The 142,517-nt window shown below is 51.5% G+C and overlaps 1 long non-coding RNA gene across 1 annotated transcript; it reads left to right on the top strand.

Moving 5' to 3' along the window:
* The first annotated feature begins 85,959 nt into the window (after positions 1-85,959).
* Positions 85,960-103,608, top strand: LOC143828869 (uncharacterized). The gene is made up of 3 exons (XR_013227949.1): positions 85,960-86,103; positions 102,791-102,941; positions 103,052-103,608. It is a non-coding gene; the product is annotated as an uncharacterized LOC143828869 (long non-coding RNA).
* Positions 103,609-142,517: the final 38,909 nt, after the last annotated feature.

Here is a 142,517-nt window from a genome sequence, read left to right as displayed (position 1 = left end):
GGAAAGCCAGCCCAGCTTCAAGACAGGAGAACAGCAAGGCCGGCATGGGCCAGACATGTCACTAAGAACCTGATATCTCTGTTAAGCCCTGAATGCTGGAATAACTTGTCATTCTGGAATCTCCCTTCCCAGTCTGTTTTTTTATTATTATTATTTTTCACTAAACATAAGATACAGAAAGAGAGACAGAAAAGTAATATAATTTACATGCGTTTTAAAAATTCATTCCATTCTCGTACAAGTCTCTCATTAGCCATGTTTGTTGGCTGAGCCATCGCAGGAAGGCCTCTGAGTTTCTCGTACCAGAGCTCCATCTGTGGTTTGTGTTGTTGTTTCCATCGGGCTGCGATGAGACGCCTTGCCCCTGTTGTGGCGTGGAAAAAGAATTCTGCTCCTTCTTTACCGAGGCCTGTAGGAGAAACACTTGATAACATCATCGTAGGTTCCAGGGGAAATTTACAATCAAGTATAATGCGCCATTTGTCGTGTCCTTTTATCCACATTTTAAAAACAGTTTTTCAATTCCACCACATGTGGGAAAAGGATCCAGCCGTCTCTTGACATTTCCAACAGTTACCATCACTTTGGCTGGACGTTTCACTTATAGCTCTTGGTGTTAAACACCATCTAAAAAACAGTTTATACCAATTTTCTCAGAGCGCCTGGCCTTTGGTTAATTTTTCTGTTTTACGCCATAAGTGTCCCCAGTCTTCAGTCATAATTGGTTCCCCAAAGTTCTGCATCCATGTCCCTTTCTAACCTGTTTCCAAAATCCCTTTGCAATAAAATAGCTCTTTGAGGTCCCCCCTGGATTGTCCTTGAAGGTTGTTTGCCTACAGGTCGGTAGGTGAACAGGTGGGAGGTGAATTCCCTCCAGGCCAGGCTGGATTTTGGAGATGTTTGGTGGAGGAATCACTTGTGCATTGTGGGTGGGCAGGTAGTTGTGAATTTCTTGCATTGCGCAGGGGGTTGGACTAGATGATCCTGGAGGGCCCTTCCAACTCTAGGATTCTAGGCTTCTCAGTCTTGTGGTTCTTGATATCAGATTTGAATCTGTTTATCCTTGGGCACAGGGCTTACCCTGCTTGCCCCATGTAGAGAACAGGAGGGCCTTGTTGGCATTTAATGGCATCTACAGTGTCAGTTGGGGAAGGCACTGGCAAACCACCCCATATTGAGTCTGCCATGAAAACGCTGGAGGGCGTCACCCCAAGGGTCAGACATGACTCGGTGCTTGCACAGGGGATACCTTTACCTTTACCTTTACAGTGTCAGAAGATGAGCAAGTGAATGAGCGGGAGGTGGAATAGCTGAAGCAGTTAGGCTGCCTGGGTCTTTGTTGGGGCATGTTAAGGTTCGGCTTCCCCAGAGTAGGAAAGGTGTGCTTCTGGAATGCAGAGATCCCCCAGAGTGCTCTCCATAGGACAGAGATCGGTTCCCCGGGGGGGGGGGGAATGGCTGCTCTGGAGGTTGCCTTGTATGACCTTCTACCCTAGTGAGGCCCCTCCACAAACCCCACCCTCCATAAGCTCTCCCTCCCCCCCCCAAAAAAATCCCCAGGTATTTTTCAACCCCCAGCTGGTGACCCTCCTGGGAGGTGACTGTTGAGTTGCTCCTGGTGTCTGTTTTGAGCCTGGTGCCCTTAAACTCTTCACCCCTGGGGGAGGTCAGGAGGCATTTCTGAAGCCTGCAGATGACGTTGCTCTGGACTGGCCAGAGAGGACCACCCGTGAGAGAGGCTTGGGGGGCCATGGAGGACCAGAAGCATCCTAGGGGCTGCCAGTTGGAGGTGCCATTCCCAAGGGTGATGGGATGTGAGCTATTGCTGCTGCTTCTGCTGGATGCTGCTTTTGTTGCACTTCATGGGGAGTGCTGGGCTCTGTTTTCAGGGAGCTGGAAGGGGTCCAGCACAGGGTGATGATGCTGGTGAGGGGGTTGGACTCGGAGTCCGTGTCCTGTGAGGAGAGGCTGGAGGAGCTGGGAACTGCTGTGCTGGAGAAGAGGGGCTTGCATAAAAGGAGGAATCCTTTTAAGTGGGTTTAAACTACAAGTACAACGATATAGGCTAGATATCAGGGGGGGGAATTCACAGTCAGAGTAGTTCAGCAGTGGAATAGGCTGCCTAAGGAGGTGGTGAGCTTCCCCTCATTGGCAGTCTTCAAGCAAAGGTTGGATGAACACTTTTCTTGGATGCTTTAGGATGCTTTGGGCTGATCCTGCGTTGAGCAGGGGGTTGGACTAGATGGCCTGTGTGGCCCCTTCCAACTCTATGATTCTATGAATCCAAGAGTCATGGAGTTGAGAGGGACCTCCAGGGCCATCTAGCACAACCCTCTGCAGAATGCAGGAGGCTCACAACTACCTGCCCATCCACAGTGACCCCATTTCCTTGCCCAGATGAAGCCAGTCCCAATAAAGAGAACCCACAGGCAGTCTGGCCTAGAGGAAATTGGCCTCCTGACAAGTGGTGATGGGCGTTTCCCAGGGCTTGCAAGAGAGGGACACAAGAGCCAAGCTCAAACACCATCCCTTCTGCCCACCCACTCGGAGTCTGCCCAAGTGCTTCCTATATCTGCTGTCAGCTGTGTTGAATGACTCAGGAAATGGATATCCACCTAGTAAAGAAGGTTTTGTCTAGATTTAAGGAAGAATGTTTGGAAACTGAGGTTTGTTTGACCCTGGGACAGTTTGTTTGACTCTCTTCAGCTTTGGTGGTTTTTAAGTATTGACCTGAGAGCTACTTACTGGGGACAGCTGCAGTGCCCGCATTAGCAGGGGATTGGACTAGATGACTCAGGTGGCCCTTTCAAATGTTACAATGAAATAAAATCAATGAGTAAATAATCCTTTTAACTGGAGGCCAGGGACTTTCTGCAAGCAAAGCTGATATTTGCACCCCGGGATTTTCGCAGCCATCCCTTGGATTTTATCACAGCCACTTACAAAATGTCCCTCTGCGTGTTTATGTCTACAGCGGGGAGGCAGGCTTCCTTCCTTCCAGGGCACAATTTATGTATTTTGCATTCTCTTCGGCCAGCGGAGCAACAGAGCGTGAATTACAGGAGGACAAGAGGCAAAGGACAAGAATTTGCTCGGTAAATTACTTGCGGTCGGCTCTGTGTCCCACAAGGGAGCAGTTATTGCAAAAATGTCACGCTCCCTGCCGTGGCAGCCTTGAGTTAAGAAATGGAGCTTTTGGCTCCGTCAGACGGGAACGCACTGCAGCCTTCGAGGGGGGAAGGAGCCGCCTGTCACACGCTGTCCTCAAGGGCCGACAGGCCTCGTCTCCACAACGAGGGACCAGCAGGTCCAGCTCTCTGCTCAGGGAGGCTCCCAACTGGGCCTTCAGGGCCTGGAAAAGGAACCTCCAGCTGCACCATTTGGGAGAGCTGCATGTACACAGAATCCTCCAGGTGTGCTACCAAAATGGGTACTCAGGGATAGGGGAAAACAGGAGCCCCTTCTGCCCCCCCGCCCCCCCCCCCCCCATGCCACAGAGCCAAGCTGGAACAGGACGGCATTCCTGTCGGCTCCTTTGCAGCTGGGGGAAACATGCAGTGTGATTTGGCCCACCAGGGAGATCTGGGGTTGTATTCAGAACCATGGACAGCTGCCCACCAACTCTGCCCCTGCCTGTTGGTCAGACAGACACCATCTTGGGCAGGGGTAGTCAAACTGCGGCCCTCCAGATGTCCATGGACTACAATTCCCAGGAGCCCCTGCCAGCGAATGCTGGCAGGGGCTCATGGGAATTGTAGTCCATGGACATCTGGAGGGCTGCAGTTTGAGTACCCCTGATCTTGGGGATCAGTTGGGAGTTGGGTTCGATCTCCCGTCCCTTCCCTGGATCCTCTCCTTCCAAAGCTGAGCACAAGAAGCATTGGGGGTGCCAGAAGCAGACCCATGGCTGATGGGAAAGCAGCTGGGGATGGGTTGTCTCCCTGTTAGGTGTCATGGCCCCGTCCCCAGAGGGTGCCTCTGCACCACTGCCTGAGCTCATTCTGCCAGCTCCCTCGGAGGAAGAAGTGGAGGAGCTGGAGCAAAGCAGCAGGGTGCTGCTTAGAGAGGCCAGTCCCGATAGGGAGCCACAACCAGGTCCCAGCCAGACAAGCACCATGCCCTCTGCACCAGCATTACCTCAGCCTGCAGCAACACCCCTGGACAGCCCAGACGCATCTCCAGAGCGCAGGAGGGGATGCAGGAGGACAATGTTGGCAACATGAAGGCCAAGTGCTTGGCTTAGACGAAAGCAACAAGCTAGGTTGGGCTCAGGTGGGGCCCATTCGTTGGAGGAAGGCTGAGTGCCAGGTGCAGCCACTTGGTGTGACAGCTCAGCTTGTTCTTAAGCCAAGGTGCTTCTCAGTGTGGCTGCAACCTTGTGCACATGTCCACCCGTTGAGGAAACCATGCCCTATGCCTTAGAGTCCACCCTGCCAGGCAGGCATTTTCTCCGGGGGATCTGGCTTCTGCCGTCTGGAGGTCCGTTCTTACTCCAGGGAATTCCCAAGCCCCGCCTGGAGGATGGCAACTGGGGAACCTGAAGTGTGTGTGTGTTGGGGGGAGTCACTGCCTGCAGGCCCCCCCTGAAGAAGCCAGACCAGACCTCCCCCTTCCCCCCCCCCCCCCCACGTGCACGTGAAACAGGGAGCCAATAAAGAGATCCCTTTGAGGGAAAGTGTTGCTGCTGCTCCCTCCAGTTCTGCCAAGCGGATGAACCAAACACCCATTAATCCTAACTGGGCCTCTTTCTCCTGCTGCTGACGCAGGAGGGGGGGCTTTTGGTTTTGTGCATTCCCTCCTTGAAATTGTGCGGGGGGGGGAGGGGCAGGATGAGGGCAGGGCTCTCCTCCCACCAGCACCCAGCCACCGGGCTCCCCGAAAGCTCCAAGGGTCTCCAGCCAACCATTCCTTGAATGGAAGTGGCTGTTTCGGAGGGTGGTCTGTGGGGCATCAGACCCTGCTGATCTCCCCAAACCCAAAAGCACCCATCTCCAGGCTCAGGGATTCCCCCACCTAGAGCTGCCCTCTCACCCCCCAGGCCTCTTTGGTCTCCTTCCCCGGCTGGGCTTCTGCCCTCCTTCCTCCTGCTGCCCTTCCTTGTGCCTTTCCCCGATCATGCTGAGTGAGTGGTGAGCACTGCTTTGGGCGGCTTGACAGGGAGGGCCCCTGCGCATGCAGAGCCACACCTGAGCCAGAGAGAGCCCCGCCCAAAGAGCTCCTGCTGCTGGGGCCCTGGAGCCCTCCCCTCCCCCTGGCCCCCTCCCCCATGTGCACACACATGCACATACACACACGCAACGTCTGCTCAGCATGGCAAGGGGCAAGGCCAGGAGGACGCCTCTCACATGGGTGCTTGAACCGTGGCCAGGATTTGCCCCAGAGCCGCCAGGGAAGAGACTCCTGTGGGAGGTCAAACATCCGCCTTGCAGGAAGACGGTGCTGGGGTGGAGGGGGTGGACAGGGGTTCCATCTCCTTCTACCCCAAGTTAAAGAACCAGGCCGTGGCCGAGGGGAAGGGCCTCTTTCCCTGAGACAGCCTCTTCTGAGAGCTCAAGTTCCCGGGGGTCAGCGGTGTTGACAGGTGGGGGGGGGCACAGGGAATGCCATGACGGTGCTGCCAACTCAAGTCAGGAGACACTCAGAGGGGGCTTGTCCTTGGACCCCACTCCCCACTCCCCAAGGGAGTCTCAAAGCAGCTTCAAACTGCCTTCCCCTCCTCTCCCCACGACAGGCTCCCTCTGAGTTAGGTGGGTCTAGGAGAGCTCTGAGAGAACTGAGAATGGCCCAAGGCTGCATGTGGAGGAGGAGGAGTGAGGAATTGGATCTCCAGATTTGGGGGCGGTGCTGTTAACCACAACGCCAGGCTGGCTCTGGGGTTGGCAAGAGGTGTCATCCCTGGGCTGTCTTTCCGAGGGGGGGGGGAGTTCTTACTGTCAGCAAATGGTGGCCCCCAGTTTGGGGGGGTGAAAGCCTATAAGAGAGGGGCAGCCTTCTGCCCCCCCACTCCCCGGAGGAGGCCTGTTTTCCTCAGAAAAGTATAGGGAGCTGCCTCTTGGCCCTCCTGGCTTTCAGATGGAAAAGACAGCCTGACCTATTACGCCTGTCCGTTTTGATCTCCTTCATTAAGCTGAGGGCTAATTAATTCTGAATATGTTTCCATGAATGTCTTGTTTTGAGAAGTTAATGAACTATGGCCGAAATTTCTTTCGTCTTCAATTTTCATCTCTCTCTTTTCCCCCCGGAAAGCCCTTTTCCTTCCAGGTTCTTTAATTTGTTTTTAATTCTCCCTTGTCTGAAACCCGAAACACTCTCCAACTCCTGTCTCATTTCATGCTGACAACACATTGATTTTCCCCCTGGTTTGTAATTGCGTTGCAGCCATCATTTCATAAACTTCCCGGTTTTTATTTAAAAAAAAAACAGAAAAACCCGGGGCTGCTCTGGTTGACCCCCAGAAGAGTTCCCTTCCAGGTGAGAACACCTTTCCTTCTCCCTCGGGGAGTCTGCAGCATCACCCAGGTTGGGCGGGGTCACCCCCCCCCCCCAGCACCCTGATGGGGACCTTGGACTGGAAAGAGGAAAGGGTTAACAATTGTTGCAGTTGCTCACATTTCTAAGTTATGTTGCTCTTTAAATTGAAATGACCATTATGTTCTCTGTTTTTAAGAAGAAGAAGAGTTGGCTCTTATATGCCGCTTTTCCCTACCCGAAGGAGGCTCAAAGCGGCTTACAGTCACCTTCCCTTTCCTCTCCCCACAACAGACACCCTGTGAGGGAGGGGAGGCTGAGAGAGCCCTGAGATTACTGAAGGAGAAGAAGAAGAGTTGGTTCTTATATGCCGCTTTTCCCTACCCGAAGGAGGCTCAAAGCGGCTTACAGTCACCTTCCCTTTCCTCTCCCCACAACAGACACCCTGTGAGGGAGGGGAGGCTGAGAGAGCCCTGAGATTACTGAAGGAGAAGAAGAAGAGTTGGCTCTTATATGCCGCTTTTCCCTACCCGAAGGAGGCTCAAAGCGGCTTACAGTCACCTTCCCTTTCCTCTCCCCACAACAGACACCCTGTGAGGGAGGGGAGGCTCAGAGAGCCCTGAGATTACTGAAGAAGAAGAAGAAGACGAAGAGTTGGCTCTTATATGCCGCTTTTCCCTACCCGAAGGAGGCTCAAAGCGGCTTACAGTCGCCTTCCCTTTCCTCTCCCCACAACAGACACCCTGTGAGGGAGGGGAGGCTGAGAGAACCCTGAGATTACTGAAGAAGAAGAAGAAGAAGAAGAGTTGGCTCTTATATGCCGCTTTTCCCTACCCGAAGGAGGCTCAAAGCGGCTTACAGTCACCTTCCCTTTCCTCTCCCCACAACAGACACCCTGTGAGGGAGGGGAGGCTCAGAGAGCCCTGAGATTACTGAAGAAGAAGAAGAAGAAGAAGAGTTGGCTCTTATATGCCGCTTTTCCCTACCCGAAGGAGGCTCAAAGCGGCTTACAGTCGCCTTCCCTTTCCTCTCCCCACAACAGACACCCTGTGAGGGAGGGGAGGCTGAGAGAACCCTGAGATTATTAAGAAGAAGAGTTGGTTCTTATAAGCCGCTTTTCCCTACCCGAAGGAGACTCAAAGTGGCTTACAGTCGCCTTCCCATTCCCCTCCCCACAACAGACACCCTGTGGGGTGGGTGAGGCTGAGAGAGCCCTGAGATTACTGAAGAAGAAGAAGAAGAGTTGGTTCTTATATGCCACTTTTCTGTACCCGAAGGAGGCTCAAAGCGGCTTCCAATCGCCTTCCCTTCCTCTCCCCACAACAGACACCCTATGGGGTGGGTGAGGCTGAGAGAGCCCTGATATTAGTGCTCAGTCAGAACAGCTTTCTCAGTACTGTGGTGAGCCCAAGGTCACCCAGCTGGCTGCATGTGGGGGAGAGCAGAATCGAACCTGGCATGCCAGATTAGAAGTCCTCATTCCTAACCTCTACACCAAGCTGGCTCTCAGTTTGGTGTAGTGACAAATGTAATGTCCCTTCTACCTCATAGGCTCTATGGACCCCCACCCTGAGACGTCATAGTGAGGGACGGTGTATAAATTGAATGAATGAAATATGGAATCGTGGAACTCCCCGTTGCTCTATTCCTCCTCAGGGATGGGGGACATTTGGCTTCCCTTCCCCCCAGCAGGGAGTGCCTCAAACTGGCCTCTCCGTCGCGTGGGAGACCCACCATGGGGGGGGGAGGGGGGCGCATGGCCCCTCATGCTCTGCATCTTCCGGCCGCAGCTTTCAGTGCTCTCCGATGGGTCTGTCGGCCCCCCAGGAGAAGAAGGCGCTTACCAAACCCTTTATCTTTGTTGTTAATAAAATGCCCGAAGAATCACCAGATCCGCTGGCGGAATGGAAAGGTCATTCCTTTGGGTGGGAAAGGACACGCCCTGCAGAGCGCATGGATTTCTCTATTCACAGCCGGATTGTGGCCGCAAGGCAGAGCTGGGGGGAGGGGGGGTGCGGGTCATGATCCCACGGACAGCACTGCTTGCAGATCACGGCCTCTGCCGGTGGGTGCCTTGAAGGAGGCCTCCTGATGTCCATGTGCATTTTGTCCCTTGGCCTTTCGGTGCCTTCTCTCCTCTCCAGGTAGAGCGGCCTCTTTCCAACAGGTCAGGCTGGAGAGCCCCCAGAAGGGAGGCTGCAAGGACGGTTTCCCCAGGAGGGAAATGGACACCTGGGAGAGGCTCCAGGTCAGCTGAGAATCAAAAGGGCAGCAGTGCAAACAAGTGTGTTCTGGGTCTGGCTGGGGCGGCTCCCGGTCCGATCAGAAGGACACGAGAAAACCCTGTCAGGGTCAGCAGGGTCCCCTTGACCAGCCTCCAGCCGGTTTCTCCAGCGAGCCAACCAGGCGGAGAGACCCAGGCCTTCCCCCAGTGGGTTCTCCCGGGCCCTGCAGGAGTCATGGGTGGCCTGCGCATCCTTTGGAAGCGGCCTACACTCCTGTCCAGCACGGGCTTGCCTGGTGCTGGTGGAGCCCGCTGCTTGTCAAGCAACAGAGTGAAGAAGGGCTTCCTTCTTCCCCCAAATGCAGCCTCATCAGCAGCAGTATGCATTCGCTGTGACGTTCCTGGCATGCCACTTCAAGGCATGAGCCAGTGGTGGAATTAAAGTTGGAAATTCTCCTCCCTCCGCCGCAATTGAGGAGGAAAGGAGCACGGTGCAAAGCAGCATTCAGGAGCAACACAGAGCTGGAGTCCAGGAGATCAGTTCGGCCCTCATCAAAGCCCTGCCTCCGAGAGAAAAGGAGGTGTCCACACCCCCAGCAGCAGCGTTCATGGACTGCAGCGAGGGATGCCAGCCTCCAGCTGGGACCTGGAGATCCCTCGGAATTACAGACACCAGTTCCTGAGTTCTCCAGGAGAAAATGGGTGTGTTGGCGGGGGGGGGGTCTCCGTGCCACTGGGCTCCCCAGGCTTCTCGCAAGGGGGGTTCTGGCAACCCTAACTACGGCTCATTTCTTCCACTGCATCTTTGCAAGTCCTCATCTGGCAACCCACCATCCTGCCCATCCTGGGGGCTTTCCTTCGCTTCTCCAAGATGGGGTGGGGGTGGGGGAGGGTTATAGGGCTCTTGTATACCAGCAATGCCCTTCAGATCTTCCTGTGGGGCAAGTAGCTCAGGCCCCAGAGAAACACATCCATCCATGGTGGCACCTCTGACGTTAAGCATGGCAACAATCAGGGAAGGATCAATTTGGCCTCCCAGGCTCACTAGGTGCCCCTAACAAAGCAGGAAGGCTCATGGCTCAGAGGAAGAGGAGGAGGAGTCTCAAAGCAGCTTCCAGTTGCCTTCCTTTCATCTCCCCACAACAGACACCCTGCGAGGCAGATGGGGCTGAGAGAGCTGTAACAGAATTACTCCGAGAGAACAGCTCTAACAGGACTGGGACTGGCCCAAGCTCACCCAGCTGGCTACAGTTGGAGGAGGCGTGGGGAATCCAACCCAGCTCTCCAGATCAGAGGCCACTGCTCTTAACCACAGCACCAGGCTGGCTTTCTTGACCACTGCAGCAAGAGCCTCGTCTTGGACGCAGAAGTCTCCAGGCTCAATCCCTGGCAGCATCTCCGATTCAAAGGGCCAGGCAGGAGGTGACAGGAAAGAGCTTTCTCTGGCTGAGGCCACTGACAGGCTGAGCAGACAAGACCCTCCAGTCTGCTTCAGGTGTCCCTGGTGTGTCCTGGATGTGGCAGGAAGGAACGTGTAGAGTGCCAGCCCATGAGAGCTTCTGGGGGAAATGAAGTCTTTGCAGAGCCATTCGATTCCTGCTTCTCTTTGCCCTGCGTGTGCCTCCTCTCATCCTGGCAAGGAACTCATGCAGAGATGTAAAAGGCAGCCTCTTTTGTGGGCCGGTGGTTCTGCTGCATCTGTGGGTGGACAGTGATCTAACCAGGGTTGAGAGAAACAGTAACCTGCCCCCCTCCCCAGCCATGGAGGCTGATTGGAAGGAGATTCCAAGAGCCCTGATCTCTGTTGGGAGTGGCTGAATGACTACAATCATGTCTGGGGCAGAGGCCCAGCAGAATTTCCTGCCTCTGAAGATGAAGGAAGATGGGCCAGAACGGGGCATCTTGCAGAGACAGACAGTCTTCCTCCCTAGGATACGGTTTTGGACGCAGGGGGGTCTTTTCTTCCTGTGTTCCTCATGGCATCCTGGGGGGGGGCGTCCTTTTGCTTTCCCAGCACCTTTGATCTGGACACAAGCACAGGAAGCATTGAAGACATGCTTGGTTGTCCAGGAGGGAGATTTCACTCCTGGCTTGCCTTCCTCTCTCTCTCTCTCTGTCTCTCTCTCCCTCCCTCCCATGTTCAAAGCAAACCCAGGAGTGAAGCAGAGCCCAAGGAGATGCAATCTGCGTCTTCCTGAAGCTCCATCGAGAGCAATTAGGCATATTTAACATGTTCCCAGCCCCGGGCTACACAGTGTTGCCAGCGCCACGGGGAGCACGGAGCGGCTCTGGCAACTGGGAGGTTGTGTTGGGGATGCCCCGCCTGCTCCGACCACGGCCACGTTTTGTGACGTGGAAGGTGCTGGGCCTGCCTCGAACCTGAGAGCATCAGCAAAGCCTCAGCTGCACACCCGGTTTAAGAATTCACAGGGCCCGTCGCCCCAGAGATGGAGGGAGGACTTGCAGGGACTTAACAGTGCACAACTGGCGCTGTTCCTTGTGCTGCACAAGCAAACGGGGAGGGGGGCTCCCAAGGATAGTCGGAATTTCAGGAGCAAGCAGCAGCTTCCCTTGACCAGAACTTAGTGGGATGTGCAAGGTTGGCCCCTGGGTCCTGTCCACCTGCTTCAACAAGCTTTGCCCCCCCCCCAACCCCCCACATGTCTAGGGAAGGAGAGCACACATATCCAAACAGGCATTCATTTCAACTTCATCTGATTCACAAATTTTGCAGAGAGCCCAAATCCCTTGTCAAAGGAAGCTGCTAAATGACGCCAGGCGGTGATAAGATTTCCATTCTCAACTATCTTCGTGGATGAGCACAGCTGAGCCCCCGTCAACAAGAAACAAAAGGGCCTTCGTTCACTCAGCACTTCTGGCGAGGGGTTTTGCTGCGTTGGCCTGGCCAGGCCTGTTCATCGGCACCAACAACGGAGGGGGCCGGGGGGGGGCGGCCACTGGATGCCGCTCGGGTGGAAAGCCATGGGGAGCCGAGGCAGGACCCCCCTCCCCTGCTAATGGAGCTTCCTTGGCATTAACGAGGAAAGCTGAGGCGAGGGAGACGTTTGCCAGGATCCAACTTGGTGTCTCAGCCTCGAAAAGAACAGAGGCACTCAGGGGAAAGGGGCATTTCCCTCCTCGTCAAAAGCGGCTACAGCTTGGTTTCCCTCTCCGGCTAATTGGAGGAGGAGGGAGGCCTAGAAATCACAATATAGAAAGATACAAATCCTGTCGGACCCAGGAATACAACAGGTGCTTCGATGCACACCTGCACTGTGGCCGTCCTGAGGACTGGATGCATGGCAAAAGGGGCCAAGGGACCAAGCCCCATGAAGACAGGTTGAGGGACTTGGGAATGTTCAGCCTGGAGAAAAGGAGGCTGAGAGGGGACATGATAGCCCTCTTTAATGATTTGAAAGGCTGTCATTTGGAGGAGGGCAGGATGCTGTTCCCATTGGCTGCAGAGGAGAGGAAACGCAGTAATGGGTTTAAACTTCAAGTACAACGATATAGGCTAGATATCAGGAAAAAGTTTTTCTCAGTCAGAGTAGTTCAGCAGTGGAATAGGCTGCCTAAGGAGGTGGTGAGCTCCCCCTCACTGGCAGTCTTCAAGCAAAGGTTGGATACACACTTTTCTTGGATGCTTTAGGATGCTTAGGGCTGATCCTGCGTTGAGCAGGGGGTTGGACTAGATGGCCTGTATGGCCCCTTCCAACTCTATGATTCTGTGATTCTATGATTCTATGATCCTGCATTGAGCAGGTGGTTGGACTAGATGGCCTGTATGGCCCCTTCCAACTCTATGATTCTGTGATTCTATGATTAAAAAGCTCCTGCCCCCCCCCCTGGACTCTCCAAATCTCAAGCCACATTCCTGGCCCAGGGGTCACAACCTCCAGGTACAGCCTGGAAATGTCCTGGAATTGGAGATCATCTGCAGACTCGAGAGATCAGCTTCCTGGGAAGGGGGACTCCGCGATGACAACTCATCTCCAGGAAATGAAAAGGCCTGCTTGAAGTGGGGCGGGGGGGGGGGACTCTGTGGCAGAGACGTTGCAGGACGGGAGAGGCTGGGACCTGGGGAATTGCCGGAATTGCAGGTCATTTCCAGGCCAAAGAGATCAGTCCCCCTGGAGAAAGGGGCTACTTGGGAGGAGGGACTCCCTGGCTTTGGATCCCATGGAGGTGCAGGGATGCCAGGCTCCAGGTGGGAAACAAAGAGAAATGCTGGGTGGCAGTAATTGATAATAATCAGCTTGTATAATACACACTCCACCTCTCAAATTTTGAAATTGAACTGTTTCTCAAATTAGTTGTTAGTTTTGCCATTATTGCACAGTCTGTAGGTTTATTTTCCCATTCTTCTCAGCTTGGACATTTTGCTGCATAAATAATCCTACCTGCCGTCGTGTCTGAACATCTCTTCCAAAATAGTTAATAATGTATTAGTCATCTGGCATAGGGAATTTTAATTGTTATGATGATCTGCATTTTCCCATGTATTTCCTTCCAATATATTTTGTCTTTTTACAAGTCCACCACGTATGGTCAAAGGTTCCATCGATGCCTTGACCTTTCCAGCATTTCCCTTTGTTGTTTTTATCCTTTTATCTCAGTATCCTTTGGGGTTCTGGACCATCTAAATGACATTTTGTACCAGGTTTCTCTTAATGCCTGGCTGGCTGCAAACTTAATTTCTTTTCCCCGTAATCATTCCTATTGATACATACGAGGCTGCCCTCTAAAATTCTGCATCCATGGTCATACACTTTTCCACTTGTTCTTCTTCAGTTTCTAACTGAAATAATAACTTGTATCTCCATCGTAGTTTTATAATCAACCATTCAAATGCAGTCACCCCTCTTAAACCTCCACCCTCTGGGTTGATAACCATGTCTAGCCTTGAAACTGATTGATAATTGAGCAACCATTGCATACTGATGCCTTGCCTTCCTCTCTAACTGGAGAGCCAGTTTGGTGTAGTGGTTAGGAGTGCGGACTTCTAATCTGGCATGCCAGGTTTGATTCTGTGCTCCCCCACATGCATCCAGCTGGGTGACCTTGGGCTTGCCACGGCACTGATAAAATTGTTCTGACCGAGCAGTGATATCAGGGCTCTCTCAGCCTCACCCACCCCACAGGGTGTCTGTTGTGGGGAGAGGAAAGGGAAGGCGATTGGAAGCCACTTTGAGACTCCTTCGGGTAGAGAAAAGCGGCATCTAAGAACCAACTCTTCTTCTTCTTCAGTAATCGCAGGGCTCTCTCAGCCTCCCCTCCCTCACAGGGTGTCTGTTGTGGGGAGAGGAAAGGGAAGGCGACTGTAAGCCGCTTTGAGCCTCCTTCGGGTAGGGAAAAGCGGCCTATAAGAACCAACTCTTCTTCTTCTTCAGTAATCTCAGGGCTCTCTCAGCCTCCCCTCCCTCACAGGGTGTCTGTTGTGGGGAGAGGAAAGGGAAGGCGATTGGAAGCCACTTTGAGACTCCTTCGGGTAGAGAAAAGCGGCATCTAAGAACCAACTCTTCTTCTTCTTCAGTAATCGCAGGGCTCTCTCAGCCTCCCCTCCCTCACAGGGTGTCTGTTGTGGGGAGAGGAAAGGGAAGGCGACTGTAAGCCGCTTTGAGCCTCCTTCGGGTAGGGAAGAGCGGCATATAAGAACCAACTCTTCTTCTTCTAATATTTTACCAGGAACTGCTTTCCCCCTGAGCCTTTGCCATATGGCTGTATGTTCTTTAAAATATATATTTGCTGTGTTCTTATTGTGATACATTTCTACTGGGGACATAAGCAAAGAATATGAATGTCTCAATAAATTCCAGCAGAGTCTCCAAAGTCCGTCTCTAATTATATGACTCCTCCCATCTGTTATGATCATTTTAATTGATTTTATTTAATCCATAAATAATTGTGTAAGCCTTCTTTGAGGTCTGCCGATCCAAGTTTTGTGATTCTTTGTCTTGGGTTTTTAATCCACTCTCCAATCCAAACTTGGCCTGCCGCTTGATCATTTAAGTTTATATTTGGACCTGATAATTCCCCTCACTTTTTCTTGTCATCATGTAATATTAAAGCTTCTTCTTGGTTTCTTGCCATTCCAAATAAATTTGTTTACCTGTCTTTGCCGCTCTGTGCTTTCTTTTATGCATATAGGTAGCTTTTGAAATTTAAACAAATAGCTTTGGGACTACATTCATTTTGCTGGGAGATATTCTTTCCAGCCGCAGAATCTTTAATTTTTTTCTACTTGGATAAATCTGCTTATATCAGCTTACAGATCTTCTGATCATTGCCTCTGGAAAGATTCCAGCTTTCCCATGCACATTTATTCCCAGATATTTAGTGGGGTCAATGACTAAAGTACATTCCAGACTCTTTAGGATGCCTTCTTATTGTGGCATTAAAATATTTGTTTGATACAAATTCTTCAGAATGTTCCACTGGGTTCTGGGATGATCTTGGGGGATCCAGGACTATGAGAACTACATTGACTGCAGAAATTTTAGCTTTGAATTATACAACCACTTTTATACCACCCAAACTCTGAAAGGGGAAAGTGTTTGTAATCAAGAATAAATAAATGTGCTCTGCTTTTAATAAGTCCCGTGCCCCTCTCCCTAACGGTCAACAGCCAGCAGAGAAGAGGCTGCAGATTCTGAGGAATTTCCTCCAGGCCAGGCTGGATTCTGGAGGGTTTTTTTTTGGGGGGGGGGATAACTTGGCCATGAAATTGGGGTCACTGTGGGTGGGCAGGTAGTTGGGAGTTCTTGCATGGGGCACGGGGTTGGACTAGATGACCCTTGAGGTACCTTCCAACTCTATGGTTCTATGTGTTCATGCAGCAGAATGGGAACCAGTGGTGCTGTCAGGCTTTGGAGGGCTCCTATTGGTGTTTCGATAGCTGGTGAATTCTGCCCCCATGTCCTGTAGTTTTGTAAACATTTTAATTGAGCAGAGACAGAGCGTCTAGGAATGTATCCAGTCATGAACCACTATGAACAGCATAGAAGTCTGTGGACTGATCATGCTGGCCACCCTTCCACCAACATTACTTCGTGAACCACAAACCGGCCAGAGTTCATCAGAGCTCAGTTCATGAGCTGGTTCATGCCCACCCCTGGGCCACGGAGCTTGCTAGTGCGGAGAGAATGAAGGCCTTGCACACCTGGCCCAGAAGTGACCTCTGAATTAAAATGAAAAGTTCCCTGCAGATTCTTTTACAGAAGGAATCCAGAAGAGGGGTCTTAAGGCACCAGGAATCTCACGTGGGAGATGCATTTACTGTTGTGTTTGCTAAATGGCTCCTTCTGAGAGAATAGATTTGCTCTCTCTGTCTCTCTGTCTCTCACACTCACTCTCTCCCCCCCCCTCTCTCTCTCCCTCTCCAAGGTTTGAGTCCAATGGCCCCTTTAAGAAGAACAACCAAGATTTATTCTTGAGCATAATAAGCTTTTGCATGCACAAAGAAAAGCTTAGACCCAGGATCAAACTTGCTGGCCTTTTGCTTCAGACCAACTGGGCTGCCTGCCTGAATTTGGCCCTCTGTCTCTCTCTCTCTGTCTCTCTCTCTGTAGCATATTACAGCTGTGAGTGGCAGGAAACATCATGAACCTGCCCAGTGGGGAAAAGCTGCCGGCCGGATCGAATCTTTACCTCGATTTCGGGCAGGCCCTTGACAAGGTGCCCCAGGATGTTCTGGTGGCTGAACTGGGGGCCTGCAGGCTGGCTAGAAAACCACACCCAGAGACTAGCGGTCAAGAGTGTTTCATGAGCATGGAGGGAGGGGAGCAGTGGGGGGCCACAGGGCTCAGCTCTGGATCCAGTAATTTTATCAATAATCTGGACGAGGTGATGGAGGGAGGTGAGTAGCGGGGTACCTCAGGGCTCGGTGCTCGGCCCGGTACTTTTTAACATATTTATTAATGATCTAGATGAGGGGGTGGAGGGACTACTCATCAAATTTGCAGATGACACCAAATTGGGAGGACTGGCAAATACTCCGGAAGATAGAGACAGAGTTCAACGAGATCTGAACACAATGGAAAAATGGGCAAATGAGAACAAGATGCAATTTAATAAAGATAAGTGTAAAGTTCTGCATCTGGGTCAGAAAAATGAAAAGCATGCCTACTGGATGGGGGATACGCACTGTGTGTGAACGAGACCTTGGGGTACTTGTGGATTGTGGATTGTAAACTAAACATGAGCAGGCAGTGTGATGCAGCGGTAAAAAAGGCAAATGCCATTTTGGGCTGTATCAACAGGGGCATCACATCAAAATCACAAGATGTCATAGTCCCAAAGGTTGGATACACACTTTTCTTGGATGCTTTAGGATGCTTAGGGCTAATCCTGCGTTGAGCAGGGGGTGGGACTAGATGGCCTGCATGGCCCCTTCCCACTCTAGGATTCTAGGATTCTCAGAATTCACTGACAGTCTCCCAGATCTTTCCTGGTTGTCAGAACAGGGTTCTTGCAACTGGTGTGATTCTACCTATGAATGGGAAGGGGTCATCCTGTCAGTGAAGGATCTGAGAAAATAGAAGGGAAGGACAGAAGGGGGCAGTGGGGTGGCATTTGCAAGAAGTTCAGAAAATGGCCGAAAATTCGGGTCCCTTGTGCAACTCTGTCGACTTGCTTTTGCCTTTGTCCTGGGTCTTGGCTCCTCGGTGGCTGCTTCTGTCTAATTAGCATCCCCAAGAAGGACCTCCCGAGCTCCATGTCCTTGAGGAAACCTCTGGAGCCCGAAGCCGCCCGCTGCTGCTTCCAAGGGGCTCCTGCTTCAGCGAGGCCCTGCCGGCCTCCAGGAAGACGTGAAGAGCAGACCCACATCCTCTTTGGCCCCCCCTCCCTCCCTCCCTCCCTCCTTCTCCGCTGCCGCCACGTCTTCCTGCTCCTCAGGGTTCCCTCTGCACCTTCTCTATCTAAGCGCCAGACAAGGAGTGCATTAAAAATTGATGGTTCATGGTCTTCTGTTCTAAGCTGATAGCTATAATGACATTTTCCTCAGAAACAGGCAAAGTCCCCGGGCGCCTCCGAAGGGAAGGAGTTGGACAAAGATAAGTGTCGGACGGCGCAGGCTTGAAGCGACCGAGGGAGGGAAACAGCCCTCCTTCCTGGCTTCCCGGTGTGGAGGGACACTGTCTCTGCTCATGGCTGCCATCCCAGCACACCTCTTTTAAGACCGAGACAAATGATCTCGCTGCAGAGAAAAGGAGGCACACGGAAGAAGCAGGAGCCAAGTTCAGAGGCTGCTTTTCCTCTCCAAGCTTCCTTCCAGCGTGGCTCCGGGGGAGGAAGGACGGCCGGTGCCAGCAAGAAAGTGGGGGGGGGGGGGGCGGCAAGCAAGTTTAGGAGTGAGCCCAACAATGCCCAGACACGGTTCACTGGGGCCTTTATCTTAAGGAAGGAGGGGGGAACATCACAGGACCCTGACTGTGTAATCCTCTGGAGGTACACGAGAACCTCAGGAGAGCCCAGTTGGATCACACCAGGGGTTCCCCTTCTCCAGCATCTTGTCTTACACAGAGGCCAGCCAGTTCCTCCGGAGCAACAAGGCAGCAACAGGGCAGCCTTCCCTTGATGTTGCTTTCTGGCTCTGCAATTCAGGTCCCAAATGCCATTGAAGGTGGAGGTTCCTTTTAGTCACCGTTCTCTTTAGTCATCGTGGAATGAGCTCCCTTCCTGTGACTCCTTGGTGACTCCATTCAACGTTCTCCAAGACATGGTGACTCAGGTGACTAGAATGGCAGAGCAGAATTCAAAGAATGATTTCTAAACAACAGGGAAGAACATGACTCTGGCTCTTTCCATTAAGAAGCCACCCTATTAAGTCTGCAGTTCTTTCCTGGTTTCACCTAAACTAAAGCAAGGGTGGCCAAACGGAGGTTCTCCAGATGTCTGTGGACTACGATTACCATGAGCCCCTGCCAACATGGTCATTGTAGTCCATGGACATCTGGAGAGCTGCCGTTTGGCCATCCCTGAGAAGTATTACGGGCCGGTCTGTGGGAACAGCATAAAACCCTGCCTGAACCTTCACACCTCTTCCTGGGAGCCCCCCAGAATCACAGAATCCTAGAGTGGGAAGGGGCCATGTAGGCCATCTAGTCCTGCAGGATCAGCCCAGAGCATCCTAAAGAAGCTTGAAGCTGAGTCAGGCCCCTGGTCCACCAGGGCTTCAGGTAAAGACAGCCCCACCCCCCAGTTGCCCCTTTTCCCTTGGAGGTCGGGGGCTGCTCTGCAGAGATGCCAATTAGGTTCCCCTTCTCTCCTCTGCTCCAGGATGGGGAAGAAGAACATCTAGATTCAGAGACCAATGAGATGTTGGGGACAGGGGCTTCGTCAGACAGAGAGAGAGACTTCCCCCTAAGAACAACAGGGTAATTTTTCATTTGGGAAAAAAAAAACAGCAACACGCATGCCCATTGGTCAGCCTGCAAGCCCTTTGGGATTCCAGCATGGGGCGGTGGGCAGAGACACAACCAAGATGGCTGCCCCAGGAGGCGGAACCAACCCCTAGACGTCAAGGGGCAGAGTTCCGCTTATCCCTCTTCAACCCTCCAGGCAGAAACTCTGTTGAAAAGGAACACACCATGATGAATTATTTCCTTGCAGGCAGCCAATCCGATCTCCACTGGCCAATCAGAAGCCCAGCTGGGGCGGGGGGGGGACAGACTCCATCTGCCCTGCCCTCTTCCTAAAACCCTTGGTGGGCACCGTGTCTGGGTGTCTGCGGCTTAGTGGAATCACCATTTTGTAGCCCACCCCCTTCAGCGATGGAGCTTAGGACAGCATGTTAGCACCTGGGGGGGGGGGACAAGAGGTGTTTGGCAGACAGATGTGGGAGGGGGGGCATTGCTATCCTCTCAGCTCTGCTTGTCTCCAAAATCCCCATTAAACTCTTACCTGCAGAGGTGAGCCCACGCCGTGCTTTAGAACCCTTCATGGAAATGATAAAGATTGATTCCCTTTGCCTAAATGAGGCATGGCAGGACCCGTCTCCCCCCCCCCCCCCGTGCCTCTTATTTTAATACTCTTCTGCTTAACCTGTTGGCTCCGTTCAAGATCCGTAACAGAGCGCCTTTGTTGCCGGGCGGAGACGAGGACGGGATAGCAAGCCTAAGCGACGCGTTAGACAATTACACGCCGGGGAGACGCAAGCGGCTGACAGCCACTTCCACACACACACACACACACACACACACACACACACACACACACTCTGCAGGGCACGCAAGGAAACACATCCTTGCTCAGTCAGGTCGGTCTCGCCATGCTGGTGGGATGCCAAACGTGCAGCCTGGGGGGGGGGGGGGAGCTGGCGGGGATCAGGCCCTGGCCGGAGGAGGAAGGCGCAGGGCCACAACTCTGGCTAGAGCCGGCCGGAGTCCCCCAGGGCCAACCACTCAGGGTCCTGCAGGGGAGGAAATGGCAGCTTTGGAAATCTGGGTCCACCTTGAATGGACCTCAGTTGGTCTTCAAGGGGCCCGGTGGCCTTGTCCTCCGCCAAGGTCCCTCTTCTGCCCAGCCAGCATGGGGCACTGGTGGAGCCACAGCATCTGATCCGGAGAACCGGGTCCAATTCCCCACTCCTCTGCAGGCGGCCTTGGGCTAGTCCCAGTCCCGTCAGAGCTCCCTCGGCCCCACCTACTCACAGGGTGTCTCTTGTGGGGAGAGGAAAGAAAGGGCCACCTGGAGAGTCTATTGGGTAAGGGGAAAGCGGGATATAAAAACAACAACTATTCTTCTTATTTATTTATATGCCACCCTCACCGGAGGCTCTTCTCCAAAGCACCCAGTTCCTCCAGGGGAACTGGACTGGACTCTGGCAGTCAGCTGTTATTCCAGGGGATAGCCAGTCCCCCCTGAAGGGTGGCATCCCCCCCCCCCCCGCGTGGTACCTGCTCCTGTGGATGCAAGGCTGTGCAGACGGGGGAGGGAGGAAGAGTGGGGGGGGATGCCATGACAAACCACACAGCAGATGATCACACCCCCCATGGCAGAAGTATCCAGAGATCTCCAGATTTGGCTGGTAGGAAGGCTGAAGAGAGGAGGAGGAGAAGGAGGAGGAAGAGGAAGAGGAAGAAGAAGAGGAGGAGGAAGAGGAAGAGGAGGAGGAGGAGGAGGTAGAAGAAGAAGAGGAAGAGGAAGAGGAGGAGGAGAAGAAGAAGAAGAAGAAGAAGAAGAAGAGGAGGAGGAGGAAGAGGAAGAGGAGGAGGAAGAAGAAGAAGAAGAAGAAGAAGAAGAGGAGGAATAGGAGGGGCACTGTGCTGGCTCTCAGTGGGTGCAGGAGCTGTGGCTCAGAGGCAGAGTCTGTGCTTGGCCTGCAGGAAGTCCCGGGTTCCATCCCCAGCAGCCTCTCCAGTTTTGAAGGGCCAGTCCGAAGGTGGTGAGAGAGACCTCTGCCGGAGAGCTTAGAAGGGACTCTGCCAACAAGAGTTGACAATACTGACCTGGGGGCACCCAGGTCTTGTGTAGAATGAGTGTGCAATCCAGATTAGAGTTGCTTGTGGACTGCCCATAGCTGAATCCCCGTTTGCATCAAGAGGAGCGTGAATTCTGCAGCTTCTGTCCCGTAGCCACGGGGTCAGCCACTGCCGCTCACCCAGCTTCTGTGGCCCTCAGCCTTCCTGCCTTCACTCGGACAGCTCTGCGCTTGTCCGGTGCTGCCAGGTTCGATCCAGCCCCTGCTTGCAGCGCACGTGCCCGTGAAGGTGCGCACACTGGAGCAGCGTCCATGCCGGGAGCGGCTGGGATGGCTTCTGGCACTCTCGGTTGTGGCATAATTGCCGGTTGCAAATTGCTGACGGCAAATGCATTCTTTTCAAAGTGGCAATTTATGGAAGTGGCATTTCGATTAATCCAACAATGAAACACTCGGATTCCCCCCTCCCCCCGCCCCATCTTCTAGAGGATAAGGAGAGCCTCCCCCCCCCCCCCCCCCGCAAAATGCTTCCACTTGGCAAGGCCTCTCCAGGCTCCTGCTCACGGTACTTTGTTTAAAGCGGCCAATGAGCAATTAAAAAGCTGTAAAAAGCATCACAAATCCATCACCCACTCAGCGCTTAACACTCTCAGAGTGTTCCTGCCCCCCCCACCCCCCACCCCCTTTCTGCTCTTCAGGGGGATTTCACCCAGGCAAGCAGGAAACAGTCCTCAATGACTTGGGCCTCTGGAAAAGACACGTTTGCCCAAAGGGAGGCAGAGGGAGGCTGGTCTAGGGTGCCTTCTGGGCTGAATTGAGCCAGGAGATCCACTCATGAACTGAACCAGTTTAGAGTTTAAATCTACTCACACCCCTCCCCCTACATTGGCCCCCAGGAGCTGTGAGATGCAGGATCCCACATCTGGCCCCCTAACATTCCGTGGATACTGTCAGATGTCAACGGTTAGCCTCTGGCATGCTCTCCAAAGCAGCTGACTTCTGCCGCTGGGTGTTTGCTGTCCAGAGCAGCCCCAGTACTGACTGCGGCTGCATCAGCCCAAGGCAGAGGTTGGCTCCGACGTGCTTGGGAAAGCCCTCCTTAGAATGGCAAAGAGTGTTCAGCCGACGGGGAGGTTCAAGGGTCAGCTCGGGGAGGGGGAGGCTGAGTGTGGAGGGAGGGGAGCAGGAAGTGAGGCACTCCCGTTACAGAGCAAGTTCTCCTCGTAAGCAAGGGAGAGGGGAGTCAGGAAGTGGGCGTGGCTGGCAAGGAGGGTGCAACGTCTGGGGCGGGTGGAGAATTACAACTGACCTCCGGGCTCCAGAGGTCAGTTCCCCTGTGTGGGGTGGGAGGACCCCTTGACTCCATGACATTAGATCCCCCAGGGCAGGGGTGGGCAAACTGTGGCCCTCCAGATGCCCATGAGGAGCCTGTTTCCTCCCCCAACCCTTCCCAGAGTGGCCCCATCCAGTGCGGCGCTGTAGCAGGAAGGGAACAAGCCGGCTGAAAGCGGGGTGGGAGGTTCCCCTCACAGGCACAAGCTCCCTGGTTTTCCTTCCCAGCTCCCTGCTTATTCGTCTGTTCAGTCAGTTGTCTGAGGAAGGCTTGTGGTGGGCTTCTAGGGAGTGGGGGCATCCCAGGAAGGCTACTGGTCAAGTCTGCTGGGGGAGGGGGCATCTGGGCTGAGTCCAGGAGCCACTGTCAGCCCAGCAAGATTTCGGGAAGGCAGAAGTCTGGCCTGCCATGTTGGGAGAGATGCTCATAGAATCATAGAGTCGGAAGGGGTCTCATGGGTCATCTAGTCCAACCCCCTGCACTAGGCAGGACACTCTTCTTTGCTTGCACAGACCAGCCGCACGGGAAGAACAGGCATGGGCCAGAACGGGTTGTGTTGGTTTGTGCTTCAAGGCCACACTGCAAACTGAACCATGAACTGAATTGAGCCAGGAGATCCACTCATGAACTGAACCAGTTTGTGGTCTTCGCAAACCGCATTGAAAGGGATTGCTGTCGCTTTAAATGGGGTTTGCAGGAAGCGGCCTGCTCCCTGCCCTTCAGCCCTTCTCAGCCTTCCTGTGCAGTCTCTTTAAACGGGACACACAGCTGAGTGGAGGGGAGCTCCCTGCTACTCAGCTGCTTTTGGCACTTCCTTGTGCAGTCCCTTTAAACAGCTGAGGCCGCTCAGTAAAACATAAAAGGGGGTTGGCACAGAAGAATCATAGAATCACAGAATCATAGAGTTGAAAGGGGCCATACAGGCCATCTAGTCCAACCCCCTGCTCAACGCAGGATCAGCCCTAAGCATCCTAAAGAGTCCCTTTGAAGTCGTGCTTTCCTCTGGAATCACAAATCAGCACAAACCTCCACCAGTAGCTTTAAACACCTGAGGAAGTGTGTGACGCTAGACCCAACACAAACTTTGGTTTGCAAAGCAGAACGGGGCAACAATTGTAGTGAATTTGGCTTTGTGCCTCAGTTCATGCCCCTCCCTGCTGCGGAGTCATGCGGCAGAGCCCTAAGGCAGCAAGGAAGGCTTCCCCGGCCAGAGAGTCCCCTGTCTCACCCGACCCCTGTGCTCAGAAGGGCTTGCATGCAACCAGCAGCCTCTGAGGGACACATGTTTTTGCTTAATCCCAGTGCTGCATGTCGTAATGGCAAAGCTAGGGCCCTGGGAGCATGGCTGCTTTGACACTTCTCAGGTCTCCTGAGGAAGCTCAGTGCAAACGTGTGGGTGTGTGAGGGGGGGGTTATTCTGCTGGGGTGCCATTGCCTCCCCCCTGCACCCCTGCTGATGTTGCTTTCTACATCTCTGGGCTCCAATTGGCGCGAGGCCCCTCTTGAGCATGACCTGCGACTGCTCCTAAATGTCTGGGGAGGCTCGGGGCCAAACCTGCTCTGGCCCACCGGAAGCCCCGGGGTTGTTTTGCTTTGGAAAAAATCGAATTAAGGACGGAAAGGAAGGAATCGATGCCAGCACGGGGTGTGGCGCAGACGAATTCCCACGGCTGTCCTTGTCAGCACAAGAGCCGCCTGACAGGGAGCTGGACCCACAGGCCCCACTTAGCTCAGTCCACCTGCTTTGAGGGCACAGAGGGAGAGGATCGATTCTGTCCACAGGCTTTCGTCTCCCCCCTGCAGGAGTGCAGAATCCCTACATGGCAGCCCAGAGGCAGGCAGAGACTGCGGCACGTGGTCAGCCCGTGGGATTACAGGACGCCTTCCTATTGGGGGGGGGAGACCCTCACCTTCTGCATTAGTTGCAAATGAAGCCTGGACTCACCTCCCCCAACTCACCCCCCCCCACCCCAATCTGAGTTTGGAGCCATTTCCATGGATGTATTTTATTTTGGCTTCCCTAATTCTGTTCTCTTCCCCTTTAACCTCACAACCCCCCTAGGAGGTAGGCTAGGCAGTGAAGGAGTGACCGGCTCAAGCAAGCTTCCTTGACACAGCAGGGACTCGATCCTGGGTCTCCCCAGTCCAAATCAGGCCCTCCAAAAGCTCCACCAGGCGTCCTCTCCGTATTCTTAGGCATTAATCACAGGCATTTAGGCAGACAGACGTTTCCATGGAAATACTTTGTGACGTTCAAAACGCAAAACTGCCCACCTAAATTCTTATCGTTATTTATCTGTCTTGCATTGAACTATTTATACTCCCCCCTCCCCCCCCGGGTTCAAGACGGCTTCCAGTTGACGGTGCTGGTTTTGTCCTCTGAAGCTCTAAACAGTTTGGGACCAGGAGTCTGAGGGTACCTCTTCTCCCAAATGTTCCTGCCTCAGGATTAAGACCTGAGGGAGATGCCTCCTGCCTGGCCCACCAATCCAACAGGATCAGCTGGTGGACACCAGGGAGAGGACATTTGGTGGCAGTCCCCAAATTATAAAGCCCAGGCCCAAGAAAGGCACCCCCAGGCCCCACACTGATGAGCTTCAGGAGGCCGTAGAAGGCTTGCCAACCTCCAGGTAAGAACCTAAGAGAAGCTGTGTGCAGTTCTGGAGGCCTCACTTCAAGAAGGACGTCGATAAAATTGAAAAGGTACAGAGGAGAGTGACGAGGATGATCTGGGGCCAAGGGACCAAGCCCTATGAAGATAGGTTGAGGGACTTGGGAATGTTCAGCCTGGAGAAAAGGAGGTTGAGAGGGGACATGATAGCCCTCTTTAAGTATTTGAAAGGTTGTCACTTGGAGGAGGGCAGGATGCTGTTTCTGCTGGCTGCAGAGGAGAGGACACGCAGTGCTTTAGGATGCTTAGGGCTGATCCTGCGTTGAGCAGGGGGTTGGACTAGATGGCCTGTATGGCCCCTTCCAACTCTATGATTCTATGATTCTAAGCCATTTTGGATCAGGCCATACTGAGCCTGTACAGTCACCTCCGTAGGGGAGGCAAGAGAATGGCAGAAGTCTGGACGCGCATGTGCAGCTTCCCCCTGAGTCCCAGTGGTCCTTTCACCCTCACCTCCCCCCTCCCATGTTCGGGAAGACCCCTCTTGGGGCAGGACTTGTGTCCCCCCTTATCCTGGCATCATGGATTCTCCCATCGGTCTCCCGCAAGTGTCATGAGGAGCGGTGCCAGAACAGAGTCTACCAGAGCGAATTCAGAAGCTTTCAGCTGGAAGAAATGCCGGCTCAAAAACAAGGTGTAGGAAATCCGTGTTAACCACAAAGGGAAGGTGTGGGGCTCGTTTCCCTCCGTTTCTGCCTCGTCCTGGGGGAGGCGGACACAAATCCGATTTCTTCCTTGCCGAGAAAGGAGACATCACGGGGAAGTGGGACTCCAGGGCTCCACAGGCGTATTATCAGGTTCCTGCCCAGAATGGATGCGCAGCGCTTTGCTCTGAAGCCCGAGGAGACGAGGGACGCCATAAAGATAACACCCCCCCCCCAAAGCAACACACAGCGCTGGCAGCAGGAGAGACGGGGCCATTGTAATTTTGGAAATGAAAGGTAATGAAGGCACACCGCGTGAAAAGCTTTTGCATAGCTTTCAACATGGCTTTCAGACAGAAAGTCTAGCGAGAGATTAAACGGGGATAGGAATGTGAACACCACCATTTCCCCACAGAACCTCGGAAGCGGGAAGGAGGGGGGGGCTTATGGCTTGAACTACTCAAAAAGCTCCATCTGCACTTCACTCCTATAATCCCCCCCCCTCCCTCCTCCTGACAATGAAGGAGAATCTGATGAGGAATCCCGCTTGCCGGGCTAAATTGATCTTCGGCGGTTCTTTCTGAAGCAAAAAAGGCAATCTGCTCCTCCATCTCCCCAAGAGGAAAGGCCAGGGACGCAGTAACAGGGCTCCAGACTGTGCCCTCCCCACACACTGGCAGAAAAGCAGCTTCATTTTCTTAACCACAGGATATAGAATCATAGAATCACAGAGTTGGAACGGACCTCCTGGGTCATCTAGTCCAACCCTCTGCACTATGCAGGACACTCACAACCTTCTTGCTCATTCACTGTCACCTGCCGCCCCCTTGAGCCTTCACAGAATCATCCTCTCTGTCAGAGGGCTCTCCAGCCCCTGTTTAAAAAAGATGGAGAACCCACCACCTCCCAAGGAAGCCTGTTCCACTGAGAAACCACTCTAACTGCCAGCTACTTCTTCCGGATGTTTAGACGGAGAGCCAGTTTGGCATGGTGGTAAGGAGTGTGGGATTCTGCACTCCCCCCATGCAGCCAGCCCTTGGGCTCTCCACGGCACAGTTCAGACCAAGCAGTGATATCAGGGCTCTCTCAGCCTCACCCACCTCACAGGGTGTCTGTTTTGGGGAGAGGAAAGGGAAGGCGACTGGAAGCCACTTTGAGACTCCTTCAGGTAGAGAAAAGTGGCATATAAGAACCAACTCTTCTTCTTCTTCTTCAGTAATCTCAGGGCTCTCTCAGCCTCACCCACCCCACAGGGTGTCTGTTGTGGGGAGAGGAAAGGGAAGGCGACTGGAAGCCACTTTGAGCCTCCTTCGGGTAGAGAAAAGCGGCATCTAAGAACCAACTCTTCTTCTTCTTCTTCAGTAATCTCAGGGCTCTCTCAGCCTCACCCACCCCACAGGGTGTCTGTTTTGGGGAGAGGAAAGGGAAGGCGACTGGAAGCCACTTTGAGCCTCCTTCAGGTAGGGAAAAGCGGCATATAAGAACCAACTCTTCTTCTTCTTCTTCGGTAATCTCAGGGCTCTCTCAGCCTCTCCTCCCTCACAGGGTGTCTGTTGTGGGGAGAGGAAGGGAAGGCGACTGGAAGCCGCTTTGAGCCTCCTTCGGGTAGAGAAAAGCGGCATATAAGAACCAACTCTTCTTCTTCTTCTTCAGTAATCTCAGGGCTCTCTCAGCCTCCCCTCCCTCACAGGGTGTCTGTTGTGGGGAGAGGAAGGGGAAGGCAATTGGAAGCCGCTTTGAGCCTCCTTTGGGTAGAGAAAAGCGGCATATAAGAACCAACTCTTCTTCTTCTTCAGTAATCTCAGGGCTCTCTCAGCCTCCCCTCCCTCACAGGGTGTCTGTTGTGGGGAGAGGAAGGGAAGGCGACTGGAAGCCGCTTTGAGCCTCCTTCGGGTAGAGAAAAGCGGCATATAAGAACCAACTCTTCTTCTTCTTCTGCATTAGTTTCATCCCTTTGGTTCTGGTCCATCCCTCTGGGGCAAGAGAGAACAACTCTGCTCCATCCTCGATATGACAGCCTTTTAAATTCTTCAGTATGTACACTAAGATGTGACTCTGTCCAAGTGGCCCATTGGGGTGCCCTCCATTGCCAACCTCCAGGTAGAGACTGAAGCTCCCCCGAATTACAGCTGATCTCTATGGTGGGCTCTCAGTCACCCTGGAGACAAGAGTGGTGTTATTGCTCGGACTCCTCCCCCAAACTCCACCCCCAGGCTCCGCCCCAGATCTCTGGGACCTTCCCTGCTCAGAGTTGGCCATGGTAACCCAGGCCCCGGAGCAGGGCTGTGGGAAGAAGCCCTTAATCATAGAATCATAGAGTTGGAAGGAACCATACAGGCCATCTAGTCCAACCCCCTGTGGGACTAGGTGGCCTCTGTGTCTCCTTCCCACTCTAGGATTCTAGGAGTCTAGTTCAGCAGTGGAAGGGGCTGCCTAATGAGGTGGGGAGCTCCCCCTCACTGGCCGTCTTCACTGAGCAGGGGGTGGGACTAGATGGCCTGCATGGCCCCTTCCCACTCTAGGATTCTAGGAGTCTAGTTCAGCAGGGGAAGGGGCTGCCTAAGGAGGTGGGGAGCTCCCCCTCTCTGGCCGTCTTCAAGCAGCGGCTGGACAGATCCTTCTCCTGGATGCTGGAGGCTGATCCTGCACTGAGCAGGGGGTGGGACTAGATGGCCTGCATGGCCCCTTCCCACTCTAGGATTCTAGGAGTCTAGTTCAGCAGGGGAAGGGGCTGCCTAAGGAGGTGGGGAGCTCCCCCTCACTGGCCGTCTTCAAGCAGCGGCTGGACAGATCCTTCTCCTGGATGCTTGAGGCTGATCCTGCCCTGAGCAGGGGGTGGGACTAGATGGCCTGCATGGCCCCTTCCCACTCTAGGATTCTAGGAGTCTAGTTCAGCCGTGGAAGGGGCTGCCTAAGGAGGTGGGGAGCGCCCCCTCACTGGCCGTCTTCTAGCAGAGGCTGGACAGATCCTTCTCCTGGATGCTTGAGGCTGATCCTGCACTGAGCAGGGGGTGGGACTAGATGGCCTGCATGGCCCCTTCCCACTCTGGGATTTTAGGAGTCTAGTTCAGCAGTGGAAGGGGCTACCTAAGGAGGTGGGGAGCTCCCCCTCACTGGCCGTCTTCTAGCAGAGGCTGGACAGATCCTTCTCCTGGATGCTGGAGGCTGATCCTGCACTGAGCAGGGGGTGGGACTGGATGGTCTTCATGCCCCTTCCCACTCTGGGATTCTAGGAGTCTAGTTAAGCAGTGGAAGGGGGTGCCTAAGGAGGTGGGGAGCTCCCCTTCACTGGCCGTCTTCAAGCAAGGGCTGGACAGATCCTTCTCCTGGATGCTGGAGGCTGATCCTGCACTGAGCAGGGGGTGGGACTAGATGGCCTGCATGGCCCCTTCCCACTCTAGGATTCTAGGAGTCTAGTTCAGCAGTGGAAGGGGCTGCCTCAGGAGGTGAGGAGCTCCCCCTCACTGGCCGTCTTCAATCAGCGGCTGAACAGATCCTTCTCCTGGATGCTTGAGGCTGATCCTGCCCTGAGCAGGGGGTGGGACTAGATGGCCTGCATGGCCCCTTCCCACTCTAGGATTCTAGGAGTCTAGTTCAGCAGTGGAAGGGGGTGCCTAAGGAGGTGGGGAGCTCCCCTTCACTGGCCGTCTTCAAGCAAGGGCTGGACAAACCCTTCTCCTGGATGCTGGAGGCTGATCCTGCACTGAGCAGGGGGTGGGACTGGATGGCCTTCATGTCCCCTTCCCACTCTGGGATTCTAGGAGTCTAGTTCAGCAGTGGAAGGGGCTGCCTAAGGAGGTGGGGAGCTCCCCTTCACTGGCCGTCTTCAAGCAGCGGCTGGACAGATCCTTCTCCTGGATGCTGGAGGCTGATCCTGCACTGAGCAGGGGGTGGGACTAGATGGCCTGCATGGCCCCTTCCCACTCTAGGATTCTAGGAGTCTAGTTCAGCAGTGGAAGGGGCTGCCTCAGGAGGTGGGGAGCTCCCCCTCACTGGCCGTCTTCAATCAGCGGCTGGACAGATCCTTCTCCTGGATGCTTGAGGCTGATCCTGCCCTGAGCAGGGGGTGGGACTAGATGGCCTGCATGGCCCCTTCCCACTCTAGGATTCTAGGAGTCTAGTTCAGCAGTGGAAGGGGCTGCCTAAGGAGGTGGGGAGCTCCCCCTCACTGGCCGTCTTCAATCAGCGGCTGGACAGATCCTTCTCCTGGATGCTTGAGGCTGATCCTGCACTGAGCAGGGGGTGGGACTAGATGGCCTGCATGGCCCCTTCCCACTCTAGGATTCTAGGAGTCTAGTTCAGCAGTGGAAGGGGCTGCCTAAGGAGGTTGGGAGCTCCCCCTCACTGGCCCTCTTCAAGCAGCGGCTGGACAAACCCTTCTCCTGGATACTGAAGGCTGATCCTGCACTGAGCAGGGGGTGGGACTAGATGGCCTGCATGGCCCCTTCCCACTCTAGGATTCTAGGAGTCTAGTTCAGCAGAGGAATGGGCTGCCTAAGGAGGTGGGGAGCTCCCCCTCACTGGCCGTCTTCAAGCAGCGGCTGGACAGATCCTTCTCCTGGATGCTTGAGGCTGATCCTGCACTGAGCAGGGGGTGGGACTAGATGGCCTGCATGGCCCCTTCCCACTCTAGGATTCTAGGAGTCTAGTTCAGCAGTGGAAGGGGCTGCCTAAGGAGGTGGGGAGCTCCCCCTCACTGGCCGTCTTCAATCAGCGGCTGGACAGATCCTTCTCCTGGATGCTTGAGGCTGATCCTGCACTGAGCAGGGGGTGGGACTAGATGGCCTGCATGGCCCCTTCCCACTCTAGGATTCTAGGAGTCTAGTTCAGCAGTGGAAGGGGCTGCCTAAGGAGGTGGGGAGCTCCCCCTCACTGGCCGTCTTCAAGCAGCGGCTGGACAGATCCTTCTCCTGGATGCTTGAGGCTGATCCTGCACTGAGCAGGGGGTGGGACTAGATGGCCTGCATGGCCCCTTCCCACTCTAGGATTCTAGGAGTCTAGTTCAGCAGTGGAAGGGGCTGCCTAAGGAGGTGGGGAGCTCCCCCTCACTGGCAGTCTTCAGGCAAAGGTTGGATACACACTTTTCTTGGATGCTTTAGGATGCTTAGGGCTGATCCTGCGTTGAGCAGGGGGTTGGACTAGGTGGCCTGTATGGCCCCTTCCAACTCTAGGATTCTAGGAGTCTAGTCCAGCAGTGGAAGGGGCTGCCTAAGGAGGTGGGGAGCTCCCCCTCACTGGCCGTCTTCAATCAGCGGCTGGACAGATCCTTCTCCTGGTTGCTTGAGGCTGATCCTGCACTGAGCAGGGGGTGGGACTAGATGGCCTGCATGGCCCCTTCCCACTCTAGGATTCTAGGAGTCTAGTTCAGCAGTGGAAGGGGCTGCCTAAGGAGGTGGGGAGCTCCCCCTCACTGGCCCTCTTCAAGCAGCGGCTGGACAAACCCTTCTCCTGGATACTGAAGGCTGATCCTGCACTGAGTAGGGGGTGGGACTAGATGGCCTGCATGGCCCCTTCCCACTCTAGGATTCTAGGAGTCTAGTTCAGCAGAGGAATGGGCTGCCTAAGGAGGTGGGGAGCTCCCCCTCACTGGCCGTCTTCAAGCAGAGGCTGGACAGATCCTTCTCCTGGATGCTAGAGGCTGATCCTGCACTGAGCAGGGGGTGGGTCTAGATGGCCTCCGTGGACACTTCCCCCTCTAGGATACTTTGAATCAAAAGAAAGTCCGCTCTCTCCTCCTTCCCCCTACGCCTGAGCTCCCAGTGGCCGGCCCCCATCCCTGGTGTGGGCCTTTCCCTTTCCTAGCCATTCAGAATATAGCCGAAGCTTTGCTTGTGTTAATTGATACGTCAATATTTCAAAGATTCACAAAGGCCAGGGGGGAGGGGCATTGTTAAAACATGAGACCCCGATGGACACAATAGCACATGATTGCTTTTCCAATTGCAAGTCCCCGACTGAATGGCTCAGGTAAAGACCTCTTCTGGGCTATTTTGAAGAGCATCACCGAAACTCCCTGGGAGGCTGTTTGTGAGCTGACCGGCCCCTCCCCTCCCCCTCCCCCTTGTTATTTCCCTCGGCTTTTCTCTCTCTGCCGGGGAGACATCCAGGCATCCGGCCTTTTGGATCGATCAAGACCAGACAAATCGCGGCCCCGTCAACAAAAGGCCCGTCGAGCATCCCCAGCCCCCCTGGAGGATTCCGCCCCTGCAGTCACGCCCAGCTCGGCAGGCGCAGACGCCCCTTCTGTCTGGGGACCACAATAGCCGCCGAGCCGAAGAGAAGAGCCTCGACAGGAGCCGTTTTGTCCTCGCACAAGAGTGACGCACGTCGTGCGGACTGGAGAAGCCATCCCGCTCTCCCCGGCTCTGGCTCTGCTCGGTTTCCGAGTCCCGCGTCCTCCTTCGCAAGCTCTTCCCCTCCTAATAGCTCATTTGGTTCGCAGCTGATTGTCTCAGCGAGGACTTCCCCGATTAATATGTTTTATCGCTGCACGGTGGGCCTGCTAATTTTAATTGCTTGCCTTTTATCAGCACCGCTAGAGAAAGGCTGACTTCCCAGGCATGAAAAACACCTTCCGCAGCAGAAGGGCTCTCGTCTCGTGCCGCAAGGCATCCTGAGCCCTTCTTCTCAGGCCTTCCTCTTGAGGCCATCGCCTGCAGGATAGCAATCCCGAGACCGGGGGGGGGGGGGGGATGACGGGACAGGGGACGGACGCCCTCTCCCAGGAAGGATCCAGAGCGGCTTTCTGCTTTGCTAAGGAAATTATTTCTGCTTCTGCTCAAGTGAAATCCACCTGTCGAGATAATGCATGATAAGGCAGGCAGCCAGCGTTAAGGGCTTCATCCACCATCTTTGTTGAGCACGCAAGACTGTCAGCTCTGGTGTGAGAAATCCCTGGAGATCTAGGGAGGCTCTCTGGGGAGAACAGGGTCTGTGGGAGGAAAGGGGATCTGTGGGAACAGGATGCCTTGGCCGCCCCCCCCCCCCTCCACAGCAGCCATTCCCTCCAGAGGAACTGATCTCCGCAGTCTGCAAATCAGATCTAATTCCCCGAGGACTCTACCGTGACCCCTGAGGTTAACAACCCTCTAAGCTTGGAGACCACTGATTTCCCACCACACCCTTCCTAGGACCCCTTTGACCCCAACAGGGGAGCCAGATTACTAGACGCTGGGGATACCACCTCCATAGGTGGGTGCCCAACCTTATTTAGCATCTTCAGGATCCCAGGGTTTGGCCTTGGGTGCCACCCATATGCTGAGGACACCCGGCTCTGCCTCCTGATGGACAGCCACCCGGATTCACCTCCAGACCACTTCACCAGATTCCTGGAAGCAGTGATGGTGTAGATCAAGCAGAGTCACCTGAAACTCAACCCTACAGAGATGGAGGTCCTATGGCTGGGTAGGAAAGGACCAAGCAACGAAGCACACCTGCCCTATTTGGTTGGGGTTCAAGAGTTGGTTGCATCCCTAGCCAGAAATGTGTGTGCAATTTTTGAGGCCTCCTTATCTTTGGAGGCGCAGGTCTTGAGAATCATAGAATCATAGAGTTGGAAGGGGCTCCCTATGACATTATGACTCTATGACATTAGAGTCAAAGGGTCCTCCCACCCCACACAGGGGAACTGACCTCTGGAGCCCGGAGGTCAGTTGTAATTCTCCGCCCACCCCAGAAGAAGAAGAAGAGTTGGTTCTTATATGCTGCTTTTCTCTACAGCTTAAATTCACCGTCCCTTTCCTCTCCCCACAACAGACACCCTGTGGGGTGGGTGAGGCTGAGAGAGCCCTGAGATTCCTGCCCGGTCAGAACAGTTTTATCAGTGCCGTGGCGAGCCCAAGGTCACCCAGCTGGCTGCATGTGGGGGAGTGCAGAATCGAACCCGGCTTGCCAGATTAGAAATCCGCATTCCTAACCACGACACCAAGCTGGCTCTCCCTTAGTGGATGGGCTCCCTTGACTGTAGAGAAAGGCCCGGCCTCTGGGTGGTTCCTTCTGGATTTTCCCTGCTGACTTTGGTTCTGGACCCAGCCGCATCAAACTCCTTTGTTGCAAGGGCCACTTTTGACATGAATGTCGCATTGTCGGGCTGGGCTGTGTGTGCCAGAGAATGTAATGCCAGGTACAGGAGATGTAAACTTGATAAGGGGCACTGGAGAGCCCAATTAACTACATCAGTTTTAGTCAAAATACAAGAAAAGCAATTGATTCCTAGCAGAGAGCATTGATTTACTAGGGAACCCATAAAAGCCTCAATAAAATGCATTAAATCATATGCAAGACTAGGTTTGTTTGTTTTTTCAGAGGGATCCCATGCAAGCAGGGTTTTCTGACAGTTCCATTAAAAAAAAATGCATCTGCTTTGCTTGGGGTCTGTTTCAGCTGCCTGAGGCTCTCTTGCATCGTTCCGTGGATGTCCCCTCCAGCTGATGGCGTCAACTCACTCTGCCTCCAGTCCCAGTGAGGACGGGAGGCTTTAAAGGACTTGCACACACAGTGTGAATAAATAAATAAATGGGCACGGTTTCGCTCCCCTCTTTTGAGTTATTCTGCAGCTAGAGCACGGACAAGCACATGCCCAGCTGAGCAAAAGGAAAGTGTGCTGTCGGGGTGGGCAAGCCATTTCTGATTCATCGCAAACACCCATAGTTGTTTCCGATTCAGTCAAATTGATCTGACCAAATTCAAATTGATTCAGTGCCACTGAAACCAATGGTGCCATTGAAGTCTATGGGAATTGTCCTTTTAGAATAATAGAATCATAGAATCATGGAAGAGGCCATACAGGCCATCTAGTCCAACCCCCTGCTCAACGCAGGATTAGCCCTAAGCATCCTAAAGCATCCAAGAAAAGTGTGTATCCAACCTTTGCTTGAAGACTTCCAGTGAGGGGGAGCTCCCCACCTCCTTAGGCAGCCTAGTCCACTGCTGAACTAGAATCATAGAATCATAGAAGAGTTGGAAGGTGCCATACAGGCCATCTAGTCCAACCCCCTGCTCAACGCAGGATTAGCCTTAAGCATCCTAAAGCATCCAAGAAAAGTGTGTATCCAACCTTTGCTTGAAGACTGCCAGTGAGGGGGAGCTCACCGCCTCCTTAGGCAGCCTATTCAACTGCTGAACTACTCTGACTGTGAATTTCCCCCCCCTGATATCTAGCCTATATCGTTGTACTTGAAGTTTAAACCCATTACTGCGTGTCCTCTCCTCTGCAGCCAGCAGAAACAGCATCCTGCCTTCCTCCAAGTGACAACCTTTCAAATACTTAAAGAGGGCTATCATGTCCTTTTCTGACTTATCTGGGTTCTGGGGGGTGAGGGGTTGAGGTAGAGGCACCAAACTTGCAGTAGGGCTGCAGGAGCCTCTCCTCAAAAGCACCCTCAAGTTTCAAAAAGATTGGACCAGCGATCCCAATTCTAAAGGCACCCAAAGAGGCACCCAATCCTATGCTAAGAGGGGAAGGATTCATACATTCTGAACATGTTCCAACTTGTCCATCTCCTCCTTGAACTGCAGCATCCAGGAAAGGACGTTTGACCACTGTGGGGTGAATGGCCATATGACTCTCCTCGCCCGACAGTCTATGCCCCCAGCAAGGCAGCCTGACATTGCCTTCGCCTTCCTCGCGGCCCTATCACCCTGTTGGCTCATATTCAACTTATGGTCCACCAGAACTCCTAAGTCCCTTTGGCATGTCCTCCTACCAAGCCAGGTATCCCCCTTCTTACACTGATGCATCACATTTTTATTACCCGAATGTAATACTTTAAAGGTAAAGGTAAAGGTCTCCCCTGCGCAGGCACTGGGTCATGTCTGACCTTTGGGGTGACGCCCTCCAGCGTTTTCATGGCAGACTCAATACGGGGTGGTTTGCCAGTGCCTTCCCCAGTCATTACCGTTTACCCCCCAGCAGCAAGCTGGGTCTTCATTTTACCAACCTCGGAAGGATGGAAGGCTGAGTCAACCCTGAGCCGGCTGCTGGGATCGAACTCCCAGCCTCATGGGCAGAGCTTTCAGACTGCATGTCTGCTGCCTTACCACTCTGTGCCACAAGAGGCTCATTGTAATACTTTACACTTCTCCATAATAAAATCATGTTCTTGGCTATGGCCCAATTTCTCAGTCGATCCAGATCTCATTGAAGAATAGTCCTTTCCTTTGAGGTTTTAGCCACCCCACCTAATTTAGTGTCATTTGCAAATTGTCCCTTGGACCAGCTGGCTCACGATGGTTAACAGCAGCTAAGAGCAATAAAACATAGTCAAAAATAATCCCGTTTCATCTCCAATAGTCCTGCCCACCCCACCCAACGGACTCCATGACCCCCTGCTGATTCCCGAGTCTCAAGGTGGGTGTGCCCATGGGTACAGCTGATCGAAGCTGGTTGGGGGAGGTCCCCCACAGATCCTCCTTGCTTTGGCCTCAACCAAACACCTGGGGGAAGAACACTCTCTTGCAGGCCCCGCAGAACTGCAAATAAAATAAATAAATAAAATATGCCCTTTCAAGCAGCATGTAATATTGTCATCATCTTTCGACAGGTTCCTAGAGCTTTCTGCACTCTGGCTTTGGGGAGTTTCCAGCAGGGTGACAGAGTAGGGGGCCTATTTCGTGTGATGGAACCCCTCCTTGCTGAACTGGCACCTCTGGCACCCTGTGCCCAGCAACCAGGGGCATCCCTCATCCGTGTAGGCTTATGCTAAGCCAGAAACCTGGTCAGCCGGAGCACAGGCTGGCCCAGACCCCATTTCCTTCTTGGTCTGACCCAACTCCCCTGAGTCGACATGAGAGCTGCAACCTACAAGACATCCTGCACCCCTTTCTCCCCACTCCCTTGTAGGGCTGATCAATTGGCTGGCAGGATCTGAACCTCTCTAGGGCTCCCCGCCCGAGCCCTGTCTTCACAAACACGGTGGCCAATCTGCCAGGGGAAATCCTTTCCACCATCCCAACAACTAGTCCCTAGAAGCCCTTGGAACTTTCCCCCTGGACCCCAATGGTTTCCTTTGTTCAGAGACATCACCTGAGCCCATCAACCCCCTCCTCACTGTTGCCTCAACCCAGAGACCACCCACCTTGGGTATGGGCACTTTGAAGCACAATCTCCTCTCAAACAGGGAATGAGAATCCCTGCCTTGGAAAGCCGAATTTCCTCTTTGGACCCTTGGACTCGCCCAGGTTGCCCATCCCACTGCTGGCTGGTGGTGTCCTCCTGTCTGTCTCCTGCCTCCAGGACTGACGGACCTCCCAGACCTCAATCTGGGGTCAGCATCTGCCCCTGGCGACCCCCTCTCTGCTGCGCAGGTGGCATGCTTTCCTTGCCCCCAAAATAATCCCTCTATCTTGGGGGCTGGAATCTTTATTCCTCTCCGAGTGCTAGTGTGTGTGTGTGTGTGTGTGTGTGTGTGTGTGTGTGTGTTAAATTGTTTAGGATTTCTTTTTAAATAAACATCTATTGGCCTTCAGTATGAATCTGCCTCAGTCCCTGCAGTTGGACCCTGCTATGGACAGGGGATAAAATCTCCCAGTTATTGGCCTCTTGCCCCGTCACCTTGAAAGTTATCAATTCCCCATCATAATTTGTGACCGGCCATTTCTGGTCTCAGGCAGCTCACCCACAGGACCCCCAGAGCCCCCCCAAAAAAGGTATGGGACCTCTGTGGGACGCAGCAAGGAAGGGGGACTTGCTCCCTTAAGGCGACGCGTCTCTTCCTACTCCGTGTAAGCAGAAGCCCTTTCCGCTGCTCGGGCCTCAGGGGCGGAGCAGCTCCTCCTCACCAAGAAAGCCATTTGCCAAAGATGCCTTTAGACCAGCAGCAGGCAAGGAGAAGAAAATCCATAACAAGCTCTGGAACCGGACCAATTGGTGTCAGGGGCTCCTGTCCAAAGTAAATACAGTGGGCACCTTGGACCCATGCAGACCATCACTCTCTGCCTTATTAAAAACAGATCAATATTGGCCGGATCAGGATCGTGCAAGCCTGGAGGAAGCGGAGGAGGAGGAGGAGGGGCGGAGGCCGGACTCGCTCGCTCTCTCTGGCCGAGAGGAAGCCACCCCGGGCCGCTGCCAGGAGATTCTGTTCCTATTAGAGGCTGCTCTCAGGGCCGAGGATTGATTTTCATGCCTTCGGAAAGGATTCTGGGATCAATAGAAGGAGAGCGGCAGGAGTTGCAGCTTCCTGTTGGGGCACTTAGGCAGAGTAGCCCTGGCTCCCCATTTCCTAGCATGGCCACGTCTCCGTGCGGGTCCTGCAGTGTGCGGTAAATACATTTCCAGCCATCTGGATCAATAGGCATCAGTAGTCATTAACTGGACTGCTTGGCCATGCCGGGCCTTGTGGTCGGGAGGCCTCGGGGCCATTGTGCCTCGGACCAGCAGAGCCTTGGGCTGGAGCAAGAACCTGCCGCAGGGTGTGAGCCTCGACCACGCCCATGCGGAGGGTTCGGCCAGCCGGCCAGCTGGGAGGGGACCGCCCCTAGGAGACATCAATCCCATTGAACAAGAAAATGAGAATGTGGAATTCCTGAAAGCCCTGAAAAATAATGATTTGGGATTAAGATGATCTCCCATACCCAGGACATAACATGACAATTCCTGGACATCGATAGAAGTCACACAATGAACCCCCTTCTCACTACCTACAAGCAGCCATTGTGTTGCCATGATGAGCTGAGAACATCTCGTTCTGGCCGGGCTGAGCACAATGCACCGGCAATGGAGACCCCCCACACACACACCAGAGATGGCGACACCCCAACCCTTACGGCTCCCCCCTGGCCACTGACAACACAGGGTGGGGCAGGGATGAACGATCCAGGCTCAGATTCATCTCTGTGGTCTGGAAAGGGTTAGGGTGGTTGTTTTGAGGGCGTCATTGCTGAGCTATCCAGAGCAATTTGAGGTTTTATTTCCAGACGTGCCACCATCAGCAATCTCATCAATGGTGATCCAAGAAAAATGAACTTTCAAGCAGCGGCTGGACAGATCCTTCTCCTGGATGCTTGAGGCTGATCCTGCACTGAGCAGGGGGTGGGACTAGATGGCCTGCATGGCCCCTTCCCACTCTGGGATTCTAGGAGTCTAGTTCAGTAGTGGAAGGGGCTGCCTAAGGAGGTGGGGAGCTCCCCCTCACTGGCCGTCTTCAAGCAGCGGCTGGACAGATCCTTCTCCTGGATGCTGGAGGCTGATCCTGCACTGAGCAGGGGGTGGGACTAGATGGCCTGCATGGCCCCTTCCCACTCTGGGATTCTAGGAGTCTAGTTCAGCAGTAGAAGGGGCTGCCTAAGGAGGCTCCCCCTCACTGCCCTCCTCCAAATGACAACCTTTCAGATACCTAAAGGGAGCTACACTGTCCCCCCTCAGCCTCGTCTTCTCCAGGCTGAACATTCCCTCAGCCTGTCCTCACAGGGATTGGTCCCTTGGCCCCCTGACTCCTCCTCCACACTCTCCTCTGCCCCCTCTCCATTTTGTCCATGACCCTTTTGAAGTGAGGCCTCCAAAACTGCACCCAGGACTCCAGGCTGGGTTTGAGCAATGCAGTATAATGTGTGAATCTGACATGATGTGATTTCGATGAGATGCCTCTGTTGATCCAGCCCAAGACTGCCTTCGCCTTCTTTACCTCTGCATCTCTGCATCACACTGCCTGCTCACATTTATCTTCCTCTTCCCAAGGTCACGTTCACACCCACTGCTACACAGACATGTGTCTCCCTCCCATAGGCATTCTTCTCATTTCCGTGGCCCAGATGCAGAACTCTGTCTGCACGTCTCCCGACCGAATTGCATCTTGTTCTCATTTGCCCACTTTTCCAGCGTGTCCAGATCTCATTCAACTCAATTTCCGTCTCCTTTTTATTAATTCTAAGGACTGCCTCTGCCTACGATTTCTGCCCAGATCCCCTCTGTATTCCCTGGTGGAGAATTTTGCTCGTCCCCCTCCCGCCTTGCTTTTCTGTCTCCTGGAATTGCTAATCCCCCGTCTTAAATTCAGGTCCATTTCGGGTAACACCCTGGCCAGTCGTATCTAGCCAAGTGGGGCCTCCTTGCAGGGAGATGCCGATCTTGGCCAGGGCTGTGTTGACCCGTGGCTGCCTCGGTGGGCGTCCGCTGCCTCACCCCTGCCAGCCTCCCCCCCGGCCTGTGAGCCTCTTGCAGGCTCTGCTCCGCTAACCTGCACTTTGCAACCTTAGCCGCTAATCTACCTTTTACGGGCCTAATCTGGGAGCCTAATTGGGAGAAGAGATGGAAGGATCACAAAAGCACTCGGGTGGCTTAATAAGGCGATTCCACGGAGGGGGCCGGCAGGTGCTCTGCTCTCGCTGACCTTGCGCTCCTGGCGTCTGGCGGGATAATGAGATGGAGCCTGTGCCAGCCGCAGCCCCCCCACCCACCCCCCGTGGGGAGGGAGACAAGGGGGTCTTCTCCTCACAAAGCTTTGTGGCAATTTAGAATGTAACAAGCGAGAAATGAGGCTGGATTTCGCACCTGGGCTTCCTCTGGTGGCTTTGGACTCGCTGCTTTTCATTTCTCCCTCACTTCCATTCAGAGGCTCTGAAGACATCCTGGTTAAAAGATAAAGGGAAGCTCATTGGGCATCTCAGAGAATATTCTTTTAGAAGTAATTCTAGGAAGGACTCCAGGGACGGTCCATCCTGCCGCATCCAGGCCATGTGGCCAGCAGGCTCTGCTCCTGTGTTCAGATGGACCCTTCACCCCACCCCTTGGCGGCCAGCCCAGATCGCCTTGGGGACGGACGGACGGCGGCCTGGACGGCCTGCTGTGAACACAAGCCACAGGTTTTCCCCACGTTGAAAGGGATCTGCCAGGCAGTGAGATTTCACAGGGCAGATGAACAGGGACCTTCGGAAAATCAAACTGGTAACGAGTTTCAGACAATGTGGCTCAGCCGTACCGTGCCAAGTGCTTTGCTTTGACCCCCGAACCCATATCTAAGATCTGGCAGACACTCAGCATCCCTCATGAGGAATCCTGAAAGCAAATCTGCAGGAACACAGGAAGCAGCCGTCTCCCGGGTCAGAGGACTGCAGGGCAAGGTCAGGAACGCCGGCATCGAGGACAGTGACAGGCTCTCCAGAGTAACTGGTAGAGGCCTTTCACGTCATCTGCTGCTGTGTGGGTGTGTGTTTGTGTTGGGGACAGAATCCAGAACCCTTTGTGTGCTGAGAAGTGGTGTGAATTGAATGAGGGATTCCTAACCCACCCCCAAGGGAGTGAGGGTCCCCCACTGCCAAGCTCCCCCTCTCCACGGCCAATCAGGTGCTGGCAGGTGGGATGAACTGCCGAAAGGGAGGTTTGCCTCATTTAGGAGTGATTTCCCCGACTTCAATGTGGCCTGGAAGTGTCATAGGCACATTGGGACATTATGGCAATGTTCTGTTTTGGGGCAAAAACTCTATGGTAGGAGCTAATTCTATCACAGAGTTTTTGCTCAAAAACCAGATTGTCACCCTGACATCCCCCATGTGCCTACATCATCGAATCATAGTGCTGGAAGGGTCCTCCAGGGTCATCTAGTCCAACCCCCTGAACAATGCAGGAGACTCACAGCTACCTGCCAACCTACAGAGACCCCAATTTCATGCCCAAGTGATCCCCCCACCAAAAATCTCCAGAATCCGGCCTGGCCTGGAGGGAATTCCCTTTGCATCCCACGGTGGTGATCAGCAATTCCCTGGGTCTGAAAGGAAGGATCACAAAAGACAAACCTGGGGACATCCCTTCCTGCCCGCCCACTCACAATCTGCCTAGGCTCATAAAATCAGCATTTCTGCCTGATAACTGTCTAGCCTCTGCTAAAAAACTTCCAAAGAGGAAGAAACCACCTCCTGAGGAAGCCTCTTCCACTGAGGAACTGCTGTGTCAGGAACTTCTTCCAGATGTTTAGCCAAAAATTCCTTTGAATTAATTTAAACCCATTGGTTCCGGTAAAAACCCCTGGGGCAAGAGAGAACAACTCTGCTCCATCTTCTCTATGACAGAACTCCAAATAAGATCTTACCAGAGTTAAGTAAATGAGTAACATCAGCTCACATGATCTGGATACACACTAGATCAGGAGTCCTATGTTCAGTTTTGGGCACCCCAGTTGAAGAGGGATGTTGACAAACTGGAGCATGTCCAGAGAGGGCAACAAAGATGGTGAGGGGTTTGGAGACCAAGACATATGAGGAAAGGTTGGGGGAGCTTGGTCTGTTTAGCCTGGAGAGGAGACGACCAAGAGGGGATCTGATAACCACCTTCAAGTAGGGTACCATATAGAGGATGGAGCAGAGTTGTTCTCTCTTGCCCCGGAGGGACGGAACAGAATGAATGGGATGAAATTAATTCAAAAGAAATTCCATCTAAACCTCTGGAAGAAGTTCCTGACAGTCAGAGCGGTTTCTCAGTGGGACAGGCTTCCTTGGGAGTGGTGGGTTCTCCATCTTTGGGGATTTTTAGACAGAGGCTGGAGAGCCATCTGACAGAGAGGCTGATTCTGTGAATTTATATGCAGATTTTGAATAGGTGGGCAGAAGGGATTGTTTTGGTGCTTGGCTCTTGTGGCCCTTCCTAGCAGACCCAGGGAATTGCTGATCACCACTGTGGGATGGAAGGAGAATTTCCGACAGGACAGGCTGGATTCTGGAGATTTTTAATGTCGGGGGGGATGTCATTTTGGCATGAAATTGTGGTCACTGTGGGTGGGCAGGTGGTTTTGGATTTCCTGTATTCCTCAGGTGGTGGACTAGATGACTCTAGAGATCCCTTCCAACTATGATTCTGTGATTCCTTCAGGTAGTGAAAAGCAAGGAATAAAAGCCAACCCTTCTTCGTCTTCAAACGTACCAGACCAAACAGCTTCAATCAGATTAGCAAAGAAAGATGCCAAAATGTTGATCATGTCAGCTTAACCCTGTCCAATTCTCCCAGGCTGGTGTGAGACTCCATCCCCCCCCCCTTCTAGGCCGCTTCTCCGATCTCTCCTCCTCCGAGGGCATCCCTGTGCAGTGTGCAATCCGCCTCGAGCCAGAGAACAAGGCAGGCTGTAAATACCAGAGCGAGGGCGATGCCTTCCGTGCCGTTGGCAGTGTTGATCCACAGGACGGCTGCATACAGAACGCCCTGCACCACGGTTGCCCGTTCTGGGCTCTGAACTGTCTGGAGACTTGGGAGGAGGAGCTGGGAGTGGGCAGAATTTAGGGCAGGGAGGGACTTCGGTGCATGCAGCCCACCCTCCAGTCTTGCCATGTTCTCCACGGGAACTGACCTCTGTGGACTGGAGAGGGCCAGTAGCCCCAGGAGATCCCCAGGTCCCCCCCCCCGGGGGCTGGCATCCCACCCAGCAGGGTGTGCTCCATCCCTGTTAATCTTCATGCAAATGGGACAAGCAGCGCTCCTGTTCCCAATTAAAACTCCAGCTCCGGGATGCTCTGCCCTTTTAGAAAGCCTGATTAATTGGAAGGCTCCCAAGGAGAGAGCAAGGAAGGGGGACGCGGTGAAGGAGGACACTAATGGTCTCGCTCCTGCCGGGGGCTGTGCCAGCCTTTAGCCCCATTTAAAGAGATCCGTTTTCCACTCCCAGCTATTTAAAACACATTATGTGCAAAACAATATGACACTAATTTGTTAATGCTGGAAGATCTTTAAAAGTCTGAGAGGCCTTTGCGTGTGGCATGCTAATGCAATCGTGGTGGGCTTTCTGCAGCGTTGCCGGATCAGGGCTTCTTCCACAGCAGGGCAGGCCTGGCAAGTCCCTTTTGGCCGACCCCAAGAGCAGGAGGCGAGGGGAGACGCTCAGGGCATCCAGCCTGAAGGTGGCTGGGCTTTGCCAAGGGAGAGGGCCGGGCGGGCCAGGGAGGGGCAGCAGGGAGGGGGGGCCGAGCACAAGGGACAAGGACCAGCCCAGCCCGGGGCCACGGGGCTCTGAGTCAGCCAGAGCACCTGCCTCTTAGCCACTGTTGGAGCCCAGACACACAAGCGGCAGAACTGGCCAGGGATGCCAGCCTCCAGGTGGGACCTGGGGATCCCCTGGAATGACAGTGGGAGGGTGCACCTTTATGGCCTTGTACCTCACTGAGGTCCCTGTTCTCCTCAGGAGACATCCCCTAACCTCCAGGAGTGCCCCAGCCTGGATCTGGCAACCCTATTTGGGGCTTGGCCCATTTCTGGTTTCAAGGGCCAGAGGGGACACTCCCTTCCATGGTGGGGGGGGGGGTGGGGGTGGAACCAGCCTGTTATTGCTTTGCAAGCCCCCTTCCATCCTGCCCACCCCCTTTCCTGGCTGGCTGCCACCTCCAAGAGGGTGGCAAAAGGGTCTCTCTTGGCCACACAATGTCACCACATGGACATAGGACAGGGCGGCCTGAGAGGACCAGGACTCCTAACCACCACTCTCTCTCCTAGGCCTCCCCTCTGTCTCCCACAGCCCCAGCTGTGGAGACAACTGACTGTAGGGTCCACCTCTCCAGAGGAGTAGCTGCTTGCCCAGCTCCCTCCCCTGATCCTGGGTGTTTCCCCTTGCATTTCCAAGATGAGGGACCTCAATGGGGTCAGAGAGCCATTTTACAAAAGATTTATTAAAAGGTTAATAACCATATATTTAGCATAGCACAGAGCTCAGCAAAAGAGGCAAAAGACATGGGATGAAATGCAGTCTTTGAGTCTCTCTGCTGAACATATCTGCGGTTAAATGCCGGGTAGACACCTTTGCTTAAAGAGTTCCTCAGTTCTCATGCTGTTCTCGACTCACCTGGCAGCCAAATGGTCCAAGATGGCTGCTGACCTCTTTCCAAGTGCAAGTTCCTACTTTCATGGTCAGCAGGAGGAAGAACTGCCTCTTCCTGTAGTCAGCAGCAGATATCACTCCTTGTCCCCTTCCGCAGGAATCTCCCTTCTCCTAGGGAATTTGGGGAAGACGTCTCCCCCTAACACACACAACGCACAAAACACAACACACAACACACAACCACCTGCTTCCTGGCAAGATCAATTAGCATCTGAAAGGAGGTGAACAAGTTAATAGCTGCCCCTCCCTTCTCCCCACAGCACAGAGGGGGGAAACCTGTGTAATAACAAATTGTTCCCCCTCACTGGCCGTCTTCAATCAGCGGCTGGACAGATCCTTCTCCTGGATGCTGGAGGCTGATCCTGCACTGAGCAGGGGGTGGACTAGATGGCCTGCATGGCCCCTTCCCACTCTAGGATTCTAGGAGTCTAGTTCAGCAGTGGAAGGGGCTGCCTAAGGAGGTGGGGAGCTCCCCCTCACTGGCCGTCTTCAAGCAGTGGCTGGACAGATCCTTCTCCTGGGTGCTTGAGGCTGATCCTGCACTGAGCAGGGGGTGGACTAGATGGCCTGCATGGCCCCTTCCCACTCTAGGATTCTAGGAGTCTAGTTCAGCAGTGGAAGGGGCTGCCTAAGGAGGTGGGGAGCTCCCCCTCACTGGCCGTCTTCAAGCAGCGGCTGGACAGATCCTTCTCCTGGATGCTGGAGGCTGATCCTGCACTGAGCAGGGGGTGGGACTAGATGGCCTCCATGGACCCTTCCCACTCTAGGATTCCAGGAGTCTAGTTCAGCAGTCGAAGGGGCTGCCTCAGGAGATGGGGAGCTCCCCCTCACTGGCCGTCTTCAAGCAGCGGCTGGACAGATCCTTCTCCTGGATGCTGGAGGCTGACCCTGCACTTAGCAGGGGGTGGGACTAGATGGCCTTTGTGGCCCCTTCCCACTGTAGGATTCTAGGAGTCTAGTTCAGCAGTGGAAGGGGCTGCCTAAGGAGGTGGGGAACTCCCCCTCACTGGCCGTCTTCAAGCAGCGGCTGGACAGACCCTTCTCCTGGATGCTGGAGGCTGATCCTGCACTGAGCAGGGGGTGGGACTAGATGGCCTGCATGGCCCCTTCCCACTCTAGGATTCTAGGAGTCTAGTTCAGCCGTGGAAGGGGCTGCCTGAGGAGGGGGTGAGCCCATTGCTGGCTTTGGGGAGGCGCTTGGAGGGCCCTGCTGGGCTCTGGCGTGGGGAGGCTGGAAGACCCTCTGTGCTTGCCCGGGGAGGGGGAGGGGTGCTCCTCGGTCTTCAGTCTCGTGACTTCATTCTGCACATTGATCACCGCTGTAAACTCTGCCCTTCTGCGGATGATTAGCTGTGATAAAACAATATCTCGCCCCCTCAGCCGGATGCTGCTCCGCGTCTGCTTTAATTAACACAGCTGGCTCTTGGGCCGCCCAGAGCCTTAATTAGGAGTGTGGCTTCACAGGCGGGGGAACTTGAAAGGCGAGGCCGGCAGGGGGCTGCTCAGAACAGGAGCCGTGGGAAGGGGGCCAAGGGCTGCCATGGGAACCCTCTGCGTTCTCTTGTGTCATCTGCCAACCTTCCTACCTTCTCCTTCTCTACCTGCCTACCTACCTACCTTCTCTCTTTCCACTTACCTAACTATACCTACCTACCATCTCTCTCTACCTACCTACCATCTCCTTCTATTTTACCTACCTACCTACCTCTCTCCACCTTCCTCCCTCCCTCATCTCTCTCTGCCTACCTACATACGATCTCTTTCTTTCTACCTACCTACCTACTTATCTACCTACCTTCTCTCTCTACCTACCTACCTACCATCTCTCTCTCTCTCTATCATACCTCCTTCCTTCCCTCTCATTCGCATCTATCCAATTTTGACTCTCCCCTCCTTCCAAGGACATTGGGATAGCTGAACCTGAAACACTGACCAATACATCTACTTCAGGTTTATGTGCTGCGGCCAAGGGAGCTGAAAGGGCCCTGGGGAGGGTGGGGGCCCCAAGCAGTGCAGTAGGCCCCAGAGCTGACCTCCCAGGTCATCTGACCCCCAGAGTTGACCTCCAGATCTGTCATCTGGAGACCAGACGTATTCCTGGAGGATCTCTAGGCGACACCTGGATTTTGGCAAAATGTGACAACTTTGTGTACATTCAGAAATGTATTTAAAAACAAAACAAAACAATCCCTTGGAATCCCAGCTCATCTCCCAGCTGCAGAGGTCATTTCCCTGGAGAAAATGGTTCTTGGGGCAGGTGGACTTGATGGCCCCTCTCCTCCCCGGGCTCCACCCGCAAATCTTAAAGAGCTTCCCAAACTGGATCTGGCCATCTTACCCCATCACTGTCCAGCAGGCAGAGAGTACCTAGCAACCCCCCCCCTGCACTTGGAAGAGAAAAAGACAGCTGGCGAGATCTCTGGCAGAAGCTGGTCAACCCAGATGGGCAGCAGAGAAGGAAACCCCCACCCAGAGGGGGAAATTCCAGCTCAAAACCCAGCCAGGGAGTGGTCAATCTTTCCTAAATATCCAGTATATGTCCAGCCACTCCTTGAAGACCACCTCCTTGATGCTCTTCAAGCAGCAGCAGGACAAGTATCCTGGATGCACATCAACTGACAACAGCAGCAGTACGATCTCCAGTTCATGCACTTGTTCATCTCCCAATGTGACGTAGGCCATCCAATGTCAGCAATGAGCTTCCACTCTCTACATCGGACATCTAGGTCCATCCCTACGCAAAAGAATTAATGGGCGTAGATCCAAGGAAGTGACTCACAAGATCTCCGTGTTGTTGTTGTCATCCATTCAGTTGTGTTTGACTCTTGGTGATCCCATGACACAGCGGTTGCCATGGTCCCCGATCCTGCGCCGCCTCCCCAGTCATGTAATGTTCCACCCCGATCGCCCTCATCCACCATGCCCTCGGTCGGCCTGGTTTCCCTTTTCCACTGACCAATCCTAGCCTGTTGGCTCTCTCCATTCACTTGGATCGAGTGATGCGGCCAAAGTAAGTGAGCCGGAGTTTCGTGATTTTGCCTACCAATAATAGATCAACCTTTAATAGATTTGCCTACCAATAATAGATCAACCTGAGCGTGCTGGTCCCAAGCCCAAATAAATGGGGAGGGTTAACGAAAGACCTGGCAACCTACCTTGTAAAAAACATTTGCCAAGAAAATCCTCTGGAACGGCTCTCAATGAAAGCTCCTAACTTGACACATTTTTGCTATTCTCCAGGGTGTTAATTTCCATTAAAACCGCAACACTTAAAAACTGGCAGGCAAACATTTTATTCTTCCGTGGCCGGCCATTGCCGACCCAAGACAAGGGGAGATTATGATGCCAGAGTGCTAAACCTGAATTAATTCACAAGTTCACTGGATCCCCTGCCCTGCCCAGGAATAAGTAGGAACAGAGAACTCTGTACCTCACTATAGATGCTCATTTAAGAACATGTGAGGAGCCCTGTTGGATGAGGCCAGCGCCCCCCCCCCCCGTCCAATGGTCTGAGTCACACAGTGGCCCCAACCTGGCAGCCATCAGGAGGTCCACCAGTGGGGCCAGAACTCCAGGAGCCCTCCCACTATTGCCCTCCAAGCACCAGGAAGGCACAGGATCCCTGCCCCGGACAGAAGAACCCAAGAGAAGCCATGTTGGATCAGGTGGATGGCCCATCCCATCCAGCACACTCTTTGTCACACAGTGGCCCCAACCCGGCAGTCATCAGGAGGTCCACCAGTGGGGCCAGAACTCCAGGAGCCCTCCTGATGTTGGCCCCCCAAGCACCAAGAAGACAAACCATGACTGTCCCAAACTTCCTGCTCCCCCCCCCCATTATTCCTGCCTGTTCTAATCAGGCTGAGAGAGAAAGGGACTCCGAGATCTGTTCCTACTCATCTCCGATGAAGAGGCGTCCATACTCGAAAGCCTTCCCCCTGGATATGGTCTTGGTCTCTAAGGTCCTCCTGGACTGGAACCCAACTCTTCTACCTGAGAGGAGTGTTTCATCCGGAGAGTCCTCAGAAGAGAAGTGGAAGAGCCCAGGCCCAGGTAGCTCTCCTCGTGAGAAGGAGGCCTGAGTCACTGGGGGAAAGGCTCTCCCTCCCTAGAAGCATGTGCCGATTACAGAACTCAGCACGCTCATTGCAATTAGAAGCCTTTTTCCCCCTCACCTCCAACCCAAAGGGGAAAAGTGGCAGCCAGACGGTGTCTGATGCCTGTGATGTCCAACGGAACCAGGGCAGAAAAATGCTTGAAATTGGAGTCTGATAAGTCCAGAGAAGGGTTTTTTTTCTCCCACAGATCCATAAATTAAAGTTTTACCAAGAGCCTTTGATGCTAAATTCAGTCTCAGAAATAAATCTGGAGTAGTTCACATGAAAGACTTCTAATAATCCGTACAAGGAATGGCTTCAAGTAAATATTTCAAGAGACTGCAGTCGCTACTCCCCGCTCAGACAGCAGGCAGGCAGCTGTGCCTGCATAGCGTTGCCAACTCCAGGTCGGGAAATTCCTGGAGATTTAAGGAAAGGGTGTTAGGGGGAGAAGGAGGAGAAGAAGAGTTGGGCTTTGTATCCTGTTTTTCACTACCCAAAGAGACTCAAGGTGACTTCAATTGCCACTCAAGGTGGCCACAAAATAAACACATAGAATCATAGAGTTGGAAGGGGCCACACAGGCCATCTAGTCCTACTGCCTGCTCAACGCAGGATCAGCCCAAAGCATCCTAAAGCAATGTCCTGACTCTGCCTTGGGTGGGAGGAGAGGGAGCACAACAGTCACCGTAGCTAAGAGCATGAAGAAGAAGAAGAAGAAGAAGAAGAAGAAGAAGAAGAAGAAGAAGAAGAAGAAGAAGAAGAAGAAGAAGAAGAAGAAGAAGAAGCACCTGAGAGTTAGAGCAATTTCTCAGTGGAACAGGCTTCCTTGGAAGGTGGTCGGTTCTCCATCTCTGGAGATTTTTAAACAGAGGCCGGAGAGCCATCTGATGGAGAGGCTGATTCTGTGGAGGTTCAAGGGGGTGGCAGGTGACAGTAGATGAGCAACTGGGATGTGAGTGTCCTGCATAGTGCAGGGGGTTGGTCTAGATGACCCAGGAGGTCCCTTCCAATTCTATGATTCTATGATTCTATGTACAGAATGCAAGTGCCTTAAGAACTGCTGCAGCTTAATGCACAGAACCCAGAGGGTAATATTTGCTCCTGTTTTGAGGTTCTTCCAGCCCATCCCTCAAGAAACAAAGAACCGAATGGTTGTTTTTTGCACTGAAAATTGTCATGCAGAGAAGCACGGGAAGGCCCTGCAGACAGAGGGTTGCCACCTCCAGGTGGCTCCTGGAGTCTGCTCAGAGGGACAAGGGATCTCCAGGCACCACAGATCAGTTCTCATGAAGCAGATGGTAGCTTTGGAGATGGGAGTCCTATAATACCACACCCCTCCTGAGACTCCTCACAGACAGCAGGGTGTCCTGGGCTCAGAATGGCGGGCTCTAACCTGCCGAACCAGGATGGATTCCCTACTCCTCGTCCACATGCAGCCAGCTGGGTGACCTAGGGCTAGTTCCAGTTCTCTCAAATCTCTCTCAGCCTCCACCACCTCACAGGGTGTCTGTTGTGGGGAGAGGAAGGGAAGCCACTTTGAGACTCCTTCATGTAGTGAAAACTGGGATACAAAAAAGTCCTTCCCTCCTCTCCCTCCTTCCCTCCTTTGACCTACCAGTATTAAGTAGTATCAATCAATCCCGACTAGGACTCTGAGGAAGAATTCCAGCCAGAGAGAGGGCGGGCTCTCACAGATTAGAGAAGATGTCCTGCCACAGGCTGTCCGAGCTCTCCTGGCCTGAACAGAGAACTTCGCTAACGAAAGAATATTTGCTGGCCTGGAATCCATTAAAAATTTAGTTGCAAAACTATCCGAGGGGAGCTCATTTTCCTGGCACATCAGTGGTCTGATCCATTTCTGGCCGGCATCCTCCTACCACAGACACACAGCAGGGGAAGGAATAGACAGGCCACATTTTTGAAAAGTTGCATTGGTGTGTGCGGAAAGATTTACAAGCCACGACAAGGCCATTAGCCGACAGAATGCAGGGGCAAAGCAGGGGGGGGCGAGAGGAGGGTCTTTCATTCTGCTCACACAAAAGGCAATGCTTCCCTTTCGCCCACCGTTTTCCTTCCAGGGGTAGCCCTCTCCATCTGTAACAGAATTGTTAGATTCAAGTCCAGGAACACCCTAGAGGACAACAAGATTTTCAGGGCAGGAGCATCTGAGCCTCGGTGCTCCCTTCATCCCAGCCTTGCTTACAGGAACCAGCCCAGGGCAAAAGCCCCCTGCCAGGAGAAGACCAGTCTTCAGGGGTTTAATATATAGAACTTGTTTGCAGAGGAAATCAGCTGTGTACAAATGCAGGGCATATGATAAGGAAAAGGGAGAGAAACCCGCATGAATCCACCAACTGGAATGCAGGAAATCCTAGGCTCTTTCCCAGTATTCAGGTGGGCAGCCCTGCTGGTCTGAAGACGCAGGACAAAGTTGGAGTCCAGGGACACCTTTAAGAACAACCAGGCCGACAGAGGACACGGTGGCTGGACGCAGTTGGGATGGACACTGGCCAGAATATTTCACAACAAAGGGAGGCAGTGCAGGATCAGGGATTGTGGCGGCAGATGTGCCGTGGGGTCACAAAGAGTTCTTGAATCACAGAATCATAGAGTTGAAAGGGGTCACACAGGGCATCTAGTCCAACCCACTGCTCAACGCAGGATCAGCCCTAAGCATCCCAAAGCATCCAAGAAAAGTGTGTATCCAACCTTTGCTTGAAGACTGCCAGTGAGGGGGAGCTCACCACCTCCTTAGGCAACCCCTTCCACTGCTGGATAGAATCATAGAATCACAGAATCATAGAGTTGGAAGGGGCCATACAGGCCATCTAGTCCCACCCCCTGCTCAGTGCAGGATCAGCCCCAAAGCAGCAGACAACAACAGCAAAGTTTAGTCAAGGTATCAGCTTACATGATCATGGACACTCCTACAGATTCAGGCAGGCCGCCATGTTGGTCTGAAGCAGCAGGACAACATTGGAGTCCAGTTGGGCACTTTGAAGACCCACCAAGTTCTATGCAAGGATTCAAACTTTGTTCCAATACTCACTGATTGGATGACCTTGTTCAGACGCCACCATTCAAGGCCAATGGTCTCAAAGCAGTCTATATTTTTAGAAGTGTGAACTGAAATAACTTAAAAGAGGAACCCTGAACTGGAGTTGGGTCCCAGCCCAATGGTGGGTTCATGGCCACCTTCTGCACTCCCCCCTCCCCACAGCCTCAGCCCCCGTAACTGAATAGCATAGCTGTTCAACGTTTTTGCCTCTATCAATGTTTTTGCCATAGAGAAACCCCTGAAACCTTCTTCAGTCTTCGAGAAACCACAGAAGTGGCACGATCCTGCAAAATATGGCTGGGAGGCAGAGCTGTGGACACGCCCACCCAGGGCTCCTCCCCTTCCTACCCCCTCCAGGCCCATCATTGGCCCTTTGGGGAGGGGCAGGTGGAGCAACATGGCCATATATGATCTTTCCTTTCCAAGTGTGGGAGACAAAGGTTTATTGGCCATGAGGGGTGGGGCTCGGGAGTCCTTGGGGAAGAGGCAGGTTTCCCTTTGGCAGAACATTTACCCAATAAATGTTTAGGATAAATGGTTTAGGATGCTCTGGGCTGATCCTGCGTTGAGCAGGGGGTTGGCCTGTATGGCCCCTTCCAATTCTATGATTCTAGGAGTCTAGTTCAGCAGTGGAAGGGGCTGCCTATGGAGGTGGTGAGCTCCCCCTCACTGGCAGTCTTCAAGCAAAGGTTGGAGACACACTTTTCTTGGATGCTTTAGGATGCTCTGGGCTGATCCTGCGTTGAGCAGGGGGTTGGACTAGATGGCCTGTATGGCCCCTTCCAACTCTATGATTCTGTGATTCTATGAAATATTAAAATTAATATAAAATTAATTAGCTCCCACCCATTCGGGAAACCGTTCCGGGGCCATCCAGAAACCCCGGGGTTTCATGTACCCCTGGCCGAGAGAGCCTGGCCTAGCTGAACTGTGACATGACCATCATCGGCGTGTCGCCTCCAAGGCAGGATTCACATAACGAAATATCAGCAACCGATAATTTTATATTTGGACAACAGGCACTCTGACTTTTGCAAGCTCATGCACCGAAACCCTTGCTCTACTCTAGCTTCTGGCACTTGTGACATTTTTGCAAAACAAGTGTTGAGCCAGTCTGTTGAAGAGATCCCTCCGGCGGGCAAGACGGCCCCTCCACCAGCCAGCCAGCCGGCCGTGAAGGCATCTTCCCTGCGCCTTTGAGCAGCTACTGAAGTCCAGCCGCAGTCAAGAGCCGGGGGCTCTTCACTCCCCTCGCTTGACTGCTCCACGTTCGAGTCGTCTGCATATCGGGACTCTGTTATCGTAGCCATTCTGAAGCTCCCACAGAAAACCTGCCGGTGTCGTTCCCCATTGCTACGCCCTCCCGACATTTTCAGGCATAGTTTTATGCTCGATCAAATATCCCCAGGGAAGGAGTTCTGCCCCAAGAGGGCAACATGGGGGGGGCTGCTGTTCCTGCTGAGGGGGGTCAGCTGAGGCAGCTTGGCAGACCTCGGGGTCATTGGCACAGAATCCCTGGAAGCAGGTTCCTAGAAGCACCTTTCGATCTTTCCTTTCCAGGTGTGGGAGACAAATGTGTGTTGGCCATGAGGGGTGGGGCTCGGGAGTCCTTGGGGAAGAGGCAGGTTTCCCTTTGGGAGAAAGCTTCACCAGCGTTTCACGTAGTTGCCAAGACCCCAAGAATTTGGGTTGCCCATGCCCAAAGGAGAGAGAGAAGCAGGGCGGGCGGCAACCTCTGTCTCTGCCCACCACTCATGGGCCATGCTACAAATGTGTTAGACCATGGTTTGTGGCCATGCAGTAAGATAGGGTTCAGCCCCCGTCAGGGTGAGAGCAAAATCATTTGTGTGATAATGTGAGCAAGGTGGGGGGATTTGTATCTCTGATCCATGTGCACTCACCTTCTGTCGCGGAAGATTTGCACACCGCGTCGTTCTATTTACGGCGCATTCACTCATAATTATACCATTAAGCGACAGTGTTTATTATCCAAAGGTAACAACAAAGATGTTGAAAACAAACAGTCTCCAACCTGTTCATTTCGGCATGACAGCAATCCTTCTCCGTAATTTTTCTTCTCCTTCATGTCAGCCGCCGTCTTGGAGAGAAAAGTTGCCAGCCTACGGTTTACCTGCCAACCCCCCCCCCCCCCCATGCGAAACCTGTCATTAAGGTTCTGCTCACAAAGGTCTGGCATTCACGTGGAACATCTTTTGAATGCAGAATGTTTTGTTTTGGGAACAAGGCAGCCAACTGCTGGTGCCACTTTCCTCCAGGTGGGGTCACTTCTGGTCTGGAAGGCCATTCAAACTTGTGTGCAATACTCCACTCTACTTCCGTGTCCTTGAGGTTGCCAACCTCCAGGTAAGAACCTAAGAGAAGCCACGTTGGATCAGGCCAATGGCTTACCCAGTCCAACACTTTGTGCCACCCAGTAGCCAAAACCCATCAGGAGGTCCTCTAGCACAGTGGTCCCCAACCTTTTTATCACCGGGGACTGGTCAACGCTTGACAATTTTACTGAGGCCCGGGGGGGATAGTCTTTTGCCAAGGGACTTCGTCGCCGCCTGAGCCCCTGATCCCCTGACTTCCCACTGCCCGCTGGGGGGTGCTGCCAGCAGCATCTGCGCAGTTCCATGCCGAGGGGGAGCCCCAGCCATGGCGGCTGCTGGAGAGCACCAAAGGTGAGCTGACGGCAGAGTGGCAGGGCAGCCCCCAAGGCAGCAGCTGCGGAGGAGGATGAGGAGGAGCCGCGGCCCGGTACCGACTGATCCATGGAACGGTACTGGTCTCCGGACCAGGGGTGGGGGACCGCTGCTCTAACAGAAGCCCTCCCCAGCTTGGGGTAGAGGTCAGGAGCAGAAACCTGTAATCTGGAGAGCTGTGTTTGATTCCATGCTCCTCCTCCTCCTCCTCCTCCACATGCAGCCAGATGGGTGACCTTGGGCTCCCCCCAGGTCGGGGCCCGGCACACTTCCCGTGGGCCCTGAGGCATCTACAGGCCCTCAGAGATGCTGGGCTCAGGCCTTAAAGGATGGCCTTACAGGTCTGCACCCAAACCTTGGACTTGATCCGGATCCTCAACACAGCATCTGCCTTTGTTGTTGCCCACTGGGCTATCTGTGACCTTAAGTCCAGCTGAGGTCCTGCCCCTCCCCCAACCCTGCCCTTCTCAGGCTCCACCCCCAAATATCCAGACAATTCCCAACCCAAAGTTGGCAACACTATAATGCCCTCTGCGAGATCCCATGAAACAGGAGTCCCGGCAGATGGTGCTTCTGGGCCCCCGAGAGCATCCCGACCGGCAGAGGTCCGACAGGCCTCCCTGCTGGAAAGAGACATTTCTCAGGAGAGCATCTTTCGCACCCTGAGGCTGCTCCTTTGGACGGGGAGAGGCATGCAAAGAAGCCCCTTTCCATTTGGAAAGTGGCGGGGGAGGGGGGGATAGCACAGCACAAAGTTGGATGGATGGACGGACGGATGGACGGACGGACGGACGGGTGGACAGGCAGACAGGCGGATAATTGCACCGTAATCTGCAGGGCCTCATTTGCAAAGTGCTTGGACTCAGATTGGTTTAATTGGGCCTCAAGAACCGCAAGAGAAACCTTTTGGAATTAATTCTCTATGAAGGCCAAAGGAGGAGCCAGAAATACCGAGGCAGCACTTTGGAAAGCGCCGGGGATTGCAGCCGCAGCGCATTATGTCACGGGAGCATCAGGAAAACTGTGGTGCAAGGCCGGGGGGGGAGGGGGGCAGAGAGCTTTACCCTTTGTATAGAAAAGCAGAACTGAGGTCTCCAGAAGCCCCCCCCCCTCCCCCGGCCTGGGAAGGGGCCCCCGCCTTTCTCCCTCCTGCCCCTTCCCCAAGGCCGGCCCACGGGGTCTGCAGGGCCCTGTTTTCCCTCCCACGGAAGCTGCTCAGCGTGAAGGAAGCTCAGAGGAGACCCAGCTGGGACCCAAAGGCCTGGGGAAAGAATAATGGGCACTCTCCGGCCATTCAGGCACTTGGCCAGTCCTGCCCGCCATTTGGGCATTGATCTAAATTCGGAGGGTTCAGGCCCCTGCGAGCGCATTTCAGCTCTTGACTGACCCCTCCTCAAAAAGACAACTGAACTCAAACGGAACTGAGAGCCGCCCCCTCCCACCCCCTCTGAAAACACCCCAATATATGCAACATTGAAGGTTCCCGCCAGGGACCAATTTGGGTTGCTTCTGCTGGGAAGGGAGTGGATCTCCCAGTCAGGATCCAGCTGCATGTGGGCCGATTGTAATCGCAGGATCATGATCCTGCCTCGGACTTCAAGGTCTGCTCCTCACAGCTCTGCGTACCCAACAAGTGCAGGGACAGAATTTATGATTTAGTGTGTGGATCTGAAAATCTTTCCCAAGGTCCCATGTTCCAGGGCTGGCAGGGGCTCATGGGAATTGTAGTCCACAGACATCTGGAGAGCCAAGGCTTGTCCCGTGTGAACTTTCCCTTCTTCTTCTGGACTCTGTTTTGGAACCCAAAGGCATTGCAATGCGGCTGCCATCCTCCAAGAGGTGCCTGGAGATCTCCTGGGATTACAGCTGACCTCCAAGCGGACAAGAATCAGTTTCCCCAGAGGACCTGTCCAATCTTGGGGGTGGGCTGTATGTCATCAGACCCTGCTGAGGGCCCTCCCCTCCGCAAACTCCACTTTCTTCAGGCTCCTCCCCCAAATGTCCAGGGATTTCCCAGCCTGGAGCTGGCAACCCAAAATCTTGGCTGGCTAAAGGAGTCCCATTGGTGTTCTGCTTACTTAGCTGTGGAGGGGCTTGCTCTGTGTTCTGGCTGAAGGAGTGGAGTTAAAACAAAACGGGCTAAAGACTCCTGGTGCTCGGTTGGCAGGAAAGCATTGTGGGATGCAGACTTAAGCAGCATCACACCCTGTGCTCTCTCTCTCTGTCTCTCTCTGTCTCTCTTTCTCTGTCTCTCTTTCTCTGTCTCTCTCTCTCTCGCACAACGGCTGTCAGAGGCTTCAGATAAGGAAGCCAAAAGGCAAACATCCTATCTGCCCCCTGCTTTTCAAATATTTATATCCCACTTTCTTAGATGATGGACAACTCCCCGTGCAGCTGAGCAATTAGCAAGCGCTTCCCTCCAAGCCACGCAATGATACGAACAAGTTCAGGGCGGGGGGATTCTCCCCCTCCCCCGCCCTGCCCCATTTGGGATCTCCTTTCTCTCTATTCCTGCAAATTTGTTCCCCTGATCTTCCATCAAGCATCGAGGAAATTCGCAGAATAGAATCCAAAGAGGAAAGAGAGAACAGCCCTCCCCCAGCCCCCCCCCCAGCCCCCATGGGAAGATTCTCTCTCTCTCTTTAAAGTCATTGCAAACGAGCCGTCAGTGTCCTTATGCACACAGATGCGCACAACTGCGCCAACAGGTATGCAGGACTGCAGGTATGCAGCAGAGAGACACCAGAGGAAAAGAATCTGGATGCAAGGAGAGGAGACTCTTGGGACACGCTGGCCCCAGCCCAAGATCCGGGCTCAGCTTGGCTTTCCTGCCCTCCTCCAAGTGACAACCTTTCAAATACTTAAAGAGGGCTATCATGTCCCCTCTCAACCTCCTTTTCTCCAGGCTGAACATTCCCAAGTCCCTCAACCTATCTTCATAGGGCTTGGTCCCTTGGCCCCAGATCATCCTCGTCGCTCTCCTCTGTACCCTTTCAATTTTATCTACGTCCTTCTTGAAGTGAGGCCTCCAGAATCCCAGCCAGATGCTTCTCTGGCTCCCAGAAAGCGCTCCCCAAAGAGCAACTCTTCCCCTGGGGCAGAGCAACCCAAAATAGCCGGGTTTCAAGGGGGTGGCCGTAAGGTGGCCAGCTCTGGATGGGGAACACCTGGACTTCCTGGGGGCAGAGTGCGAGGAGGGCAGAGCTGGGCAGAAGGGAGAGTCTCAAATGGGGCAAGATGCCACAGAGTCCCCCCCCCCCCAGGCAGCCGTTTTCTCCAAGGGAATCGATCTCTGCCCTCGGGATCCGCAGAAACTCCAGGAGACCTCCAGGCCCCGTCTGGAGGGTGACATCCCTCCCAGCGATTAGGGCTGCTCTCCAGTTCAGTGGGCAGGAATTCCTTGGGCACCTGCGGATTGATTTTTGTGTTTCTCTGCACAGCTGAGTAGCCAGTGATCTAAATCTTGCCTTTTATTAACCTGCCTTTCCACCGCAGGCCTAATGAAGCAGGCAGAATGAAGTGCGGAGGGAAAACAAAGGCAGGCCCTCCCCTCCCCTCCCCTCCCCTCCCCTCCCCTTCCCTCGGAAACTCAGTGGCTTCCCACTCCAGCGACAGGAACCAGCCAGGCAGGCAGCGGAAGGGGCTGGGGGAAGCTCAGGTGGCCAGCTTGGGCTTGGGAAATGCTGGAGATTTGGGGGAAGCCCCAGGGGAGGGACATCCACTTCTCCGAGGCTCGGTGGCATCCCAGAGAGTCTGCCCTCCGGCGCTGCAGTTTCCTCCAAGGAAACCAGTCAGTTGTCATTCCGGGAGAGCTCCAGGTCCCACGTGGAGGTTGGCAACCACAGCAGGGCCAGTTCAAAGTATTTAGGCTCCTCCACAGGGCTTGGATCTGGCCAGGTGGCTGGTCTCCAGCTGAGACCGAGTGATCTCCTGGATTAGGACTAGGGGGCAGAGATCAGTTCCACTGGAGGCCATGGCTACTTCAAAAGGTCGACCCCACAGGAATCCCACCCACCAACCTCAAACATAGCCCTGCCCAAGAGCCACCCCCGAAATCTTCAGGTATTTCTCAACCAAGTTGGAAACCCTATGGGACAGGGCTGCCAACCTCCAGGTGAAACCTGGCATTCTGCTGGAATTATGACTGAACTCAGGCCACAGAGATCAGTTCCCAAGGAGGAAATGACAGCTTTGGGTAGTGGGCACCTGCTGACGCCCCCCCCCCCCTCCCAAAACTCCACATCTTTAAGGCTTTGCCCTCAAATCTTCAGGAACTATCTAGCCACAGTTGGCAACCAGGGCTTGACTTAGAAAACAGGGTGCTCTTCTTGCTGTTATTGGAAGAGAGCCTGAAAAGCAGTGAGATCTGCACTGAGCATGCTCCAGTCTGAAGACCAGAAGCAGACAAGGAGGAGGAGGAGATCATAGAATATTAGAGTCAGAAGGGAAATCCAGGGTCATCTAGTCCAACCCCGAGCACAATTAAGGAACTCACAGCTACCTGCACACCCACAGTGACCCCAGTTTCAACAAAAATCTCCAAAATAACCCAAAATGGGTCACAAAAATGAGAAATTTGCATACCGGAAGGAAGATACACTCCTAGGCAGTAGTGTGTATGAATGAAATCTTGGGGTATTTGTGGACTGCAAGGTAAAAATGAGCAGGCAGCATGATGCGGTGATTGCAGTCTTGGGCTGTATCCACAGAGGTATCACATCAAAATCCCAAGATGTCATAGTCCCATTGTATACGGCACTGGTCAGACCACACCTGGAGTACTGTGTGCAGTTCTGGAGGCCTCACTTCAAGGAGGATGTAGATAAAATTGGAAGGGTACAGAGGAGAGTGACGAGGATGATCTGGGGCCAAGGGACCAAGCCCTATGAAGATAGGTTGAGGGACTTGGGAATGTTCAGCCTGGAGAAAAGGAGGTTGAGAGGGGACATGATAGCCCTCTTTAAGTATTTGAAAGGTTGTCACTTGGAGGAGGGCAGGATGCCGTTTCCGTTGGCTGCAGTGGATTTGACCCAAAAATAATGCCTTTAAACTACATCCTTTAGGATGCTTAGGGCTGATCCTGGATTGAGTAGGGGGTTGGACTAGATGGGCTGTATGGCCCCTTCCAAATCTTTGATTCTATGATTCTATGATTCTACATGTAGAATGATATCGGCTAGATATAAGGAAAAAAGTTTCACAGTCTTAGTTCAGCAGGGGAAAGATTAACAAAGGAAGTGATAAGCTCCCCTCACTGGCCGTCTCCAAACAGTGGCTGGATGCTGGAGGCTGATCCTGCGTTGGGGGAGGGGGGTGGACTAGATGGCCTCCATGGCCCCTTCCCACTCTAGGATTCTAGGAGTCTAGTTCAGCAGTGGAAGGGGCTGCCTAAGGAGGTTGGGAGCTCCCCCTCACTGGCCGTCTCCAAGCAGTCTACTCTAAGAAGAGCTGGCAGGAAGGGGCATCAGATGGAGCCCACCCTCCAAAGCAGCTATTTTCTCCTAGGGAACCGCCTTCTTCAGTCCAGAATGAGGTGTAATTCCAGGGGATCCCCAGGCCCCACCTGGAGATTGGCATCCCTCCTTCCACTGCATGAGCACCCTCTGGCTTTGCCCTGTTGCTTTCTGCCAGTGATTCAGCTGATGCCGTAACCTTTCCCTCTCTCTCTCTCCCTTTTTGCTTATTGGCGAGCTGATTGGATTCCATTTCAAGCATTTCTGTAGCACTTCCCTGGGCTTGAAGTGATTGCCCTCAAACAGCAAAGCAGCAGAAAACAGAAATTTGCTTCAACCATCCCAGCAATATTTTGCTGTTTGTTCTATATTTAAAAGTTGGGGGGGATAGGGGGGGTCACCTTGAGGCCTTTACAGGCTGATGGTTGGCCTATTGCTGCTTTCAACAAGCCAAGCTGGCTTCTCAGGGACAGGGCAGGGCAGGGCAGGGCAGGGCAGGGCTGCGTTGATGCCGGTCCAAAGCGAGCAGCTGCTGACCAGCACGGAAGAATCCCCATTCTGGACGGGGCAGCCGGGGGCCCTGCAGGGACTGCCATGGGGTTGCTTCGGGTTAATAGAAGTTGTTAAAATGTTGACTTGCGGGAGAAAGGTTCTGTAATCCAGAAGAGAGACTATTTTCCTTCCGAGCAGAAGTCTTTTCAATCTACTCACTAAGATTAACCTGCCCCCTCTGGAGCCTGTCTTTCACGGGGGCAAGGGGGGGGGTTGAAACCATGAACCCAGCAGCACAAGGGCTCTGGCTCTGGCTCTGAAAACACCAGCCCAGCCCCCCCCCCCTGCTTTCTGCACACAAAGAACTTTGCTGCCGTGGACTCCATGGCTTCCGTCGAAACCCTCTTCTTTTCTACGCCTGCTTTCTTAAGGGGGCGGCAGGTGACAATGGATGAGCGAGGGGGTTGTGAGTGCTCTGCATAGTGCGGGGGGTTGGACTAGATGACCCAGGAGGTCCCTTCCAACTCTAGGATTCCATGACTCTATGATGCTTTTGCACTGGGATCATCTGCTGCTTTCCTGGGCTGATTCTGCACTTGCGCTTTTTTTTCTGCTGTCCATCTTGTTGAATTCAGATTGATTTGAACCCAAGTCTCTGTGCTTTGTCCCCCCCCCCGCCCCACTTGAAACAGAAACCCTTCTGAACTTGAGCACGAGGCTGCTAGCCTCTCTCCTTCCCTCAAGGAGCACGTGAGCGGACGGGAGATCTGACATGAGCAGCGGCAGCCTCTCACAGAATGAGGGAAATCTCTGCTGAGAGAAGTCTGGGATTCTGGAGCACAGTCACCTTAAACCTTAAAAGAAATAAAGCTTGGAAGGATAACCTTGCCACCAGGAACTAGGGAGTCTTAGAACTGGCACCCAGCCAATCAGGGACAGGCTGCTTCTCTATCTCAGGGGTAGTCAACCTGTGGTCCTCCAGATGTCCATGGACTACAATTCCCATGAGCCCCTGCCAGCAAACGCTCATGATGTTCTGATAGATAAATTGTAGCGTGGTGCAGGTGTGTCCTTCCTGGCCTATAAGCTTTGGCCAGACCTTGCCAGCAACTGTATGAATTTTGGGTGCAGACAGACGAACAGACCAGTATGGAAAGTGCAGGAAGATCTAAGATCTAAATAAAGAAGCCTGAAACTGTAAATGGTGAACAAGTAAATCGCTGGAGAGACAAAGAAACTGAAGTGACTTTGCTCAGGCTTGGCCTGGTAGATAAAAATCAGATTTTGTCAGGAAGGTCCTACGGAATCAAAGGCATAAGTGGCCCAGAATTTCAAGTGGAGTTAGCTTTACATAGAAATAGACAACAAAAAGAGGGTCCAATAACATCTTTAAGACGAACAAAGGCTATTGTTACAAATAATGCCCCCAAGGAAGGAGCCCATCTTCTCCCTCTCCTCCTCCCAGCGGTGAGGCCAGCCTCCCTGGTGGATGTTGCTGGAGGCTCAACCATAAGCCTGGCGGAAGGGCTCCATTTCCCAGGCCTTGCGGAAGAAGATTAGCTCCTGCAGGGCCTGATTTCTACCGGGAGCACATTCCATTTGATCCTGTTTCTATCATTATGCTGAAGCTAAGGCAGTGGATCTTGGGGTGGGACCTCAGAGCAGCACGACACCATGATGTCCACCCTCCAAATCTCCCTGATCCCACCTGGGGGCTGGCGTCCCTAATCCGACCCAGTGTGCGACCAATTTCAAGGACAAAATGGTGGGGTGGGGTGGGGTGGGGTGGGGAGTTCTTTCCCATCTCATTTATGCTTCCAGAACCCGTTTTGGTGGGTATTGTTTGGTTCATCATATTATTTGAAATAGTCAGTATTTCCTTATAAGGGAATCTCAAGTTGTGAACACTTAAATCAGGGGTAGTCAAACTGCGGCCCTCCACATGTCCATTGACTACAGTTCCCAGGAGCCCCTGCCAGCGAATGCTGGCAGGGGCTCATGGGAATTGTAGTCCATGGACATCTGGAGGGCCGCAGTTTGACCTCCCCCTGACTTAAATGAACCACAAAATACAAATAAAAAGAAGGAGGATTCAGTTCAGTCCGTTGGCCAGAGTCTTTTCTTATTTTCTGGACTAGCCATCTGACCAGCCTTCTTTGCATCATTTCAAATTCAGGGAATCGGCATGTTTTGCCAAAAGTTCTTTTGAATTTGGGGGAGATGAGCTTGTGAGAGTCAAAGCCTTCTTCCGAGGCTCTCTGGCTCTTACCTGGAAACCTCCCTGGCCGCTGCTTTGCTCCTGGACTCAAATTGAGCTGTTCTACTTCAGAGCACCGAGGCTCCCCTCTGGGATGCCCGTCTGCCTAGCCCAGCCCCTCTCGACTCTCTGACCGTTGAGAAACTCCCTTCAGGCTTTGAGGAACCCCAGGAGTGGCACAATCCTGCAGAACAGAGTTGGGGAGCAGAGCTTTCGCGGGAAGGCCATATCACCTGATGAGTGTTTCATGAATTCTTAGGAAATATATAAAATATTAATTAACCCCCACCCATTTGGGAAACCCTGCCAGGGATGTCAGGAAACCCCAGAGATTCACAAAACCCTGGCTGAGAAAACCCTTCGTTTTCATGGGTTTTAGTGGTACTGGGGATTTATGAATGATTTTAATGGGGTTTTAAATTGTTTTTGTGCGGCAAGTCTGTGGCGGGATATAAATCAAAATTGATGATGATGATGATGATGATGATGATAAGAAGAAGAAGAAGAAGAGGAAGAAGAAGAAGAAGAAGAAGAAGAAGAAGAAGAAGAAGAAGAAGAAGTTGTAGTTTTGGTTCTTATATGCCACTTTTCTCTACCCAAAGGAGTATCAAAGCAGCTTACAGTCGCCTTCCCTTTCCTCTACCCACAACAGACATCCTGGGAGGGAGGGGAGGCTGAGAGAGCCCTGAGATTACTGGAGAAGAAGAAGAAGAAGAAGAAGAAGAAGAAGAAGAAGAAGAAGAAGAAGAAGAAGAAGAAGAAGAAGTAGTGTTGGTTCTTAGATGCCACTTTTCTCTACCCAAAGGAGGCTCAAAGTGGCTTACAGTCGCCTTCCCTTTCCTTTCCCCACAACGGACACCCTGTGAGGTGGGTGAGGCTGAGAGAGCCCTGAGATTACTGGAGAAGAAGAAGAAGAAGAAGAAGAAGAAGAAGAAGAAGAAGAACAAGAAGAAGAAGAAGAACAAGAAGAAGAAGAAGAAGAAGAAGAAGAAGAAGAAGAAGAAGAAGAAGAAGTAGTGTTGGTTCTTAGATGCCACTTTTCTCTACCCCAAGGAGGCTCAAAGTGGCTTACAGTCACTTTCCCTTTCCTCTCCCCACAACAGACACCCTGTGAGGTGGGTGAGGCTGAGAGAGCCCTGAGATTACTGGAGAAGAAGAAGAAGAAGAAGAAGAAGAAGAAGAAGAAGAAGAAGAAGAAGAAGAAGAAGTAGTAGTGTTGGTTCTTAGATGCCACTTTTCTCTACCCCAAGGAGGCTCAAAGTGGCTTACAGTCACTTTCCCTTTCCTCTCCCCACAACAGACACCCTGTGAGGTGGGTGAGGCTGAGAGAGCCCTGAGATTACTGGAGAAGAAGAAGAAGAAGAAGAAGAAGAAGAAGAAGAAGAAGAAGAAGAAGAAGAAGAAGAAGAAGAAGAAGAAGAAGAAGAAGAAGAAGAAGAAGAAGTAGTGTTGGTTCTTAGATGCCACTTTTCTCTACCCCAAGGAGGCTCAAAGTGGCTTACAGTCACTTTCCCTTTCCTCTCCCCACAACAGACACCCTGTGAGGTGGGTGAGGCTGAGAGAGCCCTGAGATTACTGGAGAAGAAGAAGAAGAAGAAGAAGAAGAAGAAGAAGAAGAAGAAGAAGAAGAAGAAGAAGAAGAAGAAGAAGAAGAAGAAGTAGTGTTGGTTCTTAGATGCCACTTTTCTCTACCCCAAGGAGGCTCAAAGTGGCTTACAGTCACTTTCCCTTTCCTCTCCCCACAACAGACACCCTGTGAGGTGGGTGAGGCTGAGAGAGCCCTGAGATTACTGGAGAAGAAGAAGAAGAAGAAGAAGAAGAAGAAGAAGAAGAAGAAGAAGAAGAAGAAGAAGAAGAAGAAGAAGAAGAAGAAGAAGAAGAAGAAGAAGAAGAAGAAGAAGAAGAAGAAGTAGTGTTGGTTCTTAGATGCCACTTTTCTCTACCCAAAGGAGGCTCAAAGTGGCTTACAGTCGCCTTCCCTTTCCTCTCCCCACAACGGACACCCTGTGAGGTGGGTGAGGCTGAGAGAGCCCTGAGATTACTGGAGAAGAAGAAGAAGAAGAAGAAGAAGAAGAAGAAGAAGAAGAAGAAGAAGAAGAAGAAGAAGAAGAAGAAGAAGTAGTGTTGGTTCTTAGATGCCACTTTTCTCTACCCCAAGGAGGCTCAAAGTGGCTTACAGTCACTTTCCCTTTCCTCTCCCCACAACAGACACCCTGTGAGGTGGGTGAGGCTGAGAGAGCCCTGAGATTACTGGAGAAGAAGAAGAAGAAGAAGAAGAAGAAGAAGAAGAAGAAGAAGAAGAAGAAGAAGAAGTGTTGGTTCTTAGATGCCACTTTTCTCTACCCAAAGGAGGCTCAAAGTGGCTTACAGTCGCCTTCCCTTTCCTCTCCCCACAACGGACACCCTGTGAGGTGGGTGAGGCTGAGAGAGCCCTGAGATTACTGGAGAAGAAGAAGAAGAAGAAGAAGAAGAAGAAGAAGAAGAAGAAGAAGAAGAAGAAGAAGAAGAAGAAGAAGTAGTGTTGGTTCTTAGATGCCACTTTTCTCTACCCCAAGGAGGCTCAAAGTGGCTTACAGTCACTTTCCCTTTCCTCTCCCCACAACAGACACCCTGTGAGGTGGGTGAGGCTGAGAGAGCCCTGAGATTACTGGAGAAGAAGAAGAAGAAGAAGAAGAAGAAGAAGAAGAAGAAGAAGAAGAAGAAGAAGAAGAAGAAGAAGAAGAAGAAGAAGAAGAAGTAGTGTTGGTTCTTAGATGCCACTTTTCTCTACCCAAAGGAGGCTCAAAGTGGCTTACAGTCGCCTTCCCTTTCCTCTCCCCACAACGGACACCCTGTGAGGTGGGTGAGGCTGAGAGAGCCCTGAGATTACTGGAGAAGAAGAAGAAGAAGAAGAAGAAGAAGAAGAAGAAGAAGAAGAAGAAGAAGAAGAAGAAGAAGAAGAAGTAGTGTTGGTTCTTAGATGCCACTTTTCTCTACCCCAAGGAGGCTCAAAGTGGCTTACAGTCACTTTCCCTTTCCTCTCCCCACAACAGACACCCTGTGAGGTGGGTGAGGCTGAGAGAGCCCTGAGATTACTGGAGAAGAAGAAGAAGAAGAAGAAGAAGAAGAAGAAGAAGAAGAAGAAGAAGAAGAAGAAGTGTTGGTTCTTAGATGCCACTTTTCTCTACCCAAAGGAGGCTCAAAGTGGCTTACAGTCGCCTTCCCTTTCCTCTCCCCACAACGGACACCCTGTGAGGTGGGTGAGGCTGAGAGAGCCCTGAGATTACTGGAGAAGAAGAAGAAGAAGAAGAAGAAGAAGAAGAAGAAGAAGAAGAAGAAGAAGAAGAAGAAGTAGTGTTGGTTCTTAGATGCCACTTTTCTCTACCCAAAGGAGGCTCAAAGCAGCTTACAGTCGCCTTCCCTTTCGTCTCCCCACAACAGACACCCTGTGAGGTGGGTGAGGCTGAGAGAGCCCTGAGATTATTAAGAAGAAGAAGAGTTGGTTCTTAGATGCCACTTTTCCCTACCCGAAGGAGTCTCAAAGTGGCTTACAGTCGCCTTCCCTTTCCTCTCCCCACAACAGACACCCTGTGAGGTGGGTGAGGCTGAGAGAGCCCTGAGATTATTAAGAAGAAGAAGAGTTGGTTCTTAGATGCCACTTTTCCCTACCCGAAGGAGTCTCAAAGTGGCTTACAGTCGCCTTCCCTTTCCTCTCCCCACAACAGACACCCTGTGAGGTGGGTGAGGCTGAGAGAGCCCTGATATCTCTGCTCGGTCAGAACAGTTTTATCAGTGCCGTGGCGAGCCCAATGTTACGCATGGCAGGATCCCTGCCTTATGGCTTGGCACCCTGTACTCCTTAACCAATAGCGCAGCGCGACAGTCTAGACTTGGGAGCAAGCTAGACACAGGACAGACCAAGTCACTCTGGCAGGGCAATGTCAGAGCAGACTCCATCTTAGGAAACAGGACAAGCCCAGGCTTGTTCTCAGCTACTGGTTTGGAAATCCAGGTGCCTCCATGCCCTACTCTCGACCCCCCCCCCCATTGTATTTCTAAGTGAGTGGACTGGCTTCCTCCTGTTTGCCTAAGGGCCCCTAGGAAAACCCTTTGTCTTGCAACATTTTTCACACTTGGCCCCTCTGCCAGGGGAAATCTCCTCCCCACACCCTGCCAGCGAGACCTGATGGCTCTCTTCCTCAGAGCCATTAATACCTTTATCCAAATCCATTTACAGCCATCACCCCCCCACTTGGCCAGGTATTGTCCTAATCTCCGGGGACCCTGGAAACTTCCAGCACATGCTTACCTGAGCCTTGTCACGTAGCCCCCTTCCCAAAATCCTATAAAAACTGTGGCTTCACACAGCCACTCTGAGTGTCTTCCAACCCGGGACCTCCCACGCTGGTTCGTGCTCCTTCCTCTGACCCATCACTCCTCGGACAGGTAACTATCAAGCCTTCCACTCTTCCTCCCCCTTCTCTATATGACTGCTTGTATGTGTGTTAGCTATTTGTGTGTACTTTTGTTATTTTCCTTTCAATAAAAGCTTATATTAACATTTTACCATTTAAATCTGTGTTTGCCTTGAGTTCCTACAGGTGGAATAACCCTCGTATACAAAGGTAACGATCCGATAACGCTAAGTTACCCCCCTCTCGCAGCATTTGAGCTAATATTCCCCACAAGCTCAAAGATACGTGTTTTAGGACACGTGTCCAGCAATTTGGGTAACAGATTATGGTGGATCTCGCGGGCAGTTGCCCCAGGCTTACTCGGGAGTAAAGTGGACGCACGGCACTCTCCAGTAACCCGGACGTAAGGGGAAAAGCCCGTTTGAACTCTTGGCATAAGTGTGTGAATGTGCTCTTGGAATTGTGCTTTCTGAAAGGGTTGGCCTCTCTCTCTCCTTTCTACCCTTTTGCTATTGTTTTGCTCCTGCTGGAGATTAGTTTCCTTTAAGGCTAGGAACACCGAGGCAAGGTTTTCTTAGGCTTAGACGGGCGGGTGGACGACACGCACCCAACAACAGTTTTCTTTAAGGCTAGGAACACCGAGGCAAGGTTTTCTTAGGCTTTTAGACGGGCGGGTGGACGATACGCACCCAACAACTAGGGATTTGCCAAGCGTAGGAAGGCGTTAGGCAAAATTCCTCTTAGCTGTAGGAAGGACCAGGAAAATCCCCTTACTGCTACTACTCGTGCAAGCAGAGTCGCTCTCTGTAGCACAAAACTGCCCTGCGGCCGCAGGAGTTGGAGTTTCGAGTGTCGGGAGTGGCACGAGAACTCAAGCGGGCTTTGCGAAGCTCAGATGATCCAGGTTTTGGTAATTTTCCCCGTGTTCAGGAAAGCCAGGGCGATCCTAACCGAATAAATTAGCCGGTACCCTCAGGTTTTCTTGGTAGTTTTGTCCCTGAATCGAGAGAGCCCCGGCCATCTCGGTATAAAATAAGAAAACTAGCCAAACCCCGTAAGGACGTGCCTTGACGGGAGCCCTTCCCCCCTTTTCCCCTTGCCGCTTTGAAGGATATAGAAGCCGCAAGAAAATCCCCCAGTGATTTCTTCCCTAAAAATACCTTCAGGTTTTCGGTGGTTTTCCCGAGGATCAAGTGCGCTCCGGCAACCTTGATTGGAAAAATCAGCCATCTGCTTGGTTTTTGGTAGTTTTCCCCCTGAACTGAGAAGAGCCCCGGCCATTCTCAGCCAAAAACAAACTAGCCACACCCGTGAGAGGTTAAACTCCACGGGATCCTTTTCCCTCTCTCCCCTGCTGTTTAAGAGACGAGCAGCGGCTGCCCCTAAACTCATCCCCTCTGTGCTTGCTTGCCCAGCGACAAGAAGCCAGAAAACCAAGCCCCGTCCCCTTTAAGATCTTGGAAATTAATAGGAAGAAATGGCATCCAGATTCAATCTGACTAGCCTGATTGCCCGTAAGGAACCGGCAGACAGACTGACACTCTGGGTGACCAAGAAGGGCGGCCGGAACCCCTGGCGCCCGGGAGCTTTCAAAAGCTCCAACCCCCTGGAAATCCTTACCGAGGCTTTCCAAGAATGGTGTAACACCAGGAAGCTCGGGGGTGGCAGTAAAGACTCTTACGCCACTTGGGGTATGTTTGTTGCCCTTCAGGACAGTGTGGCCCAGATTGCTGAGCTGCAACATGCCCTAGAGGAGAAAGATGCCCTAGTGAAGGAGCAGGTAGCTCAGCTGACTGACCGTCTCGAACAACGGGAGGCCCAGTTAGCTGATCTCCTGGAACAGCGTGAGGCTCATATCATCCACCTCTCCGAGATGGAGGACATGAGAACTGAGCGCTTGAGTGCACGGGTGGAGAAGGCTCATCAGCTTCAGACCATCCAGGAACTAGAAAGTCAGCTCCAAGCCACAAGGCAAAGAGCTGAGGTAGCAGAGGCTCGCATTCTCAAGCTAGAAGCAGAGCTAGTTAAGATCAAGGGAGCTGCACAGTTCCTAGTGGAGAACAATGTGGCCAAGCATGCTCAAGTAAGCCATGAGGCATGCCATGGAAAAATGCAGGAACTTGAAAAGCAATTAGAGCTCCAAAGGGCTCTAGTTGCCACAATTCATACAGAGACTCTTCCCCTTCTACCTTCTGAGCCTCTGCCAGAAGAAATAACCCCCAAAATGTTCATAGAACCCCAAGGGGAAAATTCAGCTCCCTTCCACCCAGTTCTAGTTACAACCCCTGCAGATAGAACTGAGAGGCAGGAAATCCAGAAACAGCTCCCCATTGCAGGCCAGCTTAGAGAATCGGGTACTCTTGAATTTCCCACTAACCAGGACTCCAAAAATTTAAACATTCAGGCAAACAGTGGTCTCCACTCTCAGTACAGGATCAAGAGGGAGAACCGCTTTAATCAGAATCACCCCAATTCTAATAGGAATAGAGACAATCGCTCCCTGCAGCCACCTAATGGCTGGAGCAAACAAAAGCCAGGAGAAAGGAGTAAGCCACAAAATGGTTTCCCTTCAAATAATTTTCCCCCAAATACTCTCAAACCTAAATACTTTCAGAATAGAAATTCTGCCCCGCAGCAGCAGAATAAAATTAGTGACCGGATTTTTCTGTGGCGGGAACTTAGAAATACTGGGGCAGACATGACCCAGTATGATAACCAACCCACATCTGTGCTCATGTGTGCCTTTGTGAAGGCCATGAGGAAGAGGAAAACCAGGAAAATGCTCAGATATGAGCCAGAGATGGAGGTAAGAACTAGGCCCACAGAAATTTCTTCTGAATCCCCTAAGGATTGGCAGAAGGAAATAGAGAAATTTAAAACTCTTACCCAGAAACAAGATTTAGAAATTAAGGATCTTAATGAGAAAAACAAGGAATTCCAGGGTGAACTTTTAAAAGTAAAAGCACATTTGCAAAATGTGCTGGATTTCCAAAGCCACACAGATAGTAAATTTAAAAGAAAATACAGCAGATCCAGCAACCCAGCTTCACCTCTTGTCTTTAAAGAAGAGGAAATGTCCTCAGTTCCCCCATCACAGAGTCAGGAAGTAAATCTTGCCTCTGAACCTGTACAGAGTTCCAAAATCCAAGTTCACAATAATGGTTCAACATGTGTGCTTCCATTTTTACTTTTAAACCTCCAAATTTTGGCTGCAATTGGTAGAGCCTCCAGCTATAGTTGCAGTCACACTGAAACAGCCACTATTTTGCAATCTTAAAACAGACTCTCTTTGTCTAACTGCCTTCCTAGGCACTCAGCCCCATGACTCATGCCTTGCTCTCCCCCATCCCAGCAACTAATCCACATAACAAAGGACTGAAAGTATTCCTTCTTCCCAAATCAGGAAGGGAAGAAGTTTTGTTTCTTTAAAGACCTCAGAGAGAATCTAAGGGGGGAGTACAGTAAAATTGTTCTGTTCTAAAATATGTTTAGTTTTAGTTTTTATTTTAAGACAATTTTGGCTGCTTTTAATATTTGAAATATTTTCTCTTTGAGAAAAGGCATTCCCTCCATAGCTTTTCCCTCTGACATTTTTACTTCCTAGTTTAAATTTTAATTGCAGTTAACACTTTTTTCCCTTTTTTTCGTAAGAAAAATCTGTTTTTGCAATTTTGTTTTTGTTTTGAATATGTTTAGAAAGCTTCATACAGACCTTTCATTTGGGTACTCAGGCTTCCACTCAGCCTGACTCCCATGAAAAGGCACTCTGTGTATGTACAGAGGAACAGTCTTTCCTCCTTAAAAACACAATTCTTTTGACACACTATTGTGTAATGGGACTCTTCATGTTCTCCTCATTCATTCTTTCCCACTCATATCCTCAGCAGTACTCCAATAGATGTATCTTTTTAAAGAAGCAATTGGCATCCAATCAGCCTGGCCTACAAGCAGGCAGATCTCAATCTGAAAAACAAGTTTCTATACCTCAACCTTTAAATTTTCTTTAAGGTTATTTGTTTTATTCATTTTTATAAGAAACCTTTGCTTTTAGATTTGTGCTTATGTGCTCTAACTTTTTAGATTGTTTATGTCAATCCACAATATTTTGCAAATTCTTTTGCCATGTTTTTGAGTCCTCTTTTAATTAGGAGTCCTCTCTTGTGCTCTTTATAGCAAGATCTTTATAGATCACAATCCAAGTTTTGTTTTTGAAGCTTTCTTTTTGTGTTTTGATTTATCTTATGTTCCTTATAGAGAAAAATCTGTAGTATGCTTTTAACCTATTGCATATCAGAGCTTCTATTTCTTTTTGTGCTTATTAACTTGGGAAGCAATTGACCAGATTCTATCTAGCAATTCTTCTTTTCTTCCCCCTCATATATATATTTGTATTTGAGCTGCTAATCTATTCATTCACAGACCATGTGCTACATGTTTGCAGGAACCTTTAACTTTGGCTCTTTGATTCTTTTTCTGAATGCTTCTTTTTACACAACAGTGCAGAAGGCCAGTAGACCTAGCCTCCAAAAGCTATCTGCTTACAGGACTTGAAGGACTTTCTCTCCTCTTGTGTATTTCTACAAAGCATCTCGCTTCAGTCACCCATAGTAATCTATCAGTTTTCTCTCAAATTCCCAAACTCACCAGGAGTTTGGCATCCTCCTTCCCTTGTCTTATAATTTCGCTCTAATCTCCCTCTCCCTCCCTGGAGATGGCATCTAGCTCCTCTTAAATTCTATTTTCAGTCTCTGTAAGGTAATGGTGAGCACCCACCACAGTAGATCTTTTTGACAGTCACTTATGGGGGCACCCCTCTGCTCCAATCTTTCATTTTGAGTTCATTGTCTTCAAAGCTCTAAATTTTTGAGTATTTTCCCTAATCTGTATATCCATCAGGCTACTTGAGCCCAGCCTCAGCAGACTTTGCAGCATCACTCTTTGCAGCTGCACACACTTCTCCACTGAACTTTTGTCAATCTTTGTCCCTCTCTCAATTGGGTGTCTCCCCTTTGAGCTCTTCAGCTCCGCTGTGCTGTTGAGGCCCTGGGCCACTCAAACATTCTTGCAACCTGCGTCTACCAAGCCTGCCCTAGTGAGGCTCCAGGCTTGTGCATCACAAACCTCAGATCGCCAGGCCAGTTCCTGATGGTCCTGCCTGTATGCTGTTCCTGCTCGCCAACCTCCAGACCTGACCTGGTCAAAGATGACAGCAACCCTCTGCCTGCGTTTCCTGTGGATGTGTTCCTGTGGTCATGACCCGCTGCTCTGCACTTTCTGCCCCAGCCTACTTGCTGGTGAACTACTGATGCTTGCTGTTTACCCCAGCTCCTGCTGTATGAAGCCTTGCTGCCCAGCCTGCCTGCTGCTTCTTCTATGTGCAATCTCTGACCCTGCATACCCTCTGACGCCCTGGATTAGTGCCTTTACTGCCTCTTCCCCTGCCATTTCAGTCACGAGGGGGGGAAGAAGATCAACTTGCAAGCTAACCCGGACCTGCACACATCTCCAGCTATTTGCTTGTTGCCACAACCTCTTGCCAGTGGCTCTCTCATAAAATGGATCATCACCAAAGTTGCTTTTTACCCACATGGAGGAACCTCCTTTACCATTCTATGTGTTTGCAAACATCACCCAGCAAAGTCTTATATATATATGCATATATATATCAACATCTTCAACTGCTGAACCAGTTGCTCATCCACATCAATCCTCATGTTCAACTATTCAAGGAATCTCCAGCTTCACTCCCACCTTTACCAATGGGACAAGGGGGGAAGTTTTTCAAACTGTATTGTCTGTATTCCAAATTGTATTGTGCCCCGTATTTCAACTCACTGTCTATTGCATTGTGCCTGTACCAGTTTTAAATAGTTTGCTAGTTTATGTATATAAGTTTTGCTAAATTGCTTAGCTTTACTTTGTTCTTATTGCATTGCTTATTAGAAGCCATTGCTTAGTTCATTGCCTAACTTTTTAGTTTCTACCACTTTCTGCTTGCTTCATAGTAATTGCTTGATATTCATTGCCAGCATTTTTAGGATTGCCTAGTGCTCGCATTCTAAAATATTGCTCAGGTACTGCCCACAGTTTCCTGCCTGCATAGAATTTGGTTTTCACTGCATTTGCTTTTTGTCTATTGTTTACTAGATTGCCTTGCTCAATGTATTAGTTTGCATTGGTTCATTGCTTTATTCATATGGTGGAGACCTCACGCTTAGCTAGTTCATAGTTCATGTGTGTTACATTTAGTTTTGTGTGGTTGTGGTAAAGAGGAACGGCAACGTCACAGCTTTCCTTAAGTCACCCAAACCCCTCCTAAATGTGTTTTGTTTTTAATTTGGCTTAAGTTTTTGTAGTTTTTGTAGTGGCAGAAGATGGCCCCACTTTTCTCTCTGAATTTCTAGTCTGAATTTCAATCTTTGCCGCCACCAACGCATTATACATTGGTCTGTAGTGAATAAATTGGACATATAATTCACTACAGAAGGGGGGGAATGTTACGCATGGCAGGATCCCTGCCTTATGGCTTGGCACCCTGTACTCCTTAACCAATAGCGCAGCGCGACAGTCTAGACTTGGGAGCAAGCTAGACACAGGACAGACCAAGTCACTCTGGCAGGGCAATGTCAGAGCAGACTCCATCTTAGGAAACAGGACAAGCCCAGGCTTGTTCTCAGCTACTGGTTTGGAAATCCAGGTGCCTCCATGCCCTACTCTCGACCCCCCCCCCCATTGTATTTCTAAGTGAGTGGACTGGCTTCCTCCTGTTTGCCTAAGGGCCCCTAGGAAAACCCTTTGTCTTGCAACATTTTTCACACTTGGCCCCTCTGCCAGGGGAAATCTCCTCCCCACACCCTGCCAGCGAGACCTGATGGCTCTCTTCCTCAGAGCCATTAATACCTTTATCCAAATCCATTTACAGCCATCACCCCCCCACTTGGCCAGGTATTGTCCTAATCTCCGGGGACCCTGGAAACTTCCAGCACATGCTTACCTGAGCCTTGTCACGTAGTCCCCTTCCCAAAATCCTATAAAAACTGTGGCTTCACACAGCCACTCTGAGTGTCTTCCAACCCGGGACCTCCCACGCTGGTTCGTGCTCCTTCCTCTGACCCATCACTCCTCGGACAGGTAACTATCAAGCCTTCCACTCTTCCTCCCCCTTCTCTATATGACTGCTTGTATGTGTGTTAGCTATTTGTGTGTACTTTTGTTATTTTCCTTTCAATAAAAGCTTATATTAACATTTTACCATTTAAATCTGTGTTTGCCTTGAGTTCCTACAGGTGGAATAACCCTCGTATACAAAGGTAACGATCCGATAACGCTAAGTTACCCCCCTCTCGCAGCATTTGAGCTAATATTCCCCACAAGCTCAAAGATACGTGTTTTAGGACACGTGTCCAGCAATTTGGGTAACAGATTATGGTGGATCTCGCGGGCAGTTGCCCCAGGCTTACTCGGGAGTAAAGTGGACGCACGGCACTCTCCAGTAACCCGGACGTAAGGGGAAAAGCCCGTTTGAACTCTTGGCATAAGTGTGTGAATGTGCTCTTGGAATTGTGCTTTCTGAAAGGGTTGGCCTCTCTCTCTCCTTTCTACCCTTTTGCTATTGTTTTGCTCCTGCTGGAGATTAGTTTCCTTTAAGGCTAGGAACACCGAGGCAAGGTTTTCTTAGGCTTAGACGGGCGGGTGGACGACACGCACCCAACAACAGTTTTCTTTAAGGCTAGGAACACCGAGGCAAGGTTTTCTTAGGCTTTTAGACGGGCGGGTGGACGATACGCACCCAACAACTAGGGATTTGCCAAGCGTAGGAAGGCGTTAGGCAAAATTCCTCTTAGCTGTAGGAAGGACCAGGAAAATCCCCTTACTGCTACTACTCGTGCAAGCAGAGTCGCTCTCTGTAGCACAAAACTGCCCTGCGGCCGCAGGAGTTGGAGTTTCGAGTGTCGGGAGTGGCACGAGAACTCAAGCGGGCTTTGCGAAGCTCAGATGATCCAGGTTTTGGTAATTTTCCCCGTGTTCAGGAAAGCCAGGGCGATCCTAACCGAATAAATTAGCCGGTACCCTCAGGTTTTCTTGGTAGTTTTGTCCCTGAATCGAGAGAGCCCCGGCCATCTCGGTATAAAATAAGAAAACTAGCCAAACCCCGTAAGGACGTGCCTTGACGGGAGCCCTTCCCCCCTTTTCCCCTTGCCGCTTTGAAGGATATAGAAGCCGCAAGAAAATCCCCCAGTGATTTCTTCCCTAAAAATACCTTCAGGTTTTCGGTGGTTTTCCCGAGGATCAAGTGCGCTCCGGCAACCTTGATTGGAAAAATCAGCCATCTGCTTGGTTTTTGGTAGTTTTTCCCCTGAACTGAGAAGAGCCCCGGCCATTCTCAGCCAAAAACAAACTAGCCACACCCGTGAGAGGTTAAACTCCACGGGATCCTTTTCCCTCTCTCCCCTGCTGTTTAAGAGACGAGCAGCGGCTGCCCCTAAACTCATCCCCTCTGTGCTTGCTTGCCCAGCGACAAGAAGCCAGAAAACCAAGCCCCGTCCCCTTTAAGATCTTGGAAATTAATAGGAAGAAATGGCATCCAGATTCAATCTGACTAGCCTGATTGCCCGTAAGGAACCGGCAGACAGACTGACACTCTGGGTGACCAAGAAGGGCGGCCGGAACCCCTGGCGCCCGGGAGCTTTCAAAAGCTCCAACCCCCTGGAAATCCTTACCGAGGCTTTCCAAGAATGGTGTAACACCAGGAAGCTCGGGGGTGGCAGTAAAGACTCTTACGCCACTTGGGGTATGTTTGTTGCCCTTCAGGACAGTGTGGCCCAGATTGCTGAGCTGCAACATGCCCTAGAGGAGAAAGATGCCCTAGTGAAGGAGCAGGTAGCTCAGCTGACTGACCGTCTCGAACAACGGGAGGCCCAGTTAGCTGATCTCCTGGAACAGCGTGAGGCTCATATCATCCACCTCTCCGAGATGGAGGACATGAGAACTGAGCGCTTGAGTGCACGGGTGGAGAAGGCTCATCAGCTTCAGACCATCCAGGAACTAGAAAGTCAGCTCCAAGCCACAAGGCAAAGAGCTGAGGTAGCAGAGGCTCGCATTCTCAAGCTAGAAGCAGAGCTAGTTAAGATCAAGGGAGCTGCACAGTTCCTAGTGGAGAACAATGTGGCCAAGCATGCTCAAGTAAGCCATGAGGCATGCCATGGAAAAATGCAGGAACTTGAAAAGCAATTAGAGCTCCAAAGGGCTCTAGTTGCCACAATTCATACAGAGACTCTTCCCCTTCTACCTTCTGAGCCTCTGCCAGAAGAAATAACCCCCAAAATGTTCATAGAACCCCAAGGGGAAAATTCAGCTCCCTTCCACCCAGTTCTAGTTACAACCCCTGCAGATAGAACTGAGAGGCAGGAAATCCAGAAACAGCTCCCCATTGCAGGCCAGCTTAGAGAATCGGGTACTCTTGAATTTCCCACTAACCAGGACTCCAAAAATTTAAACATTCAGGCAAACAGTGGTCTCCACTCTCAGTACAGGATCAAGAGGGAGAACCGCTTTAATCAGAATCACCCCAATTCTAATAGGAATAGAGACAATCGCTCCCTGCAGCCACCTAATGGCTGGAGCAAACAAAAGCCAGGAGAAAGGAGTAAGCCACAAAATGGTTTCCCTTCAAATAATTTTCCCCCAAATACTCTCAAACCTAAATACTTTCAGAATAGAAATTCTGCCCCGCAGCAGCAGAATAAAATTAGTGACCGGATTTTTCTGTGGCGGGAACTTAGAAATACTGGGGCAGACATGACCCAGTATGATAACCAACCCACATCTGTGCTCATGTGTGCCTTTGTGAAGGCCATGAGGAAGAGGAAAACCAGGAAAATGCTCAGATATGAGCCAGAGATGGAGGTAAGAACTAGGCCCACAGAAATTTCTTCTGAATCCCCTAAGGATTGGCAGAAGGAAATAGAGAAATTTAAAACTCTTACCCAGAAACAAGATTTAGAAATTAAGGATCTTAATGAGAAAAACAAGGAATTCCAGGGTGAACTTTTAAAAGTAAAAGCACATTTGCAAAATGTGCTGGATTTCCAAAGCCACACAGATAGTAAATTTAAAAGAAAATACAGCAGATCCAGCAACCCAGCTTCACCTCTTGTCTTTAAAGAAGAGGAAATGTCCTCAGTTCCCCCATCACAGAGTCAGGAAGTAAATCTTGCCTCTGAACCTGTACAGAGTTCCAAAATCCAAGTTCACAATAATGGTTCAACATGTGTGCTTCCATTTTTACTTTTAAACCTCCAAATTTTGGCTGCAATTGGTAGAGCCTCCAGCTATAGTTGCAGTCACACTGAAACAGCCACTATTTTGCAATCTTAAAACAGACTCTCTTTGTCTAACTGCCTTCCTAGGCACTCAGCCCCATGACTCATGCCTTGCTCTCCCCCATCCCAGCAACTAATCCACATAACAAAGGACTGAAAGTATTCCTTCTTCCCAAATCAGGAAGGGAAGAAGTTTTGTTTCTTTAAAGACCTCAGAGAGAATCTAAGGGGGGAGTACAGTAAAATTGTTCTGTTCTAAAATATGTTTAGTTTTAGTTTTTATTTTAAGACAATTTTGGCTGCTTTTAATATTTGAAATATTTTCTCTTTGAGAAAAGGCATTCCCTCCATAGCTTTTCCCTCTGACATTTTTACTTCCTAGTTTAAATTTTAATTGCAGTTAACACTTTTTTCCCTTTTTTTCGTAAGAAAAATCTGTTTTTGCAATTTTGTTTTTGTTTTGAATATGTTTAGAAAGCTTCATACAGACCTTTCATTTGGGTACTCAGGCTTCCACTCAGCCTGACTCCCATGAAAAGGCACTCTGTGTATGTACAGAGGAACAGTCTTTCCTCCTTAAAAACACAATTCTTTTGACACACTATTGTGTAATGGGACTCTTCATGTTCTCCTCATTCATTCTTTCCCACTCATATCCTCAGCAGTACTCCAATAGATGTATCTTTTTAAAGAAGCAATTGGCATCCAATCAGCCTGGCCTACAAGCAGGCAGATCTCAATCTGAAAAACAAGTTTCTATACCTCAACCTTTAAATTTTCTTTAAGGTTATTTGTTTTATTCATTTTTATAAGAAACCTTTGCTTTTAGATTTGTGCTTATGTGCTCTAACTTTTTAGATTGTTTATGTCAATCCACAATATTTTGCAAATTCTTTTGCCATGTTTTTGAGTCCTCTTTTAATTAGGAGTCCTCTCTTGTGCTCTTTATAGCAAGATCTTTATAGATCACAATCCAAGTTTTGTTTTTGAAGCTTTCTTTTTGTGTTTTGATTTATCTTATGTTCCTTATAGAGAAAAATCTGTAGTATGCTTTTAACCTATTGCATATCAGAGCTTCTATTTCTTTTTGTGCTTATTAACTTGGGAAGCAATTGACCAGATTCTATCTAGCAATTCTTCTTTTCTTCCCCCTCATATATATATTTGTATTTGAGCTGCTAATCTATTCATTCACAGACCATGTGCTACATGTTTGCAGGAACCTTTAACTTTGGCTCTTTGATTCTTTTTCTGAATGCTTCTTTTTACACAACAGTGCAGAAGGCCAGTAGACCTAGCCTCCAAAAGCTATCTGCTTACAGGACTTGAAGGACTTTCTCTCCTCTTGTGTATTTCTACAAAGCATCTCGCTTCAGTCACCCATAGTAATCTATCAGTTTTCTCTCAAATTCCCAAACTCACCAGGAGTTTGGCATCCTCCTTCCCTTGTCTTATAATTTCGCTCTAATCTCCCTCTCCCTCCCTGGAGATGGCATCTAGCTCCTCTTAAATTCTATTTTCAGTCTCTGTAAGGTAATGGTGAGCACCCACCACAGTAGATCTTTTTGACAGTCACTTATGGGGGCACCCCTCTGCTCCAATCTTTCATTTTGAGTTCATTGTCTTCAAAGCTCTAAATTTTTGAGTATTTTCCCTAATCTGTATATCCATCAGGCTACTTGAGCCCAGCCTCAGCAGACTTTGCAGCATCACTCTTTGCAGCTGCACACACTTCTCCACTGAACTTTTGTCAATCTTTGTCCCTCTCTCAATTGGGTGTCTCCCCTTTGAGCTCTTCAGCTCCGCTGTGCTGTTGAGGCCCTGGGCCACTCAAACATTCTTGCAACCTGCGTCTACCAAGCCTGCCCTAGTGAGGCTCCAGGCTTGTGCATCACAAACCTCAGATCGCCAGGCCAGTTCCTGATGGTCCTGCCTGTATGCTGTTCCTGCTCGCCAACCTCCAGACCTGACCTGGTCAAAGATGACAGCAACCCTCTGCCTGCGTTTCCTGTGGATGTGTTCCTGTGGTCATGACCCGCTGCTCTGCACTTTCTGCCCCAGCCTACTTGCTGGTGAACTACTGATGCTTGCTGTTTACCCCAGCTCCTGCTGTATGAAGCCTTGCTGCCCAGCCTGCCTGCTGCTTCTTCTATGTGCAATCTCTGACCCTGCATACCCTCTGACGCCCTGGATTAGTGCCTTTACTGCCTCTTCCCCTGCCATTTCAGTCACGAGGGGGGGAAGAAGATCAACTTGCAAGCTAACCCGGACCTGCACACATCTCCAGCTATTTGCTTGTTGCCACAACCTCTTGCCAGTGGCTCTCTCATAAAATGGATCATCACCAAAGTTGCTTTTTACCCACATGGAGGAACCTCCTTTACCATTCTATGTGTTTGCAAACATCACCCAGCAAAGTCTTATATATATATGCATATATATATCAACATCTTCAACTGCTGAACCAGTTGCTCATCCACATCAATCCTCATGTTCAACTATTCAAGGAATCTCCAGCTTCACTCCCACCTTTACCAATGGGACAAGGGGGGAAGTTTTTCAAACTGTATTGTCTGTATTCCAAATTGTATTGTGCCCCGTATTTCAACTCACTGTCTATTGCATTGTGCCTGTACCAGTTTTAAATAGTTTGCTAGTTTATGTATATAAGTTTTGCTAAATTGCTTAGCTTTACTTTGTTCTTATTGCATTGCTTATTAGAAGCCATTGCTTAGTTCATTGCCTAACTTTTTAGTTTCTACCACTTTCTGCTTGCTTCATAGTAATTGCTTGATATTCATTGCCAGCATTTTTAGGATTGCCTAGTGCTCGCATTCTAAAATATTGCTCAGGTACTGCCCACAGTTTCCTGCCTGCATAGAATTTGGTTTTCACTGCATTTGCTTTTTGTCTATTGTTTACTAGATTGCCTTGCTCAATGTATTAGTTTGCATTGGTTCATTGCTTTATTCATATGGTGGAGACCTCACGCTTAGCTAGTTCATAGTTCATGTGTGTTACATTTAGTTTTGTGTGGTTGTGGTAAAGAGGAACGGCAACGTCACAGCTTTCCTTAAGTCACCCAAACCCCTCCTAAATGTGTTTTGTTTTTAATTTGGCTTAAGTTTTTGTAGTTTTTGTAGTGGCAGAAGATGGCCCCACTTTTCTCTCTGAATTTCTAGTCTGAATTTCAATCTTTGCCGCCACCAACGCATTATACATTGGTCTGTAGTGAATAAATTGGACATATAATTCACTACAGAAGGGGGGGAATGTTACGCATGGCAGGATCCCTGCCTTATGGCTTGGCACCCTGTACTCCTTAACCAATAGCGCAGCGCGACAGTCTAGACTTGGGAGCAAGCTAGACACAGGACAGACCAAGTCACTCTGGCAGGGCAATGTCAGAGCAGACTCCATCTTAGGAAACAGGACAAGCCCAGGCTTGTTCTCAGCTACTGGTTTGGAAATCCAGGTGCCTCCATGCCCTACTCTCGACCCCCCCCCCCATTGTATTTCTAAGTGAGTGGACTGGCTTCCTCCTGTTTGCCTAAGGGCCCCTAGGAAAACCCTTTGTCTTGCAACATTTTTCACACTTGGCCCCTCTGCCAGGGGAAATCTCCTCCCCACACCCTGCCAGCGAGACCTGATGGCTCTCTTCCTCAGAGCCATTAATACCTTTATCCAAATCCATTTACAGCCATCACCCCCCCACTTGGCCAGGTATTGTCCTAATCTCCGGGGACCCTGGAAACTTCCAGCACATGCTTACCTGAGCCTTGTCACGTAGTCCCCTTCCCAAAATCCTATAAAAACTGTGGCTTCACACAGCCACTCTGAGTGTCTTCCAACCCGGGACCTCCCACGCTGGTTCGTGCTCCTTCCTCTGACCCATCACTCCTCGGACAGGTAACTATCAAGCCTTCCACTCTTCCTCCCCCTTCTCTATATGACTGCTTGTATGTGTGTTAGCTATTTGTGTGTACTTTTGTTATTTTCCTTTCAATAAAAGCTTATATTAATATTTTACCATTTAAATCTGTGTTTGCCTTGAGTTCCTACAGGTGGAATAACCCTCGTATACAAAGGTAACGATCCGATAACGCTAAGTTACCCCCCTCTCGCAGCATTTGAGCTAATATTCCCCACAAGCTCAAAGATACGTGTTTTAGGACACGTGTCCAGCAATTTGGGTAACACCAAGGTCACCCAGCTGGCTGCATGTGGGGGGTCGCGGAATCAAACTTGGCTTGCCAGATTAGAAGTCCGCACTCCTCACCACTACACCAAACTGGCCGATCCGTATAATTCTCACATCAAATGAGCAAGCCCTTCCACATCAGCATCAGCGGGGTCCACCGTTGCCTCTCCTCCTTTCCTGAGAGCCCCCCCACCACCACCACCACCACCTCCACCACCACCAGCAGCAAAGATGTCAGGAGAGGCCGGCTGGTCATTAGACCTCTTGCCCGGAGCCCTTGGCAGGAGCCGCCTGACCCAGAACGGAGACACCTGCCAGGAGGGCACGAGGCGAGGCCCAATTGGCGCTCTATGCAAATTGCAATCAAATCAGCCTAAATTAAGATGATAATGAGCCCCATTTGTATTCTTTGGGAGCCAATTCTGCTTGCACTAATGAAATCAGAGATTCCCGGCGACAGCCCTCCTGGAGTGCTGGCAGAGTGGAGCTGGTGGGCTCCGGATCTGGACGGGTCTGTCCACTGTGTGTGGGGGGGGGGGGTCCGTCACTCGTGAGAGGTTAGATTTCCCAAGAAGATGGGGCCCTTGGCCCCGCCCACTCCCTCAGCGTACCGAGGGCCAGCCGGCCAGCTTCAGGGACCCTTTTGGAATATCAGGATGGAGCGTCTCTGGGAGGGCTTGGGGCCCGTGGGAGAGGAGGAGGAACGCGAGTGCCCCTCCCAAGCCCAGAGGCAGGCCGGCCATTGCTTCTCTGCAGCCCAAAGGGAGCATGAAGGCCCCCCTCCTGCTGGCCTGTGAGGCACGGAGCGCTCTGCTGCTGCTGCTGCTGCTGCTGCCGTTGCCACAACCAGCGGGGCCGGAATGAGCAAGCTGTCAGGCACCATTGTCTTGCCTCCCTGAATGATGCTGCAGCCTGCAAAGGAAGTTAATTTCTAGGCAGAATTATGACAATTGCTTCCGGCTATAAAACGCTCTCCGGTAATTACCTGCGAGTAAATCACTCCTCTTCTCAAAGGGAACCTCCTTAGCTGTCTGCGATGCGGCTCGTCGCCTGGGAAGGACTCCAGACGGTGCATTGGCAGGAAGGGCTCAAAACGGGGGGGGGGGCTGAAATGCCTCCCTGGGGGAACCTCCCCCACCCGCCCCCCACGGGGACTGAACCCCTTCCCCCTCCCTTGGCTATCCCTGGGGGCCAGCGTGGCCAGTCTGGAGCGAGGGCAAAGCTTCCCTGGAGGGGGGGGTGACTGTCAGGGGGTAGGCCGGGGAATTCCTGGAGATTTTAGGCCTGGAGCCTGGAGGGGCAGAATTTGGGGAGGGAAGGTGCTGGATGGGGATGTCATGTCTACCTTCAAAAGCGGCCACTTCCCCCAGGCCTGCAGACCTTTGAGTGTCCTTTCTGAATAGCATCCAGCCCCACCGGGAAGTTGGCACCTTGCCAAGGTGCCCATCCAACAGCTCTTGCAGGCCATTCCCCGGGGGGGGGGCAAGTGGCCCTCGGTGCCCTTCTTCTCCACCCGTAGCCCCTCCCAAGGAGACGTCACCACCTCCTGCCCTGACCAGCCAGTGCCTCTCAGCCCAACCCGATGTGACGGGAGGCAGAGCATCTGCTTGGCATGCAAAAGGTCCCAGGTTCAATCCTTGAGACCTCCAGTTATTGAGCAGAATGCTAAAGCAAGCCAAGATCTTCCCACGCAAAGATCTTGATAATAACAAAGAGCAATGTGCAATACAGGACAGATATAGAGTCCTCTCCATAAGGGAGGGGGACAAAGGCATTTTGGCAGGAGAGCGAAAGGGCACCAGAGGTGCCGGGGTTCACAGGCTTGCCAGATGGCCAGGAATCTAATCTATACTGTTACAGCTTTGTTGAGACTAGGCTGTCGAAGCAAGGCCACTAAAGGAAGATGGATAAAACAACAGAAGAAACTCCCGCTGGGAAAGAAGGGGAGGCTTGGAGCCTGAGGAAAGATTGACAGGTTTACAATCCACGACTTTGCTCACCTTCCAGAAATGAAACTAACGGGCATGAATCGAGGTTCATGACCCAACAGTGGGCACCACGTTGAGAGCTCCTTATCTATGGCACACCCTAGAGCAGGGGTGGCCAAACTCAGGCTCTCCAGATGTCCCTGGACTACAATGACCATGAGCCCCTGCCAGCAGGGTGCGGGTGGGGGGGAGAGGGAGAGGCAGGGTACAAATGAAGAAATTACATTTGCACCCTCCAGCGTGCCGTCTCTTGTTTCTGTGTGGCCAGAAGGTCCTGAAAGAGCTCGCTGTGCAAGTGTTGCAGGGCTCCCAAATGCCGGTTGGGCCCCTGGGGAAGGAAAGGGGCTTCTGCCCCACCAGCCACTCCCCCCACCCCCACCCCCACCCCCTGTCATGCTTTGGACTCCCCTCGTAAATATTTCAGAGTGCAGGAGGCCATGAAAGATGCATGGGCTTCCTGCTGGCTTCCTGCACGCTGCATCTGCTGAATAAGGCAAAGAGGGACGTGACCGCCCATGCAGCCGAGGTACACTTGAGCATGTTCTGAGCATGGCTGGCCAGAAGACTCTCCATGTTCTGGACCCGCTTTGGGGCATGCAGGCTGCCCGTCCACCCCTCTCCCTGCACTCGTGGCTCACTTAGCATTTAAGTCAATGGGGGGGGGGGCGGAGGAAGCCAAGACAGGGCTGCAAGAAGGGAGCCCAGCTGGGCCCAGGCCTAGAGCCCCTCGCGGCCTGCTCCTTCCCTCCAGGAGGGCCCCAAACAGAGCCTGGCCAAGAGAGTCCATCCAGAGGCCCCTGCCACTTGCTGCTCTCCTGGGGTGGCAAACAGGCGGGGGCCGGAGACCTCCTGCTATGACAGCTGGTCTCCTGGCAAAAGAAATCCGCTCACCTGGGAAACGGCTGCTTTGAAAGGTGGGCTCCAGGCATTATGCCCACCGAAGCAGTTCTCTTCCTTAAAGCTCCCCCACCCCCATCTCCAGGGATTTCCCAATCTGGAGCTGGCAACTCCCCTTCTGAGGCCCCCTGAGCCCCTGCAGTCCTCACACCCCACAACAGTGAGTTCCACAGATCAACGGAGGGACTGCATTCTCCCAGACCACAGGGAGGGGCCCTCTCAAGCTCCGACTGCCCACCCTTCCAGCAGGCTCATCTGGTGGGTCCACAAGATGCGGACTTCTCAGTGGCAGCCTCACAATGATGTAAGGTGGCCAGATTTTAACATTGGTAGAGCGGGGGGGGGGGGGTCTTGATTAAAAATCTGGTCTATATGGAGCAACAAAAAGTTTCATAGAACGCATAGAACGCATAAATAGTACTGTAATATATATATTTTTAATTTCAACATAAGTACAATTAGCCAGGTACCCCCAGATGTCCCTCCAAAAGTGGGACAATCTGGTCACCTTAAATTATGGGACAGTCACCCAGGAGAGGTACCTAGCCTTCCTCAGCCTTGATCTTTGGGAAGCAGTTGAAGATGGTATTGTTCAGGGCTGCATGATGATGAAGAAGAAGAAGGAGGAGGAGGAGGGGGAGGAGGAGGAGGAGTTGGTTCTTATATGCCCCTTTTCTCTACCCGAAAAAGTCTCAAAGCGGTTTACAGTCGCCTTCCCTTTCCTCTCCCCACAACAGACACCCTGTGAGGTGGGGGAGGCTTATTCTGCACACAATAGATAATGCACTTTAAATGCACTTTCAAAGTAGATTTTCCTGTTCTGCACAGGAAAATCCAGCTGCCATGCACATTGAAAGCACATTATCCTGTGTTTGCAAAATGGGCCCTGAGATTCCTGCTCGGTCAGAAGAGCTTTCTCAGTGCTGTGGCGAACCCAAGGTCACCCAGCTGGCTGCATGTAGAGGAGGAGCGGGGAATCAATCCCGGCTCTCCAGATTAGAAGTCCGTGCCCCTAACCATTGCACCAAGCTGGCACTATTCATCAGCAGTCCTGAGCTGGAATTTTAAATCTTGTTTTAAATTGTGTATTATATTTTATGTGTTTTCTGTATGCTGCAAACCACCTTGAGACCCCTAAAGTGGAAAGGTGGCTAATCAATGTTTTAATTTTTAAAAAAATCATGTACAAATGTAAAGACCCAAACACTCTGGGTGTTTCCTTTGGTTCCTCTTGAGTCCGTCTCCTTTGACCGGAGGGTTGCAGCATCCTGAGTTGCTCCTGGAGTATTTCCAATGCTCCTGGGGGTGGCCCAACAATAGCATCTTCCTTATTTGCAATAGAGAGGCAGGATATTGATCCTCCAAACGAAATAAAGAAATTGAGGCATTCATCATTCCGGTCTGGCCGCCGTTCTTATCGCGACAGGCCCGGATCCGAACGCAAATCCTTTTTTACTGAAATAAAAAAGGAAATAATAATCGATCCTTTTGTTTTGGTATGTTTTGTAGGAAGTTGTTGGACCTTATTCCCTAAATCATCACCCTAACTTGGAAAAAAGCTTGGCTCATCTGGGCAAACACCTGGACTCCCGGCCCGCTCCGTCAGCAGGTTTGCATGAGAAACGGGCCTGCCAGAGAGGAGAGCCATCCATTGTCACCTGTCTCCCGGCACTGCGGAGAATGCAAGGTAAGGGGAGAAATCAGGGAATGTTTCTTTTGCGTCACTGGGTTCCTTTTGTCCTCCCCACATAATATCCTTGCTAGACTCTCATTAGGCGGAGATTTGTATATCGGTAAATTAAATTTAGACACCAAGCTGGAGCGGTCTCCTTCCTGATTACCCATTTGTGTGCCACAATGGCTATTAATCTCTCCCCCTTCCGTTCTGCTCGCTGCTATTTTTAGGGAGTGCCTGGCTGAGGCAGGCCCTGTGGAGAAGGCACACAGCCTCCTGGCCTGGACTCCCTGCCCAAACCGCTCCTGCCGGGGGCACGCAAGTCCTGGAGCATGACTCTGCAGCATGGCTCTGCCACAAGTGCAGCTTGCCAGACATCGGTGTGGAATGGCAGAAGATGCCCCCACTGCAGTCCCCCCTCCCAAATTAATGCAACCCCACTGCATTCCCAAGTTCAGAAGAAAGTCCACTTATCATACATACCTCTGTACATTACTTATTCCCTTAGGGCTGATCCTGCTCTGAGCAGGGGGTTGGACTAGATGGCCTCTATGGACCCTTCCAACTCTATGATTCTAGGATTCTATGAAAACGCGACAGTGGTTCTCTTTGGTGTGCTCAGGGAAATGGGCGATTCGTTCCTTGGAGAACGTGGGGACCGGGGAGAGGTCTTGGGCTCCCCGGTTGTCTCCTTCCCTTTATAGCTCCGCAGAGCCTGATCTGAGAATGGCTAAGGACCATGAACGAGGGAGCCTCAGCAGCCGTCTTCCTCAACTACGGTCCCCATGGTTCCTTGGGGGAGGCCAGAGGCAGAAGTCCTCCACTTGTCACCCCCCCCCCCCACACACACACACACACAATACACACACCCTATTCCGTAGCTGTGCCACCAAGGGTTGTGGGGGGGAGGGAATGGGGGAAACAGGGAGAGCTGAGGGCTGCCAGCTGTGGGGTGGAAACCCCTGGGGACTAGGGCCTTGGAGCTGGGGAAGGAGTGGGAGGGGCTCAGCTGAGTAATGCCACAGACCCCACCCTCCGAAGCTGCCATTTTCTCCAGGGGAACTGGCCTCTGCCCTCTGAAGACGAGTGGTAATGCTGGGTTATCTCCAGCACCACCTGGAGGTTGGCAGTGCTGGATGGGCACCCTAGAATTGCACAGGCACCCAGGACGTTTTGGGAGGGGGGGGTTAAAAATAAAATATCTCCCTGTTACTGCACCATCCCATGGACCCAGGAATCCACCTGAAACGGAATCAGCCCATGCGTCTGTCAAGGTCAGCCGTGTCCCCTCCAGCTAGGCTGAAGCCTTTCTTAACCTCAACAACTACCGTGTCCTTAAGCGGGGATGCCGGGGATTGAACCTGGGGCCTTCTGCATGGCAAGCTGAGGCTCAGCCCCTCAAGCACAGCCCATGCCCCCTTGGATCCCAGCCTGTCCCAGCCTGAGAAGGGGAATAAGAGCCTCCACTCTGCAGACTGCCCGGCCTCCCTCGCTGCCCGGACGAAAGCCCCCCTCCCCCCGCTCACCGTCTGCGGCGCCAAAAGAGATGAGATGGGCTTTCCCTCCTTGCCGTTTTGTGGGAAGCCATCCATAATCGTCAGAAACAGGCCCGGGGGAAACGTCCCCTTCCTTTAATTAAGCGGGGAGTGTAATTAGATGGTTAATTAGGAATTCCTCCCTACGATAAAAGCATATTGGGATGATTTGTAGTCTTCAGCAGCCCCAGTCAAAGACCCGTGCATGTCCATAACAGAAGATGACTTTCCCCCAAATGCGCTCTCTCTCTCTCTCTCTCTCTCTCTGTCTCTCTGTCTCTCTCTCTCTCTCCCCTCCACCGCAGCAGTTAAAGGGAAGAGTTTCTGGTCCATTCCATGCTGACAACTGGCTGTCCTGACCAGAACTAGGCATTTTGGGGTGGAGTGGAAGGATATCCGGTTTCTACCCCTTCCCTCCATAGACCTCGTCCCCTGTGATTCTCACAGCCAGCTTGGGGCAGTGGTTAGGAGCACAGACCTGTAATCTGGTGAGCCCGGTTTCATTCCCTGCTCACCCTCCACATGCAGCCAGCGGGGGGACCTTGGGCCTGTCACAGGTCTGATAGTGCTGTTCTCACTGAGCAGGAATATCAGGGCTCTCTCACAGGGTGTCTGTTGTGGGGAGAGGAAGGGAAGGCTGCTTTGAGACTCCTTTGGGTAGAGAAAAGCGGCATATAAGAACCAACTCTTCTTCTGTTCTGACCGAGCAGTGATTTCAGGGCTTTGCCCTGCCTCACCTCCCTCACAGGTGAGACTCCTTCAGGTAGAGGAAAGTGGCATATAAGAACCAACTCTTCCTCTTCTACAACAGCTGGCTTTGAACGTTTAGGCCTCCCGTGGTCTAGTGCCTGCCAAGCCTACTAGGGATGGGCAGGTATTTAATCACCACAGCAGCAACCTTTACCCTGCGGGGGAGGCCGGCTGAGAGTCTGTGCCCAGACCAAGGTCACCGTTTTCCAGAGGCCCACAGAATGCAGCTGGGGGCGTCCCTTCCGTGGTGGGCCCAGGAGTGAGCCAATACATGGTTGCGGGTGGGAGGGGCTCAGGGTGCCAGCTGTCCTAATGAAAAGTATTGCCCTGCCTTCGCTTTGGAGACGGCCTGCATTCCCAGGGCTTGGTGATGAGTTGTGATGCTTCTGCAGAGGGATTTGGCAGATAAAATCTCCAATAGGCTCTGGTTGGGAGGCCGGACATTCAGCTTGATGACTTGGGATGGGGGGGGGGGGGATGTTGACAGGCTCTTGGCACTGAGGGAGATTCCACTTGCACTCTGGAACTTTGCCCGTCGTGCTTGCTGAATCTTGAAAGGATCGTGCCAGTCGGCCCCAGATGTCCATCACGGGCTCAGTCATCAGAAGGGGCCGCTGTCTGCCAGTTTCCTAACCTAGACCCCCCTTGGCCTGTCTTCAGGCCGGGCTGCAGGCAACGGATGGCACTGCTGGTTCCAGCGGAAGACTTCCATTTGAATGTAGACAAGGGCTGGTCCTCAGGGAGGGCTCGTGGTCCCAGGTTCAATCCCCGGCATCTCCAGTGAGGAGGTCCAGGCAGGAGGGATGTGGAAGACCCCAGACTGAGACCTGGGACAGCTGCTGCCAGTCTGGAGTAGGCAATTAGAATGATAGAATCATGGGATTGGAAGGGACCTCCTGAGTCATCTAGTCCAAACCCCTGCACTATGCAGGACACTCACAACTACCTGCCCACCCACGGTGACCCCAGTGTCATGCCCAAGTGACCACCAAAAATCTCCAGAATCCAGCCTGGCCTGGAGGGAACTCACCTATCATCCCACAGTGGCAATCTGCAATTCCCTGGGTGTGCAAGGAAGGAAGGGCCACAAGAGACAAACCCTGGCACCTTGCAAACTCTGATGGCCTGATGACCTGATTCAGGAGAAGATGGGAAGCTGTGTTTGTCTCTCTGCGGCAGAATAAAAAAGCCCCCACCTGGTGGAACGAGCTCCCGGAGGAGATCAGGGCCCTGACGGAGCTTAAACAGTTCCGCAGAACCTGCAAAAAGGAGCTCCTCCGCCAGGCATTTGGTTGAGACCAGGCACAACCAACAGCGAATGAAGGGCCCCTGCTCCCCCCACCCCAGAACTCCACCCGAGCGCTCTGGACCTGTTGCGCCATTGCACTGTTGCACTGTTGTGCTGTTATATTGTATTGTGTGCTGTTACAACTTTGTTGTATTATTTAATTGTTATAACCACTGTTGTTAATATTATTGTTTGATTATTAATACAAATTGTTTCATGTATGGTTCATAAGTTCAATGTAAACCACCATGAGCCTCCGGGGAGGGCGGCATATAAATAAATAAATGATCTGAACATGGAATTGGGATCACTGTGCGTGGGCAGGTAGTTGTGAATCCCCTGCATTCTGCAGGGGATTGGACTAGATGACCCTGGAGGCCCCTTCCAACTCTGTGATTCTATGATTCTCTTCCTCCCCCCCCCCTACCCTTCCCACAGGCCCCCAGGTGCTTGGCATGCTCTTTAAATAACTCCTGCCCCCCCCCCCCCAATCCTCATCAGGCAGTGGAGACTGATCCTATTAATTCATTCATTACCTTTACTGGCATTCCATAGCGTTACAGCATATAAGAGAGAAAGATCAAGCAACAGGATATATAGAAACAACAAAACAAATGACAATAGGATATGCTAAAAAGCTTAGATTGTATTTTTAGAACCTCCACCAAAAACTTTGCAACCATAGACGTAATTTCAGGTGAAAAGTCGCTTAGTAAGTATCGAAATGCACTTCCCTTTTTACAAATCCCTTAGAATGCAGCAGAGGGATAAGAAATTCTTTGTGAGGAGCCTCATGAAGCTGGAAACCAAGATGATGTGCTGTACTGCAGTGGTCCCCAACCCCCGGTCTGGGGACCGGTACCGGTCCGTAAATCAGTCGGGAGCGGGCCGCAACTCCTCCTCGTCCTCCTCCCCGGCTGCTGCCTGGGGGCTGCCCTGCCACTGTACTGCTGGCTCTCCTTTGGTGCTCTCCGGCGGCCGCCCTGGCTGGGGATCCCCCTCGGCATGGCACTGTGCAGCTGCTTCTGGTAGCGCCTCCCAGAGGGCGGCGGAAAGTCAGGGAAAGCAAGTGGAGCAGGGGCTCAGGCGGTAGCAGCAATGTCCCTCAGCAAAAGACTACCCCCCCCCCCGGGCCTCAGTAAAATTCTCAAGGGTTGACCGGTCCCTGGTGATAAAAAGGTTGGGGACCACTGCAGGGTTATAGAAATCGTGAGCCATCTTCCCATGGTGGGTTTGTAAACCAAATCTGATAGGAGGACGTATATAAGATGGAGCAGGGAAAAGAATTGAAGATTTAGAATTTAATAGTCTCCGCTTTAGAGCAGATTCATTCGAGAGCAGGAAAAAACATTACTTGGAAATCCAGTTTGGGAAATTTTTGACATAATAACAGAATCATAGAATCATAGAGTTGGAAGGAGCCATACAGGCCATCTAGTCCAACCCCCTGCTCAACGCAGGATCAGCCCTAAGCATCCTAAAGCATCCAAGAAAAGTGTGTATCCAACCTTTGCTTGAAGACTGCCAGTGAGGGGGAGCTCACCACCTCCTTAGGCAGCCCCTTCCACTGCTGAACTACTCTGACTGTGAAAAACTTTTTCCTGATATCTAGCCTATATCGTTGTACTTGAAGTTTAAACCCATTACTGCGTGTCCTCTCCTCTGCAGCCAACGGGAACAGCATCCTGCCCTCCTCCAAGTGACAACCTTTCAAATACTTAAAGAGGGCTATCATGTCCCCTCTCAACCTCCTTTTCTCCAGGCTGAACATTCCCAAGTCCCTCAACCTATCTTCATAGGGCTTGGTCCCTTGGAGAAACAATTGGTGCAGAAGGAGTCATTTGTTTAAATGAGAAATTAATCAGCTCAACCCAGGTCTAAAATGTATTTTAAGCCAATATTTAAAAGTGACCGTGCAGGTCTTCCTTTCCAAGAGATGCTGGCCCAGTTCAGTGCAAATAGCAGAATCAGGCACACGTTTTGGGGCACCCAGAAGTTGCCAGAAGAAGTTTGGCTGGATTTTTCAACATTACTGTTCAATGCTTTTATCCTAATAGGCGTGCCATATAATATTTGTAATGAGATTTTAGCATTAAAACTTTTTACTGCAGCAAGTACAAATTGATTGCCTTTAAGGACATAAAATTGTTTGATTAGGGCAGCAGAACCACATTTGGCCACATTCATTGCTTGAATTTGATGAGTTGACCAATTGATTATAGTGATATTTAAAGCTTTTAACTTGAATAATTTCTTTACTTCCCAGAAACCATTTCTTTAGTTTCTAGCTCCTTGCACTTTGGATTTTGAGTAATTTATGGTTAGAGAATTACTTTGATAATATGAAAAGGTTTAAATGTCTTAGAAGCCTGACTCAATGCTATTATCATCAGCATAAAGTAATAAGGGGATCGAGTGTGACCCTAATTTAGGGGGGTGGCCATTGACAGATTGAAAATCTGGAGTCAAATCCTTCAGAAACAAATGAAAAGGGTGAGGGGCAAGGAGACATCCTTGTTTAAGTTCCCTAGTAGATGGGAACTGAGAGGTTAAATGGCCCTTTCCACGATATTTAACTTGGCATGAGCTTACTGTATGGAGTTTCTTGAGGAGAACTAATAAGCACAGATCAACTCTCAGAAGCTCCTGTTTGTTGCACAGTCGCTCTCTAGGAACTGAGTCAAATGCACTTTTTAAGTCAAGGGCTTTGTCCAATTTTTTTGTGCCAGAATTCAATTATTTATCAGCCAAAGAAGCAAGAAGGAAACAGTGATCTGTGGTGGATTTTTCTTTAATAAAATCAATTTGTTCTGGTCCAGTGAGGTTATGAGAATGCAGCCAATAATTCAGGTCATGCTCTATATTTTTGCCGTAAAGTTTGACAATTATTGAGAGAAGGCTAATTGGGCAAAAAAAATTGGGAAGATTGGGACTGCACTTTTGGAAAACTGGAATGTTTACTGAGTTTAACCAAGAATTGGGAACAATCCCAAATTAAACTGCTCACTTCCAGCCACCCGGAGTCCTTCTGGGAATGACGAGGGGAAAATCAAATAAATCCCCTTATATTCCCCCCAAGAGCACTAAGGCCTGCAGGACAACCCCCACGGAAGATCCCTGGCAGGGCTGGTAGATCCATGGGCCTGCTAGGACCTTGCAGGTCCTTAATCAGTTATGCGGGGCCGGTAAGATGGAGCTATTCCACCAGCCCCAAAAGAACCATAAATAAACACTGACCTCACCACCACTGGGAGAAACGGAAGATCAGCGCCTGATGCCAAAGCCCCTGCCTGGAATATTCATTCATTCATTCATTCATTCATTCATTCATTCATTCATTCATTCATACTGACCTTCCCTATGGCTCTGAGCAGTTTACATGGAACATTATAGAACATTTACATAGAACAATATCAATATAACAGTAACATACCAACTGGAACAATTAGAACGGCACTTCAACAATAACTTGACAATCCCTCATTCGGTTCGTTCCCTCAGTCTGGGGGTCACCTGTAGGTGTTATGGGTCAGTCGGCCCCACCAAAGGCCTGGTGGAAGAGCTCCTTTTTGCAGGCCCTGCGGAATTGTGGAAGTTCGGACAGGGCCCTGATCTCTTTGGGGAGCTCCTTCCACCAGGTGGGGGCCAGGACTGAAAAGGTCCTGGCCCTTGTTGAGGTCCAACGTGCCTCTTTGGGGCCAGGATTCTCCAGCCAGTTGGAGGTGGCGGAGCATAGAGCTCTTCTGGGGTTCTGGGCAGGGAGGCAGTCTCTCAAGTACGCTGGGCCCAGGCCGTTATGTCATGTCATGTCAGTTGGGGGCATGTGAATTAATATTGTTTTTACTGTTGTATACAATGTTTTTATGAGCTGTTGTTACCCACCCAGAGCAGCACTGGAGGGGTAGATCAAAAATAAAACTTTATTATTGCATTATTTATAGTCACAGTCCAATTAGAGCTGTTCTCACAGAGCAGTTCTGTCAGAGCTCTCTCGGTCCCACCTACCTCACAGGATGCCTATTGTGGAGCTGAAGCAAACGACACGGAGACTGTAGTTTGGGGAGAGCAAGCCCCTCGATGCTCCGAGAGCAGTTTATTGCCCCCTGGGCTTCTTTGGGTGGTCTCCCATCAAAGAACAAACCAGGGCCGGCCCTGAAAAGGTTGAGGGGAGAGGAAAGGGAAGGCGACTGGAAGCCGCTTTGAGACTCTTTTGGGTAGAGAAAAGTGACATCTGAGAACCAATTCTTCGTCTTCTTCGTCTTCTTCTTCTTCTTTGGGTTAACTACTGAGCAGGGATCCCTTTCGCCTGAGGAGGAGGATAGCCTGGGGGAGCAAACCTCTTTGGCTTTTCCTTGGTTAGGGCCCAGAGATGGTCCTCTGCCCCAAAGGACTGCACAGTAGCCAGAGCAGAGGGGGTGGGAGGCTGCGATGCAAGAGCCACGGAAGACCCCCAATGCGCCAGCAAAGGGATCGGCAACCAAGTTCAAGGATGGGGCAGCCGCAGGGGCGTCCCTGTGATTTGTGCCCTGCTTGACGGATGGGCACCTCTTCCGTTGGCACCATCGAGAGGGATGCACCTGACAACGCTGAGCATTTTGCTGGGGTGTATTTCACCAGGCTGCTCGGTTATGTCAGCTGATAATGTAAATTAAATCTCCATAAACCCACCAGGCAGATCTCTGCATCACTGAAAGCCGACAGAAAGGATGAATTATAACCTGCAACTGGCCATCCATCTCCTGCTTATTATATTATAATGTCCCTTTGATTGAATTCCAGTGGCACACGACCGATTGTCTCTCTGCCTCTCCCCGTGTCATCCTCCTTGTGTTTGAAGCATGAGGGCCAAGGACCCTGGTGCAGCTGGGTGTCTTCTCCCCTTTGCTCCTTGGCCCTTCCTTTGCCCTCCGGCTGGCAGCAGACTCACGACGCTCATAAATGGGGCTGTTGCTTGATCACTACCCAGCACCGTCGGCAGAGATGTGTCTCAAAGTCTTCTTCGTAGCGAGGCAAAGCTTGGCCCATTTTCATCACGACACATTTCTCTCTCCAACATCTTCCCCCTCCAGCTGAGATACGATTCTCAGGGGTCAGGAAACTGCAGGATGGGCAAAGCTAGAAGCTTTGTATGCGGCAACCCAAAAACGCACGAATCGCAGAGGGGCTTCCCCACTAGGAATACTCCCCTGAGTTCCACTCTGATCCAGACAGTCCCTCAGGCTGAGCTGGGCTACCGGCAGCCCAGCATTCTTTGGTGTGTTGTGGATAAGAATGAAAGAATCATAGCGTTGGAAGGGACCACCGGGGTCATCTAGTCCAACCCCCTGCACTAGGCAGGACACTCACAAATACCTGCCCACCCACACTGACCCCAATTTCACCCTGGAGAGAATTCACCTTCCATGCCACAGTGGTGATCAGCCATTCCCTGGGTATGCAAGACAAACCCTGGCACATCCCTTCCTGCCCACCCACTCACCCTCTGCCCAAGTTCATAAAACCAGCATTTCTGTCAGATGACTATCTAGCCTCTGGTTAAAAAATCTCAAAAGATGGAGAACCCACCACCTACCGAGGAAACCTGTTCCACCGAGGAACTGCTCAGGAATGTCTTCTGGACATTTAGCCAAAAATTCTTTTGAATTTATTTCAACCCACTGGTTCTGGTCCGACCCTTTGTGGCAACTCTGCTTTGTCTAAGCCCATCAACACCCATCTCCGGACCTGACCAGGGCATTGCCCAACATCCTGCTCCGTGGAAAATTCCATCATGAGCTCACCTGAGGTCCATCATGTAACCCCCTCCCCAAAAACACATATAAACCGTGGCCACCCTGTGCTTTCTGGTTCGGATCCATTCGGAACACCCCGCACGCTGGTCGTGTTGCTGCTTTCTCTGACTCCCTGCTCATCGAGACCGGCAATTATACTGAAACCTCTTTTCCCACTCAATTTTTCCTTTTCCGCCTGATTACTAGTGTGTTTTTTTTTTTTTTATTTTTTTTTTTGTTTTTTTGCACTTTATTAGTAACTTTATTAATAATACATTTCAAAGTTAACATAAATCTTGCAGTCTTTCAATATAACAGGTTTAAACTTCCAGTAACACTTTTTTTTTTTTTGACAAAATAAATTTTATTCAATCTTTGATTATTGACAATAGTTGTTCATGTTATAATTACATTTCTCATTTTCTCCCTCCCTCACTCCACCCCCACCCTCCACCCTACCTGCCGTTTCCTTATAACTCTTTCAACCATGTACACAGCTTCTTGATCCCGCTCAAGGCTTTATTCTTACTCTCCCTGTTCCCAGTCGACCTCAACCAATGGAAATACTTTGTCCAATTACTATTTATCCTTTCCTTTTTCTCTTCCCATAAGGCCTCCCCTCTTAAACAGATCACAATTTCAGAGCTAACATCCTCATAGAGATACTGAAACCAGCTTTCCCATGTCCACTTTGATTTATCTTTCCATCCCCTAGCAACAGCGGCTTGTATTGCAAGTACCATGGCTTTATATAATTTGAGATCCTTTTTTTCCTTTAAATCATATCCCAAAATACCTGCAAACAGCATATTTGCTTCTTTCACTATTGTAATTCCTAGAATATTTTCCATTTCCTGAATTATATTTCTCCAATATCCAGAAACTTCGGTACACTCCCACCACATATGTATATAATATCCCTTATCCTTTCCACAGTGCCAACATTTAGGGGTCAGCCCTTTTATCATATACGCCAACTGGGCCGGCGTTCTATACCATTTCCAAATTAACTTTCTAGTCATTTCCTTATATTTGTCTAATTTTATCTGTTTATTTCCCTTTATAATTTTATGTACTACTTGATCAGGCAATTGGATGTCCCTCTGCCATTTTATTTGAATCACACGTCCTATATAATCCTCATCGCTTACCATTAGCTTATATAACACCCCCACTACTCCTTTTTTTGCAGTTTCCATTCTTTGCATAGTCCCCTTCATCCGACTATCCTTAGATAATATCCCTAAGCGTGAGAGTTTACTCATAGCCTCGTATAGTCCGTGGACCCTCAACCAATTCCTTTCCCCCAACAATTCCATACATTTTTCTTTTGATATCATTACTCCCGATTGGTCTAATAAATCCTTTACTCTATTCAACCCTTTCTTTTTTAAATTTTCCCACCATATAGGGTCATCTAGTTCTTGTAGTAATTCTACTGGTATCCATTTCACGAAGTCTGCTGACCATACTCCTTCCCATCTTTTCCAGGCTCTGAGGGCAACCGCCCTCGGCCCTGTTGTTTCTTTAGTTTCTAATGTTAAATTCTTTGTAAACACCCCCCATTTTCCTTTCCCCTTATTTACTTCGTTTTCTATCCTTACCCATTTTCTTTCTCTGTTTATCTCCGCATCCAATAAATGTTTAATTTGAAATGCCTCAAAGTATCTCTCTAAATTTATTAGGCCCCATCCCAACTCCTCTTGTGGAATATAAATTAATTTTTGTTTAAACCTAGCTATTTTGCTTCCAAAAGTCCAATCCCTCAGCTGTCTATTCCATTCCTTAGCTTGTATTCTTGGTACTTCTGATGGGAGTACCTGGTATAAATAGCTAAGCTTTGGAATTAAAAACATTTTAATTGCTCTAATTTTAGTTAATATATTCATTGTTTTAGACTTCCAAGCCTTCATGTTTCTGCGTATCTTCTTCCATATTTCCTGGTAGTTATTTTTTCCTATTTTGTTTATTCTTTTAAAAATTTTTATGCCTAAGTATTTTAACATTTTACATCCCTTTGGTATATCTGTTTCTTTCTCCACTAATATCTGATCCCCCTTAGGTATGTTAAAATATATAATTTCGGATTTCCCCATATTGACTCCTAACCCTGAATATTGTTCAAAGTCCTTTAATATTATCTTAATTTCCTTGGCTGCTGTTAGTGGATCTTTAAGTACCAGAAGAATATCGTCTGCAAAAAGATTAAGTTTGACCTCTTCCTGACCCACCTTATATCCTTCTATTCTAGGGGAGTTCCTTATTCTATCTGCCAAGATTTCTATAGCCATTACAAATAATAGGGGTGACAATGGGCAACCCTGCTTTACCCCCCTTGAGATTGGAAATTCTTTTGATCTGCCTCCATTTATCCATAGTGTTGCGATTCCTTGTTTATAAAGCTCTTTTACAGCTTCCAAGAAGCTCCCTTCTATTCCACTATCCCTTAGTGTTTCCCAGAGAAAATTATGTTCGACGGTATCGAAGGCTTTGAATATATCTAGTTTCAATAGTGCCAATTTCTTTTCTTTATGTTGCTGTTTATGTGCTAGTACATTTAAAATATTCCTTATTGGGTGGAAAATTTGTCTGTTTTTAATAAATCCATACTGGTCCTCCCCTATTATTTTTGGTAATATTTTTTCTAATCTGTTAGCTAAGACCTTGGCGAATATTTTGTAATCTTGATTCATCAAACTAATAGGCCTATATGAGCCAACATCTTTGGGATCCTTAGACTGCTTTAGTATCACCACCATCTCTACCTGTTTCCATGTATTGGGGATGTTTCCGCCTGTCATTATATCGTTAAACAAATATGCCATTTCTGGTATTAATATTCCACTCATTTCTTTATAATATTCGGCCGTATATCCATCTGTCCCCGGGGATTTTCCTATTTTTAATTGTCTAATTACCCCTTCTATTTCGGATGCACTTATATCCTTATTAAGGGATTCCTGATCTTCTTTAGTTATTTTTGTGTACCACTTCTCCTTGAGTTGCCCTTTTCCTGAGGACTCATATAAACTTTGGTAATATTTGACAAACGCTTCTCTTATTAGATGCGAATCCACCAGCTCCTTCTGGCCCTGTCTTATGCTTTTTATTCTCTGTTTGTCTTTTTTCCTCTTTAAATATTTGGCTAATTTCTTTTGTGAGTTTATATTTGTTCTATGCCATTCGCTTTTAATTAGGGTTTCCCTTTTCCACACTAATACTAAATCTTGGGAGTCTAGATCATTTTTTAAGATCTGGATTTGTCTTTGCCGTTGTGTGTCAAATTTATTTTGCTGGTGTGCTTGCAGAATTTTTATCTGCCCCAATTTACTTTCAATTTCTTCATCTCTCTGACGTTTTAATAACTTTTCCGTCCAGATTAGGTGTCCCCTCATAACGGCCTTCGCTGCGTCCCACACAATATGGGGCTCCGCCGATCCTATATTTTCTTTAAAATAATATTTTAGCTGTTTCACTATATTTTCCCTGTTTTCTTTTTTACTTAGAACTATGTTTTTGTATCTCCACCTCCCTTCCGATTTTTCCTTTTGTATCGTCAAGTCCACAATAATTGGAGCATGGTCCGAGATCAATATTGGCTGTACTCCTGCGTCATTAATCTTCAGTTCCTGTGAATCTGAGATCAAGACATAATCAATGCAAGTATATTTTTTATGTCTCGCGGAAAAAAAGGTTGGTCCCGATTTTTTGCCCATTGCTTCAAACACTTCGATTAGGCCCCATTTCCTGACCTTCAATGCCGAGAGATCCATATTAAAGTCCCCTGCCATGACTATTTCTCCTTCGCTATAAGCCTGTATTCTTTGCAGGATTCCCCGCATGAAACTCTTTGATCCCACATTTGGTGCATACACATTAACCAAAGTAAATATTTTTTTATCTATCTTGCACTTCAAGAAAATATATCTACCTTCCTTATCCACTTTACGCTCCAGTACCTCCAGATTCATATCCCTTTTTGCCAAGATGGCTACCCCCCTTGCCTTTGCCGTTCCCCTTGCCTCTGCCACTACTTCCCAAAGTGGAGAGGACAGAATTGGTTTAATATCTTTTCTGGCCTTATGAGTCTCTTGAAGGTATATTAATCCTACCTTTAGTTTCCTAGCCAGAGCTATGAGTCTATATCTTTTCACGTTTGAGGTCAGACCGTTCACATTCAGAGACAAAAGTTTGACCATGACCCGAACTGTACCTTTTATAGTTGAACAAAGTAACAGCAGTAATCCCCACCCTGTGCAAAGAGTTCGTACACACAGAAAGAACCTTCCTGTTCCCTTTCCACTCTTCTAGGTTCCACTGGTCCTTTCCCTCTCCCCCATCCCTACTTATCTATTTTTATTTATTTTTACTATTGAAACCCAACACTTTCTCCCCCAAAATTAGTATTACAGCTTTGGACTAGTTTGCACTGATTACTAGTGTGTTAGATATTTTTTTGCCTACTTCGTTATTTTCATTCTAATAAACATTGTTACTATTTTTGCTATAACTATTTGTGTCTGCCTTGAGTCCTTAAGGGTGTAATCACTTCATAAACATTGGCAAACAATCCATTTCACTACAGTACTAACTCTCGCTAAGTAAATTCCCCGCTAAGTAAATTCCCCACTGCTGAATATACACGTGTCACGGGACATGCGTGTAAGTGCGCTTCTAGTAACAATAAGCATGGCGACTCTTGCGGGGTGTGGGGCCAGATGATAAAGAAGATGAATATCAATTAATAAAAGCAACCATAAGGTCTATTCACCCAGCAAACTGAGCACGGATCAAGATGAAAACCAACATACCTGCGAATTCCTTTCCCCGCTTTTTGTGCTCCCACCCCTCATGAGATGAGACAGGCTCCTTCTTCTTGAAGCTACACTGTTCAGAAAACCTGCCTTACCTGGGTCCCTCCCTTCTGCTCATCCACAGGAGCATCAAGTGGCAGCCGGGCCTTCATCCTTCATGAGAAGTTGAGCAGGATGGGACAAGTCTCCAGAGAAGTGGGCTTCACCTCCACACCTAGGGATTTCTGTGGCCTCTTGTGGGTCACTGCATCCCTTTCTCTCCAGCGAGACCTCTGTCTCCGAGGTACACGCTCTGGCTGCAGTGTTTGTGAGTAAGCTTTTGGCTTCCTCTGACCAGACCCACCTACGTATCTGTGGCCCCAAATCTCCTTGTCCAAGAGGAGCTGACTCATTCTGCCCCGGCTTTCCAATTGCCATCTGCTAGCCTGCAGGGAGGCCTTTTGGAGCATGTAAAGGGTGCAGAACCTAATTCCTGGGGTTCAGACGTGTAGCCACAGCCTTGCGGTTTGCGTTGACGAGCCAGGAGCTGCACAGACTGGGGGAGACGGAAGGCCCCGCACGACAGGCAGAAAACCGTGAAGACGGAAGGTCAAGGCAGAAAGAGTCGCAGCAGACGGGAGGCAGCTCACAAACCTTTAGGGCAGGGGTAGTCAAACTGCGGCCCTCCAGATGTCCACAGACTACAATTCCCAGGAGCCCCCTGCCAGCGAATGCTGGCAGGGGCTCCTGGGAATTGTAGTCCATGGACATCTGGAGGGCCGCAGTTTGACTACCCCTGCTTTAGGGCCTAACACAGCCTGGGACCCGCCTACCTGAGGGACCACTTCTCCAAATACACACCCCAAAGAGTTTTGTGGTCAGCAAACTCTGGAGGAAGAAGAAGAAGAGGAGCTGGTTCTTACATGCCTTATGAACTCTAATCTGCTGATGATCCCAGCCCTTAAGAGGTATCCAGCTGGGGGTTTAGAGCCCTGGCTCCAGCCGGCAGAAAAGCTCTCGATGTTCCGACGGGCCTGCGAAATGGTGCCCTCCCACCAGGCTGCGCCTCAACTATCCAATATGGGCCCCCTGCTTAGCCCCATTTGAATGAGCACCCCCCCCCCTCAGGCCAGGCCCTGCTTAAAAACATCCCAGTTTGTTTGTCTGACCCACTGGACAGTTCGTCTAGAACAAAGCGAGTTAACAGGATTTGGGGAGCTGTTTTTAATTGAATTTTAGAATTTTTACTTAGATCTATTTGCGTTTTGTATTCTCTTACTGTTGTACACCACCGCAGGACCAGTTTTTGGACAGGAGCATGTTAGAAATCCCAAAATAAATACAAATACGTCAACAAATAGACATTTTAAATGAAACGAATTGGGGGGGGGGCAAAGGACCCCAGAAGGGCTGCGTTTCCACTAGGAGAGATTGATCCACAAGATGACCCACCAAGGTTGGGGCCACCATCTCTTTGGGCCGAAACACGCAGGCAGAAATCAGGTCTCCGGCTTCCCCCGATTTCTTTCCAGTGCTCCGTTCTGGCCCTCTCAGCACGCAACGGGCCGGCTCCGTGCTGCCTCTGCACAGCAGGTTCCCAGGCGGTTCTTTGGGGCACATAAACAAACTGTCTCCAGCCGCCTTTGTGCGTCTGGATGCTCCAGGTTAGCAACAATTAGTTCAATCCCTACCACTAATTGTTATTTTATTGGAAGGAATAATTGTTTCATTAAAGCCTCCCCACTGAGAACTCTTGTTAGAATAAAGTTACAGTACGGTTGCATTTGCCAATTAGCGAGGATTTATCTCCAGCCCTCACCAGCTGCGTCTTCCGGTGGTGCATCGGCAGACCACAGAGCGCCCGTCGCTCGGGCCCACCCACCGGCCGGCAGAGCCCCCCTTTCACTGAGGGCCAGACCGAGAACCATAAATCCAAGAACCATAAATCCCCCCCCCCTCCCGCCGATATCATTTCAAATACTGAATGCAAGATGCTACCTCAGGTTTGGGCCCACCACTTGGGAGCAAGCTGCCCGCAGGCACCTTGAGGGGAGGCAGGGTGAAGGCCCTATTGCTAGATGTCAGAAGGCAGGCGGGGTCCTCAGATCCTCACCCCCCCCTTTGTACCCACCCTTCTCATGTCAATTTCATTCCATGCTGGTAACCCCTCCCCTTTATTTTGTTTGCACACAGCGCTGAAATACTTTTGAAATTTTTATTTTCTACCGGGGGCACTGCTTTTTTTCTCCTCTCCAACCCCCCCCCTTTCTAGTCAATACCAGGATGGAATTAAACCTTGTGTGTCTCTTTTTAAACTTTCCCCTCATCTGTTTGATTTTTTTTAAATTCGGCAATCTGAAAGTAGTCTCGTATCGATACACTCATGCTGCTTGTCAAAAAATTAAAAATTGAAAGTGACATCGAGCTTATTCATTGATGATAGGGGGAGGATGGTAAAAGGTGCACAGCAGACAGAATGACCTCAATGTGGGTGGAGAGGGACCCTTCAAAGGGCAGGAAAAAGATGGATAAAATATCTGTATGCTTTTGAACTTCCTTCAGGTTGGAAGCAAAACAAGGGGAAAATCAGCACAAAAGCATTCTCAAAAAAACCCAAGCAAACAGCGACCAGAAAGGGAACTGAACGCTGAAGGGAAGAAAATCAATGCAGAATGACAAAGCAAACCCCGTGGACATGCACAGTGAAAGCCAGGTAAACACCTCTGCATAATAGGCCTCAGTCTCCAAGCCCCTAATTATCCTCGTTCTCCTCTGCATCAGCCCTGAAGTTTCACCGGCCTTCCTTTTGTGTCTTTCCTGCAGTCGGTGGGAAAAGAGACCTGTACAATGGTGAGTCGCTGTCAGGATGAGCCCGCTTTGTGTGTCAGTCGAGTTTGGAGATTTGAAAGCCGTGCTTGTGGCTCGTCATGACGACATCCCGGACTGATTCTGCTGCCTGGAAAGTCTGCCGTTTTTTGACCTTTTCTGTGGCTGAGCACTGGCTGTATGTGGACGGTTTCCAAACCCCCCGTGATTCTGTCCTCATGCTTCCCACACACGCCCTTCCTCCATCAGTTCACTCGTGCTCTGCAAGGCTCTGATTTCCCAAGATGTTTTCTGCCTTGCCAGACATTTCTTGATAGTGTTAAAAGGGCCCAAAATAACATCCCAGCTCTGCGACAAACTTGAACCCCAGTTGAACGACTGTCCAAGAGATGACTAATGCACAACTGCATTCAAAAACTTTCCTTGCAGTTACAGAAGTTAGGGGGAAGAAATAACCACGATTATACTAGAATGACCTTTGAGTACAGTGGCAACCAGACCAACAAAATTTTACTCAACTGTAAAGCTGCCACAACCTGTCAATTCTGCCATTATATTTTCTTAACCCTCCCTGCTTTCTGTCATGTTTACTGTTGTGTTTGTCATAGCTTGGGTTAGAGGTCAGGAAGAATGCTTTGGATTAAGGGTTAGGATTCTAGATTGCCTTGGAGTGTGAATTATTGCCCGTTGCCCTTTGCCCTGAGTTTCTTATCCATTGGGGCGGGTGTCTTATTGCGTTTGATCCTGGGGTGATGGGTTTGTGATCTACGGGGTGGACACTGCCTGCCTAAACCCGTACCTGGAGGGTCTGGTGGGCACTGGGGGTTAAAACAGTTTCATGGCCATCTTTTGATTAGTCTTAACAAAAATGCTCATAGGAGAGCCTCCTTATTCTCCAATACAGCAACTTCTTTACTAAGCAGAGTTTGCTTATTGTGGCAATTGACCGAAACCACATATAAACTTACTGGGATGCTTAAAGGGCGGTAGACGCTAATCTGGAAAGCTGGATTGCATTCCCCACCCTTCGTCCCCAGGCAGCCAGTTGGGTGACCTCAGGCCAGTCATGGTTCTCTTAGAGCTGTACTCACAGAGCAGTTCTCTCGAGCTCTCTCAGCTCCATTTACCTCACGGGGTCAGTGCTGTGGGGAGAGGAAGGGAAAGTTGTTTGTAAACCATTTTGGTAATGAAAAGAGGGGTATAAAACTCTACTTCTTCTCTTCATCCTTGTCTTCAGCATTTGTGTGCATGAAGATAACTGGAAGAAGTAGGAGGGTACACAAGAGCTTATCATCATTAAACTTTATAAAGTTGAAGTTGCCTGCAGCCAACTCACTCCTTACCTGACTGGGCCTGGGGGGGGGGTGCTGCCAATAGGGAGATACCACTCTGCCAGTGAAGGCCAATCAGTTCAAATCATTGCCAATTAGGGCCCATCAGTTTAAATAGCAATCTGCCAGTTAGGGCCAATCAGTTCAAATTGCATGCAGACTACCTCATTGGCCCACCCTGGGAATGTGCAGCCAATAGGGAGAGAACACTCTGTAAATGAGGACCAATCAGTTCAAATCTGCCAATGAGGACCAATTAGTTTAAATTTCATGCAGACAATGCGCCCTCTACCTGATTGGCCCTTCCTGGGGATGTGCCACCAATAGGGAGAGAGCACTCTCCCAATGGGGGCCAATTGTGGGGCTTATCTGTCCTCTTCCTGCTGCTTCCTGGGTGGAAAAGATGATGGCCTTTCTGAAATGCCTTGCTGCTGGTAAGTGGCTCCATTCTCAGCCTCTTCCCACCCTCACAGAATCATAGAGTTGGAAGGGTCCATAGAGGTCATCTAGCCCAACCCCCTGCTCAACGCAAGATCAGCCCTCCATGTCCTCCAGGCAAGGAAGGGAAGCCAGTGCTTCCTTGGTCTCCTGTGCTGGTCTCAGGTTTCAGCTCTCTGCTGAAAGGAAGCACAGTTGAGCTGCAAGGGAGGTAGAGATTATCAGTATTTCAAACACAGAATGCCAATGGACAGACAGAATGCAATGAATGCCCTAACTTAGTCCAGTGAGTCAAGGGTTCTTTCAGGCATCAGCATAAGGAGCAGGTCACAGGCTGTGTCCACAACCCAGGCCTCAAGTTAATATAGGCTGCCATCAGCCTCACAGTCTTCTGCAGTCAGCAACTGTCTTGCTAACATGGTGTGGTGCCTTTTGGACTAGAACTCTCCTCCAGCACATAGCTGCCATTGCTTAATTGGCTCAGGTGAGCAAGGTAGGCTCACAAGGCAGGGAGCTGCAGATGGGGGCTGGGCAGAGGAATGAGGAGCTCCTGCAACAACTTTGGATTCTAAGCCCTGGGTTGTCTGCAGCTCCATTCCCTCCTGCTGGTCATAGATCTCTGCCTGTTGAATATCTGGTGGGGCTAAACTCTCATCAACCTGAGGCTTGGATGAAGCTGAGAGCTCCTGCCAAGGCTTTTACTCCAAGGAGTCCTCCATACCAGAACCTGGGCTCACAACACCTCCCCATGTCCCTGCAGCTGGCCATTGGAATGCTCTTTGCTTTTGCCCACCCTCTGTCTCTTCATAGGGTTTGAGGGGATCCAGCAGCGTTCCCTGCCCAGCCTAGTCCTTGCGAGATGTGGAGGAAGGGGCAGGAAGGTGGCAGCTCCCCCCCCCCTGCGGTCCTCCCAGCCTGGCCTAGTCTTTCAGAAATGGGGAAGGGAGACAGGTAGCAACTTCCCCAAAGCCTTTCTGGCATGGAAGATGTGAGGGGTTGGAAGGTGGCAGCCCGGCCGGCCTTCAGAAGGTGTGGAGTTAGATGGGACAGTGATGAGCTATACAGACCCTGTTGTGTGGGGGTGGGGGTAGGAGGTCCAGTGCTCCTCCAAAGCACTTGTCTTCTTCAGGAGAACTGATGCCTCCCTTCCCTCCCCCTTCTTTCTCTGTCCCTGGAAGTTGAGAACCCAGCTGGCTGCATACGGAGGTGGAGTCAGGAATCAAGCCCAGCTCTTGAGGTCAGAGTCTGCTACCCTCTGACCACTTCAGCGGACTGGATCTCTAGCCTGAGCGGGGAGGAGACTCAGCAACCAGGAGGGCCTTGAATTAAGGTCTGTTGGTTTTAAAGGTGCTCTTGGAGTGGGGGAGGGTGGACTGGGGGGGCAGAGCGAGGCAGGGGAGATTCATTAGTAAGAAGACAGTATTTGGAAGATGATGCCAAGGGGGCTGCTTCAACAACATCACATTGAATGACAGTATTGACAGGAGATCTGGACACTGAATAGGTGAGCCACTTAACAAGGGTAAAAAAAAGGAAAAAATACATGTGGAAATTAACAATTTACTGTGAAATCTAGATAAGCATCTGGTGCAAAATTATTGCTTAAGAAACATAGAAACGGAAAGTTGGAATGGGACACACAGGCCATCTAATCCCACCCCCTGCTCAATGCAGGATCAGCCTCAAGCATCCAGGAGAAGGATCTGTCCAGTCGCTGCTTGAAGACGGCCAGTGAGGGGGAGCTCCCCACCTCCTCAGGCAGCCCCTTCCACTGCTGAACTAGACTCAGAGAATCCTAGAGTGGGAAGTGTCCATAGAGGTCATCCAGTCCCACCCCCTGCTCAGTGCAGGATCAGCCTCCAGCATCCAGGAGAAGGATCTGTCCAGCCGCTGCTTGAAGACCGCCAGTGAGGGGGAGCTCACCACCTCCTTAGGCAGCCCCTTCCACTGCTGAACTAGACTCCTAGAATCCTAGAGTGGGAAGGGGCCATGCAGGCCATCTAGTCCACCCCCTGCTCAATGCAGGATCAGCCTCAAGCATCCAGGAGAAGGATCATAGGATTCTAGAGTGGGAAGGGTCTACACAGACCATCTAGCCCAACCCCCTTACATCAAAGGCTTGTGCTATTGCCTAGGAGGAGCCTTGCAGTTCAGAGGCCCCCATCCCCTGGCTCCCATCTGCAACAGCAAAGAACGGGGCCTGCAGTCGACCCCAGGCAAACAGACCTTGTTCAATGAACAAGAAACCAGATAAATGGCGAAAACAGACTGAGATAAAAACACCCTTTTCCAGCAGGCGATAAGGCCCCACTCACCCTCAGACTCTGCCTTGTCTCAACGCAACCTCAGTTTATGCTCCCCCAGAGTTCACTTAATGCTCCCCCCAAAACCCCACTCATCTTCCCAGCAGCTCTCTTCTGGGTTCTTCCTCCCTGCCCAGCCCAGCCAGCGCATGGCTCAGTTCTTTCTCCCTTTGTGCTTTATAATAGTTTCTGTCCTCTTTTAAGCCTCTTTTAAGGCTCCTCTTTTAACTGGAGTCAGCTTCATCTTATTCTGGAGTCATCTCTTCTGCTTGCAGAGGGAAATCTGCCTCCGAAGTCTTTGTGTTCATAGTAGGCAGAGGAAGAGAAACGAACCGCCAGCTTCACTCAGCCTGGGATCTGGTTTTGATCATGAATTTCAAACCACCTTGCTGGAACCTGCCGGAGTAAAAGGGGACACGCGTCTGAACATCTCCAGAATGCCGTCTTCTCACTAATGAAGGGCCCCTGCTATGCTCCTTCCTCACAACCTCTCAGGCGTCTGGAATTGGGTCCGGAGGGCGGAAAGGGCACAAGGCTTGGAATCGTTCTCTGCACAAAATCCGGGCAGCCTTCAGCCCCATCAGCTCTCCCCCCCCCAAAAAAAAAACTCCATATCTTTTGGAGGATATAAATAAAGCTGGGCCAAGAATAATCAGTGCTGCAAATGCCTAGACTGCTAAGCCTCTGCACATGTGCAAAGTGGTTTCCCCTCAATGCAGACTACCACACACAGCTCTCAACCCACCAGGAGGGGACAACCTCTGTGCAGGATGAAGGGATTAGCAAGTGTGGGGTTATTTTTTTAACAGTTACTGTACTGCCCAAGGAGGTGAGTTACTTGTACTGCCCAAGTGAGCTCCCACTCACTGGCCATCTTCAAGCAGCGGCTGGACAGATCCTTCTCTAGGATTCTAGGAGTCTAGTTCAGCAGTGGAAGGGGCTGCCTCAGGAGGTGGGGAGCTCCCCCACACTGGCCGTCTTCAAGCAGCGGCTGGACAGACCCTTCTCCTGGATGCTGGAGGCTGATCCTGCACTGAGCAGGGGGTGGGACTAGATGGCCTGCATGGCCCCTTCCCACTCTAGGATTCTAGGAGTCTAGTTCAGCAGGGGAAGGGGCTGCCTAAGGAGGTGGGGAGCTCCCCCTCATTGGCCATCTTCAGGCAGCGGCTGGACAGAGCCTTCTCCTGGATGCTGGAGGCTGACCCTGCACTGAGCAGGGGGTGGGACTAGATGGCCTGCATGGCCCCTTCCCACTCTAGGATTCTAGGAGTCCAGTTCAGCAGTGGAAGGGGCTGCCCAAGGCTTAGATGGCCCTTGCAACCTTATGATTCTATGATGCTGTTCTATGAAACCAGCTGTTCTTCTATTGTGGCTATCCCTAGTGGGCTGGGGGGAGGAATGCTTCTGGCTGTGGTTGATCCAGAGAATAGGTTCTGTGATGACTATTTGTTTGGGACATGGGTCTGGGGAGGAGACCCCACTTGGAATCGGAGTTATGTGGCCCTGGAAGACAGATATAGGCAGAAATGTAGAAATTAGGCCCCTTCTCTGTGCCCAGAGGAGTAGGTTCTGGGGCTGAACCCTGTCAGAGAGGACAGTCTGGTGGTGGCACATGATGCGCAGGGATGGGGTCCATCTCTTCTGTCGCAACACTCTGGATCACTAGTAGCTCTTGGGATTTTTCCAGGATTGTTTCTCTACCTCGGGTGCAGATTGCACAGCAGCACAAAGCAAAGAGCGCTTGTTTTGTTTCTATATTTAAAGCATTTCTATGCCGCAATCAGGGCCCACATGGTGGCAAACATTACAAACGTTAGGCCATTTCTTCCAGCAATTTTCCTTGGTTGATGTCTGGAGACAAGGTCACCCAAAGCCCCATCAGTCCACATTCTGTTCTCAGCATCCTGGCTCTTACCCGAGGATTGACCCATGTTGGTCCTCTAATGACATGGTTCCAAAGGTTGTTAATACTGAAATTTTACCTAGCACCTTTGCCGACCACCGTTCCTTATTGGCTGAACTGTCCCACTGTAGATGTCCTACTGAGAAGATGGAGAATGAAGGGTTATATTTTTGTAGATCCAAAAAGGCTTCAAGAGTGTGACACAGGCCTTCGAGAGTTCCTGCAAATCAATGCAACGCCAGATATTTCATTTCCTGCAGTATGGGATGCAAGCAAGGCCTATTCTTCTACATAAGAATACTGCGATCAGGAAGAAAAGGGATAAGGAATTGACCCCAATTCGAAATTTGCTCACTCAGTTAGAAAAACAGCATCAGAGGAGTCAGTCTAAGAAACTGGCCAAGCAAATTAAATGACTGAGGATTCAAAGAGATAGCGTCGAAACAGAAGAGATGAGGGTAAAGCTTGATTATCTAAAACAGAAAAATTTTTAGTGGATAGACAAACCAGGCCTATAAGCTGCAGAAAAACCCTCAAAAGCAAATTATTAGTAAATTGAAACAAAGTGGGAAGGTATATGGCACAGAACTTGATATTCAGAAATGCTTCATCAAATCCTTCCAAAATATTTACCAGGCTGATGAAAAACAGTTGGCAGACTGTTCTTCTTTTTGTAGCCACATTCGTACAAACAAGTTCTCAGAACAACATCGCAAAATTCTGAATCAGAGAGTTACTACACAAGACATAAGTGATGCTACAGCAGCCGTGGAATTGCAAAACACACCCAGACCGGATGGACTTTCCTCGTTGTACCACAAGAACGTAGCTCATGTGAGCCCACCTATACTGCTGCTGATCTTGAATGATGTGACAGATCACCCCGAGGAGAAATTACCGGATTCCTGGCAAGAGGTATCCATAACTCTTATTCCTAAAGATGGTTGTGAATGATCTTTACCACATTCTTACAGACCTATTTCGTTACTAAACGTGGATTATAAAATCTTTGCCAAGATATTCCCTGAAGACTCAAAAGATGTATTGGTGCACATGGTGCACCTGGGTCAGACGGGGTTCATGCCAAAGTGACACATGAGCAATAACCTATGTGTTGTTTTGAACGCTGTGGACTACCCAAAATCGGCGGCTGCAAACGGCATTTCTGTTTTGGGATGCTGAGAAAGTGTTTGACAATGTCCGATGGAACTTTCTCCACGCGACTTTAGACTCTTTGGGCTGTGGAGAGACTTTTTTTTTAGCATGATGAAGCATATATAGAGCCTCTTGGGGCGCAGAGTGGTGAGCAAGAAGATATGCAGTCCGAAGCTCTGCCCATGAGGCTGGGAGTTCGATCCCAGCAGCTGGCTCAAGGTTGACTCAGCCTTCCATCCTTCCGTGATTGGTAAAATGAGTTCCCAGCTTGCTGGGGGGTAGACGGTAATGACTGGGGAAGGCACTGGCAAACCACCCCGTATTGAGTCTGCCATGAAAACGCTGGAGGGCGTCACCCCAAGGGTCAGACATGACCTGGTGCTTGCACAGGGGATACCTTTACCTTTAAGCATATATACTCTGCCCAAGAAGCCAGAATTTTGATCAGTGGCATTTTGACTAAAGACATTGTACAAATTAAAAATCGCAGCAGACAAGAATGTCCCCTGTCGCCATTGCTGTTTAATCTTGTACTGGAAATGATTGCGGTTAAGATATGAGCTGAAGATAAACCAACTGGTTTAAAAGTTGAAGGAGAATAATTTAAATTGAAAAGATATGCTGATGATGTGGTTTGTGTATTGACCCATCCACTGACATCCACTGAAGTTTTGTTTGACTCACTGATGGACTTTGGTTTACACTCAGGTTATAAGATCAATAGAGCAAAGAGGAAAATTATCCTGATTTAATTCAGAATTTACTAGGCAGGTGAAAATGGGGGCTCTGCTCCTGAACTTTGAGAATATTTCAGTGCAAGGTAAACCACTTTTGCAAGGCCAGTTATATAAGTTGTTATTAAGATATGAGACCGAATTTGAATAGGTTAAGACTTGTATGATCAAATAGATGCGGAATATTGGAACAAATGTTACAATGGAAATATGGGGACCTATAAAGGTTAAAGGTTAAAGTGCCTAAACTCACAAATAGTCTGATATTAAGAGAAAATTGGTACAAGATGTTTTGTAGATGGTATGTAACACCTAAAGTAATTGCAAAGATGTCTAAGGGATACAATAACATGTGCTGGAAATCTTATGAAAAAGTGGGCTCCTTTTTCCACATGTGGTAGAGATGTGGGAAAGTGTCTAGATTCTGGGTAAAGGTCCAGCCTGTTTTAGAAGAGATGTTGAACCTTAAGTTTCCTGTGAAAGCTGGATATATGTTGTTAAGTCTGTGTTTCAGAACTACACCCCTCTCAGGCTGTAATTTTCTTTTCTTTTTTATAGTGTTTTTTATTTTTATTATATATAGAGTGTTTACAGAAAAATGAAAGAAGAAAAGAACAACCAGCTAGCAAAGTAATTATTGATACATATGAGAATATAGTCTATCTTAAGAAGTATATAGTCAGTTCCCATAATTTTCTTTTTTATTGGCAAGAAGGTCCTGCAAATCACTGGAGATTCCAACTATTGATCTATGGCTGGACAAACTTGCTGAATTAGCAAAAATGGCAAGATTGACGTCTATAGTCAACAAAAAACCAAGGGAAGAATTTCAGGAGCGGCGGAGCTTCTACTTGGACGATCTCGCTAAATGAAACTTGGAGCAAGATGAAAAAAGAGAGAAAAGAAAAACGGACTGTGAGAGGCCGAGGGATGGGGACATATTGTAACCACAATCTATCTTCTTTTTCCTTCTGTATACTATCATAAAAAGTCTTATAAAAACAATTTGACCATTTCTCTTGGTGGCTGCATTCGTCCTTGAGTGGCGTCCCCTGGAGGGAGGGTGAGGGGCTAGGGGACAGGGTGGGACTTGGGGAGTAGCCTCCACCTGCCTTAAACCCTTCCCAATGGACGCTGCCCCCTTTTAAGCCCCTTTCCAGAGAAAAACCGGTTAAGGAACCCGAAAGAGGGAAGGCGAGGACACGGAGGCCCAGCAATTGCCAGCCACAGGACAAATTGCCTCTTTGGAGTGTGGGCTCATTGGAAGTGACAAGGCTTCCTCTGCCTTTGTTTAAAAGCTGTGCGTTTTGTGCGCTGGACAGATGTTGCATCTCATACATATCCACAAACCAGAGGGGCCTCATAAATAACCGGCACATGCGGAGGCACGCTGCTCCTTCCTGGGGCCGGCAGCCTCGCTGTCAATCTGCAGGACTTTGGGCTTTGCGCCTTTGCGCTCACAAAATTCATTTAGCGAGGCCTTTGGAGAGAGCCCAGGCTAGAAGAGGAAAAATAATATGCTGATCCTTTGTTTCTGCTCGCCCCAGGGAAATGATTGCAGCAAAGATCCCCTGGTTTTGGAGCATCTCATTGGGAGGCTGAGCTGGCAGTCCTACCTCTGGCTTTCAGGCAGAAGTTCCAGCGCTGTCGGAAGACCCCCTGGGGCTGAGGCCCACACAGAAGCTCATCCTCCAGACCCAGCAGCCGCTGGCCAGCTGAGGGGAGTGAGGGCCAGGCTGGAAGGAGAAAACTGACCCCTGCCCACGTGTACAGCACTGGGAGATTTGGCTAAGATAGTAGCGTTTGCCCCGTCCTTCTTTCAGTTGAGAGCGACTTACAGCTTCTACTGGATGACAGCTGCCTTCCGCAGGGGCTGTGGCCCACGGACAACTCCTCACCCACAATACTACAGCTCCTAATTTGAGCATGGACGTGGGCCCCGGAGCTGGCAATAGACCAAGGTGTCACCTTTGGTGCCACAGACAATGCAACTCCTGGAAATAACATCATCTACAAAATCATAGAATCATAGAATGATAGAATCCTAGAGTTGGAAGGGGCCATGCAGGCCATCTAGTCCAACCCCCTGCTCAACGCAGGATAGAATCATAAAATCATAGAACCATAGAGTTGGAAGGGGCCATACAGGCCATCTAGTCCATCCCCCTGCTCAACGCAGGATCAGCCCTAAGCATCCTAAAGCATCCAAGAAAAGTGTGCATCCAACCTTTGCTTGAAGACGGCCAGTGAGACTCTCCTCCTCCTCCTCCTCTTTTAAATAACAACCTTCCCAGTTGAACATCTGACTGTTTTATGTATGAATTTTGAAAAAGGGGAAATCTCTTTTATGTATGAATTTCCTAAAGGGGGGAATCCCTGAATGCAAAGGTTGACAAACCCAGGGACCCGCCCTGTCTCCTTTAGCGAATTCTCCCAACTAACAGAGCGCCTGCCTGCTTTGGGCAACACTGCCCACCCCCACCCCCCAGTGGGCCCCCAGCACTCCTGTCCCTCTCTGCCTGCTCAGCACAGGGAGGGGGAGCTGAAAGCCCAGAGGCACCACGGAAAGCAAACCTCTGGCGCGGAGGCACTGCCGGTGAGCTCTCGGGACTTCTGCTCCGGCGGGACCCCAGCCTTGGACCAGAGCAGAGGCTGCGCAGATGCCTGGAATCGTGTTTCTGTCAAAGTATTCGTGGAAACAGGCGTGGGGACGCCAGCCTCCACTTTCGCTGTGGGGCGAATGTCTCCGTGTGCTTTTCTTCTGTCAGGCTTTGGTTCCGAAACATGACGGACGCGGCCGAGGTTCTGTCAGCGCCCCCCTCCCTCCCTCCCTCCCTCCCTCCCTCCAGCCCCCCCCCCCCCATTTCTTTCTTCCCTGTTCTTGTCAGCTCCGAAGGGGTCTGCGGGTGCCTTGAATGGCGCCCTCCTCGCTGGCCTGACGCTTCCCACAGCTCCGTCATCAACGTACGATTTACACATTTCCTGATTCGGAGAACGGCTCGTGCTGTAGGTGGGGGAGGAAGGCCGGACTGCGAGAGAGATCTCTGTGCCTGGGGCCCAAAAAGGATTCCCTGGAGCAGGGGTAGTCAACCGGTGGTCCTCCAGCCACGCATTTGCACAGATACTCCCTGTGAAGCAGCCCTGGAAGGAAATCTGGAAGCTGAGGCTGTGCTTAAACGGGGCCCGTTAACCCTGCGCTGCAAGACAGAGGTGAAAACGGAGACCTGGAATGAGATTAAAAAGAACAAAAGAGCAGGAGATTCTCCCCAGGAGGACACTAAAACGACTGCAGCCGTGCATCAAAAGGAGCAGGGAGGCAGTTGCTGTTAAGAGGACCGGAGGAAGCAGACCCCGCGCCAAGGAGAAGCCGGTTTGCTTCGGCTGGCCTTAAGTGGCCGGGGGAAGATGGCCAGGGCTGCGGAAAGGGAAGCGGTCAAGGGTCAGGGAGCCAATCAAGGCACGAGGCAAAGAAGGGAGGAGAGGGAATTCACCGGGAAGCCCTTTTGCAGCCGAAACAAGGAGCGCCTTGGCAGAGAGGCCTCCAGCCAAAGGAAAGGAGGAGAGCCCTGCCATGGCCAGCCGGGGCCAGACAGCCTTGGTCTCCAGGATTCACCCCCTGCTGAGTGAAGATGGAGAAACGGCCCTCTAAGCCGGGGGACACGGTGGGCTCAGCCACCAAATGGCTGCCACGGGAGTCAGAGCCGGCCACAAAATAGTGGCCACGGCGGGACTGAAGTGCTACAAGGTAGATTTGTGTGCTGCCAAAAGCAAGACGTCACAAAATGTACACAGCTCATTGCATCTCCAGGAGCCATTCAGAAGCCTTCCTAAAAACACTTGGTTGGCACCAGAAAAGGGGCCAGCAGGCCTCAGGGTGCCCCTGGGCACCGTGCTGAGGACACCTGCTCAATGTCATGCCCCCTGCTGCACCCTGGCTGAGCCTCCAGAGTTGCAGCTGGCCCTGATCCACTGCGCAGGCCCAGCACCCTCCAGGCACCACCTCAAGATCTGGCCCAGGGGGTGAGCAAGGTGGTCCCAGCTAGACCGGCACCCAGCCTCACGTGCCTGCATGAGCCAGTCCTGAAGACTCACCAGAGGAACGGCACCACCAGTCCCAGGCGAAGGCCCCAGAGAGAGGCCTCCCGAAAAGCGACCCCTCCAAAGTCCCCGCAAAATGATGGGAGAGGCACACAAGCACCAAATCGGGGTCTCTGCCAGGGGAGGGGGCTCTGGGCTGCCCACGAGGGCTCAGTCCGGCCTCCCGGTTTTCCCAGACTGAGGGTGGGAATGGACAGCCCTGGAAAGACTCCACAGACTGGAGATGCAAAAGCCTCGGCATTTCCAGGGCCTTCGGGGATGTTTTAATCATGCATTTGGAGCCCGGCTTGTCCCCTCCTGAGCTCCCTTCTAAGTCTGGATTATTCTTTGACACTCGCATGACATTCATTTTACACGTCCCCCCCCCCTTCTTTTTTAAGCCATTGTATTCAAGCTCCCCTGGTTTTTCATAAATTACAATGTCTTCCTTTTAAAATCCTCTCTTTGTCTGAATAAGTATCTTCTTTCTCCCTTTCCCTGGGCCCCCATCCTCTGTGGTTTCGGCTCCCACTTTAGAGGAAGTTAGATTTCCTTCCCCCGTCATGCTGTGGCATTCCTGCCTCCTCTCTGTGCCGTTGCGTTCTGTTTCTCTTGTGCAAACTGCGGGGGCTTCCGGATGGGCACCCTTCTCTGCATTTGCTCCAAACGGAGATCCGTGCCTTTCCTCGGCTCCTGGCGCTCCCGTCTTCCTCTCTTCATGCACCTTTCTGCTGGTCTCACCATCCTAGCCCCCCCCCCTGCTCAAAGCTGCCTTGCTGGGCTCCTTTCGGGAAGAAGGGCGTGGGGAGGATTGCTCTCCCCCGAGAAGGCCCAGGCCACACCAGCTGCACCGTCTTCCTCTGGTCAGGTCCTTGCGGTTGCTGTTTTATGCCCCAGGAGCCCCGAGGCTTTTAGAGAGCACTCTGAAAAATCAGTAATTGTCCTAGCACTATAACAAATTAGTGATTTTTTAAAAGCCCTCTGAGGGGGCAGTGGGGAAAGTGCAGCAGGCGAGTGGGAAGAGGAGAATGCTCCATGGATCCCCCATTGCTCATGGGCAGCCTTAAGGAAGGCATAATGGGCCATGTGCAGTGTTGGGTCCTGCTCCCCACCCAGGATTTCTGTGTTTCTGAAGAGATCCGCCTGTTTCTCTTTAGAAATCAAGAGCTGAAGAAGAGCCCTGCCTGATCAAGCCCACAGCCCTTCTAGCCCTGCATCAATCAACAACTGCTGTTTGCATGGCAAGATTTTGGCCAGCAGCACATGGTGGGGTGGGAGTCACTGATCACTGCCAGACAGTTTTATTTCTCCTATGTTTGTGTGATCTGCAACTGAATTCGAGGGTACTGACTGGCTGTTTTGGCAAAGAATTATCCTATGGCTGTATTGGGATGTGTGAAACAGTTTACTAATTTAACAGGATTAACTTTTGCTCATATATTCCCACTATGATGGAAGTTCATAGTCTGAGGAAGAGGGCTTGCACTGGAAAGCTCACGCCCTGAATAAATCTTTGTTGGTCTTAAAGGTGCCCCTGCTGGACTCTGATTTTATTGTGCTCCTTCAGACCAACGCGGCGACCCATTTGAATCTAAGATTTTGGGTGTCCTTTATTTGCAAGACAGACACCTCAGGTTTTTAATCGGTGAGGATGAGCTGATGAGCGTTTAGTTAACAGCTGTAGCTTGCGACTTGCCTTGGCCCCTCTGTTTTGTGGCACTAGAGAGGGACCACCGGCAAAATAAGCAGGGTCCTTTATGAAGAGTAGACAGGGAAGAAAATTCTGACTGGCCTCAGGTGTCCAGTTGTTTCCACGAAATACCACGTTGTACTGTGCTGTCACTGCAAACCTCATTAAAATGAAATTATTTGATCTAGGACGTTGTGCCTCGACTCGATCCACGACATAACGTGGAACAGTTTAAAAACACGGCTGCAGAAGATAAGAGGAGACAAGGCTCCCGCAGTCGGCTGCTTTTGACAGGTTCATCTCTCTTGTGCCAAGACAGCTGCATCGTCCAAGTGCTGGATCAGCAAACCAAGCAGATTGTTTCGGCTTCAAAAGCAGGTGAAGGGACTTTTTTGGGAAAAAATGCAGAAGATGAATGGACAAAGGATCCATTTCCAATGTCAAATTTGACAACTATGAATGCTCTACTGCTGTCCGCTGCAGGAATTGTTGACTTGGCCAAATTCTTGGAAGGAGCTTTCTGTGTGACGCCTCCTGACCTGAGACTCTAGCAGGCACTCTCTTCACCATAGAAAAACAAAATCAGGGTCCAAGACCACCTTTAAGACCAACAAAGGTTTATTCGAGGCGTGAGCTTTGTAGTACATGCAGCGCATGGTTGTGTTGTGCTACTTCAGACCAGCACAGCGACCCTCGTGAATCTTCACCATAGAGTTAGTGAGATAGATAAGCACAGGGACCCACCCCCCCTTCTCCCTGACCTGTCCCCAGAGGGCAATTCCTTGTTTCCTGAGTCCTTTTCTCTCCCTGCAGCAGGATGGGAGCAAAAGGCCTCCAGCATCTCTCTCCATCCAGCTATTTAGATAAGAATGGGAATCTTCTCTTGACCTCTAAGGGTGTAGAATTAAGTTAACTAATAAATAGTTACCATATTAGTTAAGTACCACCTTGGTCCATGTGGTTTTCTTGGGGGATCGAACCTGGCTCACCAGACTAGAAGCTGCCACTCTTGACCCCTACCCACCCAGGACACCCCTCTGCCTCCCTCCCACTCCGCCTTGCCAGGCATCGGGACCCTCAAGGAGACTCAAAATCATAGAATCATAGAATCATAGAATCACAGAATCATAGAGTTGGAAGGGGCCATACAGGCCATCTAGTCCAACCCCCTGCTCAACGCAGGATCAGCCCTAAGCATCCTAAAGCATCCAAGAAAAGTGTGTATCCAACCTTTGCTTGAAGACTGCCAGTGAGGGGGAGCTCACCACCTCCTGAGGCAGCCTATTCCACTGCTGAACTACTCTGACTGTGAAAATTTTTTTCCTGATATCTAGCCTATATCGTTGTACTTGAAGTTTAAACCCATTACTGTGTGTCCTCTCCTCTGCAGCCAGCAGAAACAGCATCCTGCCCTCCTCCAAGTGACAACCTTTCAAATACTTAAAGAGGGCTATCATGTCCCCTCTCAACCTCCTTTTCTCCAGGCTGAACATTCCCAAGTCCCTCAACCTATCTTCATAGGGCTTGGTCCCTTGGCCCCAGATCATCTTCGTCGTTCTCCTCTGTACCCTGTTTTGCAATCGCCTTCCTCTCCCCACAGCAGGCCCCTTGTGAGGCAGGTGGGGCTGAGAGAGCTCTGGACAAACCATGTGGAGGAGTGGTGAATGAACTCTCCTGGTTCTCCAGCTTAGGATCTGTCACTCTGAACCTCTACGCCACACCTGGGTCTCTGTCCCTGTCCAGCTTGGAAGGGGGAGGGGGAATAGAAAGGAGCTCTCCCTCTCTCCCCCTTTTGCAAGTTGACATGGCAGCTATTTTACTGGAGGGGTGGAAATCGGGACCTTCCTCCTGGCGGATTCCCTCTCCTTCTGCAAGGAGACCATGTTTGGCTGTTGTTTGAGTCGCTTGATGCCATGCAAAAATATCTCTGATTGGCTCTCAGTCCAATCGGGAAGGTCAACCGGGGTGCGTCGGCCTGTTGAACATGTTTGCTGAGAAATGCGCAGCATGCCTAGAGCATGGCTCCCACAATCCATATCTCTCCAAAAGATACTCAAAATCTTCCCCAGGGGACTTGTTGGTGCGAGGTTTTCCAATTGATGATTTAGAACATCCCCCCCTCCAAGCACAAGCTCCCCCTCCCCCTTTTCAGCGTCTTCTGGAGGATGCCAGATAGATCGAGGCAGTCTTGACAATTATCTCTTAACAAAAGTGTTGCAAAGCTCGACTTAGCAGTGACCTTATCGACCGGCTCCCCTATTAGAGGAAGCTCCTTCAAGCTGCCTGAAGGGCACAGCCTTGACAGGGCACCTTCCCGGATAAACAAGCCAGCGAGCCCCCCTTGAAACAGCTCAACGGCTCCGTCTCCCGCGAGGCCTTTCGGGTCAGCCGTGCAGCGCTGCTCCTGGAAGGGGGGCCGACATGAAAGAAGAAGCCAGGAGCCTTGCTCAGCGAGGGGCACAATCAAATGGGACCCCTCAGGGAAGATGACAGAGTTCCTCATGGCCCCCAAGGCCAAGGGGGGGTGGGGGGTGGGAAGGAACTTGTGCCCAAAGTGGGTGCAACTAATGGGTGGGGCTAGCAGTCAAAACCAGAGGCCCAGCTAAGCAGCAGCCGGCTCCAGCGGATGGGACGGGTGCCTGGCCGGAGTGGAGAGGCCCCCTGGGAAAGTAAAGCGGAAACCTGAACCAGCCATTCCTAGGAGCCCCCTCTCCAAGGGCAGCCAGGATGGGCCTCAGGCAGAGCGAGATTGGCTTTATGTAGCCGGTTGCAGACCCAGCAGATTTGGGGGGAGGTAAGCTTTTGCGGGTGAAGGGTCAGCCCCAAATGATTCCCTCCAATCTGGCTGGTCCTCAAGATGCTGCTAGGCTCCTAGGAGTCCAGGGGCAGGGGAGACAAAGGAGCCCCCCCCCCCGAAAAGCCCCTCTGCCAGCCCAGCACAGTGGATGGAGGCAGTTTGGTGCAGTGGTTAGGAGTGTGGACTTCTAATCTGGCATGCCGGGTTCGATTCTGCGCTCCCCCACATGCAGCCAGCTGGGTGACCTTGGGCTCAACACAGCACTGATAAAACTGTTCTGACCCAGCAGGAATATCAGGGCTCTCTCAACCTCACCCACCCCACAGGGGGTCTGTTGTGGGGAGAGGAAAGGGAAGGTGACTGTAAGCCGCTTTGAGCCTCCTTCGGGTAGGGAAAAGCGGCATATAAGAACCAACTTTTCCTCTTCTTCAGTAATCTCAGGGCTCTCTCAGCCTCACCCACCTCACAGGGTGTCTGTTGTGGGGAGAGGAAAGGGAAGGCAACTATAAGCCGCTTTGAGCCTCCTTCGGGTAGGGAAAAGCGGCCTATGAGACCAACTCTTCTTCTTCTTCAGTAATCTCAGGGCTCTCTCAGCCTCACCCACCTCACAGGGTGTCTGTTGTGGGGAGAGGAAAGGGAAGGTGACTGGAAGCCGATTTGAGCCTCCGGGTAGAGAAAAGCGGCATCTAAGAACCAACTCTTCTTCTTCTTCTTCTTCTTCTTCTTCTTCTTCTTCTTCTTCTTCTTCTTCTTCTTCTTCTTCTTCTTCTTCTTCTTCTTCTTCTTCTTCTTCTTCTTCTTCTTCTTCTCCTTCTTCTTCTTCTTCTCCGACCAGGTGGCTCTATTGCAATTGGAGGAGGGTGGAGGAGGCTTCAGCCCCATCCCTGGCCACTCAGCCCCTGTCCCAGTCTACCCCCACACACCCCTGTCCCAGCAGGAAATCCAGCCCCGGATCTTGCTGAGCGTCACCTACTTGGCCCCATGTTTGGTGGCCCCGGGACCTCGGGAGCCCTCTTCCAGACACGCCTTCCTTGCCAAAAAAAAAAGCTTGAGGCAGCAGGTCCGGGGGGGGGGGGAGGGGGAGGGGACCGACTGGTCAGGAGGAAGGCTTTTTAATGGCCGTCTTTGTTTAAGGCTTGCTGCTCTAAAGGAACTTCCATCAATCAAAAGTTTTATCGCTGGCGCCTGTAATCAAGCGGCATGCCGGAGGCTGGTGCAATCTGCATCTGACTAATTGTTCTTCTGCAACTGGGGAGGAGGAGGAGGCCGTGAAATGTGCTCCAACAGCAGAGCTCCCACCCGGGCCGGACATCTGCCGTCTGAGCCGATTGATGTGGAGGATCAACGTCCAGCATCTCAGGCCAGGGAGATCCCGCCGAGAGGACTCAAGACTTCGCCTCTGCATGATGGGAAGCTACAACTCAGGCCCCCCAAAAACTTCTGGGCACCAAAGAGCCCCTGTGTGACGCAGAGTGTGGGACCGAATGGGCCACTGGCCTGACCCAACAGGGCTTCTTTTTGTCTTGATGCTCTGTGTTCTTGGTGTTTGGGGGGACAATAGTGGAGTTCTGACCCTACTGGTGGACTTCTTGATGGCCCCTGGGATTTGGCCATTGTAAGATGCCTTAGATCCCCTCTTGAGCAGTTCTTCTAGATCCCTAAATGGCCCATCCAACCTGGGCCCAATGTCCACCCATTCCCACCACCCCCTCCTTCCCCTCTCCAGCTCTCATGCATGCCCAGCAAGCCTTCTGCGCCCTTTCCCAGGTGGGGATCTGGGCTCCCCTGACCCCTGAACTCCCTTGCACTAGGGCTTCCCCAGAGCTGCCAGACATCACTTGGCCCATGACATCCTGCCGGATCTATTGCAGCCCAGGCCCCGATTTCTATGGATCCCCTGAGGCACAATGAAGTGAACAGATGTGACAATAGGAGGGAGGTGCTGGAACTTCTTCCTACCCAAAGAAGTCATGGCTTACATCATCCTGTTCCTTGGAGCACTCCTCCTCCACCCTCGCCTTCCGATGAGGGGCAGGGAGTCAGACCGCTAGGCCTCTCCTCCTCTTCTCTCTCTTTCTATAGTAGCTTCTCTTCTGAATAAAACTATTTTATTCTTTTAAAGTGCCGGTGCTCCGCCCCTTTGCATATGTACACTCTGCCAACACTAATGAAACCCTGCCAGGATGAGTGACCGACGTCCCCCTTCACAAGTACACACATCCACCATCGCGGCAGGCGTGACGGCCGTGGAATAAGGACGCCGGCTGAGTTACGAACCTGCATCTCAGTTTCCACAACGTGACGATATTAGCTAAACAGATGTGGCCTTTCTTCATTGCAAACTCTCAGCTCTGACATATAATCACTTCCAGTTCCTAGGGGAGCCCCATTTTAATTTTACAGTAATTTAATGACAATATTACATTGGAAATTAGAGTTCACTTTTTACGGGTGTGCATTCCTCCGTCTCACAAGCGGGAAGTGAGCCTCGCCGTAATCACCCCGTTTAATAGACTTGTCTGTGTAAATATTAAAGTATTCATAACAGTTGATCGGCCTTGTTCTTGCTTGGGAATCAGTCTGGGGGACGGGTGCATCTTGAGCAGTTGCCAACTGCAGGGCTCGTGATAAAGAGTTGTATCCTGCTATTTCACTAGTCACAGTGGTGGAGGAAGAATTTACCCAAGTGGCAAGGGGTACGGCCAAGCAAGCGAGGCAGAGGGCTCCTCTGAGGAAGAGGCAGGCAGCAGGTCTGACCCCGTGGCAGAGACACAGCAGGGGAGGAGCCTCAGAGGGGCCAGGCTCAAATCCACACCCAAGAAGCTGTCCAATGGCCCGTCCATCCTGCGTTGGCTGCAGAGAGTCGTCTCCCGGCCAGTTCCCCTCCCCGTTCACCAGACCCTAGAGAACGGCGTAGGGAGAAAAATCAGAGGGGACTGCAAGGCAGAAGGTGCCATGCTCAGTTGGCAGCTCAGCCCTGGCACCACATCTGAGAGGAGGGCTTGCAGGAGCAGGGCTGAGGCAACGGGCAGGTGCTTGGCATGAGGTGCCTGGCATTTATTTATTTATTTCTATGTTTGTTTGTTTGTTTATGATTTGATTTCTCAATGAAATACAATAAAACAAGAGGGCGGTACAACTAAAGCATCTCCGCAGCCTCCAATGCAGCTGACTCAGTGGGCCGGAGGGGCCACGAGGGAGATGGAAGGCAGCAGGGCCGTTCTATGTGGTCGGATACCCAAGAATCAAGGGGGGGGGGGGGTTGAAATTGCCTGGTACTCATTGCGCCCAGCCTCAGCCGAACGCCTGGTGGAAGAGCTCCATTTTGCAGGCCCTGAGGAACCTCAAGAGCTCCCACTGGGCCTGCAGCTCGTCCGGAAGCTCATTTCACCAGGTCGGGGCCAGGACTGAAAAGGCCCTGATCAAGGCTAGGCGGGCTTCCCAAGGCCCCAGACCCATCAGCAGATTGATACCTGCAGACTGCTCTGCAGGGAGCATAAGGAGGTAAGCGGTCCCACAGGGAAGTAGGACCCAAGCCACGTATAGCCTTAAAGGTCCAAACAGCTATATCCTGCCCCTGCACCCCTCACATGACGTAGAAAGGCAGCAAACTAGCTTGTTTGTCAAAGGCGTTGCAGCCTGGGCTCTGGGCTGGCCGGCCTGTATCTTAGGCTCTCTGCTCAGCCCTTCTGAACCTGTGAGTTGTGTCCTGCCAGTTTCTGACCCTCGGAAAGGTATTCTGTTGAGCCACTCCCTCGGTCCTTTGGCTGCAGGTCTGCAGTCGGGGCGCCCTACCCCTTGGGCGGGTCCTTTTGCAAATTATGGCCAGCCACCGTTGCAGCATGATTCACCTGCTCTTTTGCATTGTGCCCCCCCAATGGCTGGCATTCCTGCCAAAGCTGCTGCCATGCCCCCCCCCTTTATTTTTGTGTCTAGAGAATATAGATATTCTCTGATTCTCAAAGAGGCTAGCAAAAATAATTTAATGACTTACATTAATTTTATAAAATGAGCATTAACCAGCTGGATGCCTCTGGAAGGAAATGCAGGTGGGGGAGGGACGTATCGTGCCAAGTAGACGTCCCACCCTGAGCCCCTTCCCAGATTCACCACATCGTGGTCCCCACAGGCCTTCCTCCTCAGGCCTACGCAACCGTGTCCAAATCACACAATCCTGAGCCTGCTTCCTCAGACGCCAGCCCTGCAACAGCCCGACAAGAGAGGGGGGAGGAAGAGAAAGGCCAGAGATGCCGCTGCGTCACCCTGCCGGTCCTTAGAGACGCCTCCTAGCAACACTGAGCTTGACATGGAAATGACTCTCATCTGTACACAGCCCACACCCACCCAACAGCAGCCGCCTTCCTTCCTGCTCATTAATTTGGAAAGGACAAGCAAAACCATGTCCTCGAATCTCCTGAATGGCTCCTCCCCTGACCCCCGCTTTTTGCTTCTTTCACTGGTGCATTTGTGAGAGAGAGATCATTAAGAGATGCCGGGCAAAACTGTGGCTATTATCACACTTGGTACATTAATGCACATTTTTCTTGCAGGAAGCCCAAGGGCGTGGATCATACATGGCTCTCCCTTTCCCATTTGATGTCAACAACAGCCCTATGAGGTAGGTTCCAGGGTGAGGACAGTGGCAATCCAGGGATCATCATGGCTCAGGGAGGATTTAAACTTAGAATAAACACACACACCATTCCATGTTTGACCTTACGACTAGGAATAGGTACTAGCCGAACCACAAAGCAGATTTCGTGAAAACATTTGCCCTGTTTATAGTTTGTGACATGAACTTACGAGGGATTTCATGGGGTTTGTGCCAGTTTGTGGCCAGAGTAGAAAGTCACACAAGCAGCTGAGTGGAGGGGAGCAATCTGTCCTTGCAGCTGCTTCTGCGGCTTCCTGAAAACTCCATTTAAGGAGGCTGCAGTACCTTCAAATGAAGCTTGCTGGGCCCACAAACACCAACTGGACCAGTCTGTCAGGCAGCAAACTGGTTCCGTTCACAGTTTGGTCCACAGTTTAGCCACAGACCACGAACTGTACCCCATGTTGACAGCTTGTGCCCATCCCAAGTGGCACCCAAGTAGCCGTGGGGGCAGGAAAGGGACAGAGATAGCGCATCACAACCATTTGGTAAAACATTTTAATGCCATCTTTCCAACCAGCTTAGGATCCACAAAGCACTGAAAAATACAGAGCCTTAAGAGGTATTTGAAACGCTGTCATGTAGAGGAGGGGAGGGAAAGGTCCCTGTTGGCAGCAGAGGAGAGGATCCGCAGAAATGGGTTTAATATATGGAGAACAATGTCGGCTGTGCAAGTAGTTCAGAAGTGGAATATCTGCCTAAGGAGGTGGGGAGCTCCCCCTCACTGGCTGTCTTCAAGCAGCGACTGGACAGATCCTTCTCCTGGATGCTGGAGGCTGATCCTGCACTGAGCAGGGGGTGGACTAGATGGCCTGCATGGCCCCTTCCCACTCTGGGATTCTAGGAGTCTAGTTCAGCAGTGGAAGGGGCTGCCTAAGGAGGTGGGGAGCTCCCCCTCACTGGCCGTCTTCCAGCAGTGGCTGGACAGATCCTTCTCCTGGATGCTGGAGGCTGATCCTGCCCTGAGCAGGGGGTGGGACTAGATGGCCTGCATGGCCCCTTCCCACTCTAGGATTCTAGGAGTCTAGTTCAGCAGTGGAAGGGGCTGCCTAAGGAGGTGGGGAGCTCCCCCTCACTGGCCGTCTTCAAGCAGCGGCTGGACAGATCCTTCTCCTGGATGCTGGAGGCTGATCCTGCACTGAGCAGGGGGTGGGACTAGATGGCCTGCATGGCCCCTTCACACTCTAGGATTCTAGGAGTCTAGTTCAGCAGTGGAAAGGGCTGCCTAAGGAGGTGGGGAGCTCCCCCTCACTGGCCGTCTTCAAGCAGCGGCTGGACAGATCCTTCTCCTGGATGCTGGAGGCTGATCCTGCACTGAGCAGGGGGTGGGACTAGATGGCCTGCATGGCCCCTTCCCACTCTAGGATTCTAGGAGTCTAGTTCAGCAGTGGAAGGGGCTGCCTAAGGAGGTGGGGAGCTCCCCCTCACTGGCCGTCTTCAAGCAGCGGCTGGACAGATCCTTCTCCTGGATGCTGGAGGCTGATCCTGCACTGAGCAGGGGGTGGGACTAGATGGCCTGCATGGCCCCTTCCCACTCTGGGATTCTAGGAGTCTAGTTCAGCAGTGGAAGGGGCTGCCTAAGGAGGTGGGGAGCTCCCCCTCACTGGCCGTCTTCAAGCAGCGGCTGGACAGATCCTTCTCCTGGATGCTAGAGGCTGATCCTGCACTGAGCAGGGGGTGGACTAGATGGCCTGCATGGCCCCTTCCCACTCCAGCTTTGGAAGACATAGCATAAAAAATATTTGAAAACATTTGAAAAATGCATGAAAGTTGAAAGCAACCATAGGCCTGATCGGAAAACAAGCACTGAAAGGGGAGTCAGGGTGAGATCTAGGAAGATCAGTCTTTGCCCATGAGCAGAAGATAATGACAAAGGAACTGAGGCAAACCCCTCATTTTGCCCAAAAGTCATGCATGGATTGAGAAGTGGGCTAAACTGAATAAAATGAAGGTCAATAGGGACAAATGTAAAGTTCTGCATTTAGGTAAACCAAATGCACCAATATCAGATGGGGGAGACTTGTTTTGGCAGTAGCATGTGCGAAAAGGATCTGGAAGTCTTAGTAGACCATACATTGAACATGAGTCAGCAGTGAGACTCAGTGGCTAAGAAGACAAGTGGGATTTTGGGCTGTATCAAACGGAGTATCGTGTCCAGATCACAAGAGGTGATGGTACCGCTTTACTCTGCTCTGGTTCAACCTCACTTGGAGTACTGTGGGAAGTTTTGGGCATCCCAGTTGAAGAGGGATGTTGACAAACTGGAACGTGTCCAGAGGAGGGCAACAAAGATGGTGAGGGGCTTGGAGACCAAAATGTCTGAGGAAAGGTTGGGGGAGCTTGGTCTGTTTAGCCTGGAGAGGAGATGACCGAGAGGGGATCTGATAACCACCTTCAAGTATTTAAAAGGCTGCCAAGTAGAGGATGGAGCAGAGTTGTTCTCTCTTGCCCCAGAGGGACAGACCAGAACCAATGGGATGAAATTAATTCAAAAGAAGTTCCATCTCAACATCCAGAAGTTCCTTACAGTTAGAGTTGTTTCTCAGTGGAACAGGCTTCCTCGGGAGGTGGTGGGTTCTCCGTCTTTGGAGATCTTAAAACAGAGGCTGGAGAGCCATCTGACAGAGAGGCTGTTTCTGTGAAGGCTCAAGGGGGTGGCAGGTGACAGTGGATGAGCGAGAGGGTTGTGAGTGTCCTGCACAGCACAGGGGTTGGACTAGATGATCCATGAGGTCCTTTCCAACTCTATTCTTCTATGATTCTATGATTCATGACCCATAGCAGGCCTCCTGGTGGTCAGTTCAGCCATGTCTGAGAGAAGGTTTGACACACACACACACTACAATAAGTCAACAGAGTATCATTGAGGTTTGAGGATTGTCCGGCAGCCTGTCCAGAGACCTCCATTGGAGGTTTTCTCTGTGTCATGACACCTAGTGGAGGAACTCCCACCCAAATCCTTGGACTTCTCCTAAGCAAATACTAGCCAGGGTCAGCCTTGCTTAGCTGCCAAGATCTGACAGGGTCATGCTGGCCTGGGCTGTCCAGGTCAGGGCTCTCTCCTGAGTGACGTGAGGCTGACAGGAGGCCTTTGGTGCCTCTGCAGCCAGGGTGGGTTGTCTGTCTCTGAACTGAGTCAGCAAAGGTCTGCTGGTCCCCCTGGGCGTCCTTCAAGCCCTTCCCAACCAGCTCTGCCTCCATAGCTCCAAGCTGGACAGACCTGGATGGGACTTCCCTGCTCTGAGGCGGGCCACTCTCCCATAGGCTGGGCCTGCTGCCAGTCAGGGCCTCCAAGGTTCTCCGTCTCCTGGCCCCCTTGAGCTGTTTCAAGTCCCAGTGGACGGTGAGCGGATCCCGACTTCTCCATGGCTGCTGAACCCGGCGGGTGCTCAGGGGCAGCCCTGCCCTTCCAGACCTTGTCAAGTGATCCAGGTTTTTTCAGCTGGGAAGCAAATGCTGCCAAAAATATTCGAAGGCCTCCTTTGCATGCTGTGAGAGTCTCATTGCAGACGCACGCACACACACGCACGCACACACACGCAAAGGGCTTTGTTGGTGGAGCATGCCCCGGACCCCGGCTCTCCTTTTGGAAGGCTGCCATCTTCTGGGCAGAACTCGGAAAGCACCTGCAAGCTTCTTGGGTCTGGAAATCTGAAGGGACGCAAGCTGGATCTTCCCCGTTCTCCTGCAGCCCCTCTGCATGGACACCTTGGCTAGAGCACCGGATGGCTCCGGACTCTGCCCTCCCCACCCTTCTCTGCTCCTGGCGACTCCCCCTGCAGCCCTCTTGGGGGAAGGAGTCCCGCAGTCATAGTCGGGGGGGGGGGGGTCGAGGTTTGGGCGTGGAGCCCTGGGAGGCATGCTAGAGCCTTCCCTTCCTCCCTTCCGGATTCAACTGGGTGTGAGCATCCCGGTGCTATTCTGGCACACTAGAGCCCTCCCCCTCGATCTTCCCAGAGCTGTGGGCCCCGGCCGCTCTGCCCCTGACCTCCCCGGGGGACTTTGGGCTACCTTCTAGTTGAGGTGACCACCCAGGTCTGGAGGGTGAAACGGAACACCCAACGTTGCCTTCATGGGTCAGTGAAGCTCAGCTCCGTCTCCTCTGCAGGGATTGACCCTGCTTGGCATCCCCAAAGCAGATGTTCCCCCCACTGAGCTCAGGCAGGGCCTGGAGACCCCCCAGAATGCCAGCTCCTCTCCCAAGGAAGGGGGCTGCTCTGGAGGCCCTGCAGAAGTCCCTCCCCCTCCAGGCTCCACCCCCAACATCTCCAGGGGTTCCCCCGCCCAGCGGGTTGCCCTGGCCAGGCTCCTCCCTCTTGGAAGCTGCCATCCTCAGGGCAGGGCAGGGCAGGGCAGGGCAGGGCAGGGCAGGGCAGGGCAGGGCAGGTTCTCCCTTCTGGCTGCCCTCCCAGCTCTGCCATCATCTGTTTCTTGTGTGGGGGGCCATCATGGAGTCAGGGGGTCCGAGGTGCAGACAAGGGACCGGCATGTTCTGTGGCAATTCTCCCCCTCCGAGTCTTAAAGCAAGAACGTTCCGTAGTTTATTTGGAGAGACATGCCAACGGCTACCTGTCAAAACGGGGAACATGCAGAACTCCACGGCCACTATGGGGTCCAGCTCCACCCCCCTCCCCCCCCACACACACACACCCTTGCCAGTTGTTCTCACACAGAGAAAGCAGCCCTTGTCCTCAAAGCAAAAGTACAATTTACAACTTAGGACTCATCGCAGCAAAACAGACACAGCATACCTGGAGCGACAAGGAATCCGGAAGCCCTCAAACTGAGGGGGGAAACTCTCTTGGGAAAACGGGAGGGGTCAGTTTAGGAGCAGGGCCAGGTGGGTCCCTGAAAGGCATCATGGGACTCCGGTCAAGCCAAACTGGCACAAGCCAGGGGCCAGTAGGAGGGGGATGCTCAGAGGTGGCTTCGTCCTGACCCCTCGTGTCACCTGGGGGACCCTCCACCTGCCAAATGGGCCACGGGCCTGGCCGGCCCTCCCAGCAGTGGTTCTGACTGAGGCCTCCAAGACCAAGCGGCTGAGCTGCGGCCGCATTTCCCCGCTGAGCTAGGCGCAGGGTCAGGTCCCGCATGATGCCGCAGGGACGAAGCATCCTCTCAGACGGGCGAGGGAAGCGGGCAAAGGGCATCTCGAATGGGGCAGGGACATGAATATTCCAGACGCTTCCTGCTGGCTTCGGGAGGTGAGGGTGGGAGGCCCTGCTTGGCCTGTCACGGCCGCCTCCCCTTCGCCTTCCTCCGCTCACAAAAGCCTTGTGCGGCCTCCGAGCAGCGGCCCCTGCGGAGGGGGGCTCAGGGGAAGCCCCACGGCTGTTGCCAAGCTCCCTCAGGGCCACAGAGGCAGGGCCGGTGCGGAGTGATCGGTGACCCGAGGATGTCGGATCTGCAGCAGCCACGGACGGAGCTTGCAGGGAGACCGGGATTTTCTCTCCCCGTCAGAAGGCTCAGAGCCCAAAGCTGTCGGATGTTCTCTGGCTGGGATGGAAAACTCTTTTCGTGTGCTCCCTTGCTTTGCTCAGCCACATAGGGCTGCCAACCTCCAGCTGGAGTCTGGAGAGCCCTAAGAATTACAACTATATATTCCCTGTCATGTAGGAAGATCATAGTCTGAGGAAGGGCGCTTGCCCTCGAAAGCTCACGCCCTGAATAAATATTTGTTGGCCTTAAAGGTGCCCCTGCTGGACTCTGATTCTATTGAACTAAACTCCAAACTACAGAGACCAACTCCCCTGGAGAAAATGGCTGCTCTGGAGGGTGGTCTTGACATCATTGTACACCTCTGAGGCCCTTCCCCTGTCCAAGCCCACCTTCCCCAGACCCCACCCTCCCCCCGTCTCCAGGGATTTCCCAAACCAGAGCTGGCAACCCTGGTTCAGTGGCAAGGCCATCTTGGATCTGCACACGACCCCTCCTGGTGTCATTGCCTGGCCTCAACCACCGCCCTGGCGGAAGAGCTCCCTCCAACTTGCAGGCCTGGCGGAGCTGTCCAAGGTCCTGCAGGGCCCTCATCAGGGAGAACGTCCACCAGGCTGAGGCAGGGCCAGAAAAAGCCCCAGCCCCGGTCAAGGCCAGTTTCATCCCTCTGCAGCTGGGAGCCCTAAGCAGGTTTTAATTTTCTAGGACGTGGAGGCAGCCCCAAAGACACAGGGGCCCCAGACCATATAGGGTTTAGAGATTGGCGGTCCAGCCTCCAATCGAGCCAGGGCCCTGGGGTAAGCTGTGCCCTCCGTGGGGCTCTTGTTGAGACCCTCCAGGAGAGCCCTGCAAAGAGCAAGTTACAGAAGCCTATTCCCTTCCTGCACCCCATGGAGCTTAAACCCCACTGAGACTGGCGGATCCTGCCCCACCAGGAGGCCTGGTGTGTCTGCTGAACTACGGCTTGAGGGACATTCACCACCCATCCAAGCCTAGGGCCAGCTGCCCCTGGCCATTCCCTCGGGTGACCACTCCTGGATGGGAGATACCTGGGCCCTGTTTGGGGCGAAGCCTGAGGGGAGGGGGGGACTTCAGAGAATCACAGAATAACAGATTTGGAGGGACCTCCGGGGTCATCTAGTCCAACCCCCTGCACCCTGCAGGACCCTCACACCCCAATCGCTCATCCCCTGTCACCTGCCACCCCCTTGAACCGTCGCAGAATCAGCCTCTCCGTCAGATGGCTCTCCAGCCTTTGTTTAAAAATCCCCAAAGATGGAGAACCCACCACCTCCCGAGGAAGCCTGTTCCCTGGATTTGAATGCCACTGAGCTCACCTTCCCAAGGGGCCATTTCCTCAGGTGAACTCATCCCTCACCTGGAACTCAGCTGTAATCCCAGGAGACCCCCAGATACCACCAGGAGGTTGGCAACACTCTGGGGTGTGCCCTTAATTTTGCCCCACTGGCTGTGGCTCTGCTTTGCCCCAGATTCTGTCCCTGGCATCCCCAGTTTCTAAAAAAGTATCAGGGGGAGGCTGATGCGAAAGATGCCAAATTGAGACTCCGGAGAGCTGCTGCCAGTCAGTGTGGACAGAACCAGCCAAGGTGGGCTGAGAGTCCAGGTCAGAAGGGGGCTGAAGGGCCTGCAGTTGTCTCCAGTGTGAGGCTGATTCTGTGAAAGCTCAAGGGGGTGGCGGGTTACAGTGCATGAGCAAGAGGGTTAGAATAACAGAGTTGGAAGGTCAGAGAGCCATCTAGTCCAGCCCCCTGCACTATGCAAGAGACTCACAACCCTATCGGGGAGGGCAGCAGGCTGGAGCTCCAGGAAATGACTGGGGTGGCTACCCCTCCAGGCTCCTCACGTGGCTTCTCCTCCAAAGGGAAGCTGCTCTCTGTCTTCCCCTGGGAGCTGCCCTCCTATGTCTTCACCTTTGCCCTCTCCCTCCCTGCATATGGTCTTCCAGGGAGATGCAGGACTCTGCAGGCCTCTCCCGTAGAGGCAGCGCCCTCCCTCTTCTGCACAAGCAGGCTGTTTGTGAGAGGAAAGGGATCCTGGGCCAAGTCTTCTCTAGAGCCAGCGTTGTGCCATGGGGGAGAGCGGCAGCTTCTCATCCAGCAAGCTGAGGTTGACTGTCCTGCATAGTGCAGGGGGTTGGACTAGATGACCCAGGAGGTCCCTTCCAACTCTAGGATTCTAGGATTCTTCTTCTTCTTCTTCTCTGCAGGCCTCTCCCGTAGAGGCAGTGCCCTCCCCCTCCTGCACAAGCGGCCCATTTGTGAGAGCGAAGGATTCTTTCAATTCGGATTCTCTCCCTCTCTCCTTTCATCTGCAACCTGAACATGAACTGGATCAACCTGAATAACTGTAAGTTGACCTTTCCCACAATATACTCCTTGGGAGATTTATTTGCTGCACTCGGGATCAGTTCTCCTTGACTGGGCCCTACTTTGCTATAGCAGCCAAATATCCCCCTCCCCTCCCAAAATGCTAGAACTGCAGGGCCATGAGACGGATGGGCAGTCGATTCAGGACCCAGGCGGGAGCGGGAGCGAATTCTTCTTCATGCAACGAGACCTTGAAATGTGGGGCTCCATTAACAGATAGAGAGGGTCGAGAGATTTCTCAATTGTATAAATATCTACTTGCGTGTTCTAAGGACGAAGAGGGAGTCGCAGAAGTGATTGTCCATTGGGCTGAGGACATTGGTCACTCAATTAATCCGGTCCCTTGGGAAAGATTGTGGATGTGAGATATGAGATTTGCTCCTTGTTATGCAATTAGGGAAAACCACTACAAAATGATGTATCGATGGAGCCTTCCTCCAGCAACGATTGCAAAGTGGGATAAAAAAGAATGCAAGACAAGTGTTGGACGTGTAAGGTTGAAAAGGGGGGTTACTATCAGATGTGGTGGGGTTGTAAAATGCAAGGAAATCTTGGAGGGGAGTAACGGACGGATGTTTTAAAATTATGAATTGCAACTTGGAGGAAAAAACCAGGGTTATTTTTATGGAGCTTTGTAGAGGGGGATATACCTAGAGGTGGGCGGGCCCTCCTTCTTTATGCAGGATCAGCAGCAAGACCAGCGTTTGCGGCTAAATGGAGAAGCGAAGAAACCACAACTGGATCAAGAAGATGTTGAGCTTTGCAGATTCAGCCCGGCTAACGGCACTATTAAAGGACAAAAACTTGGAGAAACATTATGGACAGTGGGAACCTTTCTGGAGCTACATGGAGCAAATATTTCCGGACGCTGCAAATTTTTACAAAACATAATGAAAGTGAAGCAGCAGAGAAGTTCTAATTAGGTTCTTTGGGGGGGGGCAGGGGCACAGGAGGAGGCTTATTTGTCCAGGGTGGTGGGAAGTGGGAAGCCAGATTTTAGGTGGTGAAGAGATGTTTGTGTTATTTTTGTGTGTTTATGTTGCTTTTTGTTCAGTGGCGATGTTATTTGTAGATGAATAAGCATAATAAAATGCTCATAAAAAGGAAAGAAAAGAAAAGAAGGAATTTGGGGTCCCACCTGCCACGGCCATAGACCCCTTGCCTGGGATTGGGCAGAGGCCCTGCCCCTCCCTCTCCGAGTTGGGGTCAAACGGAGATTAGATGGATTCATGGAGGAGAGATTTGGTGGGGCGTGGGGGACTAGCACACTGTAGTGGTTCACAGCAGCAGCTTCTGATTGGGCAAGCCAAGTTTGAACTCCTGCTCCTCCTCCACATTCAGCCAGCTTGGCGACCTTGGGCGAGGCACAGTTCTCTCAGAGCTCTCTCTCACACACCCCATTTCACAGGGTTTCTGTTGTAGAAATCTCCCCCTGTAGTTCGGTGTCTGATCATCAATTTCCCCCGCCTTCTCCACAGAATCCACCCTGGGCTTCTTGGCGTCTTTGCCTCACTTTCCCCTCCCCCGCCCCACGGATTTTGGGATGACTCCTGAAGTCTTCTCATCGCAATTTGTCTTCTCTGTCTCAGGCTGACTTTTCTCCATCTCAGTCCGAAATCCAGAGCGCCTTCATTCCTTCTCTCTTCCCTGTGGCCTTCAGCCCAAGGTGGCAAACGGAACATGGTGTTCTCCCCTGTCCTCCACCTGAGCCCCCCGGATTTAATACGCCGCCGGGAGGGACCCCCTCTGCCCCCTTTTCACAGCGGAAGTCTTTGTTCTGCGCTCTGGTCGGGCAACGCAGAACACCGGCTGCCTCCTTTCCGTCCCATTCCTCTTTTCCACAAGTCTTCAGGAAGGAGCTGCAATAAGGATTTGCACTTGCTCTGATGGATTTGGGCCGCAGCGAATTGCAGGAGCAAAGTGGTTTCACAACAGGCGACCCCCTCTCCCTCTGAGAAGCTGAAAGGCAAGCAAAACACCCAGCCTCTCCGACGTTGCCCTGGCAGGGAAGCAGGACGCGTTTCATGCTCAAAGCCCTTGACCAAAGCAAAACACAGGCCTTTTAAGAAATCATTTGCCAAGGATCTGTTCCATACATTTTGAAACTGTAGATTTATCTCCGCTCTCTCGGCTGTTCTGGAAAAATTAAAGCGCATAACAGAGAGAAGGTCTCCAAATCAACCCACCTGTGATCAGCACAGAGTCCAGAAGCGAAATCCTGTGTCGAATACTTTTTGGCACGACAGAAATAGAAGCTTCTTCCCCTCCCTGTGAGTAAGAAAGGTCACCGGTTTCTGCCCTATTCAAAATTCAGCATCAAATTCAGGTTTGTGGATGGATATAGGGCTGGGATCATTGTGGAATGTAACTTCCTGCCCCATGTTGGGATCCACAAGATCAGTCGTGTGCATGATTCAGAACCATATGAAGAACGCCCTGCAGGGGGCATCGGAGGAGGAGGAGAGGTGGATTTGGTGTAGTTAGACCGGGAACGTCCTGGTATTTTTCAAATAGTCTCCTTCTGTGAACAGACAATCAGACCAGAACCAAGGGGTGGAAATTGATTCACAAGAAATTCCATCTAAACCTCCGGAAGAAGTTCCTGACAGTCAGAGCAGTTCCTCAGTGGAACAGGCTTCCTCGGGAGGTGGTGGGTTCTCCATCCTTGGAGATTTCTAAACAGAGGCTGGAGAGCCATCTGACGGAGAGGCTGATTCTGTGAACTTGGGCAGGTGGTGAGTGGGTGGGCAGGAGGGGATGTGCCAGTTTTTGTCATTTGTAGCCCTTCCTTGCAGACCCAGGGGATTGCTAATTGCCACTGTGGGATAGAGGGTGATGGGGAATCACTTGGGCATGAAATTGGGGTCACTGTGGGTGGGCAGGTAGTTGTGAGTTCCTGCATTGTGCAGGGGCTGGACTAGATGATTCTGGAGGTCCCTTCCAACTCTATCAGTCTATGATTCTAGGGGGTGGGAATAGATGACCCTATAGGTCCCCTCCTGTGAGGTGGGTGAGGCTGAGATCACTGAAGAAGCAGGGTTGGTTCTTATATGCCACTTTTCTCTACCTGAAGGAGTCTCAAAGCGGCTTATAATCACCCTCCCTTTCCTCTCCCCACAACAGACCCCCTGTGAGGGAGGTGCCTCTTCCACCTCATGGCTCTGGATTTGCTAGTATTATGGCCTGGCGCACGAAGCCCGGGGAGCCATTTGCGGCCTTGCTGATGTTTGATGCCACCGTCTACCACTCCGCGGCCCTCCTGTGAGCCGCAGCGGCCTTCCCGCAGTGGCTGCGCCGGATCATTTGCAGCCCGGCGCTGCGCTCCGCCTTCTGGCCCATGCGTCGAGCCGAGCGGGCTCCTTCTTGCCTGACAACCCATATTTCCGTCTCAGCGGCTGAGGCCCCGTCCACGTGTGTTCAAGCAGCAGGTGTGGTGTCAGCTTATAATGAGTTATGGAAATCCCGTCACCGGCTCATTTTGTGGAAATTAATTTAACTTATTACCCTCCCTGCATTCACGCTCCGTCTCAGGCAGGCCTGCTGCATTTTGACAGAGCTCCCCACTGGGCTGAGGCACACTTGGATAACTACCCGCTCTCTTCCAGGGGAAAAAGCCATTTCCTTTCATTTAAAACCACAGAGAAGCTCCAAGGAGGCAGATCCGCCAAAGCCCCAGGAGGGCGGAGTGGGGCGGGACACAACGGATGATGTGCAAGACTCGGCCAATCTGGCAGGAATGGGGAGGGGGGAGATTTTCAAGGCTTATCTTCAGCTCAGCTTCAAGCTGGCAGAGGGGGCACTCTCCTTTTCCCCCTCCCTGAAAAGAAAAAGATCCCTCCTTTCCTTCCTTCTGCACTACGCCAGGTACAGCCAGGGAAACAGCCCCCCTTTGCAAGAGCAACCTGAGGGGCGGGGCCCACAAATGGGTCACGGAGCCTCTGGAAGTGGGTCACAGGCCCAGGCCCCCATGCCCACCCCACACACCATTTCCATTTCTTTCTTTTGCATTTTGGACACTGGGGTCTGACCCTGGAAACAGGAGCTTCCGTGTCCGGATGGCTTCGAGGCTGAGTTTCCTAGAATCGTAGAGGGGGTTGCTGGGGAAGAAGAGGGCGCCCGAAGGCTGGAAAGCAGCCCCCAGGTCCCAAGCCTGTGGGCCTCAGAAAGTCCCTGGCCCCCTTTTTGCAGTGCTGTCTGTTTTCTCAAGACCTTTTGGGCTGGCCTGGGGTGGGTCACCGTGCCACAGAGACGGGGACCCTCCTCTTAAGAGGGCCTCAAACAGGCTGCTGCTGGAATGCTGGAAGAAGCTCCCGGAAGCCTTGAGCCAGCCCGGCCTCTGTGGCCTGGCCCAACGGGGAGGGAAGAGGAGGGTGAGGCCTCTTCAGGAAGGAGACGAGAGTTGGGTGGGCCACACTCTGCGGTTTATAACATATAAACGTATATAACATATATAAGCGGCAGTGGTCATAATTCTAATCACAGTTACCCACTTCCCCCATGTTCAGCCTGGTGGGAAATAATATTCAGAAGAGGGTGGGAGTCAATCCAGTAGATCTAACAAATGATCTCGATATTGGAGATCTCAATGTTAGAGGTTATCCTCGGATGGATTAATGGGAGAACTGCCTCGGCCTCAACCGTACGGCTGGCGGAAGAGCTCCGTCTTGCAGGCCCTGCGGAAAGCTGGTAACTCCCGCAGGGTCCTGATCTCGTCCGGGAGCTCCTTCCACCAGGTCGGGGCCAGGACCGAGAAGGCTCTGGCCCGGGTCGAGGCCAGGCGAACATCCCGTGGGCCTGGGACAACCAGGAAATTCATACCCAGAGAGCGGAGTGCCCTGCGGGGGGCATAAGCAACCAAGCGGTCCCGCAGGTAGACGGGACCCAGGCCGCGTATAGCCTTAAAGGTCAATGCCAATGCCTTGAATCTGATTCGGAACAGACTGGTAACCAGTGCAGATGACGAAGCACTGGCTGGATGTAGGCCCTCAGAGGTGTTCTGGTGAGGACGCTGGCAGCCACATTTTGGACAAGCTGTAATGTCAAAGACAAGGGAAGGCCCATGTAGAGCGAGTTACAGAAGCGTGCCCTCTTGTAATATGGTCATGAGGGGTCAGTGAAGGAAGCAGTTATCCGGTGCACAGTGCAGGTGCTTTACATGGTTAACTTCTACAGGTGTCGTGGTTAAGAGTGATGGCCTCTAATCTGGAAAATCATAGAGTTGGAAGGGACCATCAGGGTCATCTAGTCCAACCCCCTGCACTCTGCAGGACACTCACAACTACCTGCCCACCCACAGTGACACCCCAAAATACCAGAATCCCTGGCCAGTCTGGCCTGGAGGAAATTCACCTCCTAACCTGAAAATGGCAACTGGCATTTCCCTGGGCATGCAAGGAAGGGCCACAAGAGCCAAGCTCAGACCCAACCCCTTCCTGCCCACTCACCCACCCACCATCTGCCCAAGTTCATAAAATCCGCAGTTCTGTCAGAGGACTATCTGGCCTCTGCTTAAAAACTTCCAAACCAGCTCTTCTCTCTCTTATATGCAATAAAGCTATTTGATTGTGGCTAAGATCAGTCTCTTTCTTCATAAATTTATTTGAGCTGCACTGACTGAGATCCAGCCTGGTCTGCAGAGACCTACAACATCAGGCATTACTCCTTTCTGGAATGCTTTTTAAAGTTCATTTCCCCTCCTTTGGGTCCAGTTTGGGTAACTCAATTTCCTGCTCTCAAGTCCTGCCGCGGCCCCGCCCAGGCTAAAGCCACACTGTTTGGGAGATCTGCTGAACACCTACGTGGTTATGTGAAACCCGAACCCTCCTCACAGCACCTCTCCAGAACCCCCGGCCCCCTGCCCAAAATATTTACTTACTTATTTCCATGATTTTAGCTGCCCTCCCCCAAGGGTTCAGGACAAATGACAACATATGTAAACCTTTTTTCCTCCTCTAAATTGGGGGGACGGAATGCTTAGCCTAGCTAATTCTCACCAGATTTAACATTGCATTAAAAAAGAAAACACGGCACGCAAATTTGCTAGAAGATTTGGAATTTGTCCCAGACTGGGGGAATTTCCAGCTCTCTTCTCTCTCAAGTAGGGAAGCCAGAAAGCAGCGCATGACACAAGATCTGTCTGAATTTGTCAGCTGCTGTCTGGGGTCTTGCAGCTCCTTTTCCACTCCATTGCTTCCGTTTCTGCTGAATGGGGAAGCTCCCCCCCCCCCTTGTCTGCAGGCTTTCCTGCCAGGCACAAATCTTGGAAAGCAAAAAATTCAGAGCCGGCCAGCAAGAGGCGTTCGGCTCAGTGTGGCCCACGAGGATCCAGCCGTCAGCAGGGCTAATGAAAAGAGTGCTGTAGATCCTAAATCTTCATACACCAGGACAGACCGGCGTGGTCTTTATGAGCCAGTCCAAAGGGTCGATTTGCCAACTCCAGCCCTGAACTCTTCTCATTACTGTCCCTGTCCGAGGAAGGAAGATAAATGGGATCGCGGACTCCAAGGACTCCTCTCTGACTCCTATAAGTAAACAGGAAGATGAGCTATGGCTGCCAGACCCATGCCTAGCTGGCTCCAACCATCAATCCCATTTTCAGGTGTTGTGCAGGAATCCTTATAGTGAGTGGTGGGCCACTGAGTGAAATGGGATGCTGGGCCGGACGCACTATCGGTCTGACCCAGCACAGCTCTTCTTAAAGGTAAAGGTAAAGGTATCCCCTGTGCAAGCACCGGATCCTGCCTGACCCTTGGGGTGACGCCCTCCAGCGTTTTCATGGCAGACTCAATACGGGGTGGTTTGCCAGTGCCTTCCCCAGTTTACCCAAAAGCAAGCTGGGTACTCATTTTACCGACCTCAGAAGGATGGAAGGCTGAGTCAACCTTGAACTCCCAGCCTCATGGGCAAAGCTTTCAGGCGGCTGCCTTACCACTCTGCGTCACAAGAGGCTCACAGCTCTTCTTACGTTCTTATAATTAGACAGATTCATGGAGGATGAGCCTATCAGTGGCTACTGGCCATGGCATCCGAAGGGAACCTCCATGTTCAGAGGCACTCAGACTCTGAATATTGGTGCCAGGAGGCAACAATAGCAGAAAGCCGCAACCTTTCTGTTGGCCCTCCAGAGGAACTGGTTTGTGGGATGCTGGACTACAGGGACCGCCATTGACCATGGCGGTTTACAAAATCCAAAATAAGAACCAACTCTTCTTCTTCCTTTGGGTAGAGAAAAGCGACATATAAGAACCAACTTTTCTTCCTCTTCTTCAATCACGTACATCCTAGTGGGCAGTCATGGGCTGGCCCAGGAATTTCAGACATTATCTCAAGCCTTGCACTCCCCCAAAGTGTGTGTGTGTGTGTGTGTGTGTGTGTGTGCTATGCTGACCCCTCCAGGCCTGGCATCCTTCCCACCCCTGATGTGAGTAATTTTGCCGCTTGGACCCAAGGCGGGTGCAGCATTTCCCTAACCTTTCCCTCTGCAGAACTTAGTGTCTGTATGTTTTTCCTTGTGTGTGTTTTTCCCCAAATAAATCCCCTTGAGTGTAAACTTGATATCTTCTTTTAAGAAGGAACGGACCCTGTAAAAATTGTTAGAAAAGACCTTGGATTACCCCACCTCTTGCTCTATTCATGGTTCTCCACAATTCCCTCGGAGGGATCTGATTCGGGTAACCGGAAATTATGAGTCCAGGCGGCCCCCTCCGGCTGCAGCCTGGCTCTCACCATGGCTCAAAGGCAACGTCTGCCCAGCCACCCCCGTGTTTGGTCCTCCTGGACCGATGAGGATGAGGATGAGGATGATGATGTCAGCCATTCAGTCAAGTCCACCACCTCACCTGCCATCACCATTTCCGATCTGGCGCTGCTTCTTTTAATTGGGTCATGTTCTGGCCGGTGTCCATTTTGATCTTACCTAAACGCCATGTTCTTTCTTGGCCTGGCTTCTTTTTTCCCCTGACCAATCCTAGCAGAATTGCTGACTCCAGTGAGTTGGATCACATTACATGGCCAAAATAAGTGAGCTAGAGCAGTGGTCCCCAACCTTTTTTCGGCTGGGGACCGGCAGGGCGACGGCCACACCCGTGCAGCACGCATGCGTGGCTGTGACCGCGCATCACACATGCGCGGCCCAGTCGGGAATGCGCGCATACACGCTGCACGGCCGAAATCGCACATGCACGACACTTTCATGCATGCGCGAAAGTGCCGCGCACACGCGATTTCGGCCACACAGCGCGCATGTGCGTGTGCGCAACCAGGCCGCACATGCGCGATGCGCAGCCTTGATTCCCTCTCCTCCCCTCCCACAGTAAGAAGCTTCCCGGGCTGCAAGCTTGCGGCCTGGGAAGTTTTTTACTGCGGAGGGGGGGGCGGGGAGAGGGAACCGCGGCCCGGCGCCCTGGCCTTTGCGGCCTGGCACTGGGCCGCGGACCGCAGGTTGGGGACCACTGAGCTAGAGTATCGTGATTTTGCCTTCCAGTGATGGATCAGACTTTATGCTCTCTAGTATATCCTTGTTTGTGACTTTTGCTGTCCCTGGAACCCGCAGAAGCCTTCTACAACACCAGAATTCAAACAAGTCTAATGATAAATAAATATAGAATAAATAAATGAAAACCACCTGCTCCCATCAACTGCTCAACATTCCAGCGACAAGGAGCTGCCTGATATCGCAAAGTCACTGACCCATGGCCCCGGAGCTTGATGCTGAGGGCCGAACTTTCCGTTTTATTCTTTATTTATTTGTTTATGCCCTGCCTTTCTCCCAGTGGGGACCCAGGCCAGCTGGCATCATTTTCCTCTCCTCCATTTTAGCCTCACAACAACCCTGTATGGTAGGACAGGCTGAGAGAGTGTGACTGGCCCAAGGTTCCAGGGGACAAGTTCCAGGGGACAAGGGAGGATTCGAATCTAGATCTCCCAGACAGTCGTCCAACAGTCCCAACCACACAAAACACCCTGTGAGGCAGGTGGGGCTTCCAAGGGGGTTCCAAGAGAACTGCAAGTGGCCCAAGATCTTGCAGCTGGCTACATAAGGAGGAGACTAGGGCTGCTGTTCTCAGCTCTCCAATGGGTAGGATATGGGACCTTCCACATCCCTCCCACGTCTAGACCACGACATGCTACTCGTGTAGACCAGGCCTTCCACAAAGCTTCTGCAAAGGAATTGTTTTTACAGCTCTTGTAAGCTAGCCAAGCCACGCATTCCAGGGAAGCTAATAAGGGAGCCAATTTCTTCTTTTCAGTGGAAATTATTCCAGACACTTGACCGTCTTTCTGTCTAAGGCAGCTTTCCCCCGATCCTCAGCCAGGAAGGATTTATGCGGGATCTCTCTGACCAGGTCTTCTGCGGGATCTCTCGGACCAGACGGTGGGAAGCCTCCGGAGGACCACCTGGGAAAGGCATCTGCTGGATGTCGCGGGGGTGAAAAACAAAGTTGGCTTCCCTTTCGCCATTTCTAAAAGCACTAAATTAACTTGAACAGAGGAGATCGTTAAAATTTATGCAGCTTAAAATGCAAACCCGTATAACGAGTAATTTTTACTCCATAAACTTTTACAGCAACTTAGGTTCACTTGAAAAGGAGACGGCTTCGGAGACGCTGTTTGGGCCGGTGCCCCATTGGCAACATGAAGAAAGCGGGGAATGTTTTTTTGCAGACATCTCCGGCCGCGGCACTTAGATGCTGCTCAGCCTGCGTCTTCTCAGCCATCTCCGCAGCCATCTTGTGAAGAAGAGGGAGACAAGTCCCGCTCTTGACCCGCTCCAGCTGGAGGGGCGGCAGCCACTGCCAAGGGCAGCCCCCGGCATCTTCCTTCCTCCCTCCCTCCCCTGCAGCAGCCCCCAGTGAAAGGGAGGGGGGCAATGAATGGGGCTGCCATTTCCAGACCGGGGGGTCCAGGGGAGGTCGAGATTTGAGGAATGGAGGAAGCGGTGGATTAGATCAGGGATCCCCAACCTTTTTATCACCGGGGACCAGTCAACAACAATTTTACTGAGGCCCGGGAGGGGGGGAGTAGTCTTTTGCCGAGGGACGTCACCACCACCTGAGCCCCTGCTCCGCTTGCTTTCCTGCTGGCGCCCCTGACTTCCTGCCGCCCACTGGGGGGCACTGCCAGAAGCAGCTGTGCAGTGCCAGGCCGAGGGGGAGCCCCAGCCATGGTGGCCACTGGAGAGCACCAAGGGTGAGCTGGTGGCAGAGTGGCAGGGCAGCCCCCAAGGCAGCAGCCAGGGAGGAGCTGCGGCCCGGTACCGGACCGGGGGTTGGGGACCACTGGATTAGATGGCTTCTAGGGACCTCTGAGGAAACTCAGCCTGTGTGAGATGCCAGAGTCCCCCCTTCAAACCAGCGATTTTATCCAAGGAAACTCATCTTTCTAGTCAGGACATCAATTGTCATTTCAGGAACTCGCCAGGTCCCACCTGGAGGTTGACGACCTTAGAAGGAAGCCAGATCTAATGCTTAGAAATTTGGGGGAGGGTGATTCCTGTGGAATGGGAGGTGTGGGGAGGACAGGGACCTTGGGGGGGGAGCAACATAGACTCCTCCCTCCA

This window comes from Paroedura picta, chromosome 2 (genome assembly GCF_049243985.1).
Source record: "Paroedura picta isolate Pp20150507F chromosome 2, Ppicta_v3.0, whole genome shotgun sequence".
Classification (NCBI taxonomy): domain Eukaryota; kingdom Metazoa; phylum Chordata; class Lepidosauria; order Squamata; family Gekkonidae; genus Paroedura; species Paroedura picta.
This window is presented reverse-complemented; position numbering and strand designations above follow the sequence as displayed.